Source organism: Nerophis ophidion, linkage group LG17 (genome assembly GCF_033978795.1).
Source record: "Nerophis ophidion isolate RoL-2023_Sa linkage group LG17, RoL_Noph_v1.0, whole genome shotgun sequence".
NCBI classification, from domain to species: Eukaryota; Metazoa; Chordata; class Actinopteri; order Syngnathiformes; family Syngnathidae; genus Nerophis; species Nerophis ophidion.
In genome coordinates, this window is record NC_084627.1 from 32221533 (window position 1) to 32365711 (window position 144179).

At 41.6% G+C, this 144179-nt stretch overlaps 1 long non-coding RNA gene across 3 annotated transcripts; it reads left to right on the plus strand.

Annotated features, from left to right (window-relative positions):
* The first annotated feature begins 28141 nt into the window (after nt 1-28141).
* Nucleotides 28142-107434, plus strand: LOC133536608 (uncharacterized). Of its 3 annotated transcripts, none has more exons than XR_009802506.1 (4): nt 28142-28275; nt 97723-97947; nt 106957-107192; nt 107277-107434. It is a non-coding gene; the product is annotated as an uncharacterized LOC133536608 (long non-coding RNA). The 3 variants fall into 3 exon arrangements; XR_009802504.1 differs by having other exon boundaries at nt 106970-107192; XR_009802505.1 differs by lacking the exon at nt 97723-97947 and having other exon boundaries at nt 28151-28275; nt 106970-107192.
* The last annotated feature ends 36745 nt before the right edge of the window (nt 107435-144179 follow it).

Here is a 144179-nt window from a genome sequence, read left to right on the forward strand (position 1 = left end):
TACCGTGCAATCTACTAATAATAGTTTCAATCAATCAATCAAAAAAAGTTCTCTTGCCATTCCTCTTGCACAACACACTGGTTGTCAAACATATCCCACCAGGCTGTCATTCTTCCAGGCCTTATCCTAAACCGTCGCTCAACATTGCTATGTTCCCGTCAGAGATGCGTTGTATCCGAAAATAGCTGCAAGCGCGCGTTTCCTTCTCTTAAGGTATCCATGTGTGATTTCCACAAGCGTTTATACATGTAGAAGGAGAAACACGTGCATGTCTGGATGACTCGCCTCCAGCTTTCCAGTGGTTATCTACGAGTTATGCAACCGGTTGTTATGAAGCTGGCTGTGGCGCGTTCTTTCTGACGTCACTTCTCGTGTGCGGCGCAGTCTTTCTGACTTTAGTTCCTCTCCGAACTCAGTTTGTAAACGATCAACGAGTCTATACAAAGCTAAGAGCCGGAGATTCAAGAAATACAAGGCACACTTACCCGTGGAAAAAATTATCCAAGGTGGGGAACCTTAAACGATGGGTTAGTGTGGCTGACACGATGCTTTGGCTAAATTATTATATTATATTATTAGGAGTTACCCGGCTTAATGTAGACAGGGCCTAAAGCTATTTTGGTGGGACTGCATGATGTTCTTAAAAACTAATAGGATACCAGATACTTAGTTTTATTGATTGATTAAATTATATTTGTCTTTATATTAAAAACCCTACTGCCCTGCTGAAATTAGTGTTCAGCTCAAGCTTTTGCTGCCAGTGTGTTCTATATTTGATAAATTCTTTATTTGCCAGAATATCAATGATAAATCTCAGGGTTTTCCCCTCAACTGCCAAGATATCTGTGGCAGTGGGGGATGGTTAATACATCATTGAGTAATTCGCAAACTTGCTATGATATGATTTTTTTTTAAAAGGCAAAAAAATGAATACATACTGTACATTTAAATAAAATCTGTTATTTATTAGTATTAACATCCATCCATCCATCCATTTTCTACCGCTTATTCCCTTTCGGGGTCGTGGGGGGCGCTGGCGCCTATCTCAGCTACAATCGGGCGGAAGGCAGGGTACACCCTGGACAAGTCGCCACCTCATCGCAGTATTAACATATATATTGTTTTATTGTTTTGCCATATTTTTAATTGTTGCTGAATTTTGTACAATGTACTTTTTTGATGTTTTTTCCAGTGTTACAGACTTTATAATGACTTGCCATGGCGACACACAACATTCAATTACATTAAGGAGAAACCGTGAATCTACAGTTGCTGCAAGGAAGAAAGCTGGAACAGGAATCTTCATCCGCAGCTCAAAAGATGACAAGTTTATAGAAATCATGGACTTTGATTCCGTTTTTTGTGAATGTGGATGTATATGAAATGTGTGCATATATGTTAAATGTGTTTTTTATCATGCGCTTCCTCAGGCCAAAGTCCTGCGGAACAGCTAAAAACTACCGGTACAACAAAGATGACTGGGAGAAGACGCTATCGAAGTGGAGGCACGTAAATAAGACTGCCCACAAAAGGGCACATCCTGAAGAGCCGGTCAGGAAGCGGCTTGAAGATGATCTGTAAAACATAATTTATGCAACTTTTTTACCAAAGAACCACCATTACATGTTATGTAGACCACAAGGAAGTGTTTAAAAGTACAAAAAACTCATTATATGAACCCTTTAACAGAAAAAAAAGCACTTCACGTGAAATTATTTATATTTATTGTAAATATTATATATTTTCATGTCAGATATGTCGTTTTTTTTCAGAAAAAACAGATCCATTTTTATTATTTATATTTTGTATTTCTGGGTTAACTTGTCAACTGGAGAGTCAATTCCTCACCTGATAGATGAAATCATAAACCACGGACCAGTCAAAGTTTTATTCTTGTAGTGCCATCATATTGCATTCAGTGCTCAAGTTACAACCTACCTTACAACAACTGATGGAAGGCCTGCAACTGTACAGCCTTTTTTTAATGATCAGAGATCAAGATATCTTCCAGCCCTTGTTTGTTCCAGGATAAGCTGTTAAGGTGAGCAATGTGACCATTTATTATTAGAAACAAAACATATTTACCTGCTATGAAAATCACAAAAAAGATGATGTAATTTACATCTGCATGTGACGTAGTATTTCTAATGTCATTCATTCGTCCTCAAATGAGTAAGAAAGGAATAACCAGTCATTCCTTTCTCATCATTGCACAATGCTTTCTTTATAAAGTTGAAGTTTTGACCAGTTGTAGTTTTAAAAAAAATAGCCAGCTGCCACTTGAAAAGTAAAGTTTTGGGTTTATTCACCTTGAAAGAACCCACCAACCCTTTCAATGTATTTTTGGAGCAAGCCATGATTACATTAGGCATACATACTGAATAAAAGAAAACCTGAAAAAATAATAGCGTAACACTGCCTGTATAACTATTTTGCTCGATTGAGTAAACAGAATAGTCAATCCAAAAATGAAATCATACACAATTTGTGATCAGCTGTGTTGTTGTGGCTTATAATTTGAGACTATAAAGGAAAACCAAATTTTAAACAGTCACGTAAAACCAGTTTTTTTTTTTTATCATCCACTTGCTTTATAATTTAATATAAAGATGACAACGATATCCAAACGGTTACACCTGCAAGATGTTTGCAGTGGGTCACAGGCCAAAGACATGTTCGACTTGTTTCCTCCGAATAGAAGGATTTTTCATTGACAGAAAGGTTCAACCATGACTGCGATACACATTTTGGGTGTCATCAAGTCTGTTACCCTGTTGTTTCAGTATGGGCTAAAAGTATTGAACTACCTGTACAACATATGAGGTCCTGTGACCAGTTCAAAAATGTGTTGAAAGAGGCTTTCTTCCTTGGCCAAGAATTTACCAACATTTATTCAGTATCATATTTAAGATACAAAATGAATGTTTAGGAGCCACAATTTCAAAAACATTTAATCGGTATCATGTTAGAGATACAATATAAATGATTAGGGGCCAATAATTTAGAAACATCTAATCAGTATCACGTTAAAGATACAATATAAATGTTGAGCGACCAATAATTTTGGAACATTTATCAGTATCATGTTTCAGATACAATATAAATGTTTCTCACATTATAGTTGCTACCACTTTAGTATGTGGCTGTGGAATTTTTTTCTGAAAAAACTGTAGTACCGTATTTTTCGGTCTATAAGTCGCAGTATTTTTCATAGTTTTCGGCCGGTGCGATTTACAGTATATTCCGGAGCAATTTATAATCCAAAAAATACGGTACTCTTTACGTCCTGAAGGAACCTATTCACTATACTAGCATGCTAATGTCAAATATAAATAGTATAACGTAGATATGCATATATAAATAGGAGTGCATGTGGATAAATACATATATACACACGTGTGTATATACTTATGTATTATGATGTGTATTGCGTACTATGCATGTATATTACTAGATATTGACGTTTTATGAATGATAGTCATAATATCTTACCAGTGTTTACTTTAGAGCTTTCATCAGTTCCCTTTCTTTGTGTCAGATTCATTCCATCCCATCCATCCATTTTCTACTGCTTGTCCTTTACGGGGTTGCGAGGGGTGCTGGAGCCTATCTCAGCTGCATTTGGGCGGAAGGCAGGGTACACGCTGGAGAAGTCGCCACCTCATCAAAAGGCTAACACAGAAAGACAACATTCACACTCACAGTTGATTGCCAATTTAGTGTTGCCAATCAACCTATCCCCAGGTGCATGTCTTTGGAGGTGGAAGGAAGCCGGAGTACCCGGAGGGAACCCACGCAGCCACGGGGAGAACAGGCAAACTTTACACAGAAAGATCCCGAGCCCACGACCTTCATATTGTGAGGCACATGTATTAACCCCTGTTCCACTGTGCTGCCCCGGATTCACTCCTTTGAATTGTAATTAGCGTCACGGTAACCTTTGGGTCACAGTCATAAACTCACAGCTCTCAGGAACTTTTAGCATACGCAATCAGTGGATCAGAAGATCAACAGATAGTGGAATTAACAAGATTCAAGCCACTTACATCACCCCCACAAGACAGGACCAGATGACCAGAAGCAATCAGAGGTGGGGAGATGCCAGAGGACCCCTGTGGATCAAAGCTTGCTCTGGACTACATGTGCTGGACAGAGAAGGAGCGACGGACAGACTATCTTCAGCACAGGCTCTGAGAGAGGCCCTCTTGGAAAGACCCTCTGAAGCAGACCAAATTGCTAAGCTTGGTGGCTGAAATGGTCTCTGTTCCGTGGATTTTTCAGTCAATCTAAGAGGGTGAACCTGAATATCGCCAACGACTTGGAGAGATTTACTAGAGATTGAACACTCTTAGGAGAAAAAGTTCTCCTCCCTTTTTATTTGGGAAAATAAGTGCAGTATACACAGATTTGTATTGTTGTTTTCCAAAAATAAGCTATGAATAAGAGTTATTTGTTGGTGTTTGCACAATGCACACATTTGCATTTAGGGTACATGATGTAAAACATAGTCGAGTGTCATCAAATAAATGTCTACGCCGTGGGACTCAGATGGCATTCAATCCTCTGAACAATCACTCCACAACTGTCTGCATCAGGCTCACTGGCAGTACTGGAGTCAAGATCCTCAAAATCCTAAGATTAGTTTAAAAAAAAGAACACACACCGATTTTACAAATAAGTTATGAAATTAGAGAACGAAATACGATTATAAAGGTATCCAAACAGTTCAATTATAGAAATGTTTAATTTACCATTTGTCATAAAAAATAAAAAAAGTTTAAATCAATCAATCAATCAACACTATCCACTGAATGAGTTACTCATTCATTTGTCAAATTATCTGGCCACAAGTGAAACCTGCACTTGCTGTTCAGGCACGCAAAGCCACCTGTCCAATTCATAATCCTATATTCTTGAATGGACAATGCAGATGTGTGTAACATGGATGTGAGCTTCAGGATCAACCAAAGAAGTTGCTTTTGCTCCAATCCTAAAGTTTGCTTCACAAAACAAGAAACATGAGTTATGCAGACAAAGAAGCAGAGTCTGTTAGTGACGATATGTCGCATACTACATCAAATGAGTCTGTTGTTTCATTGTCAGATGTACTCACTTGTGTTGCCAGATACTGTATTTATACAACATTAGATGTGTTCAATACTTTCAGTGGATACTACTATACTGCTATCCAAGCTGTACAGTAACTATACTGTAAATTATATCCAAGTTTATAATTTCTATAGTATTCTATAACTTTGAAAAGCTACAATGCAGTGCTAAAATGTAATGACTGAACTCCTTATGTTTATATAACAGTATTAGGCTGACCATATTGTGAAATCCCAAAAAGAGGACACATATATGCGTGCCAAGGCAGGCAGCACGCCAAGGCCGGGACTAGGTGAAAATTCGGCAATGATACTTGAACTTGCTTTATAAATAATATATTTATTTAGATAAAGCATTGTTCCTCCTCTATTGACAGCAGTGTTGGCGCTAGGAAATGGGGTCCCAGGGACCCCAACAAGTCATAAAAATGTGGTCCCACAATAAATTTTTGGGGTCCCACTTTTTTGTAAGCGTTTTGAAAAAAAGTTACAAACTTATGCATTGTCCTGTTATATCTCACATTCTATATTGTGTTTTGAAAAAAAGGTTGTCATAAACGTTACTTAATTAATTAAAATAAATAAAAAATATGTATATGTATTCAGTTATAAACATTCATTCACTTTCTTCTTTCCTTCATGGATTTAAACTTTACGGCTGCTGGTAGTTTTTTCTATGTTTTTATTTAATAAGTTGTAGGTGTATTAATTTCAGTATAAAAGTGTAAAAAGTGATGATAATGGTGTGCCAGGGCATACCATTACCGTTATATGTAACGCTTAAAGCTCTGGAGTCTACATCAACTTCCGATCCATACCTCATTTCAAAATGTTTCAGTTTTTTTTATGTTGGTTTTTGGTTTGTTTTTCTTCCTTTTTGTCAAACAAAACTATGTTTTTAATGGCAAAAACACAAAATATGCAAAATCTTCCACCAAAAATATTTTTCGAAGTGGAATATTTGATGTGAAGTAATCGAAACCTTGGATAGGTCAATAATCCATAATAACATTGATTTTGAATCAATATTATGTTTTAAGCAATGGCAGTTTGAAAGAAAAAAAACTGCTTTGTTTTATTAGTCAACATTACATTTCACCTTTAAGCTTTTTTATTTCACTTTGTTAATATTTTTGTTTATTTTAATAATATTTTTAGAATGTGCCGTGGGCCTTTAAAACATTAGCAGTGGGCCGCAAGTGGCCTCCGGGGCACACTTTTGACAGCTATGCTATAGATAATGAAAAATTAAATTTAATAAGTCTATCGACAAAAAGCAGAGCCTGGCAACGCATGCGCGTTTATCATACCGCACAGTCACTGTCTCTGCTTCAGTAAACAATGACGTGATGACGTCACTGTCAGTAACTTCTTCAAAAGACTCCTTTTGAACACTCCTCGCAATTTAACACTTCAAAAATCAAACAATTGCCCCGTTTGTTGAGCTGCAAAGTATATTTTTGGGGTGGAGGAGTCTGCTCGGGTGCTGGTTAGCTTGAAGCTAACAGCTAGCCTGCCTCCATCCTCGAACGATGTGGATCCAGCGGGAGATAAAAATGAAGTTTCCATGGACTCACAAAGACTAAAATAACTCATTTACTGGAGTTAAAAATGTTGACTTTACACTCACTTTAGTGTTTACCATGAAGTCTTTATTTTGACACCCCCTCGCGGTAAACTTGTCCGAGTGCAAATTGAGGCAGTCGTTGTCGTTGATAAAACTTTTGGCGAATCAAAATAAAAACACAATTAATGAGGACCGAAATTTGACCCAGCAAATATAAACTAAACTAAACACTGGGGGAAAGCGATAAACAATACAATAAAAAAACAAACAAGCAAACTGGGTGTCTTGTGTGTCTCTCCACTCCCTTTACCATGAATTGATTAACATGGACCCCAGAATATGTACTGTACTGTGCTATCTACTAATAAAAGTTTCAATCAATCCCTCACTCTCTCCTCTCTCTGCCCCTCACTCACAAATTCTGCTGCGTGCGCACATCTTTACAATTTGTTTTGTTTTCAACCCCTTTTTAGGCCTGAAAGTACATTGAAAATACACGCAACCCAGACATTTGAGGCAATTAAGAAACTCCGCCCGGACAGCCCCGCAAAAGAGAACATGTCGGGGGAAATGCAGACATATAGTCAGTCTAATTAGTATAATATTTTTTAAAGTTTTAAGAATCACCTTCCTTGACATTGTGCAAATCTAAAACCTTTTGAATTACACAACCAATCATTGTATGATATAGGAACACTGGCTAAAACTCAGAGTTAACATTCAGGTAGTTGAAAAGCAAACTATTTTAATTGGTCCTGCTGCCAGGATTGGAGCAGCAGCTACAGGATTCTGAAGAATCCCATTGTTCACAGTTGTTGGGGGGACATATTTTGTTTTGTTCTGAGAAGGTGATTATTCCAACCAACTCTGAAGACATCAAGATCCCTCTGCAAATGTGGAAGAAAAACTTGCTGTGCACAGAACATGTAGCGGCTGTCAGAAGTATCAAGTAGACCTTCACCTTCAAAGCTATGAAAAACCTCTTGGTACACATATTGGAAACTGACATCCAAACACTTTGCCACAAACACTCTATTCTGTCTAAAGAGAGCAACACAATACAGAAATGTTTATATTTTTCATTTATTTTTTATTTCTATTTTTACAAAGGATGACTGTGGAAAGCAATCAGAATCACAAATACTTTAATAATCCCCGAGGGGAAATTAAGATTTTCAGCACAATCCTTTTGAAGAACAGAAACATTACATGGCGACAGAACAGGATCGCTGACGGGTCTGCAAACTTCCGACACCCCTTATAAACAAGATGAGAAACATATGGGGTAAATGCTGGGGTTGGGGGAGAAAAAAAAATCAGTCTAAACCTGGGCCACCTGGAAAGGGGGTCCAGACTGAGGCCAAGGAAAAATAAAACCTCATAACCATCCATCCATCCATCCATTTTCTACCGCTTATTCCCTTTTGGGAATAGACTCCCTTTTTAGACCAGTTGATCTGCCGTTTCTTTTCTTTTTCTCCTATGTCCCACTCTCCCTTGTGGAGGGGGTCTGGTCCGATCCGGTGGCCATGTACTGCTCGCCTGTGTATCGGCTGGGGACATCTCTGCGCTGCTGATCCGGATCCGCTTTGGACTGGACTCTTGCGACTGTGTTGGATCCATTATGGATTGAACTTTCACAGTATCATGTTAGACCCGCTCAACATCCATTGCTTTCCTCCTCTCCAAGGTTCTCATAGTCATCATTGTCACCGACGTCCCACTGGGTGTGAGTTTTCCTTGCCCTTATGTGGGCCTACCGTGGATGTCGTAGTGGTTTGTGCAGCCCTTTGAGACACTAGTGATTTAGGGCTATATAAGTAAACATTGACTGATAAACCTGTTTTCGCGCCAATTCTGAAATCAGTTGACGTTTTTGTCTTTAAAACAACACGAGAGCAAAGGCTTCCAATGAAAAGAGTCACTCGCTTGCTAGTAGCTATGGTGTGTACATAACTGAAGACGAGAACAGACGTAGCCCGCGAAAAGATTAATGCACTTGCTATGTTGATAAGATAACTGAAGATGAGAATAGACGTAGATACGTTGTACCCCGCCTTCCGCCCGATTGTAGCTGAGATAGACGCCAGCGCCCGCCGCGACCCCAAAAGGGAATAAGCGGTAGGAAATGGATGGATGGATGGACGTTACTCGGATGTTTCGCGAGACGAACAATCACTTTACACCTAATCTTTTTTTTTTTTTTTTTTTTTGTCCTGTCCAACTTCTCAGGCAAATCATATAGTTGATGTAGATGCCCATATCGGCTGTTCGGATTTACTTTACAAAAGAGAAGTCTAGGATACTTCTCTTGTTGTCTTATTTGAATGTGACTTTATTAAATGTATTTACATTATCATTTGGTGCAGCCGGGCCGGAGCAGGAGGGGATAGAAAGACAAAAAAAGGAAGACAGAGGGGGAAATTGTGGCGCCAGGGAACCAGGGACCACCCGCCCTACGCAGCCAGGCCGCCCGGCGGCGGGAACCCCAGAGCCCGGCCCATCGCGCCGCCCGGAAGAGCCGGCAGCAGGCCGCAGACAGACGCGCCCGGCAGAGGACAGGGCACGAGAGAAGCAGCGGACGGCCAGACCCCAAGTCAGCGAGAGAGAACCCCCCCACACGGGCAGAAAGACGGGACGCCCCGCCCGGGGGAACCCAGAGACTCCCGGCAGCCGGACGGGAAGACCGCCCCCGTCCCACCAGCACCCGGGCCCCCCCGACCAAACCCCCACCCCCGGGGAGCACGGCGCGGCCCACACCAGGCCACCCCACCCGAGCCAGCCGCAACAGGACCACCCAGCGCAGGGCCGCGGGGACCCCAACGATGGAGATGGAACAACCAGCAACCGCCCTGTCGAAGTCCCCCCCTGAGAGAGGGGAGAAAAGGAATTTTTTTTTTAAATAAAACAAAACAAAACAAAACAAAAAATTTTTTAATTATATATATATATATATAAATATATATATATAGACATACACACACACATATACATACATATACACACATACATACACATACATACATACACATCCATACACATATACACACATAAATACACGCACATACACACATACATGTATATATACACACATACATACACACATAGACATACATACACACACACACATACATATATATACACACACACATACATACATATGCATACATACACATACATACACACATATACACATATATATACATACATGCACACATACACATATATACATACACATACATACATATATATCCACATACATACACACATATACACACATATATATACAGACATGCACACATACACATATATACATACATACATACATATATATACATACATGCACACATACACATATATACATACACATACATACATTAATATACCCACATACATACACACATATACACACATATATATACAGACATGCACACATACACATATATACATACATACATACATACATATACACACATACCTCCGCATACATATATACACAAAAAAAAAATAAAAAATAAAAAAAATTATTTAAATAAGATCACAGACAGGCTGACACACAACATCACTTCCCCAGCAGCTGGCCAACTCGCAGCAACTCGGAATACCTTGCAGCACCAAGCTACCACAATGATGAGGGGACTAGACCCAGCCGGCCCCAACCAAGAAGGACACCTGGAAGGGATGGACGGCGGGACCCAGGGGCCCCAGACATGCAGCCCGGATGCAGTAGCCTGAGGCGCCGACCCCGATTGACCAGCATGCCCAGAGCATATCCCCAGAAATATACATACACATATATACATATACATACATACACATATACACTTGATCATTACACTTGATCTTTAAAACAATGCGAGAGCTATTGCTGCCCGCCAAATGATACGCGCGCATGCTCTGTTTTATTGTGAAGGGTTTATACCCTTACAATATAGTGGAGGGGGAAGGATTTCAGGACTTGATTCATACATTGGCGCCCAGGCCTAAGATACCGTCGAGGGAGCATATCACAAACACATGGATGCCAGCTTTATATGCCCAAGTGAAGAGCCAAGTTGAAAAAAAATTGGCACATGCAGAGCGAGTTGCAATAACAACCGATGCCTAGATGTCATGTTCCACTGACTCTTACGTGATGATCACAGTCCACTACATCTTTCCAGATTGGAAGTTAAATTTGCATGTCTTACAAACCAGGGTGTTCAAAGACTCCCACCCTGGGCAAAATATTGGCACTCTGAAACCAACATGTGTTGACTGGAACTTTCTTGATAAAGACCCCTGGTAACTGACAATGCCCCAAATATAGTGTTAGCTGGAGTGGAAGCAGATATGATCCCTCACATCATGTGCTTTGCACACACTGTATACCTTTCCACACAGAAACACTTTAAATCGGACACCGTAGCAAGGTTGTTTGGAAGACCGAGGAAAGCGGTTTCTTTTTTATAATCGAGCCTTGCCTTTCCATGAGCTTATTCAAGACGTGTCCACCTGGTGGAATAGCACATATGACATGCTTGAGTGCTTTCGGGAGCAACACCCAGCGATTTCTGCTGCACTCATGTCCAGAGATCTCAGAAAAGGTGAACACTCTGAAGGACAAAGACTCATGTGATGTTAAAGACCTTGTCGAGCTGATGGCGCAGGTCGAACTTGTGAACATCATCAGTACGTTTGAAGACAAGCAGCCCACACTCTCAATGATTGAACCTGTAAAAGTTAATCAGAGGGATGAAGCAGTCATTTAACAAGCACTTTGAGAAACGCTAGACATGCCTTGCTGATTTCTTCCATGCTGCATCAGCTCTGGATCCCTATTTCAAGTCCCTATTTCCTCAGTGACTATGATCTTGAGAGGACTTTCACAAACGAATCAGCAGAAGCGTTTTTCCTGCTTAACGATGTAAATCCCCAAATACATCTGTCATAATAAATATTACCATATTACAATTATCAGTTACATCCTGCAGTGTTTTGTTATCACAAGTTTAAATCTACTACTGTTATCATGTTGTATACTGAATTTAGCCATACTGTACACTAACTGTAATTTTATTTCTAGGCAAAAGTGTTTTCAGTTCAGAGAAGGCGTGTGCAAAGTGACCCATGTCGGATGGAAACTGCAAAGAAAGCTCAAGCTCCAGACATCCACATTGATGCACCCCAGAGGGGGCCTACAAGTTTGTGGGTTTTGCAACTTGTAATCAAGAATATCTCTGTCTTAAACTGCAGTCATAAAATATTAGCATGAAACACTTCAGTATAATGACATAATATGCATCCAAACAAAGAGTTTAAAAAATTATGATAATCTCATTTTACATAGGTTCACAAGAGTGCCTTCATAAATTTTTTGTTAATGTGCCGTGTCCTAATGTTTATTTCATAAAGTGAGTAAAATTAATTGAAAAAACAATACACTGGCATGTCTAACATAGCCAGTATAATATGGTGAATGTTTTTTTTTATTTCAAATGATAAACCTTTGCCTAAAATGAAGAACATGTCAGAGCTAGACCAGCTGTTGGGAGAAGACTTGAGAGACAATAGCAGATGGATCTGGAAGGGACAAGACTAGTGAGAAAGTCACAAGGTGATCCTTTTCCCCTGAAACATAACTTCTCACTAAAAACATATCCTTGTAAGGGACCCTTAGGAGCAATAAATAAGCCAAAAAGAGACAAGACATCACTGAGACAAAGAAGGTTGAGTTGAGACAACCATTTGAGAAGTGGGATACACTGAGGAGAGCACATATATATATGCCACTGATCTCAATTATGTCTAATTTATTTTGAAGGAGAATTAAAGAGAAATAAATGAGATGTATGAGCAATAAATTAGATCTTATGTATGTCTCTTTATTATTTCTCTTAAATGTCTTAACAAAGCAATCATATCTCAAATTTGAGAATAATGAGAACAAATTGAGAGTGCAATTTAAATATTCATTATCTGACTTAATTGAAGATAACAAAAAAAAAACCCACAAATATTGAAAGGTGTATCATTTTATTTCGCTATACAAAAATATTAAATATAAGATATAAAAACAAATTAGATACAACAATTTAAATGTAGTTAATTAGTACATATGTCATTCACAATACTTAAAATACAAAAAACAATATACAAAAAATGAAAAAAATACAAAAATAAATTAGTTTAACCCTAAGTACTCACTTTGTTTTTGTGAAAAAGTCAGGTTTAGTTCTTTAACTCCTTGTTGAGCAAACTAAGTACCGTAGTTAAAAAAAAAAACACCTAACTTCATCTCAGTAAGAGGGTGAGTAAATGACTAAATTTCCATTTTTGAAATATTCCAAGCAAAAACTGAAATATATTTATAAAAATGTAACCGTGCTGTTTCCAACTGGTTTACATACAAAAAATAATCACACATTGAAAACCAGGGATACTTAACATTTTCAGGCTGAAATGTTTCACGGTTACTATAGTTGCCTTGTTCTTCTAAAGTTAAAAAAGACCAATATACAAGGAAAACCGTAACCTTACCCCTATCCTAAGTAATAAATATAAATCATTTGAGGTGCTTACTATGAGGTCTGTTGCACCGCTGACACTCTACCTGGCTGTTATCTACTGACCCACAGGGCCCTATACGGACTTTATCAGTGAATTTTTTGAGTTTGTTGCTGATCTATTGATGCATGCTGACAATATAATTATAATGGGGACTTTAACATCCATATGAATACCACATCAGACCCTCCGTGCATGGCGCTCCAGACTGTAATTGATAGCTGTGGTCTTACACAAATAATAAATGAACCCACGCATCCCAACGGTAATAAGATAGATCTAGTGCTTGTCAGGGGTGTCACCACCTCCAAAAGTAATTATACTACGGTATAATAAAGTATTGTCCGATCATTACCTTAGAAAATTCAAAGTTCTGACTCATTGTCAACAAGTTAATAATAATAACTGCTCTAGCAGCCGCAACATTGATGCTGCCACAATGATGACTCTTGCTGACCTACTGCCTTCAGGAGGGGCACCATTCCCAAATTATGTGGGCTCTATTGATAACCTCACTAACAATTTTAACGACGGCCTAAAGCTAAAAATGGCCCCTAAAAGACGTACCCAATGGTTTACAGAAGAAACTAGAGCTCTTAAATAATCATGTAGAAAGCTGGAACACAAATGGTGCGCGACTCAACTTGATGTTTTCCATCAAACATGGAGTGATAGTTTAATCATTTATAAAACGCATGCTTACCTTGGCTAAAGCTAAATACTATTCAAATCTTATTCGCTTCAACAAAAACGATCTTAATTATTTGTTCAGTACAGTAGCATTGCTAACCCAACAAGGGACCTCCCACTCAGCAGATGACTTTCTGAATTTCTTTAATAAGAAAATCCATCCATCCATCCATTTTCTACCGCTTATTCCCTTTCGGGGTCGCGGGGGGCGCTGGCGCCTATCTCAGCTACAATCGGGCGGAAGGCGGGGTACACCCTGGACAAGTCGCCACCTCATCACAGGGCCAACACAGATAGACAGACAACATTCACACTCACATCCACACACTAGGGCCAATTTAGTGTTGCCAATCAACCTATCCCCAGGTGCATGTCTTTGGAAGTGGGAGGAAGCCGGAGTACCCGGAGGGAACCCACGCATTCACGGGGAGAACATGCAAACTCCACACAGAAAGATTCCGAGCCCGGATTTGAACCCAGGACTGCAGGACCTTCGTATTGTGAGGCAGACGCACTAACCCCTCTGCCACCGTGAAGAAAATATAACATTAAAAAGGAGATTAAAGACAATGCGTCCCAGCTACAACTGGGTTTTATTAACACAGATACAAATGTATATACGACGGATACTGCCCTCCAAAATAGTATCTCTCTTTTTGATGAAATAACAGAAACTCTTACGGTGTGTAAATGGGATAAAACAAACATGTTTACTTGACCCACTTTCTGGGAAACTGACATCATACGCAAATACGGTGTTAGCTTTCACTGTTATGCTGATGACACCCAACTCTACATGCCCCTAAAGCTGACCAGCGTGCCGCAATGTAGTCAGCTGCAGGCGTGTCTTAATGAAATTAAACAATGGATGTGTGACGAGTTCGGGTCATCGTGATGCGGGTGCGTCCTCTCAGAATGCAGTTTGGGCTCGAACACAGCGTGAAGGTAAGAAATACTGATTTATTAAAACTTAAAACAGACTAAGAAACAGAAAAAGTTGCACTAGGCACAAAAGGCAAAACAAAAACTACTAGCATGGGAGCTAGAGGAAAACAAAGGCATAGCGCGAAAGCTAGCAAGTACAGAATACAGAAACCGAGTCGTCACTTGTCACGTTTAACACAAACTGAATGTAACACAAACTAGGAGGAGAGAACGAGAGAACAAAGAAGGCAGGCTTAAATACAGGCAGTGATTAATAAACACAGGTGCGCGTCAGGAGCAAGTGACAGGTGAAAACAACAAGCAACCATGGAAACAAATTGAGAAGTGCACAAACAAACTCAAAATTCTGAACAAAATTTCATCCGGGCAGCGGATCATGACATGCACCCTCCCTCCCCCCCTTAAGGGACGGATTCCAGATGTCCCACAAAATAACTTGAACCCCCCTCCCCCCACAATAAGAAAGTTCAAGAGTGAAGGGAGGGTGGAGGGAGGACATGGCGGAGGGTAGCCAGGTCGTGTGTCCCCGAATCCACCATGGACAAGTCAGGTGGCGGCGGCGAATGGAACGCCGCTGCCGCATGCAAATCAGTCTGACTTCTGCTGTTGCTGTATCCATAAAGCCGATAGGGAGACGTTTTTATTCACCCCTGAGTCGGGTGTGTCTTGACCTTCGCAGCAGAGGCTCCGTCGAACCCCTGAGGCTGACTCACCGAAATTCTAGGGTTCGATCGAACCCAGGTTAAGAACCACTGGTATAATGGTTAAGGTAAAATCAATCAATCAAAGTTTATCAATATAGCCATAAATCACAAGTGTCTCAAAGGGCTACTCAAGCCACAACGATATTCTCGACTCAAATCCCACATCAGGGCAAGGAAAAACTCTGAATCAGAATCAGACATACTTTATTAATGCCCGAGGGGAAATTATAATTTTGAGCACAATCTCATTGAAGGTCAGACAAACATTACAAGGAGACAGAACAGGATCGCTGACGGGTCTGCCAACTTGCGGCGCCCCTTACAAAAAAGGTGAGTGTGGGTTCCATGGTTCTTGGAGAAATTACATCTTCATAAGGTTTGACTCTTATTTATTTTTACCATCAACAGTCCTGTGTGCTTTTCAGCAAGTGTCTTTTGCGTTTTCTTTCGCGTATGCTCCAGCTTCAACTGCCGCCGCCTCCCGACTGCGGCCTTTTAACAGAACGACAGGTGATTAGATGACCACTTTCAGCTGTTTCATCCACTCACCTGTCGCCAACCTCGAAGGCGGCTCTGCCACACCCCGCTTCCCTGCAGGTGCGCGGGCCACGCCCACCACATACCTCCCCGCCACCCTCCTGGAAGAGAGCGGGACAGGTAGTCGTCCACGGCCATCTGTGCACCCGGTCTGTGGATCACTCTGAAGTTGTAGGGTTGCAAAGCCAGATACCAACGGGTGATCCGCGCGTTGGCATCCTTCATGCGGTGGAGCCACTGGAGGGGTTTGTGGTCCGAGCAGAGGCTGAATGAGTGCCCCAGAAGGTAGTATCAGAGGGCCCCAAACACTGTGCTATACCTTGCCTCCCTTTCAGACAGCTTGCGGCTGATGTACAGCATGGGCCGGTCGACGCCCTCCACCTGCTGAGACACAACCGCTCCCAGTCCTCTGCCCGACGCGTCAGCCTAGAGACAAAACGGGAGGGAAAAATCAGGCATGTGTAAAACCGGCTCCACACAGAGGGCCTTCTTAACCTTCTCAAACGCCTGCTGGCACCGCTCCGTCCACTGGATCAGATCTGGGGCACCCTTTCGGGTGAGGTCGGTTATTGGGCTGGTCAGGTCTGCAAACCGGGGGGTATAACCTCCGGTAGTACCTAGCCAGACCCAAAAACTGCCTCACCTCTTTTTTTGTCTTGGGGGTTGGGCAGGCCGCAATTGTCGCTGTTTTATCTACCTGCGGCCGCACCTGCCCTCCTCCCAAGTGGTACCCCAGATACTGTACTTCCCTCCGGCCAACTGCACACGTCGCCGGGTTGGCGGTGAGCCCTGCCTGCCTCAGGGACTCGAGCACTGCCCCCACCCGCCGCATGTGTTGTTCCCAGCCGCTACTCTGGATGATGACATCATCCATGTAGGCGGCTGCGTATGCAGAGTGGGGTCGCAGCACCCGGTCCATGAGGCGCTGGAACGTGGCAGGCGCACCTAACAAGCCAAACTGGAGTGTGACAAATTGGTAAAAACCTTCCAGTGTGGAAAAGGACGTTTTTTCCTTGGACTCTGGTGACAAACGAATCTGCCAGTAGCCCTTGGTCAAATCCAGTGTCGTGAAAAAACGAGCAGTGCCCAGCCGATCCAGGAGCTTGTCGACCCGGTGTCACGTGCGGGTCGCATTTTACTGCGGGATCGTTCCTCCAGTGCAAACATGGACACTCCGGACAACAAGGTAAAGGTAAGATGATTTAATAACAAAAACACTGGTACAAAAACAGACAAAATACACAAAAGAAACGCGTGCCGAACGCACGGAAGCTAAAGCTGACACTAGCACAGGTTCAGGAAACAAGAATAGCGTACGTGATTATTGCTTACCGCAAACAAGGGACCAAGACCGACTGATGGGACAAGGCAGGCTTAAATAAGGAAGTAATTAACAAAAACAGGTGTGCGTCTGGAACACGCAGCAGGTGAAATTAATATGTTACCATGGTGACCAAACTGACTCACAAAAGGTACACAAACAACAAAGGGAGTCCAGATACCAGATGTCCATAAACAAAAACAAGCAGGGTCAAGAGTCACGGGAGGGCGGGGGGAGGAATTGGTGGTGGGTCGCCAGGCCAAGTGTCCCCGAATCCACCGAGGCAAAGTCAAGTGGCGGCGGCGAGTGGACCGCCGCTGCAGCAGGCGAGGCGGGCGACCAGGGAGCGGCCACATCTGTGGCCCACAGGGAGGCGGGCGACCAGGGAGCGGCCACATCCGTGGCCGACAGGGAGGTGGACGCACTTGGCGTGGCGGATGACCAGGGGGCGGCCACATCCATGGTCGACGTGGAAGTTGGCACGTCGGCGCCGTCGTAACAGGCGTGGACGCAGCAGAAGACGAGGAGTCAGGCGTGGACGCAGCAGAAGACGAGGAGTCAGGCGTGGACGCAGCAGAAGACGAGGAGTCAGGCGTGGACGCAGCAGAAGACGAGGAGTCAGGCGTGGACGCAGCAGAAGACTTGTCAGGTGTGGACGCAGGAGAAAACTTGTCAGGCGTGGACGCAGCAGAAGACGTGTCTGGCGTGGACGCAGCAGAAGACGTGTCTGGCGTGGACGCAGCAGAAGACGTGTCAGGCGTGGACGCAGCAGAAGACGTGTCAGGCGTGGAGGCAACAGAAGACGTGTCAGGCGTGGACGCAGCAGAAGACGTGTCAGGCGTGGACGCAGCAGGAGACGTGTCAGGCGTGGACGCAGCAGGAGACGTGTCAGGCGTGGACGCAGCAGGAGACGAGGAGTCAGGCGTGGACGCAGCAGAAGACTTGTCAGGTGTGGACGCAGGAGAAAACTTGTCAGGCGTGGACGCAGCAGAAGACGTGTCTGGCGTGGACGCAGCAGAAGACGTGTCTGGCGTGGACGCAGCAGAAGACGTGTCAGGCGTGGACGCAGCAGAAGACGTGTCAGGCGTGGAGGCAACAGAAGACGTGTCAGGCGTGGACGCAGCAGAAGACGTGTCAGGCGTGGACGCAGCAGGAGACGTGTCAGGCGTGGACGCAGCAGGAGACGTGTCAGGCGTGGACGCAGCAGGAGACGTGTCAGGCGTGGACGCAGCAGAAGACGTGTCAAGCGTGGACACAGCAGGAGACGTGTCAGGCGTGGACGCAGCAGAAGACTTGTCAGGCTTGGACGCAGCAGAAGACGTGTCAGGTGTGGACGCAGCAGAAGACGTGTCAGGCGTGGACGCAGCAGAAGACGTGTCAGGCGTGGACGCAGCAGAAGACGTGTCTTGGCTTGGTTCTTGGCATGGCGGTGCTTGGCGGCCTGGAGCTGGTACTGGTATTTTTATTTGTCGTGGAGCTGGTGCTGGTATTTTTATTCGTCGTGGAGCTGGTGCTGGTACTTGTATTTGTCACGGAGCTGGTACTTGGCGTGGTGCTGGTGCTGGTACTTTGCGTGGTGCTGGTACTGGACTTGCAGCTGGAGCTGGAACTTGTCGTGGAGCTGGTGGAGGCGGCCTGGGAGGAGGTTGCGGCTTGGCTGGGCGCAGTTGTGCCACCCCACCAGCACCGCCCCCTGCACAGCCCCCCCCCCAAGGGGCGGACACCAGACGCACTTCTTGCGGTCTGGAACCATCTTTCGGGGTGGGTGGAGGGAGGTTAGGAGGTGGGTAGAATCCTCCCCTAAAAAATGTTCAGCCAGTTCATTTTCCTCCCCTAAAAAATGTTCAGCAAGTTCATTTCCCTCTTTCCACCTGAGATTGTGTGGGAGGACAGGAAGAAAACGTCCGTGTCGTGGGCGGGACTAGAGCCATGGGGGGCGGAGGTTGGCAATCAAAAGAAGACTGAGGAAATCTAGATTTCAAAAGAATGTCCTGGTAGTGTTTTATCTTTGAATTATAGTCTTTTGTAGGTGACTGACACCTGGAGACAGAAGACACAACAAGAACATTATGGTCTGTGACTTCCTTAGATGACGCCGGTGGAATGATGTCATCGCCGCGCGCCGATTCAGTGACGTCATCAGAAGGGGGCGGAGTGACGTCATGAAGAGTGTATGGAGTGAAGTTGTAGTCGGAGTGCATTTTGTTAGCAGCCCAATCGGAAAAATGTTTGGCAAAATGAGTGACTGGATTACCAAACATCGGCGGCGAGGAAAACTTAGCTGCTTGTGGTGTCTTGTTGTCTGGAGGAGTCTGAGGGAGCGGCGAGTCCCGGTAGTGAAGTGGATCCCTTTTGGACGGCTTCCGTCTTCGCTGACGCGTCCGGTACTGTTGTGGGTCGATGTCCTCGGGCCATACGGAGGTGATCGGGATCAACTTGCCGTTAGGACCCCACATCAGGTCCTGGCGCTCCAAGGAAGAGTGGCGTAAAGTTTCCGCCTCCATTGCCCTTAATGCCATCCTCGTACCTTTCTCCACCTCTTCGAAGCCTATGGCAAAGGAACTGTGTGCTTGGTCCCTTCTGTCACATGCGGGTCGCATTTTACTGCGGGATCGTTCCTCCAGTGCAAACATGGACACTCCGGACAACAACGTAAAGGTAAGATGATTTAATAACAAAAACACTGGTACAAAAACAGACAAAATACACAAAAGAAACGCGTGCCGAACGCACGGAAGCTAAAGCTAACACTAGCACAGGTTCAGGAAACAAGAATAGCGTACGTGATTATTGCTTACCGCAAACAAGGGACCAAGACCGACTGACGGGACAAGGCAGGCTTAAATAAGGAAGTAATTAACAAAAACAGGTGTGCGTCAGGAACACGCAGCAGGTGAAATTAATATGTTACCATGGTGACCAAACTGACTCACAAATGGTACACAAACAACAAAGGGAGTCCAAACTAACAGAAAATAACTAAACTAAACATGATCCAGACTACGGATCATGACACCCGGGGCATTGGGTACGCGTCAAATCGTGATACTTCATTCACCGTGCGGTAATCCACACAGAACCGTACGGACCCATCTTTCTTCCCTACAAGAACTATGCGGCTACACCACGCACAGTGGGATTCTTCTATTACACCCAATTCCAGCATGGATTTTATTCCTCCCAAACTATTTTGTGTTTGTGTTCGGGGAGCCTGTATGGCCGAGAGCGCACCGTAACCCCCGTTGGTCTCAATATGATGCTGGATGAGATCCATGCGGCCGGGCCTAGGGGAGAACACGTCAGAGAAGCGCTGCTGCAGCTTAGCAACATCCGCCTTCTGCGCTAACTTGAGCTGGTTATCCCAGGGGAGAGGAGAGGGAGGGACAGAGCGCGGGATCTCTGGTCCCAACTCCTCCTTCTCTCTCATTACCGTTACCATGGAGACAGGCTCGGCCTCCCTCCATGCCTTCAACAGGTTAACATGGTAGATTTGCATGTCTCCACCCAGGTCCGAGCGTCGAACCTCGTAATCCACATCACCCACTTGCCGTGTGACCTCAAAGGGTCCTTGCCACTTTGCAAGTAATTTTGAGCTGAATGTTGGGAGTAATTCAAGGACTTTTTCTCCCGGTGAAAATCTTCTCAGCTTGGTTCCCTTGTTGTACGTGCGTTGTTGTCGTTCCTGTGCACGGAGCAAATTCTCACGTGATAAGTGCGCCACCGAGTAAAGTTTTGCTCGCATATCCAGAACGTACTGCACTTCATTTTTGCTGGAGTTTGGACCTTCTCCCCAACTTTTTTTAATTACGTCCAACATTCCGCGTGGTTTTCTGCCGTATAAGAGCTCAAAAGGCGTAAAGCCAGTGGAGGATTGGGGTACCTACCGCATCGCAAACATGAGGGGATCCAGCCATTTATCCCAATTTGGTTTGTCCTTGTGCATAAACTTATGGATCATGGTTTTTAGCGTTTTGTTTAGTCGCTCCACCAGTGTGGATGATACACACTGGTGCGGATCGCTTTAATTCCCAATAATCCGTACAGTTGCTTCATCGTGCGTGACATAAAGGACGTGCCCTGGTCAGTCAAAATCTCTTTCGGGATTCCAACTCGGGAGAAGACTTGAAACAGTGCTTGCGCCACACTCTTTGCAGAGATGGAGCGCAGCGGCACTGCTTAGGGGTAGCGCGTTGCGTAATCCACTAGGACTAAAACAAAGCGATACCCCCGTGAGCTCGGGTGAAATGGTCCGATGAGGTCCAATTCTCTGGAATGGGACCTCCATGAGCGGCAATGGCCGCAAAGGGGCCTTCGGGGTGGCCGCTGGGTTCCCCAGCTGGCATTCCGGACAGGCAGCGCACCAGCGGCGCACGTTTGGCCGGATGCCCGGCCAATAGAACCGGACCATGACCCGATTGAGTGTTTTATCATACTCCAAATGTCCAGCCATAAGATTAATATGCGCTGCCTGGAAAACCATTTCCCGGCGGCGTTTCGGCACCAACAACTGGGTGATTTCCTTTGCTGTTTGAGTGTCACAACTCACTTGGTACAATCTATCTCTCATCATGGAGACGTAGCGGAATACCCGCGCTGTTCCCGGGCGCATCGGCTGACCGTCTATGTAATCTACTTGGTCCCAGGCCGCGCGCAAAGTTTCGTCTCGAGACAGCTTGAGGGGAAAATCCTCCGTAGGATGCCAATAGGGGGCTGGGGAGGCTTCCTGCGAAGCCTCTGCCGGTTCCCGCTCGGCAGTGTCGGATGGCCCCGCCTCGCCACTGAGAATTGCGCGGATACTCCCTTTTCCTACGGCCCGTGAACGCACCTGTACGCATTGTGTCAGTAAACCCCAGCCAATTTATGCCCAAAACTACGGGGTGCGAGAGGTGCGTACTTACAGCTACCTCTACCCTATGCTTTTGGCCCTCGTACCAAATTTCTACTGGCACAATCGGGTACTCGTGCACATCCCCATGAACACACCTGATTTTTAGCCGTGTTGTATTCCTCAGAGCCCCGGGTCGAACCAGGTCTGTCCGCAACCGGAATCCACCATCGCCTAGTATGTACTCCCTTGTATCATTACCTTGATACCATACGTCTCACCCGGGTCGGGGGAGGGCACTGAAGGGCCGTACGCCAAGGCCACGCGCCCCACCTCCACCTGCTGAGGTCTCTGACGCGCGCGACCGGACCGCCCACGCCTTCAGCACGCCTGCCCAAGCGTTTGAGGGGCCGTCTGCGCGGGAGATGTTCTGGGGGAAGCAGTCCGGACCTGTGGGAAAAGAACACACGGGGAGTCATGCGGGTTAAAGCAGAGAATGTATCCTGCTCTCTCCTTTTTTTTTTTGTGCGCTCCGTCCATGCTCCCTCGGTGCTGGATGTGCCTCGCGGTGGATGACCCCGTGGTCTTCAGTGATGGTCACTGCTGCTGCCCGATCCAGTGGCCGGCGTTACCGGCCCGAGTTGGCCGTCTTTCGGGGATCGCTTCCCGGAGCTGCTCCCGGATGATCTGGTCCAGCAGCCGGCCATCTCCCTCTCCTGGCTGCAACCAGCGCGTCGCTGCCTCTTGGAGCCACTGGCAAAAGGCGAATGGCCGGTCCTCCTTCCACGGATGCCAGGACCGGAACCGGCGTCTGTGTTTCTCGGCGGTGCCTCCCGCCAGGTCCAGCACCGCCCTGCTCGTCATCATCTTCCTGACCGGGGGATTCGGTCCGGAAGATGATGACGAGCAGGGCGAGACGAGGGCAGGGCGTCGTTTGACCAGCCCCCCCTTCACGGCATGACGTTTGGCCCAAGACTTCATCTTTGTGGGGGCGCTCGCCGTCTTCCCCCATCTTGTCCGCCAGCGCCCGCATGAGGTGACAACTCCTTTGGCTGGTTTCCACCCATTCTTTGCATGCACCGACCAATGCCCAGAGGACATCGTCCTCCGATGATCGCCCTACGTCGGGTGCCACTGTGGAAAGCTTCCTGCCCTCCTCGTGCGGGTTCCATGGTTCTTGGAGAAATGACATCTTCATCAGGTTTGACTCTTATTTATTTTTACCATCAACAGTCCTGTCTGCTTTTCAGCAAGTGTCTTTAGCGTTTTCTTTCGCGTATGCTCCAGCTTCAACTGCGGCCTGCGGCCTTTTAACAGAACAACAGGTGATTAGATGACCACTTTCAGCTGTGTCATCCATTCACCCGTTGCCAACCTCGAAGCCACACTCCGCTTCCCTATAGGTGCACAGGCCACGCCCACCACTGTGAGATACATACAGGTAAACAAGTGGGGGGAATGGGAAAAAAAAATTCTAATAAATTAAAAAAATCGGTCTAAGCCTGGGCCCCTGGAGAGGGGGTCCAGACTGAGGCCAAGGGAAAAAAACAACTCATAGCCATAGCACACATCCCTCTTACTTGTGTGTAAGAGGGAAACATCAAAGAAAACAAAGGACATTAAAGACATTAAATGAGCAGAGCTGATGCAACCGCCTATTCTACATACAGCTAGGAATAAAAAGTAAAAGAAACATAGTGGTTTGTGCAGCCCTTTGAGACACTAGTGAATTAGGGCCATATAAGTAAACATTGATTGATGATTGATACACTGTGGTGGCCTCTGCACTGTTCCAGCCATCGTCTGCTGGGGTGGAGGGAGCATGGCCAGAGACAGGAGCAGACCCAACAAAGCAACCAAGAGAGCCGACTCCACTCTCGGCCGCTCACCAACTCTGGGCCAGTGTCCAGTCCGCATGCATGAGCGAGTATACGTCCAAGGAGACTAGGGTGTCCGATACCTGCTCATTCAGCCAAGACACTGTGAAGTTTGTCTGTCCCGGCGCTCAGTGCTAGCTCCGCAGCCCTCTCTCTTCATCCGCATCTCCTCCAGTCTCTCCAAATGGACACTGGTGTGGCAGAGACCCAGCAGCTGGTCTCCATGGCCAAAAGGCTCTCCAGGAGGCAGATCCAGAAGTCCACAAGTGCCACCCCTTGTCACACAGTCCCAAAGGGTCTCGGACCAAAAGGCAAAAAAAATATGTATATATAAAAACACATGAATAGAAGATGGAAACACAAAAGGATGACACGAGAGCACAGATCTCCTGCCAACAGCAGCCACTACAGCGGCGCCATCTTCGAAAAAAAAGAATAAATTCCATCAACCCAATGGGCTACAATGAGAAACCTTGGGGGGACGGGTGCAATGGACTTCGAGTGGATTTAGTTAATAGTGTTAGAGTCCAGCCCGTAGTGGGGCCAGCAGTATATCATATTGAGTGGAGACAGGTCAGCAGCGCAGAGACACCCCCAACTGATGCACAGTTGAGTGGTCCACCCCGGGTCCCGACTTTAAACAGCGAGCGCCGCATCTGTGGTCACCTAATTATCCACCCCCCTCACCCCAATCCATGAAGGAGAGGTGTACAGTCAACTAAACGGTAAAAGAGCTTGTACGGTCAATATAAATTGCATGATTAATTTAAGTGCGTTCATGATTAACGCAATATTTTTCGTGATAAACCACATTAGGTAACTCATCAATTATGACAACCCTGCAAATAATATATTGTGATATCATTTCGTTACCGAAACATAGATTTAATACCATATCGCCCATCCTATTAAGAACAGATTTTTATATTTATGAATGTTATTTCTCAGGGATTTTCTTTTACATTATATGTAATAAACAAATAATAATAAACCTACAAAAACTGAAATATGTAATGAGAAACAAAAAAGGATCGAATATTATCGAATATTATGTCCGCCACTGAATATCCTCTTTCAATACATCCCGTCTACTACAGATCGACTCGTGTCTGGATTAATCCCCCTAAATCTTCTTTAATCCTGGTAAAATCTCTCTTTTATTGATCTTTAAACACACTTTGATTGAAGCACACAATGAACTCAAACAGTCTCTCTTGGCTTTTTCATGTGGCATATCCATTTGAGTCTATTTTAGTCGCAACGGGAAAAGCCATTCCTCCTCCAGCAGCATCCATCATGTTAATGCTGCACTCCTCAATTTGTGTGTAACCACTCTTGACTGCTGCTTCTGTGGTAATTTTACCACCAAAAATGTCATCTAAAGAACAATGAAACTGCTTTGAGTTACAGAAACTTTTAAAGATTATTTTTTGTTTTTGCAATTGAATAATCTGTGACTAAATAGAGAAATGTTTTTTTTTCCACAGGTAACAGTCTAAATGTGATGGACTCAGTTGGAATTAACCCTGGGTACCTTTCACATTTGAACCGATGCGGTGCCAATTCCAGTACCTGGGAATCTGTACCAATAATCCACCAATATTTGTGCGTGTGGTCAAATGTGTTAATCCATCCATTTTCTACCGCTTATTCCCTTTGGGGTCGCGGGGTTCGCTGGTGCCTATCTCAGCTACAATCGGGCGAAAGGCGGGGTACACCCTGGACAACCGCCACCTCATTGCAGGGCCACAAATGTGTTAATAAATGTAGTAATTGATTCATCTCACTATTTAAAAAAACAAAACACCTTTTTATTGAATTTTTTACATTCAGTTGAAAAAAATACATCCATCCATCCATCCATCCATTTTCTGCCGCTTATTCCCGTTCGGGGTGGCGGGGGGCGCTGGCGCCTATCTCAGCTACAATCGGGCGGAAGGCGGGGTACACCCTGGACAAGTCGCCACCTCATCGCAGGGCCAACACAGATAGACAGACAACATTCACACTCACATTCACACACTAGGGCCAATTTAGTGTTGCCAATCAACCTATCTACAATATATATCAAATTTTCTTTTATCCTCATGTACTCAGATAGAACCACTCCTAAATACCTCTCCTAAAATAACTTAATCAAATTCAGAGATTCAGGACGTAAAAGAAAAAAAATTATGAACATGTGAAATTGATCCTTTTAAAATTGGCAGTGGCGCTAGAAACACGTATACAACTATGTCAGTCAGTGAATCTGGAAATCTGGGGAAAGTAAAACGAACAAAACTTTGGATCCGTTGATATCTAAAAAAGTGATGCTTAAGGAGTGAAAATGTATTTAAAAAATTGCTAAAAAGCGGCAAACGTGTATACATTTTGACCCCCAGCTTGACCACCTTAAAAAGGCATTGTTGACAAGAGTGGGGGGGGGAAAGTATGATTACCAATGATGGATGCAAGACTAGAAATAGTCTGTTAACCGCAATAATGTTCAAACTGGACCCAAATCCTGGATGAAGTCTTTCGTATAAGGGGAGGTAGATGAGTGAATTGGAGAGTCAATTAAAGTTCTAAGAGAGGTTTAGTTGAGTTAGCCTCCATAACCAGTCACAATGGAGAAAGATCAAATACTTTATACTGCAGCAAATACTTAAGAATTCTAATGCTGTAAAACCTAAGTTTTAAACCTAAGTAGTAAAACTAAAGTTTGGTAGAGCTAATCCTCCCAACAATTTGGGTATTTGCAAATATTGTTTATGCAATCTGTGAGTCTTTTCATTCCAAATGAAGTCTGAAATCTGACTAATCTAATTCACGAAAGAAGATCTGAGGGAGAAAAAGTGGTATGCACTGGAACAAAAAGGAAAATCATGGAAGTAAATTAATTTTAACAGAGTTAACACAAACTACTGTGGATAAATAGGGACCAGCAATCAAAGTCTCCCTGGATTTTGGACAACAGTGGAAAGAAGTTGGCTTTAAAAAGCTCTATAAACGAATGTTTGACCTAGACGCCCAAGTATTTTAAACTTTGCAAGGCAATTTTAAAGGTGAAATTGTGCAGAGGATATTTCTTAGTAGCATAATTTATAGAAAATATTTCAATTTGACCAAAGTTCAATATGTAACCAGACACACGTCCAAAGGCTTGGAGAGTACTTGAGGCCCCTGGGACAAAGACAGCGATGTCCGAGACATACAGTAGGAGGTCATCTGCATAGGGAGAGACTTTCACCTGCACACCGTTCCTACATATGCCGGGGCAATCTAAATAAGTTTGTCTATCAAATCAAAAAACTAGCGTAAGAAACTGTGTAGCTTGGTTCCTAACTAACTCATCAACCAGAGTAGCAGCAGCTTACATTTACCATGAATTTATTAATACGGACCCTGACTCAAACAAGTTGAAAAACTTATTCGGGTGTTACCATTTAGTGATCAATTATATAGAATATGTACTGTACTGTGCAATCTACTAATAAAACGTTTCAATCAAAATTAGAAAGTTTCAAACCTGAGGTGCTTAAGTGCCTCTTAAAAAGACAGCACATTTACCCATGCCCATAGCAATTGAACATAAAATAAAGGTTACATCTTTACATAACATTCATCCAATGTTAACAAAAACCCAAATACTTATTTTAACTTCATATGCGTCAACTGCATTGCCTTAATAATTTAAATCAAACAATTTGTCTCCCACAGTAAAACTATTTGCAGACCATTCTTCTTTCTTTTGTCCGTCTCTTCTCCCTCTCTCTTCTTTTGTAGCTTGTAGCTTTGTCGCTACGTGGATCTAATAATAGCTAAGCTACAGAAATTGCCACTCGTTCAAAAAGTAGCGAAGCTACTGCCAAGCTACTGGGAAATGTAGTTCAGTTAAGCAACTTCGCTACTTGTAGCAAGCTATTGCCCAACACTGTGTGTGACCACATGCAGCCTCTATGAAATGTAGGATGTGTCGTCACTCTTATGACTGTAGGACATTTCGCAGAATATCCTGCAATCACTTTCAAACCTCAATCTTTCTATCCTTCAGCTGCCCTTCATGAGTTCCTTGCTAGATTTACAAAAGTATCACAGCATATCTGAAGACCTGTATTGGAGAAGCAGATCTAAATTGTTAAAGGTGCCACTTTGAGAGATAATCTACCAGAGGTAAGAACCCAATCCACATTGATTTTTGGATGGAGCCAGCTCTTTTTGGGATTAGATCAGACTTGCAGACACTGCTGCTTCCTGTATAATGTTGTATTACTATTTGATGTTATTGTGCATTCAATATTGAGGAGAAATACGATTTCGAAATCTGAAAGGGATTCATTATGAGAAGCCTGTTAAAGACGTGACAATGAAACAAACAATAATGGTATCCTTTAAATTTGATAAAGTAGATAAATTGAATCCATATTCATGGGTTCATCCATCCATCTATTTTCTACCGCTTGTCCCTCTCGGAGTCTGTTACGGTCCCAGATGGCTCAGAGTCTAGGGATCATAGTGTAAAAGTGTATAAATCAAATGAGTTGTAAATTAAAGACACCAAAGCCAAGAATTGAAAACAAAAACTAGTGTTATTGATAAGTAACCATGGGGGTGTGAGGGGCCAGATTACAACAAGACACATCGCTAGCCTACCTTGGGAATACAGGTGCTGTCAAAGAAATGAACAAAACATACCAAAATACACCTCTAGAAAAGAAAGGTAAGCTGACTAACTAAAGCTATTTAATTAGCAAAGACCTACCTACCAGTGACGTGCGGTGAACTAAACACCAGGTGAGGCATACATACTTTTTTTTCTTCTTTTTTTTTATACTTAAATTCATATGTACAGCTCTAGTCATTGTTGATCTAGGTTGCACATTAGAGTTACAGGAAAGAAAAGAGAGTTATCCGCTTTCATAAAAACATTATCATAATGATATTGTGATATGATAAATGGGTCCAAAAACTATTTGATAAAGTTGTTATTAAATACTTTTCGGTCCCATTTGCTTTTAACAAAATAAATCAATTATTGTGAGTGTATATTTCCTTTCTGTATTTGTATCTGAAGAAGCAATAGCTATCCTCTGTGGAAACGTACTTTGTATGAACGCATTCATTTTGTCTTAAAGTCCAGTTTATCATCTTGGATACAGTATATAATCCTGCATATTGGCAGAAACATTCATTTAATTCAATTTCATTCCAAGAAATTGAACAAGACTTTTGCATCTGACAAAAAACACCCACAAACGCTGGCTTACTGTAATAAAAATGCCATGTTTGTTATACAGTAAATACAGTTAAAAAAAAAGGAAAGAAAAACAATGCTGGCTTGCTGGAGAGACCTGTGTCTGCTAGCTTGAGCGCCCCCACTTCTCCCAGTGTGGCGAGTCAGAGTACTGCTGAGGCATTGAACTGCAAGTTCACAATACATCACCCCCTACCTTGAGGCAGAGGGACTTGCTGACTCAAGACCTGCCTTTTCCGCAAGGCAACAAGCATGCGCGCCCTCGCACGCACATGCCCAATACGCACTGTGTGCAGCCGTGGAGGCACCGCCTGTGTCTGCCTCACTTCTCATCTGCTGCATTGTTTTGATCAGGAAACATGGAATTTCCACGATTTTGACCATGAAAATTATCAAAATATACAGGAACCACACCAAAATCACATAGAAAGCATAAACCAAAAGAGAAATATTAAAACTTATTTTATTTTATTACTTCGTTTTGGAAAAGCTCATGGTTAAGCCCACTGGTGGCAGGTGAGGCACTGCCTCACTTGCCTCCCCTGACAGCACGTCTCTGCTACCTACCTACTCTAACCAAAGAGAGGGTCCAAAACATACAAGGGTGACAGCCACCACTAAGACTGTTGTCTCTATACACAAACAAATCCTACGTGTGTAGTAGTGATGGGTCCAGCAACACTGATGCTTCGGCACGTGCGTCGAGCTCATAGAGCAAAACCCCGTGTCGGTGCGCTTACCGCTTTTAGAAAGTCACGGTCATGAACTGTTTAGGTCACGTGACCAATACGTGAGCTGTGTCGAACAGACACCTGTGCGCTAAACTGTATTTATAAGGAAGCGCATCTGTCAACGAGATGCTGCTGCCAACAGAATCGCCGCACTTCTGTCGTTGGTCATTTGTCATTTATCGTCGTCGGAGATCATGGAGCATCCTCAGGCAAAAAGAAAGATAAATAGATAGATAGATAGATAGATAGATAGATAGATAGATAGATAGATAGATAGATAGATAGATAGATAGATAGATAGATAGATAGATAGATAGATAGATAGATAGATGGATAGATAGATAGATAGTACTTTATTGATTTCTTCAGGAGAGTTCCTTCAGGAAAATTAATACTCAAAGAAAGATTTCCGCCGTGAAATAATAACTAAGAAGAGAAATCGTCTAAAATTTAATACGTTGGAAAAACTGGTGTATTTGAATAAAAATGTGTACAAAAAAATTCAAAATCCCAGTCCACAAAGATCCTCATTCACAACACATTCTCTTAGATTTCCATGTTATGATACATGTTCACATCATTTACTGACTGTAAAAAAGATAAAAATATATTTTTATTTAAATGAAGATATGAACTAATCCTAAATAAAATACAATAACTTGGTTTATGTTATTGTCTATACTAGGTCATAAAATCAGTGTTAGTTAAGTCGGTCCATAGGTTGCCTGTAGGGATTTTTAATGTCCAGCAGATGTCAGTATTTAGTGACACAGTATCAATACAGTTTTGCAATGTGTCGAAACGCTTCAGGACGCCTCATCAACCCATCACTAATGTGTAGTGTATGGAGGCCTCTGTCTACCCTTTCCCAAGACTAGGCTGCAGATACTTACAACAGTTGAAAGGTAAAACAAAAATGAAGACAAAGAAAAACAGGTGGCACAAGTTTAGCAAAGAGTTTAACAAAAATGATTACAAAGACAGTAGCGTCTACCAAAGCTCCACACAGCATGTCAGAAAAATAATCCACACCATCCAGTGGTGAGCAGGTGGTTTTAAGCAGCACAGGAGGTTGAATGGTGGACCGGGATTGGCTGGCTGATCAACAGGTGAAATGAGGAGCAGCTGGGAACAGGAACCAGTTGATTGGCAGTAGAGGTCGTGATTAAGAGTGACCTGTTCAAACAAAAGAAGAAGAAAGACAAAAACAAACCACCACTACATGGAACGTAACAGGGTCGCCAACAGGAAGAAAAGGAAAAGAAGAACAGGAGAAATCTAACTAACTGGGGAGGACTGGTTGTATGCCGGCGAGGAGGAATTTTGCAACATCTTCCCAAAGGACGCCATCAACCAGCCCAACATCAAGCCCTGGCTATGGCGAAGATGTGGAGGGAACAGACAGTCACAGTGGATCAGCTTCCACATAAAAGTCTGATGCAGATGACCCTGAAGTAATCATTGAGGCATGACGACATTGCTGGCCTCCATCCTCATTTTTTTTTGGACCCTCATTAATATGTCTGTTGTTTTCAAATCTGAGAGGAACGTTTGGATCAATTTTTGTTTTTTGGAAAAGTGACTGAGGTACTAACAGTGAGCCTCTTGGTCATCAGGCTGACCAGACAAAAATGACCTTCATGTGAACACGCGCTTGTGCAGGCAGGAAATAAGGAACAGGAAATAGGAAAGAGGGAGAAAGGAATTATATTTTTGTTGACCGCTATCGGTTATGGTTTAAAAGATGCTGTGCACAAGCCACATTATCCTTTCTCACTGTGTAACACAAAAGGAGTGTTCTAAGAAATAAAACGCAGTCCGAATCTCGGCGTCTTTGTACTACGCGTTGGAAAAAGGGGTTGGTGCATGTGCCTCACAGTACAAAGGTCAGGGGTTCAATCCTCGGGCTCAGAGTCTTTCTGTGTGGAGTTTGCATGTTACCCCGTGACTGCCTGGGTTCCATCCCATCCATCCATTTTCTACCGCTTGTCCCATTTGGGGTGGCGGGGGGCGCTGGAGCCAAACTCAGCTGCAATCGGGCGGTAGACGGACAACATTCACACTCACATTCACACACTAGGGCCAATTTAGTGTTGCCAATCAACCTATCCCCAGGTGCATGTCTTCGGAAGTGGCAGGACGCTGTCATTCCACCAAATTTTGACATTTACTCATGAAATAAACTCTAATTTCTCTCTATTTAATAAACATAAATACACATATTGACTCCTTAAAATATGTCTTGTATTTTAAGGCGAAGATGACTCTTCTGAGTAAGAGGACTGATCGTAACAGGAGTTAATTTTTAGTATAGAATTAGCACACATACTGTACTGCTGGTTGCAGGAGCTTTGTGCTCTTGTGTGTCCTTAATTTTGTGTTTTTGAGGTTTCCCTCTTGTTTTCTTGTGCTTTTACCTTTTAGCCTTTAAGGACTGCTCAACAACAGGTGGCACTTTTGTGACTTCCACTATGTTTTTTAGCGCTTCTTGTATGCACCCTGGGGTAGCCTTTTGGCAATGGCCATGTTTGCACAAGAGACGAGCTGCTGGCCCTCCGCCATACGGAGTCCGCGTAGATAGCCCAGAAGAGATGCAGAGGAAGTGATAGGGTTATGTAGCTCGCATTGAGCGTGGTAATGGACAAATTTCACAAAGCCCGAGCTGAATGAGCATGTATCTGACTCTACGGTCTCCCTGGACCAGGGTGGGTTCTAGGCAGGCATATATGGGGGGCAGTCAGAAATGTGAAGGGTGCATCATGTGTACACGCTGCTCCATCATGCTCCAGCACTTTTTTTCTGTAATACTGTAATACTGCAGTAACATTGCCATGTTCATACAATTTGGTTGTTTGCTACAGTATGTGTCATGACATCGTGGTCACTACGTGATCACATACGACCGCCAGACACTTCTGGATGTGGACATATCGGCCGTTTTGGACTGATAGACGCGTGCTTGCTAGACCGGCTAGCTAGCATGGGAATACTTCGGCGGCTACATCCAGCGGCCTGTGAAGCAGGGGAGTATAGTAGCAGCGGGGGCCGTCTACGGAGCAGACGCCAGCGGTGTGATCGGAAACGCGGATGCCGAGCGGGGCTAAAAACAAAGCAGAAGGCTAATCCCCACAGAACACCACTTCCCTCCATCCTGAAGCCGGATTTAAATGGCAGATGCGAGATTACTGGTCTGGGTAAGGAGTCAGTTAAATTAGAACAAATTTTTTCTGCTTTGAGTGTTTCAGAGTTGGACATGTGTTTTACTGAGGTGGCTAACTATGATGCGTGCAGTTTATCAAAGCAACAAACAAACAATCGGAAAATTCCCGTCGTATCAATTCCTAGATATGGTCGTAATTATACTAAATGCACTGGGCATAATAAACACAACATTATTAATATTGCTACTACGGATAATTTGATCAAAAATTCCCTAAAACAGCCCACTACCTATAATATAGGTTTTTTAAACATAAGATTATTGTCTCCCAAAACGTTGTTGGTTAATGATATCATCAGAGACAACAATCTTAACGTCATCGGTCTCAGCGAAACCTGGCTTAAACCAAACAACTTTTTTGCGCTAAACGAGGCATGTCCTCCTAACTTTACACATGCGCATACTGCCCGTCCTCTTAAAAGGGGTGGGGGGGTCGCACTAATATACAACAAAAACTCTAACCTTAGTCCTAACATAAATAATAAATATAAATCGTTTGAGGTGCTTACTATGAGGTCTGTCACACCGCTGCCTCTACACCTGGCTGTTATCTACCGCCCCCCAGGGCCCTATTCGGACTTTATCAATGAATTCTCAGAGTTTGTTGCTGATCTAGTGACACACGCCGATAATATAATCATAATGGGGGACTTTAATATCCATATGAATACCCCATCGGACCCACCGTGCGTAGCGCTCCAGACTATAATTTATAGCTGTGGCCTCACACAAATAATAAATGAACCCACGCATCGCAACGGTAATACGATAGACCTAGTGCTTGTCAGGGGTATCACCGTTTCCAAAGTTACGATACTCCCGTGTATTAAAGTATTGTCCGAACATGACCTTATAAAATTTGAGGTTCAGACGCATGTTCGGCAAACTAATAATAATAATAACTGCTATAGCAGCCGCAACATTAATACGGCCACAACGACAACTCTTGCTGACCTACTGCCCGCGGTAATTGCACCATTCCCAAAGTATGTGGGCTCTATTGATAACCTCACTAACTACTTTAACAACGCCCTGCGCGAAACCATTGACAACATTGCACCACTAAAGTTGAAAAAGGCTCCAAAAAAGCGTACCCCGTGGTTTACAGAAGAAACTAGAGCTCAGAAATTATTATGTAGATAGCTGGAACGCAAATGGCGCACGACTAAACTTGAGGTGCACCATCAAGCATGGATTGATGGTTTAATAACTTATAAACGCATGCTTACCTTAGCTAAAGCTAAATATTACTCAAATCTCATCCACCGTAATAAAAAAGATCCTACATTTTTGTTTAGTACGGTAGCATCGCTAACCCAACGAGGGACTCCTTCCAGTAGCTCCACCCACTCAGCTGATGACTTAATGCAATTATTTAGTAAGAAAATTGAAGTCATTAGAAAGGAGATTAAAGGCAATGCGTCCCAGCTACAACTGGGTTCTATTAACACTGACACGATTGTATATACGGCGGATACTGCCCTCCAAAATAGTTTCTCTTGTTTTGAGGAAATAACATTAGAGGAATTGTTACAACGTGTAAATGGAATAAAACGAATAAAACAAACAACATGTTTACTTGACCCACCTCCTGGGAAACTGATCAAGGAGCTCTTTGTATTATTAGGTCCATCAGTGCTAAATATTATAAACTTTTCACTTTCCTCGGGCACTGTTCCCCTAGCATTCAAAAAAGTGGTTATTCATCCTCTTCTTAAAAGACCTAACCTTGATCCTGACCTCATGGTAAACTACCGGTCGGTATTTAAAAAATCCTCGAAAAAATTGTTGCGGAGCAGTTAAATGAACACTTAGCGTCTGACAATCTATGTGAAACCTTTCAATCCGGTTTCAGGGCAAATCACTCCATGGAGACAGCCCTCGCAAAAATGATTAATGATCTATTGCTAACGATGGATTCTGATGCGTCATCTATGTTGCTGCTCCTCGATCTTAGCGCTGCTTTCGATACCGTCGATCATAATATTTTATTAGAACGTATCAAAACACGAATTGGTATGTCAGACTTAGCCCTGTCTTGGTTTAACTCTTATCTTACTGATAGGATGCAGTGCGTCTCCCATAACAATCTGACCTCGGACTACGTTAAGGTAACGTGTGGAGTTCCCCAGGGTTCGGTCGTTGGCCCTGCACTCTTTAGCATCTACATGCTGCCGCTAGGTGACATCATACGCAAATACGGTATTAGCTTTCACTGTTATGCTGATGACACCCAACTCTACATGCCCCTAAAGCTGACCAACACGCCGGATTGTAGTCAGCTGGAGGCGTGTCTTAATGAAATTAAACAATGGATGTCCGCTAACTTTTTGCAACTCAACGCCAAAAAAACGGAAATGCTGATTATCGGTCCTGCTAGACACCGACCTCTATTTAATGATACAACTCTAACATTTGACAACCAAACAATTAAACAAGGCGACACGGTAAAGAATCTGGGTGTTATCTTTGACCCAACTCTCTCCTTTGAGTCACACATTAAAAGCGTTACTAAAACGGCCTTCTTTCATCTCCGTAATATCGCCAAAATTCGCTCCATTTTGTCCACTAAAGACGCTGAGATCATTATTCATGCGTTTGTTACGTCTCGTCTCGATTACTGTACCGTATTATTTTCGGGTCTCCCCATGTCTAGCATTAAAAGATTACAGTTGGTACAAAATGCGGCTGCTAGACTTTTGACAAGAACAAGAAAGTTTGATCACATTACGCCTGTACTGGCTCACCTGCACTGGCTTCCTGTGCACTTAAGATGTGACTTTAAGGATTTACTACTTACGTATAAAATACTACACGGTCTATCTCCATCCTATCTTGCCGATTGTATTGTACCATATGTCCCAGCAAGAAATCTGCGTTCAAAGGACTCCGGCTTATTAGTGATTCCCAAAGCCCCAAAAAAGTCTGTGAGATGCCACCTCAGTAGAAGCATTAAAGTCTCACCTTAAAACTCATTTGTATACTCTAGCCTTTAAATAGACTCCCTTTTTCGACCAGTTGATCCGCCGTTTCTTTTCTTTTTCTTCTATGTCCCACTCTCCCTTGTGGAGGGGGTCCGGTCCGATCCGGTGGCCATGTACTGCTCGCCTGTGTATCGGCTGGGGACACATCTCTGCACTGCTGATCCGCCTCCGCTTGGGATGTTTTCCTGCTGGCTCCGCTGTGAACGGGACTCTCGCTGCTGTGTTGGATCCGCTTTGGACTGGACTCTCGCGACTGTGTTGGATCCATTAGGGATTGAACTTTCACAGTATCATGTTAGACCCGCTCGTCATCATTGTGACCGACGTCCCACTGAGTGTGAGTTTTCCTTGCCCTTATGTGGGCCTACCGAGGATGTCGTAGTGGTTTGTGCAGCCATTTGAGACACTAGTGATTTAGGGCTATATAAGTAAACATTGATTGATTGATTTATTAAGATCCAAATACCATGCACTAAATAGCATGAGCAATCTATAAAATAGCCAATACTATTAGAGGGCATGTTGTGTGTAATTTACTTAGACTGTGTGTACATTACCACCTTATTTAAATCACCACAGAGACACACTCATTTGCTGGACATTCATGTTATTATTCTCCAACCTGTGGCGTTATGCTATGTTTTCAAACATCTACCACTTTTTATGGGCATTTTAGAAGCAGTCAAGCAGTGCATCTACTGTACATTGACACCACTTTTTTTCTTCTTTCTACCTCTGGAGGTGCATGAGAGAGAGGCTGCACTTACTCCCCTCAATACACAAAAAGGCAACCTTTATTCTAGTGACATATATTCCATGAGAACAAATTATTGTGATTAAAAAATACTAAAGGACACTAAAAGTTTTGCTGTGTTGCAAATACAATGAAAACAAAGCACCAATCCTATCCTATCCAAAACGCATCAAGTTAGTTTGTTTTAATCAGCCTCTTAGGTCCTTAAGCAGCTATACAATTATGTTGCTGAATAGACCATACGTCCAAGGTTTCCTCTAAACTGCCAAGATACCTCTGGCAGTGGCGGCGGGGTCACTATGACGTCATCATAGGGGCGGCATGGCGTAGTGGGTAGAGCGGCCATGCCCGAAACCTGTGGGTTGCAGTTTCGCTCCCCGCCTATTGACATCCAAATCGCTGCCGTTGTGTCCTTGGGCAGGACACTTCACCCTTGCCCCCAGTGCCGCTCACACAGGTAAATGAATGATAAATGAATGATAGGTGGTGGTCGGAGGGGCCATATGCGCAAACTGGCAGCCACGCTTCCGTCAGTCTACCCCAGGGCAGCTGTGGCTACAGATGTAGCTTACCACCACCAGGTGTGAATGAAGTACGGGTTCCCCCTTCTCTGTGAGCGCTTTGAGTATCTAATAATAGAAAAAGCGCGATATAAATCTAATCCATTATTATTATTATTATTATCAAGTAATTTGCACAATTTGCTAGGGATTTGTTAAACAAGGCTAAAAAAAAATGTATAAATACATTCAAAACAAACCTGTTATTAATTAGTCTCCAAACATTTTTTTTTGTTTTACTATAGTTTCAATTGTTGGTGATTTTTTCAAGCGTTTACAGACTTTTAAGGACTTTTTTGAAATTAAAACAACTTGGAACACATCTAGCATCTCCTCCTGGTATTATTATAGAATGTAGTCGTGTTTAGAGGCCCTACATCTGTTTAGAGACTCTACTACTGCAACAACATATCATCAGTATGGTAAAACTAACCTGTCTCATGACGGTCTAAACCCAGCTCACGTTCCCTGTTAGCTGCATCGAGCATGTCGTCACACTTGCTTTGCGCTATTACCTGTTTTGGACTTTCTCTTCCTAAAAGCCGCCACTGTCCTCTTAATAATTGCGCATTTTGTACATGGCTGTCCACAGGTATATCTGCAATATATATATATATATATATATATATATATATATATATATATATATATAAACATTACGTCCACATCACAGACAATGTTACAGACGATTGCATGTGTTTGGTTTACATCCGCTTTGGTAAATCATACTGTAACAACCAGCTAATGTTAATGTTTTATGTCTGTGTGGTTTAGATTTGATGTCAGTTTTTCCCATGTTTAGAAACACATCGTACCTGCCTGAAACGTGATTGGCTGAGAATGAGGAAGTGTTGTGTTGTGTTTTGGCACATATAAACAACTAGGACCTGTGTGACCTGTGTGTCCACCTCCAACTTGGAGAAGAGGATTTCACTTTGTCAGGCCTCTCTACCTTCACACCCGTACAACTTGGGTGGTCCATCTCAAGACTAAGCTTTTTGCTTTTAAGACTTTAGTGCATGTACTAGTTGTTCTGGGGACCAGCCGTGGAACAGGTTATCATACAACTGCTCACTCACACGGTGGACATATAGTGAGAGACTGAATGTGATCATTAATGGTTGAGGCATTGACTAGCAATAGTGTGTTCATTTTAGAGGTTTATAATGAGTATATTCCCCATACACTCATTATTACTGTAATCTTAACTACCCCCACTGGAGGAAGCTGTGGCTCTGCCACATCGCTTGCGGTTTCGGTTTGGCTGCATGCATTGCACTGCTTAGTCTTGACCAGTGGTCCAGCGAGGCCTTCTCTGCTGGCCTAACAAACTAACATGATCATAATTAAAGATAAAAGTGTTTTTGATTGACTTTCCCTAAATATCTAAAAGTATTCATATTCTCTTCATGTCATTATGCTCCTTCCAGCGCTGTTGTTTTTAGGTCATGGAGTTTTTATCCAATCAGAATTCAGCTAGCTCATGTTGCCCTGCTATACAAAATCTGTCAGAGGCCTTCAGAATCAACAATTTGGGCGTCCGTGCACTGTAAGTGATCAGGAACACACAGTGATGGACAGTTGCGATAGCCAATCAGATCACGAGTTGTTTTCAGTAAGGGCTTCTAGCTGGCCTAAGGCAGATATACTGTATATTGTGATGTTGTGAGCTAGGTCAGGGGTCGGCAACCCAAAACGTTGAAAGAGCCATATTGGACCAAAAATACAAACAAAAAAAATCTGTCTGGAGCGGCAAAAAATTAAAACCAATAAATACAACACATGACATAAGTGTCTATATTAGCTATAGTAGCCTACTATCAAAACTACTATGTGTCGCAGGCTAAAGCAAATCTTCGTTGACAGAAATGTTGAAATGTAATATTTATTCTACACATTTTTACAGCATTAGAAACCATTAGTAAATCAGAGGCTACTTGGAAGGTGAGATAACTCCTGGAAATTACTGGCTTTTATGACCAAAGATATAGATGTGTCCAAGTTAAAGGAAACGGCAGGCTGTCTTTTTTTTAGTAGATTTATTACAATCTTTGGCAAGCTAGGTAACATTTGCTGTGGTCTGGAACAACATGGCACACAATCATATCAGGCAAAAAAAAAATCTGAAATGCAGCCAATATTACATACAGATAATGTGTCATGAGACATGCAAAACTAAATTATATACAAAGAGGATGAAAGTAAATGAAATTAAATGATCTCAAATATACCTACACATGAGGCATAATGATGCAATATGTACATACAGTTAGCCTAATTAGCATTCCAACAAGTCAATAACATCAACAAAGCTCACCTTTGTGCGTACACACACAGCATGAACGTTTGGTGGACAAAATGAGACAAAGAAGGAGTGGAAGATTTTACATATAAACAAACTGTTGTGTAACAGTCCACACTATGGTGAGTTCAAGAACCGCCGAAATTAGTAGGACAATTTAAATAAGTAAATTAAATTAAATGATCTCAAATATACCTACACATGAGGCATAATGATGCAATATGTACATACAGCTAGCCTAATTAGCACTCCAACAAGTCAATAACATCAACAAAGCTCACCTTTGGGCGTTCACGCACAGCATGAACGTTTGGTGGACAAAATGAGACAAAGAAGGAGTGGAAGATTTTACATGTAAACAAACTGTTGTGTAACAGTCCACACTATGGTGAGTTCAAGAACCGCCGAAATTAGTAGGACAAAACGATGTTCACCAAAGACTCTCAACAGTGAAGCATACACACAAACATTTTAAACAGTGTGCTTTCCAACAATTGTTACGTGTGTGTCATGTTTGTCCTCAAATAAAAAACATACTAAAACAAAAAAATATATTTTTCCAACATCTATTTCCATTTTCAATACTTTTTAAAAAAAATGCTCCAGGGAGCCACTAGGACGGTGTTAAAGAGCCGCATGTGACTCGAGAGCCGCGGGTTGCTGACACCCGAGCTAGGTAAAATAAGAACTCCATTACCCAGCATGCCACAGTAGTGAAGAGCATGTACAATAGCACTGTTTAGGTTGTTGAATGTAGACATGCCGGCAGTGGGATGTTTTTAATGAGCTTGCTGTGGCGTACATTTTTAAGAACTCTGCCAACACGCCACGTCTGCATCTTTTATGATTAGACAAGACAACACATATATTTGCAAGGCCATTTTCAAGAAGGATATTTAAAGAGAAACTACATCTTGTGAGACCATGTCGGCCAACCTTGGAAGGTCAAAATGGTTCTACAAATTGTGAGTTTAGATATTTTATTTCTTTATTTTTTCACATTTAATATGTTTTTTGCAATTTAAATGTTGACATTACCTCATAAGATCTGTTTTAATTGCTGATGCTGGTTTGTTGACTTTTAGATGCGCCAGAAAATAATCCGTTTTGTACACTGTTGGTGGTGATTCAGTGCCCAGTAAATGTGTTTCTGTATTTTGAGAGGTAGTCATTGGACACAGGGCATCACTGAAGGCCTGGGTGTTGATCGCACGGCCCGCCCCTGGTCTTGACAATAGGTAAGGAACAGCCTCAAACAGTGTGTACAAAAAAGCCACTCGGCAAGGCCCCCAAGATAGCGCGTCTCCATTTTCATGGTCCTTAACTGGCTTATTAAGCACCTTAAAGTTATACTTTGCCAGCTTCTCTAGCCACCGTGCTAACTAGCTTTTAGGCTACCACTAGGCTGACCATATTCTGAAATCCCAAAAGAGGATATATGCGTACCAAGGCGGGCAGCACGCCAAAGCCGGGACTAGGAGAAAATTTGCCAAGATACTCGAACTTGCTTTATAAATAATATATTTATTTAAATAAAGCCTTTTTTCTCCTCTGTTGACAGCAGTGTTGGCGCTAGACATTTTACCCCAACAAGTCATAAAAATGGGGTCCCACAGTACATTTTTGGGTTCCCACTTTTTTGTAAGCGTTTTGAAAACAAATGATGAACGTATACATTGTCCTGTTATATATATATTATATATCGTGTTTTGGAAAAAGGTTGTCATAAACGTTACTTAATTCATTAAAATAAATAATATAAAAAGAAGACACATTTGGATGCATATGTAAATGTATTCAGTTATAAACATTCATTCCCTTTCTTCTTTCCTTCATGGATCTAAACTTTATCACTGCTGGTACTTTTTTCTATGTTTTTATTTCTTAAGTTGGAGGTGTATTTATTTCAGTATAAAAGTTTAAAAAGTGTTTTGCTTGGGTCATAAAATGATGATAATGGTGTGCCAGGGCATATATACATTTTATATTTAATGCTTAAATCTCTGGAGTCTCCATCAACTTCAGATCTATTCCTTATATCAAAATGTTTTATGTTGTTATTTTGTTAAATTGTTTTTCTGCCCTTTTTTGTCAAACAAAACTGTTTTTTATGGCAAACACACAAAATATGTAAAATTATCCACCAAAATTATTTTTTCAAAGTGGAATATTTGATGTGACGTAATCGGGGTTGAGGTGTGTGTGTGTGTGTGTGTGTGTGTGTGTGTGTGTAGCGTCCCGGAAGAGTTAGTGGATTCTGGGTATTTGTTCTTTTGTGTTTATGTTGTGTTACGGTGCGGATGTTCTCCCGAAAGGTGTTTATCATTCTTGTTTGGTGTGGGTTCACAGTGTGGCGCGTATTTGTAACAGTGTTAAAATTGTTTATACAGCCACCCTCAGTGTGACCTGTATGGCTGTTGAGCAAATGTGCCTTGATTAACAAACAATCCACTATCTCGCTCTCTCTGCCCCTCCCTCACTAATTCTGCTGCATGCGCACAACTTCACAATTTGTTGTTTTCAACACCTTCTTAACCCTGTACTTACATTGAAAATACACGCAACCCTGACTCAAAATGCCAGACATTTGAGGCATTTAAGAAACCCCGCCCTGACAGACCCGTAAAAGAGGACATTTCCGGGGAAAAGAGGACGTATGGTCAGTCTAGCTACCACAACATAGTTAACAAACGCAGACTGCTATGGTCTGCCCGGGCTGTGAAAAATCTCCTGAGCAAATAATGAAAATGACAAGTAAACTCCACTACTGCCAAGAGCTCACATCTCATGGTACAATCATTTTGCTCTGTGGCCATCCACTCCAATAAGCCAGAACTCTCTCTTCCCCACTTTGGATTTGGCAGAGAATTGCTCCAATCCCCCAATCGCTAGCGTCGTTGTCAAGGAAACATTTCACCACTGAGGGTAGCCTAGAATCGGCGCCCAAACTTGTCACTTTTGCCTAATTGCACTGATTAGTGCAGTACAATCCTGCATACTTTTTAGTTAGCTCATCAAGCAGCCTAGCCACTGTAGAAAAATCTTCAACAAATCGTCGATGGTAATATGAAGCCACGCCGACAAAGTGGTGCACTATGGAGACGTTTAGTGGCGGGGCCCTACCTACCACTTTTTGGATTATTTGATGTCAGTAGTGACACCCTTCGCGGAAACAATGTGACCCAGATAAGCCACTGGCTCGGGAAAAAGACAGCATTGTCAAACACTTGACTTAACGCTGTCCTTCACCAAAACAATAATGTCGTCCAGACAGGTCTCCCACCGTAAGCCGGCCAGCACTCAGTCTAATAAAGCAGCGGCTTTATTAGTTTGCTCTTTCAAAGGTCCATAGTCCACGCACATTCGAGTAGCCCCATCCTTCTGCATCACCATTACCATCGAAGCAGCACAGATGCTATTACTAGGTTGAGCGACGCCGGCCGTCAGACTCTGCTCCAGCAGCATCTTTTTTTCGCTGGACATTCTGTGCGCAAGTTATTTTACTGCCGGACACTCGGCGTCGCTGTCATGTTTCACGTCTTTTCAGCCGGAAGGGCTGGTCTTTATCACAGTAGTAGGGCTCTGCACTTCTTCGTGGTGAAGCACTGTATTTTTTTGCAAATCAGGGTAAGAGTATGCTACTACAAATGATTGGGGGATGCGGGAAGAACTCTGGACATTGTGATGATTTGGATAACATCGGACTGTCTGCCCCGCAGGATGAATTTGAGGATTTACGGACAATTTGAATTGAATTGAATTGAAATATTTATTTCAAACCTGCACAGTACAACTAAACACAGTTTTTTTTTTTTTTTTACATGTTGGCAAAGATATTTATGCAAGGCTTGAAAAGGGGTTGGATGAAGCAGATGCTTATGATAGCCAAACCCCTCTCACTCATTCCACATTTAACATAAACAATATAATACAAGAGCAATACTCTATAAACAAAACAAGAAAAACTCCTGTACACTAACAATACCATGAGACAAGACAAGACGAGACAAAACACACACACACACACACACACACACACGGGCCCAAACACTCTCCGACCATACACCTCTCTCCCATCGCTCGGTGCTGAGGGCATCACTCTCTTTCCTCATCGTACTTCTTCAGTACTTCTTTTTTAAACAGTGTTTTAAATTGAATCATGCTAGAACACATTTTTAACTCGTCCCCTAAGTTGTTCCACAGACTGACTCCACGCACTGAAATGCACATTGATTTTAAAGTGGTTCTAAATTTAGGCAAATATAATTTGTTGTTTCCTCTTAAACTGTAACTATGGAGATCATCTCTATCATGGAATAGGTTCTGTATATTGGATGGTAGAGAGTTTTGGGATGCCCTAAACATAATTTGAGCAGTTTTAAAATTGATCACATCGTTCAGTTTAAGTTGCTTTAAGTTCATAAATAGTGGATTTGAATGATGTCTGTAGTGAATATTGGAAACAATCCTGTTAGCCTTTTTCTGCAGAGTGACTAAAGGTTGTAGATGTGATTTATAACAATTTCCCCAGACTTCAACACAATAGTTTAAATATGACATGATAAATTAATGATATAATAACAGCAGAGCATTGGTGTTCAATAGATGACATGATCGCCTCATCATTCCAACACATTTAGCAACTTTTTTCCTCAGGTAACTTATATGAGGTTTCCATTAGATATTTTCATCTATTACTACTCCTAAGAAAGAATTTTGATGAACATATTCTATTGGTGTATCATCAATAACAATCCTGATCGGTATATTACTTTTGCGATTGCTAAAGAGCATTATTTTGGTCTTCTTTAAATTCAGAGACAATGTGTTCGTATTAAACCAAGTTTTTAACTTTATCATCTCCTCAGTTACAGAAGTCAGAAGTTGCTTCACGTCGTCACCTGCACATGTAATGGTTGTATCATCAGCAAAGAGGATGAATTTCAGCAGCGTTGATACTTTACATATTTCATTAATATATATTATAAATAGTGTGGGTCCCAGTATCGAGCTCTGAGGAACTCCACAGGTTATGTTCATCAGTGTAGATTGACCTTGGTCCATCTGAACAATCTGCTGTCTCTCATTTAAGTAGCTCTCCAGCCATTTCCCTGCCAATCCCCTTATGCCATAGTTTTCCAGTTTATTTACCAAAATCTGGTGGTCAATGGTATCAAAAGCCTTTTGCAGGTCAATAAAAATTCCTATAACAAATGTATTCTTCTCGATACCATTAGTAATGTTCCCTAATAAATTAATTGAAGCTAATGAAGTTGACCTATTTTGTTGGAACCCATATTGACAATCAGATAATAATTTGTGCTTTTCAATGAAGCCACGAAGTCTATTGTCGAATAATTTTTCCAATATTTTTGATAACTGTGGCAGAAGGGAGATGGGCCGGTAATTAGTGAAGTGATGTTTGTCTCCAGATTTGAAGATGGGGATGACTTTTGAGAGTTTCATTTGCGAAGGAAATTGTCCAAGTCGAAAAGATAAATTGCAGATGTGTGTGGATGGTTTGATGATTTCTTCCGCTACCGTCCTCATGTCGAGGTCATAGATGTCACGTGATGTTTTGTTCTTGCTTTTCTGAATGACCTCCAAGACTTCCTTTTCGACAGTCGGAGTAAGAAACATCAAATAAGGATTTTTTTCAATAAATTCCATGGGCTGTTCATCATCAATTGGTATTTTTTTTGCCAGTTTAGGCCCAATATTAACAAAAAACATATTGAAGCCGTCAGCAATCATTTTCTTGTCAGTTATGATTAGGTCGTTCTCAACAAAAAACTCCGGATAACAAGGACTATTTGAACCATGCCCAATAATTGTATTTAATACCTTCCAAATGCCCTTTATATCATTTTTCTTTTGGATTAATAGTTTGGTGGTGTATTTTTTTCCTGCTTGCTCTTAATATGCTGCTTAATTTATTTTTATATGTTTTGTACTTTTCTTCTGTTTCTATGGTTTGTTGCCTAAAAAAAGTCCCATATAAATAATTTTTCTTTTTGCAAGCGTTCGCAAGCCCTTTGGTTATCCATGGAGGTTTTTTGGAGTTAGTTATAGTGCATTTTTTGATGGGGCAGTGTGTATCATAAAGTGAGAAAAAAATGTCATGAAATAAATCATAAGCTGCATTTATATCTGACGTTTGAAAAACAGAATCCCAGTTTTGTTTTGCTAAATCATTTTTAAGTGCTGTTAATGATAGTTCTGTTGTGGCTCTTTGATAATATTCACTATTTACAGGTTTGGAGGTTTTGCAGTTATTATTGTACACCATGAACACCGGTAAAAGATCACTGACGTCACTCACTAACAAGCCTCCAGTTACAGTCTGATTCACAATATTACAGAATATGTTGTCAATCAGTGTGGTGCTGTGTATTGTGATTCTTGTGGGTCGTGTAATCAGTGGGAAAAAGCCCATGGAGAACATGGTGTCAACAAATTCTGCTGTGCGTTTGTGTTTATTATCAATCAATCAATCAATCAATCAATGTTTACTTATATAGCCCTAAATCACTAGTGTCTCAAAGGGCTGCACAAACCACTACGACATCCTCGGTAGGCCCACATAAGGGCAAGGAAAACTCACACCCAGTGGGACGTCGGTGACAATGATGACTGAGAACCTTGGAGAGGAGGAAAGCAATGGATGTCGAGCGGGTCTAACATGATACTGGGAAAGTTCAATCCATAATGGATCCAACACAGTCGCAAGAGTCCAGTCCAAAGGATTCAAAAGGGTGATATTAAAGTCACCGCATACTATATATTTTTTGTTCCTCTTAAATAATTTTTCCATCCATTCAATAAATATTTTCAAGTCGGATCCTGGTGTTCTATAAATGCAGGTTACAATAAAGTGTTTCCTATTTGAAAATGATAATTCCACAGTGACACATTCAAAGAGTTCCTCAACAACATATCATTTACAATACTACAGTTGATATTTTTGTCCACATACAGAGCCACACCTCCTCCTCTCTTGGTTTTACGGTTGGTGCAAAACATTTCATACCCATTTAATTCAAACTCATCGCATGTATTTTCATTCATCCATGTCTCTGAAATACCTGTAATATTAAATGGAGATTTGAAATGAATCAAATAGTCCTGGATATCATCAAAATGACAGTATAGACTCCTGCTATTAAAATGTACCAGTGATATATTATCATCTTGCAATAAAAATGTTATCAAATGTAACATCAGTATAATATAAACAATCATTTTTGGTGTTTTGAGGAGCATTTCTATCTGGATCCAATCCGCTCATAAATCTTTGTGATTTGTAGTTGCTGTGATCTGAGAAATAGATTGATTCCAAATTTTGGGAGTTTATCAAATCTTCATTTTCCTCTATTTCAGAGGAGAATTCACTATCAGAACTGTGCATATTGAGTTATCTCAGGGACATGAAAAAAGGAAGTGGGTGTGTGATCATGGTCAGATAAATGATTACTTTGTTCATGAAACATGAACAAGAGAAGAGGGCATATGGTCAAGGACTGTGGGCCACAGACACACAACACAAACATGCACACAACAACTCGACCATTCAAACAAACGCATAAACAATATCTCATCCACACACACAGAAACATACACTCACAAATTGCAGACAATAAAATAAACATGGAAAAACAAAAAGCTCCCCCCAAGAGCTTCTAAATATCCGATCACAAAAGTAAAAAAACAAAGAAGTAATATTAACAAAATATATACATATATATACATATACATACACACATACACACACATACACACACACATATATACATACATACACATATATATATACACATATGTATGAGGTGTGGCAAGTATCACATATTTAATATGGAACAACTTCAAAATTCAAAAATAGTTTCCTAAATAATTCCCATTCATCACACCATTTTCTCAGTGAGGTTCGGAAAAGAAAACAGAAAAAAAGAAAAAACAGTCAGGTGGCAAAATGATGCGACACGACTCAGGAAGTAAACAGATCCATGCCTGTCTCCAGCACAGATGCACAACGACGAAAAAGTCATAGATGCACGACGAATAAGTCTCACTGAAGAAAAAAATCAAACAAAAATAGTCTTACCAAGTGTCGTATGTCCATGTCTGTGTGGGTACCCTGATGTTTAGCGGAGTTTACGAGGCTGCGGAGATAAACTTTTTAGCATCTGCTGGATTGTCAAAAAAGTGTTGTTGGGAGCCTTTGGAGAGTTTGATTGTTGCTGGATATATGCGAAAAGCTTCAAAGCCAGCTTTTCGAGCGCTGTACATCATGGAGTAGCAGGGTCGTCTCAGCTTGGCCGTCGCGTCACTGTAGTCCGAGGCAAAGCGAACGGCTGAAAAGGATGTTTCCTAGCCTCGTTCAGGATGCGATCCTTATCCGTGTACCGCAGACATCTCACTATCATCGTCCTGGGACGGGCAGATTGGCGCGGGGGGCCGATGCGGTGGGCCCGCATGAGCTCCGGAGGATTAGCAGCCAGGGCAGGGAACCACTTGGGGATGTTGGCGGACAGGTAAGACATTATTTCCTTCTTCGCCTTCCTTGATGTTAATGATTCTAATATCCAGTACTCTGGAATGCCCTCCCGGTAACAGTTCGAGATGCCACCTTAGTAGAAGCATTTAAGTCTCACCTTAAAACTCATTTGTATACTGTAGCCTTTAAATATACTCCCTTTTTAGACCAGTTGATCTGCCGTTTCTTTTCTTTTTTCTCCTATGTCCCACTCTCCCTTGTGGAGGGGGTCCGGTCCGATCCGGTGGCCATGTACTGCTTGCCTGTGTATCGGCTGGGGACATCTCTGCGCTGCTGATCTGCCTCCGCTTGGGATGTTTTCCTGCTGGCTCCGCTGTGAACGGGAATCTCGCTGCTGTGTCGGATCCGCTTTGGACTGGACTCTCGCGACTGTGTGGATCCATTGTGGATTGAACTTTCACAGTATCATGTTAGACCCGCTCGACATCCATTGCTTTCCTCCTCTCCAAGGTTCTCATAGTCATCATTATCACCGACGTCCCACTGGGTCATCATTGTCACCAACGTCCCACTGGGTGTGAGTTTTCCTTGCCCTTATGTGGGCCTACCGAGGATGTCGTAGTGGTTTGTGTTGTGGTTTGTGCAGCCCTTTGAGACACTAGTGATTTAGGGCTATATAAGTAAACATTGATTGATTGATTGATTGATATTCTCCCTCCTGCTTCTGTCCTCGAGATCTGTAATTTTTTTCTCGATCTGCGTGAGCGTTTTGGAGATATTGAGCATAGCGTCCTCATTGCTATGGACTCGTGATTTAATTGAAGACACCTCATTGCGGACAGTTTCAATGTCGGCAGCCTGCATGGCTAAAGTGTCATGAATTGAGCCAAGTTGTTCCTCCAATCGCCCCAATCGCTTTTGGGAGCTATCCTTAGCCGCATTAAAAAAATTCCTGAGCAAAGTCTCAAGATAGGCCTCAGTGACGACAAGTGTTTGAGACGAGGACGATCCCGATTCCATTGTTGCCTTTTTCATTGAACTTGAACTTTTGTAGCGGGTGTGCGACAAATGACAAAGCGTTGTTAATTTAAGACAAAACGTTATGGCAGAAATCAAAGTAGCATAGAGATTCTTTTAGTTTTTTTAGAGCATGCAGGCGAGCTTCAGTTTTTCGACATGCTCTACTCCGCCATCTTGAAAGGAGCAATGTGAAAAGAAAATTTAATTTTCACTCGTATACAAACCCTGTTTCCATATGAGTTGGGAAATTGTGTTAGATGTAAATATAAACGGAATACAATGATTTGCAAATCATTTTCAATTGAATGCACTACAATGCACTACGCCGTGGCGCAGTGGGAGTGGCCGTGCGCAACCCCAGGGTTCCTGGTTCAGTCCCCACCTAGTACCAACCTCGTCATGTCCGTTGTGTCCTGAGCGAGACACTTCACCCTTGCTCCTGATGGGTGCTGGTTAGCGCCTTGCATGGCAGCTCCCTCCATCAGTTTGTGAATGTGTGTGTGAATGGGTAAATGTGGAAGTAGTGTCAAAGCGCTTTGAGTACCTTGAAGGTAGAAAAGCGCTATACAAGTACAACCCATTTATCATTTATTTATTTGTCAACTCTTCAACTGGTTTGTGCTGAAAACAAAGTTTTGTTGTAGTTGTGCAAGGACAATAAAGACATATCTACCTATTTCTCTGACATCTGAGTGGGTAACAAACTAAACGTGTTCAAAACTTTGTTTTGTGGATATGATGATGCCGCTTTGCCTTGCAGCATGTAGACTATATTTTTTGTGTCAAACATGGCAGTTTTCAAGCAAAGACAACTTAAACAGCAACTATTAGTCTCCTCACCTGCTACAAACACACACACACACACACACACACCTTTATATTGTCACCTATTTCCTCTCTCCTTTTCGCCCACTTCTGTGTCAGGTCAGAGCTCAAACAAGACCCAAACATAACTTGTCATTAAAACGTAGAAAGTCGCAACTTTTAAGGAAATTTTCAAAAATAAAATATTAAACACTTTACCATTTTACAAACCCCATTTTCATATGAGTTGGGAAATTGTGTTAGATGTAAATATAAACGCAATACAATGATTTGCAAATCATTTTCAACAAACTGATTAACATTTTTTTTTGCAAATAATCATCAACTTTAGAATTTGATGCCAGCAACAAGTGACAAAGAAGTTGGGAAAGGTGGCAATAAATACTGATAAAGTTGAGGAATGCTCATCAAACACTTATATGGAACATCCCACAGGTGTGCAAGCTAATTGGAAACAGTTGGGTGCCATGATTGGGTATAAAAGCAGCTTCGATGAAATGCTAAGTAATTCACAAACAAGGATGGGGTGAGGGTCACCAATTTGTAAGCAAATTGTCGAACAGTTTTAGAACAATATTTCTCAACATGCTATTGCAAGGAATTTACGGATTTTACCAGCTACGGTTTTAGAGAATCTGGAGAAATCACTGCACGCAAGCGATAATATTACAGACTTTTGATCCCTCAGGTGGTACTGCACCAAAAACCGACATCAGTATGTAAAGGATATCACCACATGCGCACAGGAACACCTTATAAAACCACTGTCAGTAATTAAAGTTGGTCGCTACATCTGTAAGTGCAAGTTAAAGCTCTACTATGCAAAGCCAAACCCATTTATTAACAATATGTTGAAACGCTGCTGTCTTGGCTGGGCCCGAGCTCACCTAAGATGGACTGATGCAAAGTGGAAAGGTGTTCTGCGGTCTAACGAGTCCACATTTCAAATTATATTTGGAAACAGAGGACATGGTGTCCTCCAAAACAAAAAGGAAAATAACCATTTGGATTGTTATAGGCACAAAGTTCAAAAGCAAGCATCTGTGATGGTATGGGGGTGTATTAGTGCCCAAGCCATGAGTAACTTACACATTTGTGAAGGCACCATTAATGCTGAAAGATACATACAGGTTTTGGAGCAACATATATTGTCATCCAAGCAACGTTATAATGGACGCCCCTGCTTATTTCAGGAAGGCAAGTGTTACAACGGCGTGGTTTTGTAAAAAAAAGAGTGTGGGTACTTTCCTGGCCCGCCTGCAGTCCAGACCTGTCTCCCATCGAAAATGTGTGGCGCATTATGAAGCGTAAAATACGACAGCGAAGACCCCGGACTGTTGAACGACTGAAGCTCTACATAAATCAAGAATGGGAAATAATTCCACTTTCAAAGCTTCAACAATTAGTTTCCTCAGTTCCCAAATGTTTATTGAGTGTTGTTAAAATAAAAGGTGATGTAACACAGTGGTGAACATGCCCTTTCCCAACTACTTTGGCCCGTTTTGCAGCCATGAAATTATAAATTAATTATTATTTGCAAAAAAAAATAAAGTTTATGAGTCTGAACATCAAATATGTTGTCTTTGTAGTGCATTCAATTGAATATTGGTTGAAAAGGATTTGCAAATCATTGTATTCTGTTTATATTTACATCTAACAGAATTTCCCAACTCATATGGAAACGGGGTTTGTACATAGATTATTTCGACTGATAAAAAGTTTTTCTGGATATCTAGATACCCAGGTAGTTAATTAAACGGACCTTCTTTATATGATATAAGGTAGGTAATTTATCAATGCTCTGATGTCATAGTGCTACAGTTGCAGATGTGATACCTTCACGTGATCAATGTGTGCCTAACAAGGTTTGTTGAGTGATGCATAAACAATCACTTTGAAAGATGAAACAATAATTACAGAGCCACATAAGTGCATTAGTGGCAGAGCACATTTCATGAAAAGAAAGCCAACTGTAACTAGATCCAATTTTACCTGAGTGGTCACAATACACAATATTGTGTAGATTTATGGACAACCTCACTTGTCAGATATCATATTTTAAGGTCTCAGGAAGATGATAAATTCAGGTGTCGTGAAAAAGTTTGTTTTGTTTATTGGAATTGGACCAGGCTTCACTATGGCAGAGGGGTTAGTGCATCTGCCTCATAATACAAAGGTCCTGAGTAGTCCTGGGTTCAATCCCGGGCTTGGGATTTTTCTGTGTGGAGTTTGCATGTTCTCCCGTAAATCCGTGGGTTCTCTCCGGGTACTCCAGCTTCCTCCCACTTCCAAAGACATGCACCTGGGGATAGGTTGATTGGCAACACTAAATGGTCCCTAGTGTGTGAATGTGAGTGTGAATGTTGTCTGTCTATTTGTGTTGGCCCTGTGATGAGGTGGCGACTTGTCCAGGGTGTAAACCGCCTTCCGCCCAATTGTAGCTGAGATAGGCACCAGTGCCCGCGCAACCCCAAAGGAAATAAGCGGTAGAAAATGGATGGGATGGATGGATGGAATTGGACCATCGTACTTCAGTTAAAATGGCAAAAAAGCATCCGTCCAATCTATGGATTCAATACACTATATTATTATATGACTGACCGTCAGACTAAAAACTTGAAAAATAGCAATTAAGAAACTTATATGATCAGAGAGATAAACATCTGATGTGTCTCAAATGTAATACTTTTGTTAGTGCACTTCAGAGATCAGGGATTGGATCGAGATCAATATTTGCCATTTTTAGCAAAATGGCTGATGAGCTGCTGAGCCCAGTCTGTTTTTTTTGGGGCTGTGTCTTAGTGTTTTCATGCTAAAGATTGTACTCACGTCAACAATTCCTTCAGAATGGATGCATGCACAGGGAAACCCATTTACATTTCTAGATTCCTTGTTACACACATGCAGGAGTTGCTTGACAGGTCGTGCCAAAACGCAGGCTCAAGTTTGAGAGCAAGTTGCAACCAACGTGTGTCCAAGGTGGAAAGTCGCTTTTAAGATACAAATACTCACCATGGCAGAAAATAAACTACTGTTCTTACAAGTTTCATTATCAGTGGAGGACTAGAGGGAAAATAATGGCTAAGCATGATACACACATACACCAAGCAGGACAACACTAAAACTGAAATGTAAAGTAGAAGATAATCGATCCAGATGTCGATCGGGTGGGAGATTTTCTGAGCCCTGGTCAGGCAGCGGCTTTTTGCGATCCCCTGGAAAGGAGGAAGAGGAGTCCTGATGATCTTTTCCGTCGTCCTCACCACTCTCTGCCATTCTCATCACATTCTACAGAGGCACTATAGAGAGCCTACTGACCAACTGGAGCCTGCAGTGCCTCAGACTGGAAGTCTCTGAACTGCAGGCTCGAGTCCAGACAGAGATGCAGTTGGTCATTAGGCTCTCTATAGTGCCTCTGTAGAATGTGGTGAGAATGGGGGGAGGGAGCTGTACTCTTTTCATCCGACGCAAAAAGTGCATGCGCTGCTGAGCTCTTTTTACAAGAGCTCCGGTGTGTAGGGACCAGGTCATATCGTCAGTTATCTGCACCCTCAGGAACTTGGTGCTGCTTCCCATCTCTACCGCTGTGCCATTGATTAAGAGTGGAGCATGGCTGGACTGCTGCCTCCTGAAGGTTTGCAATAAAACCAATGCTTATTATCATTACCATTTCTCTTGTGTTTGAATAGCTCCTTGTAGTGGTGCATTGCAGGTATACATGCATGAATGTAGGCACCAGGTAGAAGACATGAAATCTGGTAGAGGATCTGCAAAGTAAAAAGTGATCCTATCAGTAGTAAAAGCGCTTCATAGTGACCAATATTTCATTTCAGTGCATGTTGCACCAACAATTCTTTTGAGAACGATAACGACACATGACATACTCTATGATTTCCCAATGTACTATCATTTAGCACATTTTCAGTTTAGTTTATTTCGAACATTCATACCATACAATGTAATGCATTACATTATTCCAGTTGTTTCATTACAGCACGTTCGAAAAGGAGTAGGAAGAAGCTGAGCTTGTTTAACCTCACCCCCTTTTCATACCATTGCAGTTGTATCCCATTCCCTTGTTCTCTGTTTGTAACAATGAATAAATCAATAAATATTTATGACAAAAAGTGTATCTATGTATGGTTTATATGATGATTTCATTTGACATTTTAAGTACCGTATTTCCTTGGATTACCGCCGGGGAGCTAATTAATTTAAAACCACTTTTCACTCCTGCGCTTACCAAAGGCATGCGGTAAAAGTAAGCATGGGCTAATTATTTTAAAACATCTTCTCACTCCGGCACTTACCAAAGGTATGCAGTAAACATTTGCGTGTGATGTAAGCTTGGACCTTAAATCCTACTGAATAGCTCTTAATCTTCTTCCCTTTATGCCATTTCAAATAACCGGTATTGAAATCAGCCTCCTCCATTTTGACAGGGGAAGTGTCACTCGTGACGTCACGAGTTTGACCAAACGGTAATACTAAGCATGCACTAATTATTTTGGGAAGCGAGTTTGACCCAGCAGTAATTCAAGTCAGGCGCATACTATATGCCCTGCGCCAATTCAAGGAAATACGGTAAATATAATTAATGTGTTCTACACATTCAAAAATATGAACACATTTTAGAGAGAATACTGACGGTTTTACATGCAGAAAACAATGTGAAATTTGGAATGGGCATGAGGCTTAAAATCTATATTGTAATATGTATATTTTGCCTCCTGCAATAAGGACATACACTGAATCACAATACATAATTTGGCATGATAATAGAACCATTGCAAAATGGGTTATAAAGGCTCCTAAATCACAAACATCTGCAGTAACATATTGTGTCATTTCCAGTTATTTTATTTTGTCAACACAGTCTACTTGCTCGTTTACTGTTAATAACCTGGTGCTTTCTGTTATACCCAGTTCCTATCTAAATTTATTTTAAAATATGATAAGCACTCATTCTTCTGTTGTTTGCATAAAACATTAGTTTTTGGAGATGTAACACATTTGGGCATTGATCCAATACCAAGTAGTTACAGGGGCAGTAGCGGTCATACCAATGTTCATACTTCACTATAGTGAAATAATTACATTTTGATCCCCAATTAATAACTAATTCAAATATTTAAATTAGTTCCCCTTTCTTGTTTATTATTTACAATATGTATAATATCAATCAATCAATTAAAAAGTTTACTCATACAGTCCTTAACCAGAAATGTCTCAAATCCACACACAATCCACAACGACATCCATTGGCTCAGATCCCACATCAGCGCCAAAATAAAACTCACCCTGTCCCTCGAGAAGTTCTGTGGGGAGTCCTCAGAGAGTAAGGGGTAACGGACTGTCCGATTGTGGCGATCTGTTCCCTGTATGATCAGTGTCAGAGCTTGTTCCGCATTGCCGGCAGTAAGTCGGACACGTTTCTGGTGAGGGTTAGACACTGCCAAGGCTGCCCTTTGTCACCGACTCTGTTCATAACTTTTATGGACAGAGTTTCTAAGTGCAGTCAGGGCGTTGAGGGTATCTGGTTTGGTGGCACCAGGATTAGGTCTCTGCTTTTTGCAGATGATGTGGTCCTAATGGCTTCATCTGGCCAGGATCTCCAGCTCTCACTGGATCGGTTCGCAGCCGAGTGTGAAGCGACCGGGATGAGAATCAGCACCTCCAAGTGTGAGTCTATGGTTCTCGCCCGGAAAAGGGTGGAGTGCCATCTCCGGGTTGGGGAGAAGACCCTGCCCCAAGTGGAGGAATTCAAGTACCAAGGAGTCTTGTTCACGAGTGAGGGAAGAGTGGATTGTGAGATCGACAGGCGGATCGGTGCGGTGTCTTCAGTAATGCGGACGCTGTATTGATCCGTTGTGGTGAAGAAGGAGCTGAGCCAAAAGGCAAAGCTCTCAATTTACCGGTCGATCTACATTCCCATCCTCACCTATGGTCATGAGCTTTGGGTTATGACCGAAAGGACCAGATCACGGGTACAAGCAGCCGAAATGAGTTTCCTTCGCTGGGTAGAAATCGGATGGAAGCTCTACCATCCGGGAGGAGCTCAAACTAAAGCCGCTGCTCCTCCACATCGAGAGTAGCCAGATGAGGTTGTTCAGGATTCCAGGTCAGGATGCCACCCGAACGCCTTCCTAGGGAGGTGTTTAGGGCCACGGGGAAGACCCATGACACGTTGGGAAGACTATGTCTCCCGGCTGGCCTGGGAACGCCTCGGGATCCGAAGTGGCTGTGGAGAGGAAGGTCTGGGCTTCCCTGCTTAGGCTGCTGCCCCCGCGACCCGACCTCGGATAAGCGGAAGAAGATGGATGGATGCAAACAATAACAAAACGGACAAAAAACTATTTTGTAGCAATGTAATATTTTCATCCGAATCATTGTAGTGTCTTTATATACGGATTCTCAGAGGTGGGTAGTAACGTGCTACATTTACTCCGTTACAAGTTACTTAAGTAACTTTTTGAAAAAATTTACTTGTCAGAGTAGTTTTAATGTAACATACATTTTTTACTTATACCAGAGTATATTTGTGTGGAAAAAATACTACTTTTACTCCGTTACATTGGGTTTCATTCCGATCTTTACATTTATGTATATAATAATCATTCATAATCCATTAATTAAAACTTGCAAAGACAAACTAATTTCTTCAGCGAGCCTTCTTCCAGCAGCCTCTGTCACATAACTGTTTTACCAAACCAAGGTAAACTTTACTGACGTTTGACTCCATTTCACCAATCAAACGGAGCTTCAGGGTGGGGGATCCAATCAGTGCTACAACTACTAAAACACACAATGTTTGGATTCTCCACCAAGAAACCATATTGTAGGGATGTAACAATAAATGGTAATAATCTCCCGAGTGTTAGTATTACCCTTTTTAATTAAAATGACCTAAGAATCTGAGACTGCAGTGCACTTTGGTAAAGTCATGGCGGACTGACTGGTGCCAGCTTGCTAGCTTGAATGCTGACACGAAAACCGGAGACATTAGTCTTTCCCTGTTAAAAACAACATAACTCAATGTAAACTTATCAAAACACATTACTGTCTGAGCAACTACGCTATTCAGTTGTGCACATTGAACATACAAGCTGTTCTCTTTTAGAACGGAATCATGATGATCGATCTGTCCTTAGAGGAAAAGAGACAGGTGTTCTAATGGTGCGTTCAGTACCACTGAACAGAGTAGGACAGACCAGCGTTGCCAACTCCTCAGCAAGCAAAGTAGCTATTGGCTTTCCTAAAAGTTGAGAGTTGACATCATTGCCTCATTAGCATATTTGGCAACACTAAATTGGCCATAGTGTGTGAATTTGAGTGTGAATGTTGTCTGTCTATCTGTGTTGGCCCTGCGATGAGGTGGCAACTTGTCCAGGGTGTACCCCGCCTTCCGCCCGATTGTAGCTGAGATAGGCGCCAGCGCCCCCCGCGACCCCGAAAGGGAATAAGCGGTAGAAAATGGATGGATGGATGGATTGCCATGGTCGTTGTAGGAGAGATACAAAAGTGAGTTAAACAAATTAAACTGCAAATTAAATTTTCTTCCTTTGATTCTTGATTGTTTTTGAAATTCAATGTTAGTGTGTGAATGTGAGTGTGAATGTTGTCTGTTTATCTGTGTTGGCCCTGCAATGAGGTGGTGACTTGTCCAGGGTGTACCTTGCCTTCCGCCCGATTGTAGCTGAGATAGGCGCCAGCACCCCCCACGGCCCCAAAAGGGAATAAGCTGTAGAAAATGGATGGATGGATGTTGTTCTGCCTTGTAAATGTTACGAGTATCTAATTTGGTAAAAATAATGAATTGTTGTGATCGTCACTAACAAACCAACCCTGAAGGATGAAATTGGTACAATGCAGTGATTTATATTAGCTTGACATGACAGTGAAGCTCTTCAAACCAGCGTATTCAATTTGCAGATTGGAGGAGTGTTGGTCTTCTCTCTGCACTGACATGATTAGCTAGCTCACTTGATACTCAACTTTTGTCACAGAGTGACACAAACACAAAGGGTGAATAAGTGAGTGAGCTTGTGCAAATTCAGTGATTTATTTAGGTCCGACTACATCCATCCCACACATTTTCTACTCCTTGTCCCTAAATTCCTGTTGCAACCTCCAGCTAGGATCTCGGAAATTCAGACTTATACGACAAATGGAACGCACTATAAAAGTCCAGATTGCAAATGATTTGCGCATGCGCAAATTGCTGCAATTCCCGCCCTGTGAAGGTTTCCGCTCTGCTCGCGTAGCAGCATCGGCATCATCATCATCATCATCAGCAGCAGCATCATCAGCAGCTTTCACTGCAGAGTCTCCAAGACACAAAAAAGTCTCCAAACACACTGGGAAAAACACTAGATTTGTCGCTAGTAGCTGGTCACAATTTTTTATTTTTTTTGCCAATTTGGCATCACTGGGACAGACACAATACAATGCACGACAGAAGTAATACATAATTAGGATAGATTTTATTTTTTTACACACTTTTCATTTATGTTCCTTCTTGACTGCACTTAAATGTAGAATATATGTATAATATATTTATATTATTCATATATATATTATATATATTATTCATTATTATTATTGTCTATTGTGAGCGAACAGTGGTGCTGACTTTCCCCCTGGGTTGAATAAAGTACTTTCTATTCTATTCTATTCTATTCTGTTTTATTCTATTTAAATAAATCTTAAAGCGCTACAGTGCAAACCAATTAGTACAGTCCAACAATAAAGGTTTAGCTATTAAAACGGATACAACACTAAGACTAAAACACGTCAGCGAGCATAAGAAACACAAGACATGCACAAGAGCGGCTTTTTTAAAAGTGTGTCAATTTATTTTAGTTATGTTTAAAAAGCTTTCTGAGCACATTTCACAATACTGTGATAACAATGATAACCGTGGTAATTTTGATCACATTAACCATGATATGAAATTCTGATATCTTAATGTCCTTATTAGGGTTGTACGATATACCGGTATTGGTATACTACCACGATACCAATGAATCATATTTGGTAGTATACCACCTCTTAAAAAGTACCAGTCAACCTGCCGTCGTCACCTCGTGTCATTGTTGGTTTACGAGCAGAGGAGCATGTTCGGCAGAGCACCATCACAGAGTACTTACAAGCAGACACGGTGTGTAGACAGAAAAGGTAGAATGGATGCATTTTGGTTCATAAACTAATGAAACACCCTCAGGAAGAGGTGCTTTAAAGGGGAACATTATCACCAGACCTATGCAAGCGTCAATATATACCTTGATGTTGCAGAAAAAAGACCATGTATTTTTTTAACCGATTTTCGAACTCTAAATGGGTGAATTTTGGTGAATTAAACGACTTTCTGTTTATCGGTCTTGTAGCGATGACGTCAGAACGTGACGTCACCGAGGTAATACACCCCCCATTTTCATTTTCACATTACAAACACCGGGTCTCAGCTCTGTTATTTTCCGTTTTTTTGACTATTTTTTGGAACCTTGGAGACATCATGCCTCGTCGGTGTGTTGTCGGAGGGTGTAACAACACTAAGAGGGAGGGATTCAAGTTGCACCACTGGCAAAAAATCTGCCGCCAGACACCCATTGAAGGTGCTGGAGTGTCTGCACATTTTACCGGCGGTGCTACGACAGACACGGCACAGAGATGTATGGATAACCTGCAGATGCATTTTCAACGATAAAGTCAACGAAATCACAAATGTGAGTTTTGTTGATGTTGTTGACTTATGTGCTAATCAGACATATTTGGTCGCAGCATGACTGCCAGCTAATCAATGCTAGCATGCTACGCTAATCGATGCTAGTATGCTATTTATGCTAGCTGTATGTACATTTGAAACTAGATAACCACATTTAATGCGAAACAAACACTTACCAATCGACGGATTTAAGTTGCTCCAGTGTCACAAGATGCGAAAGTCCTGATCGTTTGGTCCGCACATTTTGCCGGCGATGCTAATAAGGCAGCCATGCTATGGGCCACTTTATTAGGTACACCCATGCTATGGCCGAAGAGCGTCAATAGCTATTTGCTCAATGGCTTCAGTTTCCTCTTCAATTTTGTTTTCGCTATCTGCCTCCATACTCCAACCATCTGTTTAAATACATGGGTTATCTGTTGAATCGCTTAAGCCGCTGAAATCCGACTCTGAATCTGAGCTGATGTCGCTATATCTTGCTGTGCTATTCACCGTTGTTTGTTTGTATTGGCAGCACTATATGACGTCACAGAGAAATGGACAGTCGCATCGCAAATAGGGAAAATCAAGCACTTTAAAACTTTTTTTAGGGATATTCTGGGAGATGTAAAATTTTGAAAAAAACTTCTAAAAATAAAAAAAGTCACTGGGAACTGATTTTTATTGTGTTTAACCCTTTTGAAATTGTGGTAATGTTCCCCTTTAAAACATGGCTAGCTAGCTAGCGGCTAAAGTCTAGCGGCAGACTTTAAATCAGTTATCCTCGCCGCCATGGCGACAAATAAAGTACGTTTCTTACAAGCATCATCCCTGCAGGACAAGGAATAGCTAAACATGCTTCATTACACACCATAGCTCACCGGCATCACAATGAAAACAAACACCATTGGTGGATCTACACCTAACATCCACTGTAATGATACCAAGTACAGGAGCGTATATAGTTGACTACGATGACATCAATATTTTTCCGCATCAAAAAATCTTTTTTCATTTTTTTAAAATTCATATTATGTTTATAAACTCAGGCAATATGTCACTGGACACCTGATGACTTTGAATATGACCAATGTATGATCCTGTCACGACTTGGTATCGGATTGATACCCAAATTTGTGATATCATCCAAAACTAGTGTAAAGTATCCAAACAACAGAAGAATAAGTGATTATTAAAATTTTAACAGAAGTGCAGATAGAACATGTTAAAAGAGAAAGTAAGCAGATATTAACAGAAAATGAACAAGTAGATTAATAATTCATTTTCTACCACTTGTCCTTTTTAGTTTTGACTAAATAATAGAATGGAAAATGACACAATATCAATCAATCAATCAATCAATGTTTACTTATATAGCCCTAAATCACTAGTGTCTCAAAGGGCTGCACAAACCACTACGACATCCTCGGTAGGCCCACATAAGGGCAAGGAAAACTCACACCCAGTGGGACATCGGTGACAATAATGACCCAGTGGGACGTCGGTGACAATGATGACTATGAGAACCTTGGAGAGGAGGAAAGCAATGGATGTCGAGTGGGTCTAACATGATACTGTGAAAGTTCGATCCATAATGGATCCAACACAGTCGCGAGAGTCCAGTCCAAAGCGGATCCAACACAGCAGCAAGAGTCCCGTTCACAGCGGAGCCAGCAGGAAACCATCCCAAGCGGAGGCGGATCAGCAGCGCAGAGATGTCCCCAGCCGATACACAGGCAAGCAGTACATGGCCACCGGATCGGACCGGACCCCCTCCACAAAGGAGAGTGGGACATAGAAGAAAAAGAAAAGAAACGGCAGATCAACTGGTCTAAAAAGGGAGTCTATTTAAAGGCTAGAGTATACAAATGAGTTTTAAGGTGAGACTTAAATGCTTCTACTGAGGTGGCATCTCGAACTGTTACCGGGAGGGCATTCCAGAGTACTGGAGCCCGAAATGAAAAAGTTCTATAGCCCGCAGACTTTTTCTGGGCTTTGGGAATCACTAATAAGCCGGAGTCCTTTGAACGCAGATTTCTTGCCGGGACATATGGTACAATACAATCGGCAAGATAGGATGGAGCTAGACCGTGTAGTATTTTATACGTAAGTAGTAAAACCTTAAAGTCACATCTTAAGTGCACAGGAAGCCAGTGCAGGTGAGCCAGTACAGGCGTAATGTGATCAAACTTTCTTGTTCTTGTCAAAAGTCTAGCAGCCGCATTTTGTACCAACTGTAATCTTTTAATGCTAGACATGGGGAGACGCGAAAATAATACATTACAGTAATCGAGGCGAGACGTAACAAACGCATGGATAATGATCTCAGCGTCTTTAGTGGACAGAATGGAGCGAATTTTAGCGATATTAGGGAGATGAAAGAAGGCCGTTTTAGTAACGCTTTTAATGTGTGCCTCAAAGGAGAGAGTTGGGTCGAAGATAATACCCAGATTCTTTACCGTGTCGCCTTGTTTAATTGTTTGGTTGTCAAATGTTAGAGTTGTATTATTAAATAGAGGTCGGTGTCTAGCAGGACCGATAATCAGCATTTCCGTTTTTTTGGCGTTGAGTTGCAAAAGGTTAGTGGACATCCATTGTTTAATTTCATTAAGACACGCCTCCAGCTGACTACAATCCGGCGTGTTGGTCAGCTTTAGGGGCATGTAGAGTTGGGTGTCATCAGCATAACAGTGAAAGCTAACACCGTATTTGCCTATGATGTCACCTAGCGGCAGCATGTAGATGCTGAAGAGTGCAGGGCCAAGGACCGAACCCTGGGGAACTCCACACGTTACCTTAACGTAGTCCGAGGTCACATTGTTATGGGACACACACTGCATCCTATCAGTAAGATAAGAGTTAAACCAAGACAGGGCTAAGTCTGACATACCAATTCGTGTTTTGATACGTTCTAATAAAATATTATGATCGACGGTATCGAAAGCAGCGCTAAGATCGAGGAGCAGCAACATAGATGACGCATCAGAATCCATCGTTAGCAATAGATCATTAGTCATGTTCAATATGTTACTGCATACGTCAGCAGACTAATCAGGAGCCTTTGTTTACTTACTTATTACTAAAAGACAAGTTGTCTTGTATGTTCACTATTTTATTTAAGGACCAACTTGCAATAAGAAAAATATGTTTAATGTACAGGAAGATTTTTTGTTAAAATCAAGCCAATAATGCATTTTTTGTAGTCTCTGTTATATAGAAAAGTATCGAAAAGTACCGAAAAGTAGCAAAATACATTTTTGTCCCGTTACCAGGACCAAAATATTGGTATCAGGACAATACTAGTCCTTACTGTATTGTTACACACATCATTTAAATATGTTTTCTACACTAGGAAGAAAGAAAATACATTTGCAACGGTAAACAACCTGATAAGTTGATTTGTCCAGTAAAAATACAACCAACTCGAAAACACATGTGCAGACTAATCATTAGCAAATCCAAGCAACAGTAAGTGGGCCTAAACTAATATTTCAAGATGACTCATACTGTACTGAATTAATATTACGAGAAAAACAGTAGAGAAAAAGCAAGACTGCTTACTCAACTACTACTTTTGTGGTACCCATAGGTGAGCTTACCCGTCAATGTAGAACAAAACTAGTTTGTTTCTATATGAGACCATTTTAGTCAAATATTAATCAACTAACGTTAGTGTGAAATGTACTTTTTTTTATTATTCATGGAGTGCAGGTCTTGTTGTTGAATTTAGTTTTTGAGATGCTCTGCAATAATAAATAATTAGTAAAAGTGCTTTTAAGACAACTTCAAAGATGTGTTTCCTGATATACTTTATGTATATGTTTTTATATTATTGTAATGTTAGTCGACTAAAATGTGGCCAAATTTAGTCGACTAAAACTAAACTACGACCAAATTAATTTTAGATGACTCAAATATTACTAAAACAAAAGTACATTTTCATAAAAAGACTATGACTAAAATTAAATACAAAAAACTGCTGTCAAAATTACCCCTGGGCAGTGGTATGATGAGACAGAATGTGTCACAACAGGGGGGGTCGCAGCTTACTGTGGGGTCGTTCTCCCAGGAATGCAGAACGGACAACTTCGGACGACAGCATGAGGTAGGGGATATTTTATTCATCAAAAATAATCTAACTACAAAATAACAAGCAAACAACAAAAGGAAAGCGTGCCGTTCGCACGAGAAGCTAAAAAACAAAAACTAAGCGCAGGAAACGTAGAAGCTAACAATGAGCATGGACTACGGACATGGAACACTCAGGAGCTGTGGCATGAACAAACAAAACTTACTTGGACATGGCATGAAGCAAACACTTGGCATAAACTTGAAATCAGACATGAACCGAACAATGACGCCAGCCGACTGACTTGCAAAGACAAGCTTAAATAATGTCTCTGATTAGTGCTCGGGAAGCAGGTGAGCGGGCGAGCACTAATCAGAGACCGGTGTACACAATGAGTAACCATGGCAACCAAAACAAACAAGGTTGCTCAAAAAACAGGAACTAATGGAGTCCAAAACTAACAGAACATAACAAAACATGATCCGGGCCACGAATCATGAAAGAATGTTCCTGAAATGTGTAGTTATCGGGAGATTGAAAAGTTATAGCACTAGCTTATACGCATGTATCATTCTCTTCTTCTACTCTATCTACATTTCCACATAGCTAAAAAGCTGAAATGACCACAATCGCCCCGTAGTTTACGAGAGGCACACTGCTTAAGCCCATCAGTCACATTAGATCAGAGCATGGAAACATTGTTTCCCTGGCTTCCAGACTCTCCTGAAGAACAGTGCGGCGAAGACAAAACAAACTCCCTTCTTGTCTCTCATGGACACAATACTGTTGTTGTTGACTTTGGACTGACCGGCGACTGCAAAAACACCAAGGTCGCGACACGCTGCAGGCTTACACACACATGCATCCACCAAAAATAAACACAACACATATACCCCACATCCCATCCCACACCTTCGACGTTTGAATCTCTTAGGGTTGATGGACGTCTAGGCAGTGCTTCAATAGCAGCAGCCTACCTCTGTAGCCCCCACTCCCTCCCCTCTGTTGCAAGTCTTGAGTTGTATGTTGTATGTGCTTTGCTATGGAGTTTTTTTCCCCCACTCCAGACTCGGCCCCCTTAGGAGCCCAGACTGAGATTAAATCTTTTTTACTCATCCTCCCTTCCTTCATCCCATTTTTTACGGTGCGCCTTGTGGCGACCCATCAGCGTTCTTGTTCTGTAACCCTGTACACTGTTTGTTTGTCTAATACTGAACGGGTTTGTGCTCAAAACCCTTTGTTGTACTTGCGCAATGACAGTAAAGATCTATCAATCTAGTAATTTGTCTGAATAAACACTGGGGAAACATTGAGAAAATGTTTGTCTAAAACCAAATCGTACAAAAAAGTGGGGTGTACCAAAACCATGGTACTACTGTGCATGTGTTGATAAAATGATCATAATGTCATGATAAAATAATTACACATTTGATTCAGGAACAGACAATAAAATACCTTTTAGAACAGACCCAGGCATTCTGCGGCCCACGGGCCACATCCGGCCCTTTGTGCGTCCCTGTCCGGCCCGCGTGATACTAATCATAAATTACAAAATAAATTTAAAAAACATCTATGTCGTGCATGCAATACAGCTGTGCTGCTTTTGTTTTGAAAAGTTTTATTTATGGGCTTATGTCCATGTGTAACCTGTGAGTTAAGGTGCACAGCGACAAGTGATGCCCGGTTACCACCGAGATGTCAGCTCACGCTAAAAAAAGAAAAATTGACAACGAATGTCGTATTTTCAACGAGATGTGGACTGCCAAGTATTTCCTTACAGAGATGAAAGGTAAAGCCGTGTGCTTAATTTGTGGAACACAGGTTGCTGTGTTTAAAGAATATAATTTGAATCAGCACTACACGGCGAAGCATTAGGAAAAATACCGGAAACTCTCTGATGAAGCGCGCGCAAGGGAGTCTGTTGTGTTGATGGTAAAACTGTAAGACTTTCTGCCAAATTTCACACCCCCAGATATGCGGCCGTCAGGACAAGTTTCGTTATTTGTCACAAAATCGCCAGAAAAAGTAAGGCGTTTTCTGACGGAGAGTTAATTAAGGAGTGCTTATTGGACTCTGTTGCGCTGATATGCCCGGAGAAGAGGGGCGCATTTGAGAACGTGTCACTCTCCCTACGCACTCTAACGAGGCGGGTTGAGACCATCGCTGGAAACTTGGAGCTTCAGCTGAGGAGAGCTGCGATGTACGTGACACCGCCCATCTGCTCATCTTCTTACGTGGGATAACTGCAGACTTTCAAATCACGGAGATGCTGGCACCCATGCAGTCAATTAAAGAGACAACTACAGGTTATGACTGGTTCACAGAGGTAAAGGCGTGTTTGGACATGTTAGGACTAAAATGGGACAAGCTGGCAGGTGTGACAACAGATGGTTTTCCAAATCTAACGGGGAAAAATGTTGGACTTTTAAAGAGGATGCAGGATAAAGTGACAGAAATTGACATTTTTGCATCAGGAAGTGTTGTGTAAGACATTGTTAAAAATAAAACCATCAAAAGCAATATGCTTTTGAATAAAGTTAGGTTAGGTTACATAAAATTATTATTATTATTATTTATCTGACGGTATATCAAAAATAATTTGAGCAAAAGTTAATTGAAATATTGTCGGTGTGGCCCTCCAGCAGTGCTCGGGTTGCTCATGCGGCCCCCGGTAAAAATGAGTTGCCCACCTCTGATCAAAAGCATTGAACTGTATACGTGTGTTTGCGTGTGTGCATTTGTGTTGTTTTGTTTGCTTGTTTTTGCCTCCTGCTCTCCATCTTGATGTGTGATGTGCACAAATGAAGGGTGTGTGTGTGCATCAGTAGCAGAGCAAAGGTCAAAACAGTGAGATGGAGGAGAGGATCTTCCATTATAGATCCGACCTTAGGGTCACACATACACGCACAAAACTGAGGGGAAGTTGACTATTAGGTTGTCTACATCCTCCTTCCAGCTGGGGTACAACTGCCTGCCGCTGATGAATATGCTTTTACGACGCGGCATGAGGAGGAGATTTCTAAAGAAATCCTGATAAAACCAAGGGAGATTGGTGGACTTGTCTTTTTTATTCAAGCACACTTTAAGCGGCACACTCATCTCCAGATGCAGTAAGATTAATAGTACAACACCTTTCTTTTACTTGATTGGCATTTGATTGACATGGACACTCAAAGGAATTCAGTAGCCGTTGGAAATGAGAATGATTTTCAAAATGTTTCACATTATTGAACACTATAGTCAACAAACCACGGTATTGCTGCTATAAATGACGATGCACATCATATTAAATGCGTGAAGCAGGACCAGGATCGCACACTACAAACTGGTTCTTCTTCATCAGAGTCCAACTTTCATCACTGTGTTTAAATCCAAGCAAAATCAGCTTCCACTACTATCACTCAATTAATTATGGAAGCCGGGGGGTGATGGAAAAAGTACTTAGGATATGCTGGCTTGTTACTTTGAGCAACAAAAGGCTTACTTAATTGTAGTTAAGTTCAATTTGAGAAAATGAGTTCAACCGTCAAAATCGTATTTAGATCCAGGGCCGGGGGCTTTTTGTGACACAACATAGTTGTGGCCCAGTTTGGTCTTTATTACTACTTATTTATTATTATCATCAGTGTGTGAATGTGAGTGTGAATGTTGTCTATCTATCTGTGTTGGCCCTGTGATGAGGTGACGACTTGTCCAGGGTGTACTCCGCCTTCCGCCAGAATGCAGTTGAGATAGGCCTTAGTATCCTCGCGAACCCGAATGGGACAAGTGGTAGAAAATGGATGGACAACATCAAAAGGGCCCCCACCCCAATCTAGACCTAACGTCACTGCCCCTCATACTAACCTCAATATCTTTACATGTACTAAAAAAACAGATGACTTTGTTTGGTTGAAACTTGGTTGTTAAAACATCTAAAAACCTTATTCACTTTTTTTAACTTTTTAAAATGGGATTAACATATTCATCCATCCATTTTATACCGCTTGCATTCAGGCAGAAGGCGTGGTACACCCTGGACAAGTCTCTACCTCATCGCAGGGCAGACACAGATAGACAGACAACATTCACACTCACATTCACACACTAGGGACCATTTAGTGTTGCCAATCAACCTATCCCCAGGTGCATGTCTTTGGAAGTGGGAGGAAGCCGGAGTACCCGGAGGGAACCCACGCAGTCACAGGGAGAACATGCAAACTCTACACAGAAAGACCCCGAGCCCGGAAATAGGACCCAGGACCTTCTTATTGTGAGGCACGAGCACTAGCCACTATATCACTGTGCTGCCTGGATCAATATACCAGATCAATCAATTACTGTGTCCAGTGATCTACATTTTCCCATAAGTTATAACATGGATGCACAGTAGACGACTCACTCCATGATCAGAAAGCCCACAATATTTACAGCTTTATGTCTTTGTCCCATCATTGTATGAAGTGTTAAAACGTCATTAGTGTTGCAATCCGTTACTCGGAAATGTTATTGTTTAATTTTCCATCCGTGTTTTCATTCTCCGTCCGACCCGTTTATTTCCTGTTTAGTCCATCACCATGGTTGCCTATTAGTTTCAGCTGCCATTCCCGGTCCCTGCACACCTGTCTCTGTTAATCACCTTCCCTTTATAAGCCAGCCTCTTCTGTTTATTCTTTCTGGGACTCTAGCTTGCTTTCACGCAACGTAACGTCAGGTATGTTTTTCTCGCTAGCTCATTAGCTAAGCCTCCTTGTCATCTTTAGCTCACATGCTAATCATCTTTGTTTTTACTTTTGTGCCTTCGTGCCAAGTCTTAGTTCTTTATATTTCCTAGCTCCCACGCTAGCGTCTTTTGTTTCCCTTTTTATTAGCTCCAGTGTTTCTGTTCAGAGCTCCCCTTTTGTTAATAAATTTGTTAGATCCTACCTTTGTTGTGTTCTTCGCTTTGACGGATCCACGAGGGAATCGAACCCGGTACCACGATGCCGAACCAGCGTTACAGTAGAGTCCCAGCAAGAAAGAGTAATTCCTTCGCGTCGAACCAAGGAAAGGAACCCTTCGACTTAGGTCTGTGGTTGGAGCTAATGGCTTGGGAGCAGGAGAGACTCGGCTGTGGGCCTGAGTTTTCCTCCGAAGCCGTTCGCGCTGCCCCAAAGAGGCGGGGGGTCCAGTCGAGATGTTCCCCGCATGGCAGTAATGCTCCAGCATCACTTCATCCTTCCTACGAACACAACAAACTTCACCCCGACCAGGATTCACCTTCCACTTCTGATAATCCTGCTTGTTTTTTTTGTAACCATTCTTCCGGTCACCATGACACCCTCACAGACTGCTAGAGTAACGACATTTGGGGAACGCCCCCCAGTGACGCAACACCGCCCCGTGTCGTCGATATTTTTGATGACGATTTTTATATTGTTAACGCTCATTCTCAACAACTTTCTAGCAATAACATTGAGAATAAAATACAGACTTATCAGAAAATTTTTTGCTTTTTAGTCAAGCCTGCCTCGTTCATCTGGTTTTTCTACCCCACCTTATAAGCCTCATTCCCCGCCCAAGCCTAGTGTTTTTTCGCCTCCTCCTATTGATAATTTTGTACAATTTAAAGGGGAGGAGTCTGCCCGCCTCCAGACCTCCCACTACCCTCCCTTAAGGTCAGTCCCTGACCACAGGGAACGGGTCTGGGATCCCCGCCTGGAGGGGGGGGGGGGGGGGGGGCATTTGCCTATAGTTGTGCTGCGGAGGTAGCACAAACTCTACCTGTTAAACAAAAAGCTCCATGTGAGCCACCATTACCTGCATGTCTGCCCAGTAAACGGTTAGCTCCTTGTAGACCTCCTCCACCTGTGTTTCCCCCGGTCAAGTCTCAATGACATTGTAGACCTCCTCCACCTATGTTTCCCCCGGCCAAGTCTCAACGGCCTTGTAGACCTCCTCCACCTGTGTTTTCCCCGGCCAAGTCTCAACGGCCAAGTAGACCTCCACCACCGGTGTTTAGACTTGCGGAGTCCTTACCTCCAGTACGTCCTCCACCACCGGTGTTTGGCACTAGCGCTAGTCTGGTTCTCGCACCAGAAATAGACTCTCGCCTGGTTTTCACACCAGAAGATGTTCCTAGCCTGGTTCTCACGCCAACTTCAGACTCTAGCTTGGTTCTCACACCAGCCTCTGACCCGGAACTGGTTCTCACACCAGCACAGGACCCTAACCTGGTTTTCACGCCAGAAGTCGACTCTCGCCTGGTTCACACACCAACAAATTTTTCATGTCTGGTTCTCAAGCCAGCACCAAGTCCTTGGCTGGTTCTCGCACCCGCACTTGCACCAACTCAAGAGCTGGAGCCCACTCCAGCACCAACTCCAAAACTGGAGTCCACTCCAGCACCAGCGCCGACGACGGGGCTGGAGCCTACAGCAGCACCGCCGACTGGGCTGGAGCCTACACCAGCGCTGAAAACGGGGCTGGAGCCTTACATCAGCGCCGACGACGGGGCTGGAGCCCACGCCAGCACCGCCGACGACGACTATGCCTGCTTCCACGGCCATGACAACTTTTCCGCCTCCTGCTTCCTCGTCAACGACGACGTCGCCTTCTGCTTCCACGGCCATGATGTTTGCGGCTTCCACGCCGCCAAGGACAACTGCGGCTTTCACGCCGCCCACGACGACTGTGGCTTTCACGCTGCCCATGATGACGGCGGCTACCACGCCATCCTTGACAGCTGCGGCTTCCACGCCGCCGACGACTACTGCGGCTTCCACGCCACTGACGACTACTGCGGCTTCCACGCCGCCGACGACTACTGCGGCTTCCACGTCGCCGACGATTACTGCGGCTTCCACGCCGCTGACGACTACTGCAGCTTCCACGCCGCCGCCGACTCCTGCGGCTTCCACGCCGCCGATGACTCCTGCGGCTTCCATGCCGCCTATGACTACCGCGACTTCCACGCCGCCGAAGACCCCTGCGGCTTCCACGCCGCCAATGACGCCTTCTTCGGCTGCAGCACCTGCACCTGTTTCCACAGTGACGAGGATGCCGTCTGCTGCGGCTGCAGCAACCGCATCATCCTCGCCTGCTGTACTCGGGCCTGCTTTGGCTGCAGTCCCCGCACCCTCATCTGCTGCTTCCAAGCCTGCCATGACTTCGGTGCTGAGGCGTCATTCACCACGTCGGCGACGGGTGTGGCCTCTGCGAAGTTGTCTTCCTCGCAGGACAATGCTTCCTCCATGTCGGCAGCGTATGTGGCCATGCCCGGGTCGCCCGCCTCGCCGGGCTCCTCATCCTGTTAGGCGACCACTAATGTGGCCTTTTCGAGGTCGTCTGCCTAAACTCTTTCGGCAGCGGCATTCCATCCGCCGCCACCACATTGCTTGTCTTCGGTGCATTGGTGGACACGCTACCTGGCGACCCTCCACCATGGCCTCCCTCCACCCTCCCTTCATCTGTGGACTTTTTTTTTTGTGGGGAGGGGCTTCAAGTTTTTCTCTGTCATGTTGGTTTGTTGGCCATCTAGTATCTGTCTTTTGTAGGGGGGGGGAAACTGTTGTGATCCGTTACTCTGCTCTTCACATGTTATTGTTTAATTTTCCATCTGTGTTTTCATTCTCCGTCTGACCCGTTTATTTCCCGTTTAGTCCAACACCATAGTTACCTATTAGTTTCAGCTGCCACTCCCGGTCCCTGCACACCTGTCTCTGTTAATCACCTTCTCTTTATAAGCCAGCCTCTTCTGTTTATTCTTTCTGGGACTCTAGCTTGCTTTCACGCAACGTAACGTCAGGTATGTTTTTCTCGCTAGCTCATTAGCTAAGCCTCCTTGTCATCTTTAGCTCACATGCTAATCATCTTTGTTTTTACTTTCGTGCCTTCGTGCCAAGTCTTAGTTCTTTATATTTCTTAGCTCCCATGCCAGCGTCTTTTCTTTCCCTTTTTATTAGCTCCAGTGTTTCTGTTCAGAGCTCCCCTTTTGTTAATAAATTTGTTAGATCCTACCTTTGTTGTGTTCTTCGTTTTGACGCATCCACGAGGGAATCGAACCCGGTACCACGATGCCGAACTGGCGTTACAATTAGGCCTTTTTAGGAAGCATTAAGGCTCACTAAAATATTGCAAAGCCCCTAAATCTTTTTAAATAAATAAATGTTTGCTCTTACAATAACAATGTCGCTACAATTAGTTTTTTTATACAGGTTACACTGCAAAAACTGAAATCTAAGTAAGATTAAATATCTCACATAATGGAGATATTTGCTTATTTTATGTCTGATAAGATTCTTCTCACTAAACGGATTTTATGTTAGAGTGTTTTACTTGTTTTAAGGGTTTTGGTCCAAAATGATCTCAGTAAGATATTACAGCTTGTTGCTGAGATTTTATGACCAACAGTATATTGAGTAAAACATGCTTGAAACTAAAATATCAACTGATGCATAGCTGTGTCATGAACATTCACAAGAATAAAACTACTTTTTTAAAGTAATCATTTCTTATTTCAAGCATGAAAAAAAAATCATGATGCCGAGCGCATATCATTATGTAAAGATAATCGCACGAGCATTTACTTCAAAATCATTATTATTATTATTATTATTATTGTTATCATTATTTATTACTATTAATAGTTATTTACTAGCATTTACAGCGTGGCGGGGTTGGGAGAGTAGCTGTGCCAGCAACCTGAGGGTTCCTGGTTCAATCCCCACCTTCCACCATCCTAGTCACGTCCGTTGTGTCCTTGAGCAAAACACTTCACCCTTGCTCCTGATGGGTCCTTGCATGGCAGCTCCCGCTATCAGTGTGTGAATGTGAGTGTGAATGGGTGAATGTGGAAATAGTGTCAAAGCGCTTTGCGTTTCTTAAAAAAAAGGTAGGAAAGCGCTATACAAGTATAACCCATTTACCATTTCATTTAAAAATATTTTTCAACATATAAAGTACCAATGATTGTCACACACACAGTAGGTGTGGTGAAATGTATCCTCTGCATTTGACCCCCTGGGAGGTGAGGGGAGCAGTGGGCAGCAGCTGTGCCGCGCCCAGGAATAATTTTTTCTGATTTAACCCCCAATTCCAACCCTTGATGCTCAGTGCCAAGCAGGGAGGTAATGGGTCCCATTTTTATAGTCTTTGGTATGACTCTGCCGGGGTTTGAACTCACAACCTACCGATCTCAGGGCGGACACTCTAACCACTAGGCCACTGAGTATTGAGCAAAAAGGTCTCGGTTTTTTTTCTCCTAAGAAAAGGGCACTTGGTATTAGTGAGAATATACTTATTTAAAGGTATTTTGGGGTTCATTGAGGTTAGATAATTTTACTTGTTTTGGAAAGTCTTGAGAGGCCGAACATTCTTGTTCAATTGGCATATAATTTTGCTTAGTTCAAATAACATACCCCTAATTTTTGTAAAAAAAAAAAATGTTTTTAAACACTGCCTTTTTACAGTGTACGGAACGTTTATTTAAGGCCTACTGAAATGAGATTTTCTTATTTAAACGGGGATAGCAGGTCCATTCTATGTGTCATACTTGATCATTTCGCGATATTGCCATATTTTTGCTGAAAGGATTTAGTAGAGAACATACACGATAAAGTTTGCAACTGGAGAAAAGCCCTGCCTCTACCGGAAGTCGCAGACGATGATGTCACATGTTGATTGCTCCTTATATATTCACATTGATTTTAATGGGAGCCTCCAACAAAAACAGCTATTCCGACCGAGAAAACGACAATTTCCCCATTAATTTGAGCGAGGATGAAAGATTCGTGTTTGAGGATATTGATAGCGATGGACTAGAAAAAAAAAAAGAAAAAAGCGATTGCATTGAGACGGATTAATATGTTTTTAGAGACATTTACTAGGATAATTCTGGGAAATCCCTTATCTTTCTATTGTGTTGGTAGTGTTTTAGTGAGTTTAACAGTACCTGATAGTCGGAAGTGTACGTCCACGGCCGGGTGTTGACGCGCAGTGTCTCAGGGAAGTCGACGGCAGCTGTATGGACGGCACAAGCTCAGCTGATATCTGGTAAGAGGCGACTTTTAACTACAATTTTCTCACCGAAACCTGCTGGTTGACATTTAGTCGGGATCTATGTCCGCTCTAAAGTTTCACCTCCATGAATTTCAAACAAGGAATCACCGTGTGTCTGTGTGGCTAAAGGCTAAAGCTTCCCAACTCCGTCTTTCTACTTTCACTTCTCCAATATTAATTGAACAAATTGCAAAAGATTCAGCAACACAGATGTCCAAAATACTGTGTAATTATGCCGTTAAAGCAGACGACTTTTAGCTGTGTGTGTGCGCAGCGCTCATATTCATAACAGCCCGTGATGTCTCGCGTACACGTCATCATTACGCGACGTTTTCAAGAAAAAAGTCCCAGGAAATTTAAAATTGCAATTTAGTAAACTAAAAAGGCCGTATTGGCGTGTGTTGCAATGTTTATTTCATCATTGATATATAAACTATCAGACTGCGTGGTGGGCAATGGTGGGTTTCAGTAGGCGTTTAAGTATTGTGACAGTTTTTGAATGGATTTTTAAAGTGAATTAGACATAGATTTGATTGCTCCCATTAGCTGCATTGCTAGTGACGGAGATAGATATCGACATATAGCCATATTCAAGAGTTATTTCTTTTTAAATCCTAGTCATATTTGAAAACAGCCAAGTGGTGTCCATGCATAGACCTTGAAGCTTGGAATGTCACCAGTAATCATAACATCCTTTTTATCTCAAATGTCCCAGGCTAAGAAGAACAAACAAGGGCATTCGTTCCCGTAGGTGGGGGCGGGGGAGATATTGAAGAAGACAGCGCTTCTGTAATGTTTTCAGATCAACTTGGGCGATGCGATTTGAATGTGTTGTTCATAGAGTGGTCTCTCCAAAGCTTTGGAATAAAATGTCAACATAGATACTCTGTCTGGGATTCTCTGTCAGTTTATGTGTCATTGAAAGAACTTGGGGGTGACCAGTAGCTTAACTTCCCAAAAAGAGGAAGATCTGGTCGAAACGCAACAATAGCCACTAAGGAAAGGATGATATTTACAAGTTAGAATGCAAAAAAACCCAAAACTGTTGCTATAATAGTAGTAAAAATGATTGTAAATAATGGAAAAAAATTCCCCAAAAAGTGATTTTTTTTTTCTTTCAGAATCACTGGTTTAGATGACTTTCTTTGACATTTAAAAAGTGCTTTTTTCTTAAAAGTTGGACATGCCATAATGAAGCCACCCAACTCCCTGCTGGAGAAACATCTTCAGTTTCACTTTCACTGATGGGTCACAGCTAATGGTGAGAGTACAAACACCTTAAAAATACTTTTGTAGTACTTTAACCTGCGCAGTAAAGGAGACTGGGAGCAAACACTCTCCAGATATATTCACTCAGTTTGTCACAGAGATGTTCTTTCACCCCAAATTTTATTACATTAAAGGGGAACATTATCAGCAGACCTATATAAGCATCAATATATACCTTAATGTTGCAGAAAAAAAGACCATATGTTTTTTTAACCGATTTCTGAACTCTAAAAGGGTGAATTTGGCGATTTAAACGCCTTTTATTTGTTCGCTGTCGGAGCGATGACCTTTCACCCGTGACGTCACAATGGGAAGCAATCCGCCATTTTCTCAAACACATTACACACACCAAGTCAAATCAGCTCTATTATTTTCCGTTTTTTCGACTGTTTTCCGTACCTTGGAGACATCATGCCTCGTCGGTGTGTTGTCGGAGGGTGTAACAACACGATCAGGGACGGATTCAAGTTGACTTACGTGGAGTGTGCATCGATTAGCACGGCATGCTAATCGATGCTAACATGCTATTTAGGCTAGCTGTATGTACATATTGCATCATTATACCTCATTTGTATTGATATTTGAATCCAGCCTTTCCCTCCACCCACATTTAATGCCAAACAAACACATACCAATCAACAGATTCAAGTTGCACCAGTGTCAAAAGATGCGAAAGTCCCTTGTTTGTTCTGCACATTTTACCGTTCATAGCGATGCTACGACAGAGATGTGTGGATATCCTGCAACACTCAAAGCAGATGCATTTCCAACGATTAAGTCAACGAAATCACAAAGGTGAGTTTTTTTGATGTTATTGACTTATGTGCTAATAGGACATATTTGGTCACGGCTTGACTGCCAGCTAATCGATGCTAACATGCTATTTAGGCTAGCTGTATGTACATTTGTAGCTATATTTGTATCCAGCCTTTCCCTCCACCCACATTCAATGCCAAACAAACACTTACCAATCGACGGATTTAAATTGCTCCAGTGGTCAAAAGATGCAATCGTTGGTCAGAAGGCAATCGCCGAATAGCTTCAATAGCTATTCGCTCAATAGCTTCAGTTTCTTCTTCAATTTCGTTTTCGCTATCTACCTCCACACTCCAACCATTTGTTTCAATACATGCTTAATCTGTTGAATCGCTTAAACCGATGTAATCCGAGGCTGAATCCAAGCTAAAGTCGCTATATCTTGCTGTTCTATCCGCCATGTTTGTATTGGCATCACTATGTGACGTCACAGGAAAGTGGACGGGTGGATTTACAGATAGCGAAAATCAGGCACTTTAAGGCCTTTTTCCGGATATTCCTTGATGGGTAAAATTTTGAGAAAAACTTCGAAAAATAAAATAAGCCACTGGGAATTGATTTTTATTGGTTTTAATCCTTCTGAAATTGTGATAATGTTCCCCTTTAAAGAGACATAAAAAAAGACTATTTCAGGAACTTCGGAAGCCTTGCAAATGGCTTCCGAAGTGCACGGTTACAGCTTGTAACAGAACTGTTGTACGTACCGTACCTCGGTTTTAAAGTCACAACTCAGTTTATTTTAGGTACAGTGAAGGATTTTTCAAACATGAAATATCAAAACTGCTTGCAGGAAATTCAAAAATAAATTAAGTCTCAATTAAAAAACTAAATTCATACAAAATTGATAAAAAGAGTCCATTCCACCAATTATGTGCCATATATGTCGTCAGGTGAAAAAATGTACATGTGCATACAAGTGCATGGTACAATTCAGTGTAAAATAAAGTTTGACCTATTCCTATGTTTACCGTATTTTTCGGAGTATAAGTCGCACATGGCGAAAATGCATAACAAAGAAGGAAAAAAACATATATAAGTCGAACTACAGTATAAGTCGCATTTTTGGGGGAAATTGATTTGATAACACCCAACACCAAGAATAGACATTTGAAAGGCAATTTAAAATAAATAAAGAATAGTGAACAACAGGCTGAATAAGTGCACGTTATATGACGCATAAATAATCAACTGAGAAGGTGCCTGCATATTATGGTAAGAGTCATTCAAATAACTATAACATATAGAACATGCTATATGTTTACCAAACAATCTGTCACTCCTAATTGCTAAATCCCATGAAATCTTATACGTCTAGTCTCTTACGTGACTGACTTTAATAATATTATTTGATATTTTAGGGTATTGTGTTAATAATTTCACACAAACGTCGCTCCTGAGTATAAGTCGCACCCCCGGCCAAACTATGAAAAAAACTGCAAGAAACATTAAATAATTTATTAACGGCTGCAAACGACTTAACTTTCTGTCCCACTAGACAAAGCAATAAGATTGTTTATAGATGTACAATAAAACTCCTCATAGGAAGTTGCCATTCGTTATATTTGTTATAACTTTCTTACATGATACAATGCACATTATTGAACATATACAATGTAAATGTGACAGATTGTAGCCAAAGGCTGATTTCCATCAGTAGGTTGATAATAACCTGCTGGGGATCTATCTTGTTGCAATGAAACAAGCGCTGGGCTCCCAGTAATTCAGCGTTATGGAGAGTTGTATTTTTCATGCACTTATTTTTGCTGTATTTATCTGGCACAAGTGATTATAATGCCTACATTAAAACGGTCCGTGGTGCAAAAAAGGTTGGGGACCCCTGATGTAAAAGTCTGTACTATCCTATTTAAATTAATTAAATAACTAAATCACTACACTACAATCTGAAGAAACAACCATAGATCTCAATGATTTAAGACTAGATAATCATTTTATATAAAATTTAGGAGAAAACTTTGGCAAATATGTAAAAAAACAGTACAACTTGAATAAGGCCCAAAATCGGTGATACACTTTCATACGGTTTCGCACACACACACACACACAAACACACACACACACACACAAACACACACACACACACACACACACACACACACACACACACATTTTCATGGTAAGCAGCATAGTTAGCGAGGATCGTAATTAAACTAGGATCATTTGTACATATAAATACAGTAAAAGATGTAGCATTGAATGTTGTCCATCTGTATTGGCCCTGCGATGAGGTGGCGACTTGTCCGGGGTGTACCCTGCCTTCCACCCGATTGCACCTGGGATAGGCTCCAGCCACACCTGAGAGGGATAAGCAGTTGAAAATGGATGGATTTACAACATTATCAGGATATGATCAAAGACACTTCACTTGGCCAAAACATCAAAGCTATCTACAATTAACAGACTGAACGACACACATAACTTTTAACTGTTAACAACCCCACTGAAGTGAATTAATTGACTGATATTATGTTTAACATATGATGAATGTATATATTCAACTTGGAGAAAGCGAACCACCAGGTTTAGGTAAATAATGGTTGAGTACATAAAAAATAAGGAGCCTTAGTTGGACTGGGGTAACTCTCACAAGAAGAGGCAATAAATTCAGACGTCGGAATGCAAAAGTGATAGCTCTATTTTTCCATCGATAACATGACATTATCGCGCCAAATGCGTGCTCTTTCGGTCAATTAGTGCGCATATATACAGCCCGGCCCCCGGCCAAAATGTTTATAGTTGTAATTTTGAAGAATTCATCTGAATGTGCATGAACTATTTCTGTTCAAAATTGCTAGAAATGTCACATGTTAAATGTTTAAATATTAACTGTCAGTTTGCTGTACTGTGCCAACTGTACTACTATACGAATACCTATTTTCTATTGTTTCATTGAAAAAAAACCAGCAAAGTCCATTTGGCTGTCATCTGTCTTAATTTGACAAAATTGTGTCAAAGTCATGATTTTTTTTTATGCTTGAAATATGAATGAATGGGTTGTATTTGTATAGCGCTTTTCTACCTTCAAGGTACTCAAAGCGCTTTGACACTACTTCCACATTTACCCATTCACACACACATTCACACAATGATGGAGGGAGCTGCTATGCAAGGCGCTAACCAGCACCCATCAGGAGCAAGGGTGAAGTTTCTTGCTCAGGACACAACGGACGTGACGAGGTTGGTACTAGGTGGAGATTGAACCAGGGACCCTCGGGTTGCGCACGGCCACTCTTCCACTGCGACACGCCGTCCTTTATTTCTGCTGCGAGGATAAAACCTTTTTGGGTCTTCACGTAACTCTTCAGCTTATCCAGGCAGCTGGCACCAGAATTGGACGCAGAAGTATCCGCCATTCTGCTTCTGTAGGGTTTGGACCGCCGCGTTCAAGTCCGAGACACACCGACAAGTGTTTGTTGTGTTGACTGGAGGCAGAAGTTTGACCGTCCCAGCGTGCAACACTACTGTCGCTCAAAAGCTACTAGCTCGTCTTGCTAGCAGGCAGACTAAGGTCCTCGCCACACACAAACACACTGAGAGAAAACACAGACTCGTTTTGGAGAAGTCAGTCACGACCACAGTACGATTACTTAAAAAAATTAGTTTATACTTGTGTTGATGACACAGCTTTACAACATTTCATATTCTAGTTTCAAGCCTGTTTTACTCAATATAGGTAATCAAATCTCAGCAACAAGCTGTAATATTTTACTGAGATCATTTAGGACCAAAACACTTAAAACAAGTAAAAGACTCTAACATAAAATAATCTTAGTGAGAGAAATTATTTTATCAGACAGAAAATAACAAAAATATCACCGTTATTTAAGATATTTAATCTTACTTAGATTTCACTTTTTGCAGTGTGGGGAGCGTGCAGATGAAGTATTTTATATATTACCAATCGTGTTTGTAATGGATTTAGATGGCTGTAATTTTGAATTGGGTATGGTGCATTTACTTTTTTTTATGGCTATAGTCCACATAGTTCAGTGGACAGGGGAGATCGTGTGGCACATGTATGTAAACTTGATGTGTTGGTGTTTATTTGTTTGCACCATTGGAGGGAAAGGTTGTTTGAATAGCTACATGTAAAATAGATGCCATGCTTCATCAGCAAGATAATACACAGTCGTAGGCCGATATTAGTCAGGTGGGTTGGAAGAAAACTGTGACTTTGTTCAATTATAATATTTTAAAAAAAAATTGTATCAGGATGTACCGGGGGCCAGATTTAGAATGCTTGCGGGCTCGGGCTGTAGTTTGGACACCCACGGTATAAATCCTTCAGCAATCTATAAGTTTTGTACATATTTGTGTTCCATATTATTGTAATCACACCTTAAAGGGGAACATTATCACAATTTCTGAAGGGTTAAAACCAATAAAAATCAAGTTTTTCTCAAAATTTTACACATCACGCAATATCCCGAAAAACGGCTTCAAAGTGCCTGATTTTAACCGTCGTTATATCCACCCGTCTATTGTCCTGTGACGTCACTGCGTGAAGCCATCAGAAACAAACATGGCGGATAGCACAGAAAGGTATAGCATAGTAGCTCGGATTCAGACTCGGATTTCAGCGGCGCAAGCGATTCAACAGATTATGCATGTATTGATAAGGATGGTTGGAGTGTGGAGGCAGATAGCGAAAACGAAATTGAAGAAGAAACTGAAGCTATTGAGCCATATCACGACAGACACCAGCACATTGGTCTGGTGATAATGTTCCCCTTTAAATTTATCCATCCATCCATCCATTTCTACTGCTTGTCGGGGGTGGGGGGAGCCTATGTCAGCTGAATTCAGGCGGAAGGCGGTGTACACCCTGGACAAGTCGCCATCTCATCGCAGGGCCAACACAGATAGACAGACAACATTCACACTCACATTCACACAGTAGGGACCATTTAGTGTTGCCAATCAACCTATCCCCAGGTGCATGTCTTTGGAGGTGGGAGGAAGCCGGAGAAATTGGAGGGAACCCACGCAGTCACGGGGAGAACATGCAAAAAAAAAAAAAGAACATGCAAAGTCCACACAGAACCTTCGTATTGTGAGGCACATGGACTACCCCCTGTTCCACAGTGCTGCTCACCTTAAATTTATTTTCAATGTTATAGAATTGAATTAAAAATATACACTTAAGTGGTTCCTGCAAGTTACAGGGCTCGGTTGGCTCGGTTGGTAGAGTGGCCGTGCCAGCAACTTGAGGGTTACAGGTTCGATCCCCACTTCCGCCGTCCTAGTGACTGACGTTGCGTCCTTGGGCAAGACACTTTACCCACCTGCTCCCAGTGCCACCCACACTGGTTTAAATGTAACTTAGATGATGGATTTCACTATATAAAGCCCTTTGAGAAAAGCGCTTTATAAAAAAAATTCACTACACTGCTATAGAGTTTCATTTGTGTCTTTAAAACAAAAGCTTTTTTGACACTACATTTATGTAACTGAATTTGTTTGAATTGTATGAACTGATTTTTTTTTTTTTTACATCAAATTATGCTGACTTTTTCATTGACTTAAAATGTGTGAGCTAAATTTGTTGTTCTATAATTCAGTTTGTTAAAATATATTGAAAAAAAAAAATCAGAGCAGAAATATTCTTGGCTTCAAAACTCAAGAACAATTCCTGGTCAATTAGGACTGAAGCAGTCCGTCAGAACCAGCCAATGAGGTGACAGGTTTGCAATCACGTGACACCAATGTTGTAAAGGCAGGTTATGCAGCACTAGATGCTACAGGCCATGTAATCTGCTGTAAGTGCCGGGATCATTTTTATGACCACTTTCTACATGTGGAGGTTGTTTTATATTAATGAAAAAATCCCAAGATGCCACCGCTTGCGGACACTTTTTTATTTGTACTTTTAGTTCCCCTTTTTATTGTAGACTGTCTTTATCTTGTTTTGTGTTATTTACTTTTATCCCCTTCTGCCTAGAGTTTCAGTTTTCCCTATGGTGGGCGGAGTTGTGAGACGTGCACAGCTGCTTCTAATTTGCCTTGGCCCTACTTAACTGCATCCTGACAGCTGGATGGCATTCGGTGATTTCAACTCCCTGGCCCTTCATGCCTGGTGGCTTTTCTGCAGCGCAAAGTTCTTGTTTTTATGCTAATCTGGGCTATTCCCAGTCACACGGATGGATTTAGACTATTTGGAGGTGGGGGCACAGGTGGGTGTTACCAACAAATTAAGGGAGCCACCTAAAAACGACAAAAACGAAGGCAAGTGCCTTCTTGTAAAAGTAGACCAACAGGTATTATTATTTACTGCTCATGAATCATACAGAAGACAAATGTGTCTGTATCAATGACGTATTTATCTTAAAAAAAAAATGCCGTGTTTGTGTTTGTAGTCATATGAAAAAGTAAAAATAATTCAAAATGCATAGAAATGTCTTGCACAGTTCCGTTATAAATAATAAACCAAATTGAGGAAACTGCTTCTATTGTTGGATAAATGTCTATAAAGTGAAATAGTTTTATAATTAGTCGGTGAATATGTATTCCCCTGAGTCAGTATTTGAGCTTTACAGTGCAGAATGTCAACAATATAAAATATACATAATTTTCTTCAGAATATATGTATATATATATATATATATATATATATATATATATATATATATATATGTATATATATATATATGTATATATATATATATATATATATATATATATATATGTATATGTATACATATATATATGTATATATATATATATATATATATATATATATAAATTGCCACTTAATTTGTTCAATAGTCTATTATGTTACTTTGTGACCTTTGGGAGACGTAAAAAAAAAAGAAAAAAAAGGAAAAGGGAGGCTACCCTGATAAAAGGACAGTCAAGGCTTAAAATTGGGCCGGCTTTTACTCACTGGCATGAGCTCCAAGATGAGGAGGGATTCTCAACCGATGTTGAATAATCAGGCTCTGTTCCTGCTGGATGAGTAAGTACCTTTTGACACTCAAATAAAAATAATAATGCTAATGTTGGCTCTCAGAAATTTGCGTGGAAGCAATAAATAGCCAACAGCTTGATACGTCGCAGTTTACCACAAACATGACCAGCCACGCAACAAACTCAAAAGTACTGTATAAGGAAAAAAAAATGCAATGACTGCAAAAAACAATGCAATGACTGCAAACCTTAAATATAGCGTTTGAGTAAAATGTGTTGGTTCCTACTGTGGAAAAATCATTTATACTGAATCAGTATGGGAATATTGGTTAGAGTGTCCGCCCTGAGATCGGTAGGTTGTGAGTTCAAACCCCGGCCAAGTCATACCAAAGACTATAAAAATGGGACCCATCACCTCCCTGCTTGGCACTCAGCATCAAGGGTTGGAATTGGGGGTTAAATCACCAAAAATGATTCCCGGGCGCGGCCACCGCTGCTGCCCACTGCTCCCCTCTCCTCCCAGGGAGTGATCAAGAGTGATGGGTCAAATACAGACAATAATTTCGCCACACTTAGTGTGTGTGTGACAATCATTGGTACTTTGAAACTTTATGTTGTGTCAGTTTGTATGTAAGTGACAGTAGTTCTTGACGTTTTACGACGCTATGCACTTGTCCTTATGGGAAATGTGATCTTCCTTCAGACGAAACACTACCACTTTGATCCACTAGTTCTGCTAAAATCAACCAAAACTGAAAGTTCTTAAGTGGGGCTTTAAAGAGCTTCTCAGTGGCATGTTCCCAGGGGTTGAATAATTCAGCCCAGAGTTCTCTAAGGCAGTGTTTTTCAACCTTTTTTGAGCCGAGGCACATTTTTATCATTGAAAAAATCCAGGGGGACACTATCCCATCCTCGTTGCCATTGTTGTGTGCCAAACTTGTCACTTATCAGTTCACTTATTAGAAATCTAAGCTTAATAATACACCAAAAGAAACCTAATTGGCTTTTTCAGCCAATTATTCCCGCTCTTATTTTTTGCACTTCCAGGTGTTCAACACACAACACATGTCATCAAATCATGTGTCCCCGACCCTTAAGTTTCCCTTACAACGGTTCCCGTATTGTCCTGTGATTCAAGTAACCAAATACATCAGTGGTTCTCAACCTTTTTTCAGTGATGTACCCCCTGTGAATTTTTTTTTTAATCCATGTACCCCCTAATCAGAGCAAATTATTTTTGGTTGAAAAATAGAGATAAAGAAGTAAAATACAGCACTAAGTCATCAGTTTCTGATTTATTAAATTGTATAACAGTGCAAAATATTGCTTGTTTGTAGTGGTCTTTCTTGAACTATTTGGAAAAAAAAGATATAAAAATAACTAAAAACTTTAGAACAATAAACAACCTATTCAATTATAAATAAAGATGTCTACACATAGAAGTAATCATCAACTTAAAGTGCCCTCTTTGGGGATTGTAATAGACATCAATCTGGATTCATGAACTTAATTCTAAACATTTCTTCACAAAAAAAGACATCTTTAACATCAATATTTATGGAACATGTCCACAAAAAATGTAGCTGTCAACACTGAATATTGCATTGTTGCATTTCTTTTCACAGTTTATGAACTTACATTCATATTTTGTTGAAGTATTATTTAATATATATTTATAAAGGATTTTTGAATTGTTGCCACAAAACAGCTTCATTACTGCAGGAGATCAATCTTTAATAGATGACTATAAACAGTTTAATACACAAACATTTGTATTCAAATTTACAAACAATTTATAAATTTACACACACATTGTATGGACGTACGACTGAATAAAGTGTCTTTTATCTTATACAGTTCGCACCGAAAATGTATGTGTTCTCATACATTGGAATGCTGTGCAGGTATGTTTCCACACTAATCTAAGTGTCACTAGTGTGTGCCATACTTTAGGACTTTTGCATATAATAGATTATTGATTGGCAACATTAAATGGTCCCTAGTGTGTGAATGTGAGTGTGAATGTTGTCTGTCTATCTGTGTTGGCCCTGCGATGAGGTGGTGACTTGTCCAAGGTGTACCAAGCCTTTCACCCGAATGCAGCTGAGATAGGCACCCGGGCCCCCATGACCCCAAAGGGAATAAGCGGTAGAAAATGGGTGGGCGGATGGATGGATATATGACATCATTAAAGGCCTACTGAAACCCACTACTACCGACCACGCAGTCTGATAGTTTATATATCAATGATGAAATATTAACATTGCAACACATGCCAATACGGCCCGTTTAGTTTACTAAATTACAATTTTAAATTTCCCGGGAGTTTCGTCTTGAAAACGTTGTGTAATGATGACGTGTACGCAAGACGTCAGAGGTTTTTAGGAAGTATGAGCGCTACGCACACACACAGGTAAATGTCGTCTGCGTTAACGGCCTAATTACACAGTATTTTGGAGAACTGTGTTGCTGAATCTTTTGCAATTTGTTCAATTAATATTGGAGAAGTCAAAGTAGCAAGATGGAGTTGGGAAGGTTGAGCCTTTAGCCACACAAACACACGGTGATTCCTTTTTTTAAATTCCTGGAGGTGAAACTTTACTATGGATCAGAGCGCGGTCAAGCGAACATGAAACACGACGGAATGTCAACCAGCAGGTTTCGGTGAGGAAATTGTGGTTAAAAAGTTGCTTCTTACTGGTGAAAAGCTGAGCTTCTGCCGTCGACTCCCCTGAGACATTGGCGTCAAGACACCCGTGGACGTACACCTCCGACTATCAGGTACTATTTAACTCACTAAAACACTAGCAACACAATAGAAAGATAAGGGATTTCCCAGAAGTATTCTGCTAAATGTGTCTAAAAACATCGGAGTCTGTCCCAATGCAATCGCGTTTTATTATTTTTTTACTTGAATTTTTTCTCTAGTCCTTCACTATCAATATCCTCAAACACGAATCTCTCATCCTCGCTCAAATAATGGGGAAATTGTCGTTTTCTCGGTCCAAATAGCTCTTTTTGTTGGAGGCTCCCATTATAAACAATGTACTCTAAGATGGCGGCGCCTGGACGGGCTGCAACATCGCGGAGCTCTTGCTAAAGATGGAACATTTGGAAAAAATACCGGACAATTCTGCAAACTTCATGGCTGGCTCACATCGGACTGATAGACGCGTGCTTGCTAGACGTGCTAACTAGCACGGGAATAATTTGACGGCTACATCCAGTGGCCTGTGAAGCTGCGGAGTATAGTAGCAGCGGGGACCGTCTACGGAGCAGACGCCAGCGGTGTGATCGGAAAGGCGGGTGTCGAGCGGGGCTAAAAACAAAGTAGAAGGCTAATCCCCACAGAACACCACTTCCCTGCATCCTGAAGCCGGATTTAAATGGAAGATGCGAGACTACTGGTCTGGGTAAGGAGTCAGTTAAATTAGGACAAGTTTTTTCTGCTTTGATTGTTTCAGAGTTGGAGATGTGTTCTACTGAGATGGCAAACTATGATGCGTGCAGTTTATCAAAGCAACAAACAAAAAATCGGAACATGCGTTCTACTGAGTTGGCCAACTATGATGCGTGCAGTTTATCAAAGCAACAATCAAACAATCGGAAAATTCCCGTCGTATCAATTCCTAGATATGGCCGTAATTATACTAAATGCACTGGGCATAATAAACACAACATTATTAATATTGCTACTACAGATAATTTGATCAAAAATTCCCTAAAACAGCCCACTACCTATAATATAGGTTTTTTAAACATAAGATCATTGTCTCCCAAAACGTTGTTAGTTAATGATATCATCAGAGACAACAATCTTAACGTCATCGGTCTCAGCGAAACCTGGCTTAAACCAAACGACTTTTTTGTGCTATATGAGGCATGTCCTCCTAACTTTACACATGCGCATATTGCCCGTCCTCTTAAAAGGGGTGTGGGGGGGGGGGGGGGGGGGTCGCACTAATACGAAAACTTTAACCTTAGTCCTAACATAAATAATAAATATAAATCGTTTGAGGTGCTTACTATGAGGTCTGTCACACCGCTGCCTCTACACCTGGCTGTTATCTACCGCCCCCCAGGGCCCTATTCGGACTTTATCAATGAATTCTCCGATAATATAATCATAATGGGGGACTTTAATATCCATATGAATACCCCATCGGACCCACCGTGCGTGGCGCTCCAGACTATAATTGATAGCTGTAGTCTCACACAAATAATAAATGAACCCACGCATCGCAACGGTAATACGATAGACCTAGTGCTTGTCAGGGGTATCACCGTTTCCAAAGTTACGATACTCCCGTATACTAAAGTATTGTCCGATCATTACCTTATAAAATTCGAGGTTCAGACGCATGTTCGTCAAACTAATAATAATAATAACTGGTATAGCAGCTGCGACATTAATACGGCCACAACGACAACTCTTGCTGACCTACTGCCCTCGGTAATGGCACCATTCCCAAAGTATGTGGGCTCTATTGATAACCTCACTAACAACTTTAACGACGCCCTGCGTGAAACCATTGATAACATAGCACCGCTAAAGTTAAAAAAGGCTCCAAAAGAGCGTACCCCGTGGTTTACTGAAGAAACTAGAGCTCAGAAATTATTATGTAGAAAGCTGGAACGCAAATGGCGCACGACTAAACTTGAGGTGCACCATCAAGCATGGAGTGATGGTTTAATAACTTATAAACGCATGCTTACCTTAGCTAAGGCTAAATATTACTCAAATCTCATCCACCGTAGTAAAAACGATCCTAAATTTTTGTTTAGTACGGTAGCATCGCTAAACCAACAAGGGACCCCTTCCATTAGCTCCACCCACTCAGCTGATTACTTTATGCAATTTTTAGTAAGAAAATTGAAGTCATTAGAAAGGAGATTAAAGACAATGCGTACCAGCTACAACTGGGTTCTATTAACACTGATACGATTGTATATACGTCGGATACCACCCTCCAAAATAGTTTCTCTCGTTTTGAGGAAATAACATTAGAGGAATTGTTACAACGTGTAAATGGAATAAAACAAACAACATGTTTACTTGACCCTCTTCCTGGGAAACTGATCAAGGAGCTCTTTGTATTATTGGGTCCATCTGTGCTAAATATTATAAACTTATCACTTTCCTCGGCACTGTTCCCCTAGCATTCAAAAAAATGGTTATTCATCCTCTTCTTAAAAGACCTAACCTCGATCCTGACCTCTTGGTAAACTACCGACCGGTGTCTCATCTTCCCTTTATTTCAAAAATCCTCGAAAAAATTATTGCGGAGCAGTTAAATGAACACTTAGCGTCTAACAATCTATGTGAAACATTTCAATCCGGTTTCAGGGCAAATCACTCCACGGAGACAGCCCTCGCAAAAATGACTATTGCTAACAATGGATTCTGATGCGTCATCTATGTTGCTGCTCCTCGATCTTAGCGATGCTTTCGATACCATCGATCATAATATTTTATTAGAACGTATCAAAACACAAATTGGTATGTCAGACTTAACCCTGTCTTGGTTTAACTCTTATCTTACTGATAGGATGCAGTGCGTCTCCCATAACAATGTGAGACGTGTGGTAACGTGTGGAGTTCCCCAGGGTTCGGTCCTTGGCCCTGCACTCTTCAGCATCTACATGCTGCCGCTAGGTGACATCATACGCAAATACGGTCTTAGCTTTCACTGTTATGCTGATGACACCCAACTCTACATGCCCCTAAAGCTGAACAACACGCCGGATTGTAGTCAGCTGGAGGCGTGTCTTAATGAAATTAAACAATGGATGTCCGTTAACTTTTTGCAACTCAATGCCAAAAAAACGGAAATGCTGATTATCGGTCCTGCTAGACACCGACCTCTATTTAATAATGCAACTCTAACATTTGACAACCAAACAATTAAACAAGGCGACACGGTAAAGAATCTGGGTATTATCTTCGACCCAACTCTCTCCTTTGAGGCACACATTAAAAGCGTTACTAAAACGGCCTTCTTTCATCTCCGTAATATCGCTAAAATTCGCTCCATTCTGTCCACTAAAGACGCTGAGATCATTATCCATGCGTTTGTTACGTCTTGCCTCGACTACTGTAACGTATTATTTTCGGGTCTCCCCATGTCTAGCATTAAAAGATTACAGTTGGTACAAAATGCGGCTGCTAGACTTTTGACAAGAACAAGAAAGTTTGATCACATTACGCCTGTACTGGCTCACCTGCACTGGCTTCCTGTGCACTTAAGATGTGACTTTAAGGTTTTACTACTTACGTATAAAATACTACACGGTCTAGCTCCATCCTATCTTGCCGATTGTATTGTACCATATGTCCCGACAAGAAATCTGCGTTCAAAGGACTCCGGCTTATTAGTGATTCCCAAAGCCCAAAAAAAGTCTGCGGGCTATAGAGCTTTTTCATTTCGGGCTCCAGTACCCTGGAATGCCCTCCCGGTAAAGGTTCGAGATGCCACCACAGTAGAAGCATTTAAGTCTCACCTTAAAACTCATTTGTAAACTCTAGCCTTTAAATAGACTCCCTTTTTAGAACAGTTGAACTGCCGTTTCTTTTCTTTTTCTCCTATATCCCACTCTCCCTTGCGGAGGGGGTCCGGTCCGATCCGGTGGCCATGTACTGCTTGCCTGTGTATGGGCTGGGGACATCTCTGCGCTGCTGATCCGCCTCCGCTCGGGATGGTTTCCTGCTGGCCACGCTGTGAACGGGACTCTCGCTGCTGTGTTGGATCCGCTTTGGACTGGACTCTCGCGACTGTGTTGGATCCATTATGGATTGAAATTTCACAGTATCATGTTAGACCCGCTCGACATCCATTGCTTTCCTCCTCTCCAAGGTTCACATAGTCATCATTGTCACCGACGTCCCACTGGGTCATTATTGTCACCGACGTCCCACTGGGTGTGAGTTTTCCTTGCCCTTATGTGGGCCTACCAAGGATGTCGTAGTGGTTTGTGCCGCCCTTTGAGACACTAGTGATTTAGGGCTATATAAGTAAACATTGATTGATTGATTGAATGTGAATATGTGAGGAGCCCCCACACATGTGACGTCATCGTCTGCGACTTCCGGTAGAGGCAGGGCTTTTGTCTTAGCACCGAAAGTAGTGAACTTTATCGCGGATGTTCTCTACTAAATCCTTTCAGCAAAAATATGGCAATATCGCGAAATGATCAAGTATGACACATAGAATGGACCTGCTATCCCTGTTTAAATACGAAAATCCCATTTCAGTAGGACTTTAAACACACACGTTCAAAATGTATCTGTTCTCCCTGCTGAGTGAAGTACACAATGTCTAATTATTACATTATTCTGTTACCACAACTAGGAACCTGCTTGCTAGGCTGCACTGGAATGAAAACTCGAGCCGCCCTACAGCCACTACAAAAGCGGGTGCTGAGCGCTATGCAGTACGCTACCCGAAGTATAAAACAGGGGGCCATGTGGTCAAGAAAATATCAAGGACCCAAAACATGTAAACACTCGACACTTTGTATCATGATAATAATACTGTCAGGTTTCACTCTCCATGAGTTTATCAGGGAGGTTGTTGCTGGCTGCAGACAGACCCCTGACGAGAGAACACCAGTCAGCTTCACCGTGGATGTGCCTCCCTTCCTCTGCGATGAACTGGAGAAGCCAGACAAAGAGGAAGCCATCGCCAAGCACAGAAGTCGCTTCGCTAAGCGTTAACTACAGTGGCCGTGTGGATTCTGTTGCAGTCACTGCACGTCTTGGAACCCCGTGTAGTCCATCAATGGAAATGTTGTTCTAATCTTGTGTACTACACAAGCTGGTAGTGCCACCCTTATCTCCTTTCCCAGATATCCCCAGCAGAAGCGGACAAACTGTCGATATGCTGGAAGTACAAAATAGTTGATATCAAATTATGGCACCTGTTATTAACCAGACATGGATACACAGTGACTCACTGTTCTCTTAGATCAGGGGTCGGGAACCTTTTTGGATGAGAGAGCCAAAAAGCCAAATATTTAAAAATGTCTTTCCGTAAGAGCCATATAATATTTGAACACAACCAAACACGTGCATTTTTAAGTAAGACCAACATTTCTAGAGTATAATAGGTCTCTTATTCTTTGTAGTAACATTGTTATTCTGAAGCTAACTGTGGAGGGGGCGTGGCCCGCGGACCTGCAGCAAAATGGGGTGTGCCAGGATCGGCCTCGAAATCAGCAAGAGATGCGTAGATGGCCCACCTGAGCCTTGTTATCTAATCACCTGTCGCTCTGTTATAAGCAGCAGGCAGGAGGAGAGACGGGGTTAGGGCTGGAGCCACAGTGTGAGCGAGAACGAAAGAGAAAAAGACAATTGCTGGAAAGCAACTGAGAGAATTATTGAAAAATAAAACAATAGTGTAACCCTAAAACGGGCTCTCATGTCGGTGCTTGGTGGTCTGAAGAACCCTCAGGAGGACAAGCCCCACACCAACCAATAATAAATAAATAACTTCTTTCACGCAACTTCTTGAACAGGTGTGGTAGTAAACGGATGGATGGACTAAAAATGCATGAGAATGTTTTATGTTTTGAACATTATTTTTAACACTTATTACACATGGAATTATCCATTACTTATCATGTTTTTTAATTATTTTTTATTTATTTATTTATTTATTTTAATTTTCCTGAAGGAACTCCCCTGAAGGAATCAATAAAGTACTATCTATCTATCTATCTATCTATCTATCTATCTATCTATCTATCTATCTATCTATCTATCTATCTATCTATCTATCTATCTATCTATCTCTCTATCCATCTATCTATCTATCTATCTATATATCTATCTATCTATCTATCTATCCATCTATGTTAAGCAATGTCAGCTCAGATTTATCCGAGAGCCAGATGCAGTCATCAAAAGAGCCACATCTGGCTCGCGAGCCGTAGGTTCCCTACCCCTGTCTTAGATGCAAAAGACATTGTCATGCATTCTATTGATTTTTCATTTACTGTTGCAGTAAATTGTAAATATTGTTGACATCTACGGTCCATGTATGTAATACTTCTATGATATTTAATGTCATGTACATTGTAGCACAGTACATTTCACAGAAAAGAGTAAGATAAGAAAGTGCTCATTCTGATGTATCTTCTAAAGGTTGATAGAATATAGAATTATTTAAACTTATTAGTGCCTCACTCATTTTGCTGTTGCTGCAGCACGCCATATAGCTGTTTGTAGGCGTAATACGCTGTCTGCAGCACCCATTCTTCCAGACACACAGATTGAAAGCCAGGGTGGTCTATGATGCACGTCTCCACCCCTTCCTGCTTCATTGTTGTGGCCACTGCCTGTATCTCATGACAGTAGGCACACTCAGCCACTGTCTCCATGTTCACACAGTTGTGACATGTACACCTGGAAATAGAAATATTCATAATATTTGTAAATCAATTCATATTATTGACACCTGCAATCTGCATACATGTGCAATAATTAATATTATCATTGTCTTGTTGTGGATCTTATGAATCCACATGCATTTTTTGATTTTTTTTTACTTGCATATTTTTAGTATTGCTGGTATATGGAGCTGTGGCCCATAGGAATAATGTCTCCGGGCTGGCCTGGGAACACTTCGGGATCCCCCGGGAAGAGCTAGACATAGTGGCTGGGGAGAGGGAAGTCTGGGCTTCCCTGCTTAGGCTGCTGCCCCCGTGATCCGACCTCGGATAAGCGGAAGAAGATGGATGGATGGATGGATAATTAGGTTTGACATTGTGTCAATAATAGATACTTAGTCTATAGATAGGCCTGTGCCTGCGGTCTAAGTTGTAACACTAACAGCAACAGTGCAAGACAAGGCCACAAGCTAGAAATAGTCTATAAATAAATAACATTTTACCATTCTGTATTCTGAAGGCGATCTATGTCATGTGCTACTCCAGCATCAATATCATCAGCGTCCTCCTGACCGTCAGCGTCGGGTTCAAAGCGATATGGCTCTATCCCTTGTCTGGAGTGGCCGAGAAATAGCTGCCACCCCCACGGCTGCCACGGCGCCTCTCACAGCATATTCCCTATGTGAATCGCTCCGACTGGCCTCTAGTCCTTCACTCTCACTTTCCTCATCCACGAATCTTTCATCCTCGCTCCAATTAATGGGGAAATTCTCGCTTTCTCGGTCCGAATCGCTCTCGCTAATGGTGCCCATGATTGTAAACAATGTGAGAATGTGAGGAGCTCTACATGTGCATCTCGCGCACATCGTATGCTACTTCCGGTTAAGGCAAGGCTTTTCTATTAGCGACCAAAAGTTGGGAACTTTATTGTCGATGTTCTCTACTAAATCCTTTCAGCAAAAATATGGCAATATCGCGAAATGATCAAATATGACACATAGAATGGACCTGCTATCCCCGTTTGAATAAGAAAATCTAATTTCAGTTGGCCTTCAACTCTGCATGCCACCGGGGACAGTGAAAACATCTGGGGAATTTTGTTTGTATCAATGACGTAGTAGGAAGGGGCAAGGAATACGTTTGTGCAAATCTTCATATGAAACACCCTGTCGTTCATCCATCAATCCATCCATTTTCTACCGCTTATTCCCTTTTGGGTCGCGGGGGGCGCTTGCGCTTATCTCAGCTTCAATCGGGCGGAAGACCTTGTACACCCTGGACAAGTCGCCACTTCATCACAGGGCCAACACAGATAGACAGACAACATTCACACTCACATTCACACACTAGGGCCAATTTAGTGTTGCCAATCAACCTATCCCAGGGGTCACCAACGCGGTGCCCGCGGGCACCAGGTAGCCCGTAAGGACCAGATGAGTCGCCCGCTGGCCCGTTCTAAAAATAGCTCAAACGGCAGCACTTACCAGTGAGCTGCTTCTACTTTTGAAATTGTATTTAATTACTGGCAAGCTGGTCTCGCTTTGCTCGACATTTTTAATTCTAGGAGAGACAAAACTCAAAATAGAATTGTAAAATCCAAGACAGTATTTTAAAGACTTGGTCTTCACTTGTTTAAATAAATTCATTTATTTTTTTACTTTGCTTCTTATAATTTTCAGAAAGACACTTTTAGAGAAAAAAATACAACCTTAAAAATAATTTTAGGATTTTTAAACACAGATACCTTTTTACCTTTTAAATTCCTTCCTCTTCTTTCCTGACAATTTAAATCAATGTTCAGGTAAATTATTTTTTTTTATTGTAAAGAATAATAAATACATTTTAATGTAATTCTTCATTTCAGCTTCTGTTTTTTCGACAAAGAATATTTGTGAAATATTCCTTCAAACGTATTATGATTAAAACTAAAAAAAAAAAAATATTCTAGCAAATCCAGAAAATCTGTAGAATCAAATTTAAATCTTATTTCAAAGTCTTTTGAATTTCTTTTTAAAATTTTGCTCTGGAAAATCTAGAAGAAATAATTATTTGTCTTTGATAGAAATATACCTTGGACCAATGTGTTATATACTCTAACAAAGTGCAGATTTGATTTTAACCTATTTAAAACATGTCATCAAAATTCTAAAATCAATCTTAATCAGGAAAAATTACCAATGATGTTTCATGAATTCTTTTTTTTTAATATTTTCAAAAAGATTTGAATTAGCTAGTTTTTCTCTTCATTTTTTTCGGTTGAATTTTGAATTTTAAAGAGTCGAAATTGAAGATAAGCTATGTTTCAAAATTTAATTTTCTTTTTTTTTTGTGTTTTCTCCTCTTTTAAACCATTCAATTAAGGGCTTTTTTAATCATTTATTCTCTACAAAAAACCTTCCGTAAAAGAAAAAAAAATGTACGACAGAATGACAGACAGAAATACCCATTTTTTATGTATATAGATTTATTTATTAAAGCTAAATAGAGCAAACCGGCTACTTCTGGCAATTTATTTAAGTGTGTATCAAACTGGTAGCCCTTCGCATTAATCAGTACCCAAGATGTAGCTCTTGGTTTCAAAAAGGTTGGTGACCCCTGACCTATCCCCAGGTGCATGTCGTTCAATGATTGGCATTTTACACGTGCTTATTCAGGTAAGATCACAGCGCATTATAGTCAGGAGCGGCCATGTTTCACATGGGAACAGAAAGAACATCGAGTGGAAGGAACCAAATACAAAGTAAAGGAGAGGAACAAGCGTGACACGTTTTGTTTGGAATGTTAAAACATTAATGGATGATTATTTACATTTTTATTTAGCAATTCAAGGTCCATGACCAAGGCTGACGCTCATTAATTTTCCTTCCTCACATCTTCCCTCCGTCGTCTGCTTGTGTGTGAGATCCAGGCTGTTTCTCAGTCTCCCCACGTGCGTCTCGTCCGCGGCAGCCGGCTGTTCGATGAGAACATTCAGCTAAATGTCTGATCGATAGAGGCTGGCAGCGCTCTCTGCTCCTGCCGCCAGAATACTGACGAGGAAAGTGGGGGAGGTGCCTGTTAACATTGTCACATTAATGGCGGCCATGCTGGAAATCAGGAAACTCATGTTTGATCCGAGTTTGCATTTGTGAGGAATCATTTTGTATCGTATCATTTTGCCCTGAGTAAAAAAACATCCAATCAATGTAGTAATTATTTACGTTTTACCATTTATATTTCTTTGATACTTGATAAATTTACATCATCAAATACCAGTGGCGGGCCGTGCGTTTCCCACCTAGGCCTTCAGTGATCTCCGACTTCAATAATTACCTTTCAAAATACCATCATTGATGTCACCATATGATCATTACTGGAGAAATACTATACAGGAACACATTTACACCCTACTGAGTAATGAATCACATCAACAGTATACACAACGGGTTATTTTCTGGCGTATTTAAAAATGAATTAAAACGCATCAGCAATTAAAACATATACCGTATATTTCTCTGCTTGGCTTATGCAACTTCCGGTCAATAAAGTTTGATTCATAGTCCGTTGAGGTGGGCGGGGTTGAGGGCGGAATCGGGGGCGGGGTTAAGGGGAAGGAGTATATTTATAACTAGAATTCACTGAAATTCAAGTATTCCATATATATATATATATATATACAGTATATATATATATATATATATATATATATATATATATATATATATATATATATATATATATATGTATACCGTATTTCCTTGAATTGCTGCGCTTACCATAGTCATGTGGTAAAAGTAAGCATGCGCTAATTATTTTAAAACCTCTTCTCACTCCGGCACTTACCAAAGGCATGCAGTAAAAATTTGATTGTGATGTAAGGATACCATCATGAAAAGCACATTTAATGAAATAAAAACGTTATTATGGTCTTACCTTTACTTATAAATGAAATCCATGCCAGATCCTTCTAATCAAAAGCATCGATAACTTGTTTATAGAAGTCATCCTTATCTTTCTTCAGTTTTAAAAATCTCTGTCTTGATGTAGATCTTCCTTTATTACCTCTTGCTTCGATTGAAAGTGCAGTTTACAAAACTGCTATCAGACCACTACTATCAGTTACCTCGGTTTCTCAAGTGCGGGGGTGACGACAGAACCTTTTTCGTACAACTCCCCCTCCCGTTCTGCTCCGTGGGTGATCGCTTTATCCCACCGCTGCCACCAGGAAGTGTTATTGTATAAATAATACACTGGGTACTTAGGACTGGAACATGCTTCATTTCAGCATGGTTCGTCTACATAGCCAGCATAGGTGTTACATCCTAATAGGTCCGTCGTGCACCCGCCGCGTCATATCCGTCCCAGCACAATTCACGTCACTCATTGTTACTTCTTCTGCAGCCGAGTAGTCGCAAGAATGACCACTAGCGCCCTCTACCACCAGGAGGCGGGAGTCATTTAATGAATCACATTTGACAGACGCAGCTACGGTATTGTGACGGTCTCAAGACGTCGTCTTGCGGGTTCCCAGGACCACCAAGGAAGGACATGGCTTGAGCTGTTTGACTTTGTTTATTTTTCAAAATAACCTCAGTCCAGGTCGCTCTTCTGCTCCTCCTCTCCGCTCGCTCGCCGTCTGTCGGACCGTCGGCTCCACAGGTATATTAATAAAACATAGCTGCTTACTGTTCTTTTTAGCATACCGGTATTTAATATCTTGGACCTTAAATCCTACTGAATAGCTCTTAATCTTCTTCCCTTTTTGCGATTTCCAATTACCGGTATTGAAATCAGCCTCCTCCATTTTAAAAATGATGACAGGGGAAGTGTCACTCGTGACGTCACGAGTTTGACCGGGCGGTAATACTAAGCATGCGCTAATTATTTTGAGAAGCGAGTTTGACCCGGCAGTAATTCAAGGAAGGCCCAAACTATTTGCCCGGCGGCAATTCAAGGAAACACTGTATATATATATTTATTTATTTTATTATTGTCCATCCTCGTTCTATTCTCTGTCACTGTCTTTCTAACCATGCACAACACCCTCCCGTCGTCGCCATGTCTCTTCTTCGTTTTTCTGCTTCATCTCTGTTGTTCGGTTGTTATGTTTTTGGACATTACTACTTGCCGCAGTTTTGAAGCAATGCATGATGGGAATCCGGATGTTACGTGTCAGTGTATTAACATGCCGGCTGGAATAAACACACGCTGAGAAATAGCTCCTCCGTGCCTGCCTACTTCATGGGTTATAGATAATAAACCTAAGGATAACGGAGACATATATAATAGTCTCTTTCTTGTCTTGTGTGCAGTTGTGCACTCTCCAAAAGCCATAGATGTTACAACGTGACTGGGCCGGCACGCTGTTTATATGGAGGAAAAGTGGACGGGACGACAGGCTGTCCTCACTCAGGTGGAAGGGGCGTGCCTCGTTGTCCGGCTGGAAATTGTGGGAAATTCGGGAGAATGGTTGCCCCGGCGGATTTTAAGGAGAAGCACTGAAATTTGGGAGTCTCCCGGAAAATTCGGGAGGGTTGGTAAGTATGCCCTGACCACATGATGGCGACAAATATACATGTAACAATGTTAATCAAATGAAAAACATGACACACTTTAACAACAAGAGTTTACAACTTTTAGTTGTAACGGAACAGCTACTGTCATAAACTTGGGTTTTGATTGGCTATCGCAACTGTCTATCAACTCTGTGTTCTCAAATTCATCCGCTAACGGTCCCGGTGAATATCCACTCCCAGGATGAGTGAATGTCACGGTCAACCTTAGGCCAGCTAGAAGGCCTTACTGACAACAACGCATGATCTGATTGGCTATCGCAACTGTCTATCACTGTTTGTGCCCGTTCACTTACAGTGCACAGACGCGTATAAAAAAAAATACAACAGCACTGGAACGAGCATATTATGACATGAAGAGAATATGAATACTTTTCGATATTTAGGGAAAGTAAACAAAAAAATGATGTTATCTTTAATTATGTCGATCATTTTTGGTTATGTTAGGCCAGCAGAGAAGGCCTTGCTGGCCCTGACATCACACCACTTTGCACATGTTGAATTGCATAACTATGATGGAATTCGATGAAACCTACTGCTTGTTAGAAAAGACACTATTACCATTATTAAATAGTTATAATTATATGATTGTTATAATCATAATTGAATAATTAAAAACTTTAAGAGTTGTATATTGCCAGTGGTCCAGAGTTTTCCTGGCAAAATGCTTTTATTGTGAAATAATGCATGATGCAGTGTCGCACTAGCAACTTATTTTCTTACCCTGAGTCGGCCATTTGCCCTAACAAATATGTGAAGACAGGACAACGAAATTGGAGCTGGATCACTTGAACCAAGAAATCAATAATGTTAAAGAGGGTGACCCATTGGCTAAATTGTGGACCCAACCAGAATTTTATTGGAAGCCAGCCCCTAACATGTTTTATTTATGTGAAACGATTTTTATAATCAAACACAAATTAAATTCGATGCATAATTTGTACTAAGATAAATTAATGAAAAATAGACTGATCAGTTTTATATTTTCTTTGTCTAAAATAAAACATTGTACCTAACTAAAACATACATTTGTCACACATGGACTTGGATTTGTTTTGCTTCTTCCACACAAAGGATGATTGACACGAGCCAGATGAGAGTGTGGGTACATTTTGATTTATTTAAACACTATAATACAAAAATAGGAAAATAAAGGGCGCACACAATGGCGGATAACAAACTAGACTATACTCAAAACAAAAACAGCCCAATGGCATGACTATATACAAACGAACAAAAAACACTAGCTGTGGCACAAAACAAACCAAAAACCTGCACTAAGGCATAAATACAAACAAGTTACGTGGCGTGGTCAAAACAACAAACAGCGTGGCAAGGTAAGGTAGGTAGCATAGTACAGTCGGTAAAGTTGCCAGGACGAAGAATAGAAACAGAATGGCTTAAATAGCAGTGACATAATCAGTGAAGGAACAGGTGCGTGACATGACAGCTGAAACTAATGAGTTGGCATGGTAAAGAAAACAAACCAGGAAGTGCAAAACAGAAAACAAGTGTCCAAAAAAAAAACCATAACATTACTAAAACAAAACATGATCCATAGGCGTGACAACATTTACATTTCTTTCTGACACATGTCGGCCGGGATTCAAGCCTTGTACTTATGTACTCATAACACTAACGTCCATCCATTTTCTACCCCTTGTCACTTTCAGGGAAGGACAAGTCACCACCTCATTTACAGGGCCAACACATATAGACAGACAACATTCACACTAATGTACACACACTTGGGCCAATTTAGTGATGCCAATCAACCTATGCCCAGGTAATGATCACATAGAGTGCCAAAATGTTCCGTTATATTCTTAGCAGGAAGGGGTTAGGATTATGTTTGCGGTAATATTTCATATAAAGCACACTGCAATTCAAAAACTTGTATTTGACATGTGATTATTCACTCAAAAACCCTACACATCGGGAATAATAGGGAAGGGAGGCCCTGATGTTGAAATATTGGAAATTTTGGAAATATTAGACTTAGACAAACTTTATTGATCCACAAGGGAAATTGTTCCACACAGTAGCTCAGTTACAAAGGATGGAAAGGGTAAGGATGGAAAGGATAATGCAGGTATTAAGTAGACTTAAAATGTACCGTAGTAGCAACACAAAATATAACATATATGTAATATTTATATATTACATATACAGTATACCGATGTATAATGTATACTGATATATTATTGTACTACATTATATTTTTATACAATATATAACAAATCCCAATTACCATGTAAAAAATTATAGGGATTTGCAAAACCAACTATTCTAAACTGGTACCTGCTTTTGTGTATTTGGGACCCACATAACTCCAAAAATTTTAATTAAAACCATCGAGGCGTGGCCGAGATATTTATAAAAACACTTTTGCCTTGTCTTCTGAATCTTCTCAAATTTCACACGAGTCATTTGGAATTTGAGACGTTTGTGATGTATTTTATAATACGGCTGCCAATAGGGAAGTTCTTTCTTTTTCGTTATCCCCTTGTTGTGGGGCAGACTGGCTCGTACATGCACTTGCGTCCTCCGCTGTTACCATTTCTAACAGAAAGTAGCATATAGTTCAAACTAGGGTTATACGGTATACCGGTATTAGTACAGTACCACGATACTAATGAATCACACTCGGTATTGTACAGCCTCTGAAAAATACCGGTCTGCCACACCCCCCACATTCACAACACAAAGTAGTTCACCGGTGTCAAAATGTAAACATTCGCCATTGGTGGATCGAGACCTAGCATCCACTGTAATGATACCAAGTACAGTAGCGTATTTAGTCATACTCTGCGATGAGGTGGCGACTTGTCCAGGGTGTACCCCGCCTTCTGCCTGATTGTAGCTGAGATAGGCGCCAGCGCCCCCCGCGACCCCAAAAGGGAATAAGCGGTAGAAAATGGATGGATGGATTTAGTCATACTACTATGATTACGTCTAATTTTTTGGCATTGCAACAAGTATATATCATGTTCATAAACTCAAGAAATATGTCCCTGGACACATGAGGACTTTGCATATGACCAATGTATGATCCTGTAACGACTTGGTATCGGATTGATACCCAAGTTTGTGGTATCATCCCAAACTAATGTAAAGTATCAAACAACAGAAGAATAAGTTATTATTACATTTTAACACGAGTGTAGATAGAACATGTTAAAAGCGAAAGGAAGCAGATATTAACAGTAAATGAAAGAGTAGATTATTAATTAATTTTCTACCACTTGTCTTTAATAATTTCGACAAAATAATCGAATGAAAAATGACACAATATGTTACTGCATGTCAGCAGACTAAATTAGGAGCCTTTGTTTGCTTCCTTACTACTAAAAGACAAGTTGTCTTGTATGTTCACTATTTTATTTAAGGACAAACTTGCAATAACAAACATCTGTTTAATGTACCATAAGATGTTACTTTAAAATAAAGCCAATAATGCAATTTTTTGTGGTCCCCTTTATTTAGAAAAGTACCGAAAAGTACTGAAAAGTTTCGAAAAGTATCGAAATAATTTTGGTACTGGTACCCGTACCAAAATATTGGTATCAAGACAACATTAGTTAAAACGTATATCTTTCAGTAGACTCCATATGAAAGCGCTAAAAACTACAACATAGATGACGGGGTGGTGATGCAATCAAAGGGGAGCTTGGCCCGCAGAAGAAATTTGGCACATAAATAAGACCGCCGACAGAACGGCGCATTCTAAAGAGACAATCAGAAAGTGGCTTGAAGATGGTCTGTACAACAATCTATGCAAAATTTTGACAAAAGTACCACCATCACGTTATGTCGAGCACAAGGCAGTGTTTTAATTGTAGAAAAAATACTAACAATATGACATTTTAATATATTTAAACTAGGGCTGGGCAATATATCGAACATACACGATATATCGTGGGTTTGTCTCTGTGCGATATAGAAAATGACTATTTCGTGAGTATTCAATTATACGTTCTCACACAGTTGCTTTTTGCTGCGGGCATTACATTATAGACTTTTCTTCACTCTTTCTTGTCCCTCCTTCTCACAGAGAGATAAAAAAAGCGCACCTAGTTACATACGTTATACGCCCTCGCCGAGCAGAGAGGTAGCGGCATGGGTAAAATTGGCTGTGGCAGGTGGTGCAAACGGAGCGGTGCGAGTGGTAATACGAGAGAGAGAAGGTGCGAATCTGGTAAAAAATGGAGGAAGTATAATTCATTCCCAAAACAGCACGCTGTCCATCGTCTGGCGGTGGTTTGGCTTCAAGCGGGAAAGTTGTTGAACAGACAACCTTAATATGAAAAGTATGCGGCAAAAGCGTTGCTACAAAAAGTAGCAGCACTACTAATTTGTAGCATCATCTGAAAAGTCACCTGCTAGAGAATAAGAAGTGCTTGAAACTCCGCATGTCATCCTCTTCGACAGGTGCCACACCCACAAAATCCCAAAACAACCAGCACTGACCCAATTTTTCCATTTCCAGATCAACACCGTATGAAAAAAATAGTCAACAACAGAAGGAGATAACGTCCACAGTAACCTACCAAATAGCGAAGGACATACACTATTACATTTCCTATTATGCAGCTCATTTTTATTTTACAGTTTTTGAAATATCTTGTGTGAAATCATGCACAAAAAGTACACTTTAACTTATTGTTGTTTTGATACGTCATCTTAGTGACATTATGCACAAAAGTGCACTAATAGCTTGTTTTAAAATGTCTCTGACAATCTCGCACTTTCTGTTTTGTTTGTGCCACGGCGTAATAACATTAATTAATACAGTTTTGGCAAATTGAATTAGTTGGGATTTCCCTCTCTGTATAAAAGTTTAAAATGAGCATATATTAATACTGTATGAACAATAATGTTTTAAAGTAGACACATATAATCATCATACTGCTGTGATTATATGCATCAAAGTGTTAACTCAAGGAATGCCATGGCAAAATATGGAGATATATATGGCGTATGGTGACATGGCCTCAAAATATTGCAACATTAATAAAAGGCCATATCGCCCAGCCCTAATTTAAACCTGCGTCTATTAAACATTTTCCTTGTCTTCTAATTTTCTTTCCTATTTCTCACATCTTCTCTCCTTGGTCTCTAAGCAACATTGATTTTAGCCGCCTCCCTCTTTCGCCATTTCTGTGCTTCGCTTTGTTTTGCAGATACAATCCAACTTCCTGTGACAGACACACACAGCAGCTTGTTCAGCCCATTTAGATGCTGCTTGGACCGCAGCAACATTCAGTCTTATCTTGGGAGTCACCGGCACACCGCCACTACTAATACACTGATAACGCCTTTCAGGATTGAGTATGGCTTACAACAGGCCAACGTAATAACTCAATTTGGCCAATCATAATTACTAGGGATGTCTTGATCAACATTTTTGCCCCCGATCTATTCCGATTATGAGTCCCAGTAAAGTTCTTTGACGATTGATTGTAAAGGTGAAACTGTTTTATTGCAAGTACCTCAAGTAAACACAATAATATATTTTTATAAAACGTATTCGATTTAGAATTTGCGTGTCAAAAATTCGCATTACTTACAAACCCAGTTTCCCTATGAGTTGGGAAATTGTGTTTGATGTAAATATAAACGGAAAACAATGATTTGCAAATAATTTTCAACCCATATTCAGTTGAATATGTGACAAAGGCAACATATTTGATGTTCAAACTGATAAAAAATGTTCGTTTGCAAATGATCATTAACTTTAGAATTTGATGCCGGCAACAAGTGACAAAGAAGTTGGGAAAGGTGGCAATAAATACTGATAAAGTTGAGAAATACTCATCAAACACTTATTTGGAACATCCCACTGGTGTGCAGGCTAATTGGGAACAGGTGGGTGCCATGATTGGGTATAAAAGCAGCTTCCATGAAATGCTAAGTCATTCACAAACAAGGAGGGGGCGAGGGTCACCAATTTGTAAGCAAATTGTCGAACAGTTTTAGAACAACATTTCTCAGTGAGCTATTGCAAGGAATATAGGGATTTTACCATTTACGGTCCGTAAAATCATCAAAAGGTTCAGAGAATATGGAGAAATCACTGCACGTAAGCGATGATATCAAGGACCTTTGATCCCTTTAGGCGGTATTGCATCAAAAACTGACATCCGTGTGTAAAGGATATCACCACATGGGCTCAGGAACACTTCATAAAACCACTGTCACTAAATACAATGTGTCGCTACATCTGTAAGTGCAAGTTAAAACTTTACTATGCAAAGCAAAACCCATTTATCAACAACACCAAGGAACGCCGCTGGCTTCGCTGGGCCTGAGCTCATCTAAGATGGTGTTCTGTGGTCTGACAAGTCCACATTTCAAATTATATTTGGAAACTGTGGACGTGGTGTCCTCCGGAACAGAGAGGAAAATAACTATCCGGATTGTTATAGGCGCATAGTTCAAAAGCCAGTATCTGTGATGGTATTGGGGTGTATTGGTGCCCAATGCATGGGTAACTTACACATCTGTGAAGGCACCATTAATGCTGAATGGTCCATACAGGTTTTGGAGCAACATATGTTGTCATCCAAGCAACATTATTATTGATGCCCCTGCTTATTTCAGCAAAACAATGCCAAGCCACATGTTATAACAGCGTGGTTTTGTGGTCAAAGAGTGCGGGTACTTTCCTGGCCCGCCTGCAGTCCAGACCTGTCTCCCATCGAAAATGTGTGGCGCATTATGAAGCGTAAAATACGACAGCGGAGACCCCGGACTGTTGAACGACTGAAGCTCTATATAAAACAAGAATGGGAAAGAATTCCACTTTCAAAGCTTGAACAATTAGTTTCCTCAGATCCCAAAACGTTTATTGAGTGTTTTGAAAAGAAAAGGTGATGTCAAACATTAGTAAACATGCCCTTTCCCAACTACTTTGGCACGTGTTGCAGCCCAAAAATTCTAAGTTGCATAATATTTGCAAAAAAAATAAATAAAGTTTATGAGTTTGAACAACAAATATCTAGTGTTTGTAGTGCATTCAATTGAATATGGGTTGAAAAGGATTTGTAAATCATTGTATTCCGTTTATATTTACATCTAACACAATTTCCCAACTCGTATGGGAACAGGGTTTGTATGACCCACGATGCAAAGGGAGGAGGCAGCGTGCAGGGAAAAGTGTTGTCCAAAAATATAATAAAGCAAGTGCAGCAGGGGAATGCACACGAGAACCACAGGGAAGCTGTTTATGTAAAACTAAACCAACAGAGAGCTTCCACCCAAAAGTAGCGGCGCAAAAAACATTCTTATTAAAAAAGGACTTGCCTGGCATATAAAGCCCTCTGATAATCATTGGCAGCAGGTGAGAACAATGATCACTAATCACCCCCAGGTGATGAGAACAGCGCTTAGAAGCAGGAGTGAAGTCACTGCAGAAACACACACAGCAAGTGAAACCAAAATAAGAACGGGAAACAAGCTTTAAAACACAGGAAATACACCCCAAAAACTCTACAAGACATGACGATTCCCAAATAACTAAACAAAATGAAAAAAACTACTCTTAGGTCCCATTTAAATAATTTAGGATTTGCACTTAAAGCCTTCCTGTATCCCGATATGTACTTCCAGATTAAGTAAACTCTAACAAAATTCATCCAAAACAATACTTTTAAAATAATACATATTAAGTATTATGGAAATATTGTTTAAAAACTGATACTTTACTCTGCTCGGTGTATGTGCGTGTATAGTATGCTGAGCCATTCCTCTAGTTCTCCAATGATGATGGAACTTGGAAGAAAGTTTATTTTCCGGCATGGTTGTGAGGATTAGTTTCTTAAAATCGTTTTGGTTCTGTGGACAGACAACTTGTGTAACAAGGAATATGGAAACTAGAGCAGGGGTGTCAAACTCATTTTAGCTCAGGGGCCACGTGAAGGAAAACCTGTGCACACCCGGGCCGGACTATTAAAATCATGGCATTAAAACTAAAAACTAAAGACAACTTCAGATTGTTTTCTTTGTCTTACTTTGGCCAAAAATAGAACAAACACATTCTGATAATATTAAAATAAAAATATAGAAAAAAATACTGGCAGCGGTAAAGTTTAGATCCATGAAAGAAAAAAGAAAGTGAACGAATGTTTATAATTAAACACATTTACATATGCATTCTTTTTTATAATTTTTGTTTTCCCACCTCCAAAGACATGCACCTGGGGATAGGTTGATTGGCATCACTAAATGGTCCCTAGTGTGTGAATGTGAGTGTGAATGTTGTCTGTCTATCTGTGTTGGCCCTGCGATGAGGTGGCGACTTGTCCAGGGTGTACACCGCCTTCCGCCCGATTGTAGCTGAGATAGACATCAGCGCCCCCCCCCCCGCGACCCCAAAAGGGAATAAGCGGTAGAAATGGATGGATGGATGGATGGAATTAAGTAATATTTATGACAACGTTTTTCCAAAACACAATATAGAATGTGGGATATAACAGGAAAATGCATACACGTATAATTTGTTTTCAAAACGGTTACAAATAAGTGGGTCCCCAAAAATATACAGTGGGACTTGATGGAGTCCCTGGGACCCCATTTTGAAAATTCCTACACTCACACAAACACCAAAATAGCGCCGACAGGCCGGTTCTAATACTAACCAAATATCATCCCTAGGGCCAGATCCAGCCCGCTGGCCGTGACTTTGACACGACTGAACTAGAGAGTTTCTGGCATTGTTGCCAACCTGGATACCGAGATGGTGGGGTGTTGAGGTGGGGTGGTATGGGTAGTATATATTTTCAAGTATATATATATATATATATATATACAGGATATATATATATATGTGTATATATATATATATATATATATTTATATATATATATATATATATATACGTATGTATGAACACGGTGGCCGAACGGATATACTCATTCATTCGTTCATGAACGGATTATTTATATATATATATATTGTGGTGTCTCACTCAAGCACCGCCTGACAGGTAAGCACCTCACAAGTGGACCAGGGAATGGAGGCAGAGTGGAACACAGAGGACAACGCCCTAGCCTTGGCCGCATCATCGAGGGGCGGTACATTCTCCTGTACCTGTTCAATCAGCATGAAGTGCTACCAGCTGTGCGGCCAGGTGGGACCCAGTAAACCTTTCTTTACTTTGCCTCATTCAGGTCTGGCTCTCCTCTGTGTCAAGGCAGGTGAATCAGGCGGTAAGTTGAGAATCCACTATTTTTACCACTATAGACATTACTTGTGAAATGTTTTACTTATGTTGTGTTTCTATTGTTTTATAGGCAATTACCTATGACATTTAAAGAAGTGTGCTGTGTGAAGGACTGAGAGCCCCGGACGGGAGATATTTATGTTTGGTGACTTTAATTGTGATTCTTCCACACCCCGCCCTTCCTAAAAAGACTTGTATAATAAATGCCCTTTTTGGCTTGCTGCAAAACCAATCCTGTGTCTTGGTGAGAATCAGGTACCACATTTGGTGGAGAATGCAGGCATTCTGACTCACGTCAACCTCTGATGATGTCACACACAGAAGCCCTAAGTGCTTTGTTAAAAAGCCAAGCTGAACTTCAAGCTGCAGTACAAGAGTTAGTAAAAAAAATTGCTAAAGATGTGGCTATTACACGGGCACCCACTGAGGCCCTAACTAAATTATCGGGAGAGGATGATGTGGAAGCCTACTTGGAGTTGTTCGAGCGCACTGCGGCCCGGGAGAAGTGGCCGGTATGAGAATGGGGATCCATACTGGCACCTTTTCTCACTGGAGAAGCCCAACGTGTGTGCAGCGACCTGGCATTGACGGATGCTCGAGACTTCAGGACACTAAAGAAAGCCATTCTCACCAGCCAAGGGTACAGTCTGCCTGCCAGGGCCCAACGATATCACAAGTGGACCTTCCAGCCCACCCAACCGCCACGTCAGCAGGTAACCGCACTGCCCCGCATAACACACAGCTGGCTAACGAGCGAAGGCAACCCCCCCTCCATAGACCGACTGGTGACATACCGCTGTATCTGAGCCTTGCCGCCTGATGCCCGAAAATATGCAGCATAGGTAAGCCTTCCAACTGTGGAGCAGTTAGTGGCCTTATTAGAGAATCACCAAGAGAGCATGGAAATGTTGAGAGCCACCCGGATGGAAACGGCCAGAGCCCCCGGGAAGAGAGGCTAGGCCGCGACTGCCGAAGAGCGCCACCGTCAGCCCCATCCTTAACCCGACCTTGGGGTACTTCCCCCGAGAGGCCCAGTCGGCCCCCACAGCAGAAATGTTATGTTTGTGGACACCCAGACCACATGTCTTGGGCGTGCCCGGAACGCAACCGTGATGTCTCCATGGCCATGGCCCCCAGCTCAGATGCAGGCAAACCATGCCTCCACACTAGGAGTGAACAACGACAACATGCCAGCCTTCCGGTAAAGATTGGGGGGACCGATGCACACGCATTGCTGTACAGTGAGGGCGCTGTGACCCTGTTACACGCTGACATGGCCGGACCCCTCAGCAAGGACACTGTCCCAGTGGCGTGTGTAAATGAAATGTCCGCCAGTATCCGGTAAGCCACATACACATTCAGACACCCCGAGGTGATGCACTGGTACCAGCTGGAGTGGTACCAAACCTACCTGTTCCACTACTCATCTGGTCCGACTGCATACTTTTTGGCCGATACTGGACTTCATCCCAGGTGCCATTCCAGTGGCCCCACGGAGTGACAGCTTGGCTGAAGAGGAGCAACGGGAGAGCACGATGCAGGAGAAGGCAGAAGAGGAAGGGGACCCCTTTGTAGAGTTCCCTGTACCAGAAGTGCGCTGTCGGACCGGGAGGAAAGGTACAGCACGGTGGTCGGGGCCCTCCGATACTACCTGTTGGGGCGTGCCTTCAGTCTCTACACGGATCACAAACCTCCCCAGTGGCTCCACCGCATGAAGGACGCCAATGGCGGATCACCCGATGGTATCTCGCATTACAACCCTACAACTTCCAGGTGATCCACAGGCCGGGCGCGCAAATGGCCGTGGCCGACTTCCTCTTTCTCCCCGCTATGGGCAGGGGTGGAGGGGAGTGGCCGCAGCCGGACGGGTGCCAGGCCTGAGTCTGGCGATGGAGGCATGTGGAGAGGGGCGTGTTCCACGCATTCCCTGCGGGCGGGGTGTGTGCAGGGGCCGGCCATGAAGCAGCCAACAGGTGAGTGGATACCTCAGCTGGAACGAGTTATCTAATCACCTGTTCCCTTTATTAGCAGCGGTGGAGGGAGACCATGAGGACAGACGGACGAGCGAGAGCGCAGACAGCTGAAAAGCTGGAGAGAGACTGAACAAGATTCATTTTGTAAAGAAAATAAAACTGTGTCAAAGCTGCATCCTGAGACCGTGTGGTACTGTTGGCTGAAGAAACCCCAGGGCAGACAAAGGAAACCTCCACATCGTGTTTGACTCCATTGCGGTGTTTGGGTTTTTCAATGGGAATCAGGACTATATTTTAGGAATTTAACGATAAATATTAAAGGTTGCAAAAATGATGACGGTTAGTATTACCCTTTTAAAACACTCTCCCCCATCCCCAGAGAAAAGTCTATATGCAGCATTACACAGTTACCAATTATTTATTTGACATTTAAAGACAAAAAAATCAATCTGCTGAAAAAAACATAAACCATTTAGATTATTTCCCTGAGAATAAAATAAGAACTTAACGCCTACAAATGTATTGCAAATGGCATGAGGGTAAAATTGGGTGTATACATGAGTCACGTTCTCTTAATTGTATCTCGGTTTACTAAATGTCTGTAGAAGTAGTGATGGAAAATTCTTCCATCATCTCTTTTCGGGAATGTGAAATCTGAGTTTACCTCATACGTGTTATGGTTGGAGGAGGGAGCTGTGACAGCACAATACCACTAAGGGGAAATATTGCTCTAGGATTTTTATTTTATAGGAATTAATTGCTGCGTGGTACTGTAATGATGAGTGAGAAAGCGGACAAATCCAAAAGGCTAGGCAGAGAAGGTCCGTGTCCAAGCGGGAGGTCGAGATCCAAGAGGCAGTCCGGGAAGCAGGGGGCGAAAGGAGGAATTTCGGGACGCACAGCTCGACACGTGGAACAAACGTGAGCCCGTACAAACACGACGGTGGAAAACACAAAGAGCGAAGCAAGGTTTGCATAGAGCAAGATGATCGCTTACGGGACATCAACAGAAGATTATATCCCCGCGAGGGATGGCAGGTGTGCAGGCTTCAGAAGGCAGCTCACTCATCACAAGCAAGTGCGCTGATTGCAGATCTCCTGCAGCTGTGTGGAGACGCGCCCGCACCGGAGAGGCAACACCTGTGGGCATGGCTCGCGGGGCTCTCACTGGAGCACACAGATGGATGAGCGGCGGTGGCAGGAGTCTGATCCGTAACAATAAGGTCCTTGTTTAAGTAATTCAGTTCTTAGTGTGTCAATTACATGATGTGGCTAGTCAGCAGGATCAACGTGGGAAGCTTTGAAATATTCTCAGGCATCTGTTGAAGCTGTGGATGTGTCTTCAGGTTGTTGGATTGTAACATTGAGTCTGCTGTTATTGCTTCAGTATCCTGTAAGAAAACTAAACAGACACACAGAACAACTTTGAAATACATGTGTATGTATTATTAATGATTTTGTCTGATTTTGATTTGGATGTATTGCCGTTGAACATAAATGTTGAATATTTTTTAGTTGAAAAAGTAGTGTTACTATAGTCTGTTACAAACAACAAAGACCTTGATCTGTTTCTCCGCAGCAATTGTGCTGCCTGCTCTGCGAATAGATGCTGTAAACACAAAATGACACAAATGTCATCTCATCATGCATTCTAGCTCATGCACTTTTTTTTTGTTACGTCAACGGATTTTTACATTTATGGGTTAGTTTATGGGCCAAAATATATTGGTATATAAATTTTGGTCTATATCGCCCAGTGTTATGAGCAGTGTTATCACAGTTTAGGAATGTTATCTGTGTTTTAATTGAGCGTTAAAGTAGGCATTATGATAGCATTGTGTTTATATATATACATTGTACATACACATTGTACAGTGGGGCAAAAAAGTATTTAGTCAGCCACCGACTGTGCAAGTTCTCCCACTTGAAATGATGACAGAGGTCTGTAATTTTCATCATAGGTACACTTTAACTGTGAGAGACGGAATGTGGAAAAAAAATCCAGTAATTCACATTGTAGGAATTTTAAAGAATGTACTTGTTAATTATGGTAGAAAATAAGTATTTGGTCAACCATGAAAAGCTCTCACTAATGGAAGGCGGTTTTGGCTCAAAAATCTAACGATACATGGCCCCGTTCATTCTTTCCTTAACACGGATCAATCGTCCTGTCCCCTTAGCAGAAAAAGAGCCCCAAAGCATGATGTTTCCACCCCCATGCTTCACAGTAGGTGTGGTGTTCTTGGGATGCAACTCAGTATTCTTCTTCCTCCAAACACGACAAGTTGAATTTATACCAAAAAGTTCTATTTAGGTTTCATCTGACCACATGACATTCTCCCAAACCTCTGCTATATCATCCATGTATCCATTTTTGTTACGATCCGTTACTCTGATCTTCACATGTTGTTGTTTATTTTTCCATCTGTGTTTTCATTCTCCGTTCTGACCCGTTTACTTCCTGTTTTGTTCGTTTCCATGGTCACTTATTATTTCCACCTGCTAGTCTCGGTTCTCGCACACCTGTTCTTGTAATCACCACCCTTTATAAACCAGCCTCATCTGTTTATTCTTTCTGGGACTCTAGTTTGCTCTCACGCAACTATATGTTTGTTTTGATCGTTTGCTTTCACGCAATTCCTACTATTTTCGCGAGCTCTCACGCTACCCACCTCGTTATTAGCTCACATGCTAAATGTTTTATTTACTCCTTTTTGTGTGCCTACGCACCAGTTTAATTTCCTATTTTGTATCTCCTAGTTCTCATAGTAGCGTCTTTGGTTTGCCTTTTGTTAGCTCCAGTGTTTTTGTTATAGCTCTCCTTCTGTTATTTATAATGAATTGGTCATATCTTACCTTTGTTGTGTTCTTCATTTTGACGCATCCACGAGGGAATTGAACCCGGCACCTCAATGCCGAACAGGCGTAACAATTTTGGTACAAACTCAACTCGTCGTATTTGGAGGAAGAAGAATACTGAGTTGCATCCCAAGAACACCACACCTACTGTGAAGCATGGGGGTGGAAACATCATGCTTTGGGGCTGTTTTTCTGCTAAGGGGACAGGACGATTGAGCCGTGTTAAGGAAAGAATGAATGGGGCCATGTATCGTGAGATTTTGAGCCAAAACCTCCTTTCATCAGTGAGAGCTTTGAATGGTTGACCAAATACTCATTTTCCACCATAATTTACAAATAAATTATTTTAAATTCCTACAATGTGAATTCCTGGATTTTTTTTTCACATTCTGTCTATCACAGTTGAAGTGTACCTATGATGAAAATTACAGACCTCTGTCATCATTTTAAGTGGGAGAACTTGCACAATCGGTGGCTGACTAAATACTTTTTTGCTCCACTGTACATATAAACCTTGTTTGAGAGTTAATAATGAAATTGTGATATTTAAAACGTTCTGTGCTACACAAAATGTTCTCTGCTGCAGAGTTTTTCATTTAGTAGCACCCGTACAGCTAAGCATACAACCCCTCAACATGAAGATCCATCTGCAGGCTAATCACTAGGACATCTACACAACATTAAGTAGGTCTAAAATAATATTTCCAAATGACTCATATTGTACTGAATTAGCGTTACCATTAACAGCTACTTTTGCAGTACACATTTAGGCAAGCTTGCCAGCCAATCTAGAACAAAACAAATGTGTTTCTTCATGAGACAATTTTGGTCAAACAATATTTTAACATTTGAAAAAAATGCTTAATTTAATCTAAAATAGAAACACACAGTAAGGTTAGTGTGAAATGTACTTATTGAAATATGAATGGAATGCAAGTCTTGTTGTGACTTTAGTTTTTGAGATGTTCTGCACTAATAAATAATGAATAAAAAAGGGTATTCAAGACAATTTAAAAAATGCGTTGCTTGTAACAATTTATATTTTAGTCGACACAATTTACTGTAATTTTAGTTGACTAAAATGTTGAGGAATTTAGTCAACTAATTTAGAAGACTAAAATATAACTAAAACTAAAACACACTTTTGTCAAATGACTGTGAATAAAATTAAATTAAAATCTGCTGTCAAAATTAATACTTGCCTACTTGTTTAACAAGAATCAGAATGTTCCCAAAATAAGACAATTTATAACATGACATAACACCGGCACATCCAGGCTATTTGAGACAACTGGTAAGCAGGAACCTCTGAAAACGGTTGACTAAAATAGCGATCTTTTTGGATGTCTCTGATGATCCAAATTATCCCTAATGTCACTTAAACACAATAGAATATAACCAACAACACTGTTAGATCTGTGGCTTGAAAGTTACAAGCAACAGCTCATTATCATGTAGCATTTTCTTCTTCTGATGTACTTACATTCCCACATTGCTAAACAAGCTGAAATGACCACAATTGCCCCCTAGTGCAGTGGTTCTCAAATGGGGGTACGCGTACCCCTGGGGGTACTTGAAGGTATGCCAAGGGGTACGTGTGATTTTTTTTAAATATTCAAAAAATAGCAACAATTTAAAAATCCTTTATAAATATATTTATTGAATAATACTTCAACAAAATATAAATGTAAGTTAATAAACTGTGAAAAGAAATGCAACAATGCAATATTCAGCATTGACAGCAAGATTTTTTTGTGGACATGTTCCATAAATATTTCTTTTTTGTAAAGACATTTTTAGAATTAAGTTGATGAATCCAGATGGATCTCTATTACCATCCCCAAAGAGGGCACTTTAAGTTGATGATTACTTCTATGTCAGTGGTTCTTAACCTTTTTGGAGGTACCGAACCCCGTTAGTTTCAAATGCACGTTCACCGAACCCCTCTTAGTGAAAAATAAAATGTTTTTTTTCCAAATTCAAGACAAAGTTATGTGTTTTTGGTAACACTTTAGTATGGAGAACATATTCTAAGTAACAAAGACTTAATTTAGAGACTACTGCAATGCACTTTTTGTCAGGATCCCCAGCAAGAACATTCAGAAGCTGCAGTACATAGTGCTGCGAGGATCCTGATGAGAGTGCGGAAACATGACCACATCCAGAGGTGGGTAGTAACGCGCTACATTTACTCCGTTACATCTACTTGAGTAACTTTTGGGATTAATTGTACTTCTAAGAGTAGTTTTTATGCAACATACTTTTACTTGAGTATATTTATAGATAAGAAACGTTACTTTTACTCAGCTCCATTTATCTACATTCAGCTCGCTACTCGCTTTTTTTTTTTATCGATCTGTTCATGCACGCTGTGTTTGTTTTGAATTTGTCAGACACACATTCAAAGTAGGATCCACACATGCCTGCGTTTCACCAATCACATGCAGTCACTGGTGACGTTGGACCAGTCAAACAGAGCCAGGCGGTCACGTGACCGTCAAACGTCGAATCCGAGTTAAAAAAGTTGAAAAACTTATCGGGGTGTTACCATTTAGTGGTCAATTGTATGGAATATGTACTGTACTGTGCAATCTACCAATAAAAGTTTCAATCAATCAAAAGTGTAAAGGAAAAAACACACTTTTTATTTCAATCGTACTTCCCGTCAAAAGCCTAAAGACTGATCGCACAGTTCCTGTCTTCACAATAAAAGTGCCGCTCCATCGTGCCTGCGTTAACAAAATAAGAGTCTCTGAAAGCCAGCGCAAACAAGCGAGCAAGCTACGGAGTTAGCCGCTAATGTATTTCTTGTAAAGTGTATAAAAACAAATATGGAAGCTGGACAAATAAGATGCCAAAAACCAACGACTTTCATGTGGTATTAGACAGAAAGGAGGAACTTTTTTCTCCTCCATTTGAAAACGTGGACGTTATCAGCAATACTGTCTGATTCCAATCAATGCAAGTCATCACAATCAGGTAATACACCAACTTATATTCTTGTCTTCATGAAAGATAGGAATCTATATGTTAAACATGCATGTATATTCATTAAAACACCTTTAACTCGTCAACAAAAACGGCAAAATAAATACATATAAATTATATACTCTATATATAAATGTATGTATGTATATATATATATTATTATGTATGTATGTGTATGTATATGTATATATGTATATGTATATATATATATATATATATATATATATATATATATATATATATATATATATATATATATATGATGTGTGTTGGTGTGTATTTATATGGATATATGAGGTAGATCACCTCGACTTGGTCATTTATTAAATAATTGATTAAAGTTGAAAAACGTATTGGGGTGTTACCATTTCGTGGTCAATTGTACGGAATATGTACTGTACTGTGCAATCTACTAATACAAGTTTCAATCAATCAATCAATCAATCAATGAATGCCTGCTGAGCCTTTGGTGCTGTTAAGTTATTGTGGCTCAATTTGCCTTTTTTTTAATGTTTTTATTTAATGTATTATTATTAAATATATATTATTGTTTTAGTTGCTTAAGAGATATTCCTGGCTCTGAATTTGCTCATTGCTATGTTTATGTTTTTGTGCATTATTTGTTGCCGTAATCATTAAACGAACAGGTTATTCATTAGTTACTCAGTACTTGAGTAGTTTTTTCACAACATACTTTTTACTTTTACTCAAGTAAATATTTAGGTGACTAGTCCTTACTTTGACTTGAGTAATAAATCTCTAAAGTAACATTACTCTTACTTGAGTACAATTTCTGGCTACTCTACCCACCTCTGACCACATCACACCAACTCTCAAATCCCTTCACTGGCTTCCTGTTCCATTCAGGATTGAATTTAAAATCTCCCTACTAACTATTCAGTGCCTCCATGGAAATGCCCCCCTCTACCTCAAGGAAATCATCATCATCATCATCATCATCATCATCATCATCTTCATCAGCCGTTGTCAGTCCACTGCTGGACAAAAGCCTCAGCATGCCATGCTGGTTATTAGCCTACACCTTCCACGCTGGCTTGGTGCGGGTTGGAAGGGGTATTTTATATCAGAGATCCTTCTCCTAGACTATTTGCCTTACTGGGCTGTTGAACTTAGTCTGTCCTGTTGGTTGTCCGCGCCCCAATTACCCAGGGACCCGCTCAGTTTTATGGCGCTGACCGCCCGTCAGTCACAAAAGAAGGTGCAAACGGTTCTTTGTGTCCATTTTATAGACGTTAGTTGGGACTCACTAACCCCACACACAACCTCCCATCCCATGCCTGGATGTAGTTTAACGTCATACCCAGGACTTGCTCACCCCCAAATCCTCCACACGACACCTCCGCTCCGGACAGGCTAACCTCCTCCAACCTCCACGGACGAAGCTTTGAACAATGGGAGACCGGGGTTTCTGCTCCGCTGCTCCCAGTCTGTGGAACCCTCTCCCTGACCACCTGAGGGCACCTCAGACTGTGGATGCTTTTAAAAAAGGCTTAAAAACCCATCTTTTTAAAAATGCATTTTTATAGACATGCTTGCTTGTTCTAGCTATTGGGCTGTTTCTAGTTTTATATTTAATTTATTTTTATGATCTTTTTTTGCTCAACGTAAAGTGCTTTTTTTTTTACAAATCTATTATTACTATTAATATTGTTATTAGAGGTTTTGGACACTAGGAGAACAACATAGACTTAATTTGGAGTTATTTGGTTAGGGTTAAGGTTAGACGGTTAGGGTTATAATGAGGCCATGCCGAATAAGGCATTAATAAGTCATTAATAATGACTAGTTGAGAGCCAATATGTTACTAATTTGAATGTTAATAACCAACTAATTGATGGTGAATATGTTCCCCATACTAAAGTGTTACCATGTTTTTTTTTTTACTGGTGCACAAAATGAACCGTGCATGAACATCACCTTCTTAAAACAACAAAATCAACACTAAACTCACACTAGACTGCATAAACTCACAACAATTTACACACCTGCAAATCAGTGTGACTTCTGCTGTTGCCGTATCCGTAATACGCCGATAGGGAGAACATTTTACTGAGACGATGAGTCGGGTGTGTTTTGACCTCTGCCGAACCCCTGGTTAAGAACCACTGTTATATGTGTAGAAATCTTTATTGATAATTGAATCAATTGTTTATTTTTCAACAAGTTTTTACTTATTTGTATATCTTTTTTTCCAAATAGTTCAAGAAAGACCTCTACAAATGAGCAATATTTTGCACTGTTATACAATTTAATAAATCAGAAACTGATGACATAGTGCTGTATTTTACTTCTTTATCTCTTTTTTTTCTACCAAAAATGCTTTGCTCTGATTAGGGGGTACCTGAATTAAAAAAATGTTCACATCACTGAAAAAAGGTTGAGAACCACTGCACTAGTGTATGAGAGGCACACTGCGTATGGCAATCAGTCACATTAGAGATAAGACCATGGAAACCTCAACTTCATAAACTGAATTATTTGACAAATCACACTAATTTAGTGCAAACAAAGTTACTGACTGTAATAAGTGACATTACGTCGGACAGGCAGCACAAATTTTTGATGATTCCTTAAAACTAGTAAAAGACAATTTTATATAATGTGTTGTCATCTGAGTCTGTAGAAATGTTCTCATTTCCATCCATCCATCCATCCATTTCCTGCCGCTTATTCCCGTGTTCTCATTTTAGCCTTCAAAAATTCCACTTAAAATAAAACCCATGTTGCAGTAAATTGTATATGATTGTTATATTTTGCACGCATGCACGCACACACGCACACCAACTACACCTGCAGTCCAAGAACCATTGAAAAATAGCTACTGAATGAATCACAAGTTACTCAAAAGTTACTCAATACTTGGGTAGAATACTTACTTAATCCATCCATCCATCCATCCATCCATCTTCTTCCAATTATCCGAGGTCGGGTCGCGGGGGCAGCGGCCTAAGCCGGGAAGCCCAGACTTCCCTCTCCCCAGCCACTTCGTCCAGCTCTTCCCGGGGGATCCTGAGGCGTTCCCAGGCCAGCCGGGAGACATAGTCTTCCCAACGTGTCCTGGGTCTTCCCCGTGGCCTCCTACCGGTTGGACGTGCCCTAAACACCTCCCTCGAGAGGCCTTCGGGTGGCATCCTGACCAGATGCCCGTACCATCTCATCTGGCTCCTCTCGATATGGAGGAGCAGCGGCTTTACTTTGAGTTCCTCCCGGTTGACAGAGCTTCTCACCCTATCTCTAAGGGAGAGCCTTGCCACCCGGCGGAGGAAACTCATTTGGGCCGCTTGTACCCGTGATCTTGTCCTTTTGGTCATAACCCAAAGCTCATGACCATAGGTGAGGATGGGAACGTAGATCGACCGGTAAATTGAGAGCTTTGCCTTCCGGTTCAGTTCCTTCTTCACCACATCGGATCGATACAGCGTCCGCATTACTGAAGACGCTGGACCGATCCGCCTGTCGATATCATGATCCACTCTCCCCTCACTTGTGAACAAGACTCCGAGGTACCTTAACTCCTCCACTTGGGGCAGGGTCTCCTCCTAAACCCGGAGATGGCTCTCCACCGTTTTCCGGGCGAGAACCATGGACTCGGACTTGGAGGTGCTGATTCTCATCCCAGTCGCTTCACACTCAGCTGCGAACCGATCCAGTGAGAGCTGAAGATCCTGGCCAGATGAAGCCATCAGGACCACATCATCTGCAAAAAGCAGAGACCTAATCCTAAGGCCACCAAATTGGAACCCCTCAACGCCTTGTCTGCGCCTAGAAATTCTGTCCATAAAAATTATGAACAGAATCGGTGACAAAGGACAGCCTTGGCGGAGTCCAACCCTCACTGGAAATGTGTCCGACTTACTGCCGGCAATGTGGACCAAGCTCTGACACTGATCATACTTACTTACGCTTACTCAAGAAATAATATAGATCAGTGGTCCCCAACCACCAAGCCGCAGAATATTTTTTTATTAGATTTTATTTATTTATTTATTTTTTATTAAATCATCATAAAAAAAAAACAAGATACACTTACAATTAGTGCACCAACCCAAAAAAACTCCCTTTTTCATGACAACAAAAAATAAATAAATAAATAAAAATAACCCCCCGCCCCCCTGCGTTGACGGGTCCGCAGCTACAAAAAGGTTGGGGACCACTGATTTAGTTGACTACTTTTTACTTTTACTTTAGTCATATTATTCCAAAGTAGCCTTATACAACTACTGTATGCTGCCACAACTGATTCTTTCAACACACAAACACACACACACACACACACACACACACACACACACACACACACGCACAATCACATGTAACATCCCCTTAGACATTAATATCCGTTCAAAGATGAAAACATGTGCAACACACATGCACAGAACCATTCTTTCATGGCTGTATTGGCACACATCTAAGACAGTTATCTTTGTAATGAAAACCCACCCACAAACACAATATGTACATTATAAGGTCTACAGAGAGCATCAAACTCAATTAAATCAAATGGACATACTGTATTGCGATTCTCAAAACACTGTACATGGTTACATACGTATTGACTCCAAGTACTGTATTTTTTGGACTACAAGTCGCAGATTTTTTCATAATTTGGCTGGGGGTGCGACTTATACTCCGTAGCGACTTATGTGTGAAATTATTAACACATTACCGTAAAATATCAAACAATATTATTTATCTCATTTGCGGAAGAGAGGAAGAAAATGTCAGCAATCGTCACACCAATAATAATTCGACGAAGGAGGGTCATGGCAGAAGTGCATTGTGGGTCATGGAATGCTAACTGCTATATGTTGTATGCTACTGCCTCAGCTAATAAAATGGATCATTTCATCGTTGGCGGTAACTTATAAAAACTGAGAAGGGCTGAACAAAAATGGCACCGAAAGGGAAATCATGTACTCCAGGGGCGGCATAGCTCGGTTGGTAGAGTGGCCGTGCCAGCAACTTGAGGGTTGCAGGTTCGATTCCCGCTTCCGCCATCCTAATCACTGCTGTTGTGTCCTTGGGCAAGACACTTTACCCACCTGCTCCCAGTGCCACCCACACTGGCTTAAATGTAACTTAGATATTGGGTTTCACTATGTAAAGCGCTTTGAGTCACTAGAGAAAAGCGCTATATAAATATAATTCACAATTCACAATTCACAGATTACAAGATGGACGTAGTGAAATATGCAGCAGAAAACGACAAAAGGAAGTGGCGCATACCTTAGGAGTTGACAGAGTTGTTTAGATGCGACATCGAGGAAGAAGATTTCATCGGATTTATCGATTAGAAGTGGCAGATTGTTTGCTAAACATATGACATGTTCTATATGTTATAGTTATTTGAATGACTCAAATCAAGGAGTTTGCGTGTCCTAATGATCCTACGAGCTTTATGCCCCCCTGGTAGGGTCTCCCAAGGCAAACAGGTCCTGGGTGAGGGATCAGACAAAGAGCAGATCGAAGACCTTTATGAAGAAGAGAAATCATGGACCCAGATTTCCCTCACCCGGACATGGGTCACCGGGGCCCCCCTCTGAAACCAGGCCCGGAGGTGAAGCCACAATGGCGAGCGCCTGGTGGCCGGGCCTGTTCCCATGGGGCACACCCCAAAGAGGCAACGTGGGTCACTCCTCCAATGGGCTCACCACCCATAGCAGGGGCCATAGAGGTCGGGTGCAATGTAAGCTGGGTGGCAGCCGACGGCAGGGCACTTGGTGGTCCGATCCTTGGCTACAGAAGCTTGCTCTTGGGACGTGGAACGTCACCTCAGTAGGGGGGGGGAGGAGCTTGAGCTAGTGTGCAAAGTGGAGAAGATCCGGCTGGATATAGTCGGACTCACTTCGACGCACAGCAAGGGCTCTGGAACCACTTCTCTCGAGAGGGGCTGGACTCTCTTCCACTCTGGCGTTGCCGGCAGTGAGAGGCGACGGGCTGGGGTGGAAATTCTTGTTGCCCCCGGCTCAAAGCCTGCACGTTGGAGTTCAACCCAGTGGATGAAAGGGTAGCCTCCTTCCGCCTTCGGGTGGGGGGACAGGTCCTGACTGTTGTTTGTGCTTACGCACAAAACAGCAGTTCAGATTACCCACCCTTTTTGGGTACATTTGAGGGAGTACTGGAAAGTGCTCCCCCTGGTAATTCACTTGTCCTACTGGGGGACTTCAACGTTCAGGTTGGCAACGACAGTGAAACCTGGAGAGGCGTGATTAGGAAGAATGGTCGCCCGGATCTGAACCCAAATGGTGTTTTGTTATTGGACTTCTGTGCTCGTCACAGTTTGTCCATAACAAACACCATGTTCAAACATAAGGGTGTCCATATGTGGACTTGGCACCAGGAAACCCTAGGCCGCAGTTTCATGATCGACTTTGTAGTTGTGTCATCGGATTTGCGGCCTCATGTTTTGGACACTTGGGTGAAGAGAGGGGCGGAGCATTATACCGATCACCACCTGGTGGTGAGTTGGCTGCGATGGTGGGGGAGGATGCGGGACAGACCTGGCAGGCCCAAACGCATTGTGAGGGTCTGCTGGGAACGTCTGGCAGAGTCTCCTGTCAGACAAAGTTTCAATTCCCACCTCCCGAAGAACTTTGAACATGTCACGAGGGAGGTGCTGGACATTGAGTCCGAGTGGACCATGTTCCGTACCTCTATTGTCGAGGCGGCTGATTGGAGCTGTGGCCGCAAGGTTGTTGGTGCCTGTCGTGGCGGTAATCCTAAAACCCGTTGGTGGACACCAGCGGTGAGGGATGCCGTCAAGCTGTAGAAGGAGTCCTATCGGGTTTTATTGGCTCATAGGACTCCAGAGGCAGCAGACAGGTACCGACGGGCCAAGCGGTGTGCAGCTTCAGCGGTCGCGGAGGCAAAAACTCGGACATGGGAGGAGTTCGGGGAGGCCATGGAAAACGACTTCCGGATGGCTTCGAAGCGATTCTGGACCACCATCCGCCGCCTCGACCGGAATGAGAATCACCACATCCAAATTCAAGTCTATGGTTCTCGCCCGGAAAAGGGTGGAATGCCATCTCCGGGTTGGGGAGAAGACCCTGCCCCAAGTGGAGGAGTTAGAGTACCTAGGAGTCTTGTTCACGGGTGAGGGAAGAATGGATCGTGAGATCGACAGGCGGATTGGTGCGGCGTCTTCAGTAATGCGGACGTTGTATCGATCAGTTGTGGTGAAGAAGGCAAAGCTCTCAATTTACCGGTCGATCTAGGTTCCCATCCTCACCTATGGTCATGAGCTTTGGGTTATGACCGAAAGGATAAGATAACGGGTACAAGTGGCCGAAATGAGTTTCCTCCGCCGTGTGGCGGGGCTCTCCCTTAGAGATAGGGTGAGAAGCTCTGTCATCCGGGAGAAACTCAAAGTAAAGCCGCTGCTCCTCCACATCGAGAGGAGCCAGATGAGGTGGTTCGGGCATATGGTCAGGATGCCACCCAAACGCCTCCCAAGGGAGGTGTTTTGGACACATCCAACCGGTAGGAGGCCACAGGGAAGACCCAGGACACGTTAGGAAGACTATGTCTCCCGGCTGGCCAGGGAACGCCCTGGGATTCCCCAGGAAGAGCTAGACGAAGTGGCTGGGGTGAGGGAAGTCTGGGCTTCCCTGCTTAGGCTGCTGCCCCCGTGACCTGACCTCGGATAAGCGGAAGAAGATGGATGGGATGGATGGATGGAGAAATGACTCCTTCCATAATATGTTACGTTAACATACCGGCACCTTCTCAGTTAGTTATTTATGCGTCATATAAGGTGTACTTTTACAGCCTGTTGTTCATTTTTTAATTTTTATTTTAAATTGCCTTTCAAATGTCTATTCTTGGTGTTGGATTTTATCAAATACATTTCCCCCAAAAATGAGACTTATACTCCACTGTGACGTATATATGTTTTTTTCCTTTTTTATTATGCATTTTCGGCCGGTGTGACGTATACTCCGCAGCGACTTATAATCCGAAAAAAATCGGTAGTCATCGTAGAATGAATGGCATTTTGGTATGTGAACCCCACAAGAATGTGTAGTTCAAGTGCAGGCAAACATGAATTCTAAAATGTATCTGTGGAAGGTCTCCAACCCGGATCCCTTTCTGCTTCACTGACGACACACTCTCGCTCAATGGGTACACTTTTGATTTAATGTTTTTCCACAGTGTATACAGCTTGATCCACTCACTCATACAATCGCTGGCTTTTCAGCTCAGTCAATAGTGTCCACAATGTCTTTGGCTCTTTCCTCCTCCGTCCGTCCGTCTCTCCCTCCTGCCGCCAACCACGTCATGACCTCCAGCGCTGCTGATAAAGGAACAGGTGATTAGATAACTCGCTCCAGCTGAGATATCTGCTCACCTGTTTGCTGCTTCGTGACCAGCTCCTGCACATGCCCCGCACGCAGGGGATGTGTAGGACACGCCCCTCCTCACAGTATCTATGACAGGGGAAATCATGTTTGTTGAACTCTTCTTATGACGGTCGTTTTGCATTACTGCATGCCGGAGATGAAAAATTGAATAAAAGTCAGGCACTGAAATTAAAATGTACCCCAGGCTTGACAACTTCATTTCATTTTTGTGAAACGTTGCAAGAAAAAGATGTATAATTTGTAGGGATGTAACGGTATTGTAAATATTGCTGTTTTTAGGATACAAAATGCTGGTATAATGCCGTAGTATGTGACGGTATCGAACGAGAACTGGTAGTTCTCCCGTCAATGTAGTTTTTTTCTGGCGCTATGGAATGGGCTGGTCTGAGATGTACACTACATCTCCTGTGATCCCTTCCATGGAGCGGAAGAGAGATAAGGTTTAATATGTTTATTGGAGGCAGCATGGTGCATCTGCCTCACAATACGAAGGTCCTGGGTTCGCCCCTGCGCTCGGAATCTTTCTGTGCATGTTCTCCCCGTGACTGCGTGGGTTTCCTCCGGGTACTCCGGCTTCCTCCCACCTCCAAAGACATGCACCTGGGGATAGGTTGATTGGCAACACTAAATGGTCCCTAGTGTGTGAATGTGAGTGTGACTGTTGTCTTGTCTATCTGTGTTGGCCCTGTGATGAGGTGGCGACTTGTCCAGGCTGTACTCCGCCCTCCGCCCGATTGTAGCTGGGATAGGCTACAGTGCCCCCTGCGATCCCGAAGGGAATAAGCGGTAGGAAAAGGATGGATGGATCTTTATTGGATTCCTCTTCTTTGTACTTTGTAAACACCTGGAGTTTGAACAGTTTGTTAAACTGTATCATATTACGACATTGTTTTACTTCTTTGCTTAACCCATTCTATAATTTAATTCTACATACTTATGTATTGAAGCAAACATTTTTCACCAAGTATGACCTCAGGAAACACTTGGCTCTCCAAGTACCACCACAATGACCAACATTAAAATACAATAGCGAAGTAGGCCTATATATTCATTAAAAACAAGGCAGAGGTTTTGTTTACCAAGTATATTTAATATTTTTGGCCACTTTAACACACAATGTGTTCGAAAATGTATTTAGTGATTCTCTGGCGTACCAATAGATGAAGCCCACGTACCAAATCCCTGTACTCAGTGGCCTAGTGGTTAGAGTGTCCGCCCTGCGATCGGTAGGTTGTGAGTTCAAACCCCGGCCAAGTCATACCAAAGACTATAAAAATGGGACCCATTACCTCCCTGCTTGGCACTCAGCATTAAGGGTTGGAATTGGGGGTTAAATCACTAAAAATGATTCCCGGGCGCGGCACCGCTGCTGCCCACTGCTCCCCTCACCTCCCAGGGGGTGATCAAGGTTGATGGGTCAAATGCAGAGAATAATTTTGCCACATCTAGTGTGTGTGTGACAATCACTGGTATTTTAACTTTAACTCTCCTAAAGTCATACAAATATTTTGAAGATGGATTTTTCCCCAAATTTATATTTCTCCCTTTTTGTTGACATGAATTGTTGTACATTCTTGGGTAGCAATTTATAGTGTCAGGAACTTGCATGCTGGTGGTTGGCGTGACTTCAAGATGCAGAAATAGGATACGACGTGCAGATAAAACAGTGATTTATTTGTCAAAAGTAATCAGGCAGCAAGGGCAAAATACATGAGACACCTGCGCACAAAACAAAGCAATCCAAAACAGCATCATACAAACACTGACAGAAAAACAATGCACATAAATGCATATAAAAGACTCTGATGGTGATTGTCTATTAGAATGTGTCCTAATCACGAGACGGAGGCAGGTACGTCAATCAGCGCTTCACACTGACAATGGTGAGCAGGGGAAGCGCACAGGAAGTGGAAAGAACAAAGGAAGGAAGGAGTACTGAAACAGAAGTCAACACTAAACACAGAAAAAATAATCACAAAACCACAAAACTGTCAAAAAGACAGTAACATGATTTAAGCAGTTTGCACATAAATAAATAAATGATAAATGGGTTGTACTTGTATAGCGCTTTTCTACCTTCAAGGTACTCAAAGCGCTTTGACACTACTTCCACATTTACCCATTCACACACACATTCACACACTGATGGAGGGAGCTGCCATGCAAGGCGCCAACCAGCACCCATCAGGAGCAAGGGTGAAGTGTCTTGCTCAGGACACAACGGACGTGACAAGGTTGGTTCTAGGTGGGATTTGAACCAGTGACCCTCGGGTTGCGCACGGCCACTCTCCCACTGCGCCACGCCGTACATGGAGAAAATCATTGCATTTCAATATTTTTGATTCAATACAGCAAGGGATTAAATGTTGTACATAACTGACATTATCAAAACTTTTTATTTTGTAAAAACAGGTCTGTGAATTAGGCATACTTTTGTAATTATTGCACAATAACTCAGATATAGTAACACTAGTGAGAAGTAGAGAATATGGATTGATTTTTTTTAACTTAAAGATGTCTTGCTTTACTTATTATTTAAGTAGTTTTACTCAAAATATTGACTATTTTTATATAAGATTTCCAGTTAATTTTATCATCTATTTTTACACCTAGAAATTGTATTTATTTTACCCAGCCAATGTTTAATCTGTCTATTTGTATTTGTTTTTGACTTTCTCCTCTGCTGTTACCGAATTCTATTATTTTACTTTAACTTAGATTCAAAGATAGTGTTTTGGTCAAACCATTGCTTTAATTTATTCATTTATTCTGTAATTACTTGTATTCGATTCTGTGTTCTCTCCTGAACAAAACGTAATTGTATCTTCTGCAAATAGTATTGACTTTGAGTCCTTTATAACTTTACAAATGCCATTTCTAGAAAGATTTTAAAATGTTGGCCCCAGTATAAATTCCTGGGTTAGACTGTAAGATACATATAGAGCTTGAGTTGTGTTTTTGTAGCTTTACTTATTTTGCCTTTGTTTGTTAAGTAACTTCTTTCCCAGTTTAAGACAAGCCTTCTGACGTCATACAATTGAAATATATTCATTAAGATAATATGATTACTTGTGTATAATGCTTTTGTTAGAGCCGTAAAAACTGCAGCTGCACACTGCTTACCACCTATTTCGTTAGTAATGTCTTCCGTCATTTCGATTAGTGCCATCGATGTTGAAATGTTGGCTTTGTATTTGTATTGATTGTCCGTGAATGTTCCACTGTTATACGAAGATATTTCCAATCTGTTGTCAAATAATTTTTCAATGCTTTTAGAAAATTGTGTCAGTAAACTGGTGTTTGTCTCCATTATTATAAATCGGTACAACCTTTGCTCTTTTTAATTTTGTTTTGGAATTTACATGTTTAAATTGATTGGTTGCTAATGTACGTTAAAGGTTTTAAAATATCTTTAATAACCATTTTTATCGTTTCCATATCAATTTCTTTGAGGTCTTACTGTAGAATTACATATATTTACAATTTTGATTATTTCCTTCTCTGTCTCGTCCGTGAGGAACACCGAGTTCGGATTTTTGTCTATGGTGCTATTCAAGTCCTGTAATCCTTTCCTCCAGATTTGGTCCAATATTTACAAAGTAGTTGTCACCCCCTGCTGCCTCCTTATCGTTTGTTTTTTCGGTTTCCTTTGGTGGTTTCCTTTGTTGTCTTTCTCCTAGAGTCGCTGTGTTTCCTTGTAGGCGGAGTTGTGAGATGTGCACAGCTGTGTCCAATCTTCCCGACACTATTTAAGCAGCACTTCACAGCTGGATGGCACTTGGCAATTCCACTCCTCGACTCTCCATGTCCGTTGACTTCTATGCTTCCAGAGTTTTTGATGCTCGCATTCTTGGCTATTCCCAGTGCCATCCAGCTTGGTGCTGTCTGGTAGGTTGCACGTCTTGCAACTCCAACCCAAGTCTAGTTCTTTTTGCATATTAGCTTTTGTTCTTTTTTCCACGGTGCTCATTTTGTTTTCTCTTTTTTGCCCCATCGCTTTTTGTTAACTCCTGTTTGGATTTTTGTACTGAGTACTCTTTCCTTTAGTAAAGAACAGAGAAGAAGAGCTACAGAGCCTGATGGACCGTTTTGCAAAGGCATGCGAAGAGTTCAGCCTAACTATCAGTCCGAAGAAGACAAATGTGATGGCCTAAGATGCTGAACCACCCTGTATCACCATCAGCGACTATCAACTAGAAGTCGTCAGCCAATTCACATACCTTGGCTCCACCATCATTGACAACCTCTCACTGGAAGCAGAGATCAACAAGAGGATAGGCAAGGCATCCACAACCTTGGCCAGGTTGTCGCAAAGAGTGTGGAACAACAGCATGCTGACAATAAACACCAAGATCGCTGAGTATCATGCCTGCATGCTAAGTACTCTCTTGTAGGCCAGCAAATCCTGGACTCTGTACTCTTCGCAGGAGAAGAGGCTAAGTGCCTTTCACGTGTGCTGCCTCTGTCGCATACTTGGGATTACATGGAGTGATCATGTGACAAACAACGAGGTGCTGATGCAAGCCAAGATTCCCAGCATGGTCACTTTCCTTCGTCAGCGTCGCCTTCGATGGCTGGGCCTTCTGCGTCGAATGGAGGATGGCCGGATCCCCAAAAACATCCTCTACACAGAGCTTGCCTCTGGCCAGAGGACAACAGGATGGCCACATCTCCGCTTCAAGGATGTCTGCAAGCGTGACCTGAAAGCGCTCGACATGGACCTGAACAGCTGGGAAGAGCTTGCTCAGGACAGATCCAGCTGAGACACACCGTGAACACTGGACTGAAAGCTGGCGAGGCAAAACTCCGCCAGCTCGCAGATGAGGAGCGAGCTCAGAGAAAGAGCAAGCAACTACATTCTGACTAACTCAAGATACAAATGCACCAAGTGCAACAGAGACTGGCACTCCCACGTGGGTCTGTTCAGCCACAGCAGATGCTGCATGACCAACTAAAACATATTATAGGGGAGCCAATCCATTGTCTTCCGAGACTTACGGATGCCAACAAGTAAAGACCCGTTTTACTCACCTTCCGTCTGCATCCTTGGTTTCCTCTCTACCGCATTTAAAGTGCATTGTGACAGTAGTTATTGAAGCTTTCAACTACAGTTGTGATCAAAATTATTCAACCCCCACACAATTTTGATGTTTTAGCTAGTTGGACATTTATTCCGTATTTTGTTTATAGTCATATCAAATAAAGATGTGTCAAATAGACAAATGCAACTTAAATTGTAACACTGTATTTTACAAAATACCAAAAAAGGACATTTTTCTTAATATCTCATTGACAAAATTATTCAACCCCCTAGTTACATGCATCTTTAGTACTTAGTAGAACACCCTTTGGCAGTAATTACATCCCTCAAACGTGATACATAACCGGACACAAGCTTCTTGCAACGATCTACAGGTATTTTAGCCCATTCCTCTTGGGCAAAGGCCTCCAGTTCATTCATATTCTTGGGCTTGCGTGCTGCAACTGCCTTCTTTAAGTCCCACCACAGGTTTTCTATAGGATTTAGGTCTGGCGACTGTGAAGGCCACTCCAGAGTCTTCCAGCCCTTCTTCTTCAACTACTCTGATGTTGATTTGGAGGTATGCTTGGGATCGTTGTCCTGTTGGAAGGTCCAATGTCTCCCAAGCCTCAGCTTCGTCACTGACTTCATGACATTTGCAGCTAATATATCTTGGTAGGAAATAGAATTCATAATGCGTTGAACGCGCTGGAGATTCCCGGTACCTGAGGCAGAGAAACAGCCCCGGAGCATGATTGACCCCCCACCATGCTTAACAGTAGGCAAGGTGTTCTTCTCTTTGTAAGCTTCATTTTTTTTCTCCTCCAGACATAACGTTGATTCATAGACCCAAAGAGTTCCACTTTTGTCTCATCACTCCATAAAACAGTTTCCCAAAACCTTTGGGGTTTTTCCAGATGATTTTTGGCATACTGGAGTCTATTTTCCTTGTGCCTGGTAGTCAGAAGTGGGGTGCGCCTGGGAGTTCTGGCATGGAGGCCTTCATCTCGTAGTGCGCGCCTTATTGTCTGGGACGAAACCTGCGTTCCCCCCTCTGCAATGTCCTGTTGTAGTTCCTCAGCTGTTACCCGAGAGTTTTTTCACCACTGTACGCTTCAAATACCGGACAGCAGTTGCACACAGCATCCTCTTTCTACCACACCCAGGTAGTGTTTCCACTGTACCTTTAGCTTTAAACTTGCGAATTATGCTCCAAACTGTGTTTCTTGGAATGTGTAATGTCTTTGCTATTTTCTTATATCCATATCCTTTCTTATAAAGAGAAATGACCTCCTCTCTTGACTTCTTTGACCACTCCCTGGACTTCACCATGTTGCAAATACACCATTGACCATCTACAAGAAGCTGAGCGTCACAGTCTTTTTCAATCAGTTTAATTGTCGCTCGTTATGGTTGTAATCACATATACAGGTGTTTTCAACACCTGATTGAAAATACCTTATTCAAATTCTGTTCTTAAGAGTTATGATCTTCAAGGGGTTGAATCATTTTCTCAATGAGATATTAAGAGAAATGACACTGTTTGGTACGTTACAAAATATAATGTTGTAATTCAAGTTGCATTTGTCTATTTAATGCATCTTTATTTGATATGACTATAAACAAAATATGGAATAAATGTCCCACTTGCTAAAACACCAAAATTATGTGGGGGTTGAATAATTTTGACCACAACTGTAATTCATTCAGATTTGGTCCAATATTTACAAAGTACGTCTTAAACCTTTTAAGTACCTCAGTCATTGTATTTTTTTACGTTTCTGTCAGAGAAGTTTTAAGAGTAATACTTCTCATTTAGTTGTTTTCCTTTTCAAGTAATTCATTGTAACATTCTTATATATTATTTTGTAATGTGCGAGGTTGTTTTTGTACGTTACGTACGTATTTTCTGCCTCTATAGATCTTTGTTTATAATTGTTCCATAAAATGTATATTTATTGTTACAATCATTTTTCAATTGTTTGTCATCTATAGCAAACAATTACATTAGCTACATTGTCGTCATTTTCCCTGTACAGATTGTTCTAACTTTGTTCTCTTTGAAAATTCTTCAAATCATACATAATTTTCTCTGTCCATAGTCTTTGTGATGTCTTTTGTCAACCATGTTTCTATTCCTATAGTCATAGATGGTTGATTATTATCAGACCCCGTGCAGTATTTTTTTTATCAAAATCATTAGTACATATTGTCAATCAGCGTGGCACAATGGCCTGGAATTTTACTTGGTCTTGTCATTTTTGGATAAAAACTCATGCTTTACATTGTATCTATGAAGTCATCAAAGGGCTTTTGTGTATTAGGGTTCAGAATGTGAATGGTAAAGTTTCACATGAAAAAATTACTTTTTCCACTGTTTACAGCTAACATTTCCTTGATTTTGGTGTTCTATACACAGTATATACAGCTGAGCAATACATTTTTGCTCTTTATATGACATATTTTAATGGGTAATCATTTGAAAATATTTTAAATTGTAAATAACATGTTTTTACCACTTTGTCGCTTAAGATCTTAATCTCACTCACCGCTACTTCACCACTCTTGTTGTTTTTGTTGATTTGAAATGAAAATCTATTACTATTTTTTGTTTGTTTTAGCTTCAATCCATATTTCTGAGAAAACAGTCACTTTGAAGGGATGGTTGTATTATTTCAAAAATGTTTCATGTTGTTGTAGATTGCATTCAAGCGTCTAATGCGGTGGTCAGCAACCTGCGGATCGATAGTGCCGCCATAGTGGCTCTCTGGAACATTTTTTTTTTTTTTTTAATAATTGAAAATGGAAAAAGATGGGGGAAAACATTTTTTTGTTGTTTTACTATGTTTTTTGTTTGAGGACAAACATGACACAAACCTCCCCAATGTTTAATATGTTTGTGTGTATGCTTCATTGATGAGAGTATTTGGTGAACATTGTATTGTCCTACTAATTTCGGCGTACTTGAACTCACCATAGTGTGGACTGTGATGCAACAGTTTGTTTGCATGTAAAATTTTCCACTCCTTCTTTGTCTCATTTTGTCCACCAAAAGTTTCATGCTGTGCGTGAATGTACAAAAGAGCACTTTGTTGATGTTATTGACTTGTTGGAGTGCTAATCAGGCATATTTGGTCACTGCATGACTGCAAGATAATCAATCCTAACATGCTATTTAGGCTAGATTTATGTACATAGTGCATCATTATGCCTCATTTGTAGGTATATTTGATCTCATTTAATATCCTTTACTTTTATCCTCTTTTGTACATAATTTAGTTGTGAATGTCTCATGACACATTATATGTATATAATAGGCTGCATTTCATATAGTTTTTTGTGTGCCATGTTGTTCCAGACCACAGCAAACATTACCTAGCTTGCCAAAGAATGTAATGAATATATTAAAAGAAGACAGCGTGCCGTTTCCTTTAACTTGGACACACACATCTATACCTTTGGCCAGTAATTTCCAGGAGTTATCTCACCTTCTGAGTAGCCTCTGATTTAGTAATGGTTTCTAATGTTGTAAAAATGTGTGGAATAAATATTGAATTTCAACATTTCTGTCAATGAAGATTTGCTTCAGCCTGTTACACATAGTTATTTTGATAGTAGGCTATGATAGACACTCACGTCATTTGTTGCCTTCATTTTAAGACTTATATATGGCTTTTATTTTTTTGCGACTCCACACAGATTTGTTTTATGTATTTTTGGTCCAGTATGGCTCTTTCAATGTTTTGGCTGAAAGAGCCTAATGTATTGATTAAATGACTTTTTTTTTTAATATTTAAAGGGGTCATATTATGATTTTTTTTTTTCTTCATTTAAAACACTTCCTGGTGGTCGACATACAATGTAATGGTGGGTCTTTTGTCAAATTTTTGCAATGACTATGTTTTACAAACAGCTTCCTGACTGTCTTTACAGAATGTGTCCATTGTGGGCGGGCTTATTTGCGAGGGTCTCCTTTAACAATATCTTGTCCAAACCTACTTTGTTGTGGTGTTTAGCACTACCATATCAAGTCTAACGGTAAAAAATAAGTGAGAACTACACGCTCTTTTGAATTAAAAATGGCAACAGCAAAGGTTGGCTGTCCATGTACGACGCAATCTGTCCCAAAACAAAGGATCGCGAAAAGGAAGGAGTTTATTGACTGTAGCGTGGAGTACAATGGCGAACGCGCGCAAGGCACTCTGTGTACATTTATAATTTTTATGGATCATACGGTGACGTTTTTCCCAACCTGTGACTTTACAGGTTGTTTATATTCCAAACGCACCATTTGAAGGAAGTATGAAAGAAGGCAAGATTGTTTTATCTATATCCCTGCAATGCCTCCATAGTTGGATTTCAAATTTTCGGGACTTATCTATCTGTTCATTTTCAACCATGTGTCCCATTTGGGGTTGCTGGGCACACCCTGGACAAGTCACCACCTCATCACAGGGCCAACACAGATAGACTGACAACATTCACACTCACATTCACACACTAGGGACCATTTAATGTTGCCAATCAACCTATCCCCAGGTGCATGTTTTTGGAGGTGGGAGGAAGCCGGAATACACGGGGGGAACACGCAAATTCCACACAGAAAGATTATGAGCCCAGGATCGAAACAAGGTCCTTTGCATGGTAAGGCACATGCACTAACCCCTGTGATACCGTGCTGGATAATCCAGTAACGTTTTCTCCAACCTGGGACTTTACAGGTTGTACATATTCCAAACGAACTGTTTAAAGACCTACTGAAACCCACTACTACCCACCACGCAGTCCGATAGTTTATATATCAATGATGAAATATTAAAATTGCAACACATGCCAATACAGCCTTTTTAGTTTATTAAATTGCAATTTTAAATTTCCAGAGATTTTTTACTTGAAAACGTTGCTTAATGATGACGTGTACGCTTGACGTCACGGGTTGTTCGGAAATATGAGCGCTGCGCACACACACAGCTAAAAGTCGTCTGCTTTAACCGCATAATTACACAGTATTTTGGAGATCTGTGTTGCTGAATATTTTGCAATTTGTTCAATTAATATTGGAGAAGTCAAAGTAGAAATATGTAGTCGGGAAGCTTTAGCCTTTAGCCACACAAACACACGGTGATTCCTTGTTTAAAATTCACGAAGGTGAAACTTTACTATGGATCACAGCGAACATGGATCCCGACCGAATGTCAACTAGCAGGTTTCGGTGAGAAAATTGTGGTAAAAAGTCGCTTCTTACCGGAGATCAACTGAGCTTGTGCCGCCCATAAAGCTGCCGTCAACTTCCCTGAGACACTGCCCGTCAACACACCCGTGGACACAAACCTCCGACTATCAGGTACTGTTAAACTCACTAAAACACTAGCAACACAATAGAAAGATAAGGGATTTCCCAGAATTATCCTAGTAAATGTGTTTAAAAAAATCAGAATCCGTCCCAATGCAATCGCGTTTTTTATTTTTTTAACTTTTAAAAAATTTTTTTCTAGTCCGTCGCTATCAATATCCTCAAACACAAATCTTTCATCCTCGCTCAAATTAATGGGGAAATTGTCGTTTTCTCGGTCCGAATAGCTGTTTTTGTTGGAGGCTCCCATTAAAAACAATGTGAAGATGTGAGGAGCCATCAATATGTGACATCATCGTCTGCGACTTCCGGTAGAGGCAGGGCTTTTCTGTTAGCATGCAAAAGTTGCGAACTTTATCGTGGATGTTCTTTACTAAATCTGTTCAGCAAAAATATGGCAATATCCTGAAATGATCAAGTATGACACATAGAATGGACCTGCTTTCCCCTTTTAAATAAGAAAATCTCATTTCAGTAGGCCTTTAATGGAAGTATAAAAGAATGCTTTCTTTCATATTTCCTTTAAAAAGATTGTTTTATCAATATATCCGCAATCCCTTCATGGTTGGATTTCAGATTTTCGGGATTTATGCAGATTCCAAATACACAACAGCAGGTTTCAATAGGTGAGAAATGTTGGTTCTGCATAATTAGGCCACCGGTGACGAGGACATCCCACTATGACATATGTGGATGTACTCAAGAATGATGCGGGAGCACAAAGCACCAATGAGCTGGCTAGATGTGTGGAGAACCAGGAGGACTGGAGACAACAATGGAAGGTCTCAAGATTGCGGCGCCCGGACAGGCTGCAGCTTGCAGAAGCTCTTGGTAGAAATGGAACATTTGGCAAAAAATACCGGACAATTCTGCAAATTTCATGGCTGGCTTACAGTGTGGACACTTTGTGATCACTTACGACCGCCAGACAATTCTGGATGTGGATAGATCGGGCCATTTTGGACTAAAAGATGTGTGTATGTTGGACCTCGCTAGCATGGGAACACTTCGCTGGATACATTTAGCGGCCTGTGAAGCAGCGGAGTATAGAACCAGCGGGGGCCGTCTACGGAAGACATGCAAGCGGTGTGATCGAAAGCAGAAACGCGAATGCCAAGCGGGGCTAACAACAAAGCAAAATGCTAATCCCAACAGAACTCCGATTCCCTCCATCCTGTAGCTGGATTTAAATGGAAGACACGAGCCTACTGGTCTGGGTAAGTTAGAACAAGTTTTTCCTGTTATGACTGTGTCAAAGTTGGACATGCGTTCTACTGAGGTGGCAAATTATGATGCGTTCAGTTTATCACAGCACCAAGCAAACAATCGGAAAATTCCCGTTATATCAATTCCTAGATACGGTCGTAATTATTTTAGGTGCACTACGCATAATAAACGCAACATTATTAATATTGCCACTACGGATGATTTGATTAAAAACTCCTTAAAACAGCCCACTACCAATAATATAGGCTTTTTAAACATAAGATCATTGTCTCCCAAAACGTTATTAGTTAATGAGGTCATTAGAGACAACAATCTTAAAGGCCTACTGAAACCCACTACTACCTACCACGCAGTCTGATAGTTTATATATCGATGATGAAATATTAACATTGCAACACATGCCAATACGGCCGGTTTAGTTTACTAGATTACAATTTTACATTTCCAGCGGAGTTTCCTGTTGAAAACGTCGCGGAATGATGACGCGATGGTGACGCGTGTTTGTGACGTAATTGGTTGGAGGGGAATTATTAGCCCAGCACCACTTACGGCTTAAAGTCGTCTCTTTTCATCGCGCAATTACACAGTATTTTGGACATCTGTGTTGCTGAATCTTTTGCAATTTGTTCAATTGATAATGGAGAAGTCAAAGTAAAAAGATGGAGGTGGGAAGCTTTTAGCCTTTAGCCAGACAAACACACGGTGTTTCCTTGTTAAAATTCCCGGAGGAGAAGCTTTACTATGGATCAGAGCGGTCAAGCGAACATGGATCCCGACTACATGTCAACCGGCAGTTTTCGGTGAGAAAATTGTGGAAATAAGTCGCCTCTTACCGGAGATCAGAGGAGCCAGCGTCCTCCTGCAGCTGCCGTGACTTCTCTCAGAGACTCTGGCGTCAAAACACCCATGGCCACACCCCTCTGACTTTAAGGTACTATTTAACTCACTAAAACACTAGCAACACAATAGGCAGATAAGGGATTTCCCAGAATTATAGAATAGAAAAGAATAGAATACACTGGACTTTATTGTCATTATATCTGCATATAACGGGATTAAAGACTCCAACTTAAGGTGCAGTAGTGGGAACAAATATGGGGTGAAATAAATGACACAAGAGGTATTAAAGGAAAAAACGAACAATTGAAATAAACAGACTACTATCCAATAAAAATAATAAGCAATCATGTACAATATACAAAACACTATAGAAATACAAAATACTGTACAATATACAGAACAAGACAAGAGTACGGAAGTTATAAATAACAATCAGTGTCGGACGTATTGCACTCGAAGGGTAGTATTGCACAGTAGGGTATTAGGGCATGATATTGAACAGGGGTGAATTATTATTATTATAAGTTAGAGTTCAACATGGTGACAGCTTTTGTAAAGAAGCTGTCTCTGAGTCTGTTTGATCTGGCTCTGATGCACCTGTAGCGCCTGCCTGATGGAAGCAAGTCGAACAGGTGGAAGCCAGGGTGTGTGCTGTCCTTGGTCATGTTTTTTGCTCTGTTGAGGCAACGGGAGTTGTGTAAATCCTTCAGGGAGGGCAGGGGACAGCCGATGATTTTTTGTGAAGACTTTATGACCCTCTGAATTGCCTGTGTGTCTGCTTTAGTGCAGCTGGCGTACCACACTGTTATGCAGTACGTCAGCAGGCTCTCGACACCCGAGCGGTAGAAGGTCACCATCAGCTGTCTCTCCAGTCTGCTCTTCCTCAGCACCCTCAGGAAGTGGAGTCTCCGCTGGGCCTTCCGGATGACCGCAGTTGTATTTTGGGTCCAGGACAGGTCAGCAGATATGAGGGTGCCGAGGAACTTGAAGGAGCTGACTCTCTCCACCTCCTCGCCATTGATGTAGAAGGGGGCGGGGTCTGCAGTGTTTTTCCTGAAGTCAAAGATGAGTTCCTTGGTTTTTATGGTGTTCAGTGCCAAATTATTCACTGAACACCAGGCTGATAGTTTTAGGACCTCATCTCGGTATGCAGACTCATTTCCTCCCTGTAATGGGGCCCACCACCATTGTGTCGTCAATTATCCTAGTAAATGTGTCTAAAAACATCTGAATCGCTGTCACTGCCCTCGCCTTTTATTTATTTATTTATTTTTAAACGTTTTTTTTCTTTTTTTTCTTCTAGGCCTTCTCTCTAAATTTCCTCATCCACAAATCTTTCATCCTCGCTCAAATTAATGGGGAAATTGGCGCTTTCTCGGTCCAAATAGCTCCAGGTGCTGCTGGCTATGATTGTAAACAATGTGAGAAGCCCTACAACCCGTGACGTCACGCGCACATTGTCTGCTACTTCCGGTAAAGGCAAGGCTTTTTTATTAGCCACCAAAATTGCGAACTTTATCGTCGATGATCTCTACTAAATCCTTTCAGCAAAAATATGGCAATATCGCAAAATAATCAAGTATGACACATAGAATGGACCTGCTATCCCCGTTTAAATAAAAAAATCTAATTTCAGTAGGCCTTTAACGTCATCGGTCTGAGCGAAACCTGGCTTAAACCAGACGACTTGTTTGCGCTAAATGAGGCATCTCCTCCTAACTATACGACTGTGCATATTACCCGTCCCCTTAAAATGGGTGAGGAGGTCGCACTAATATACAACGAAAACTTTAACCTTATTCCTAACATGAATAATAAATATAAATCGTTTGAGGTGCTTACTATGATGTCTGTCACACCGCTGCCTCTATATCTGGCTATTATCAACCGCCCCCAAGGGCCCTATTCCGACTTTATCAATGAATTCTCAGAGTTCGTTGCTGATCTAGTGACGCACGCCGATAATATAACTATAATGGGGGACTTTGATATCCATATAAATACCCTATCAGACTCACCGTCCGTGGCGCTCCAGACTATAATTGATAGCTGTGGTCTTACACAAATAATAAATTAACCCACGCATCGCAACGGTAATACGATAGACCTAGTGCTTGTCAGGGGTATCACCGTTTCCAAAGTTATCATACCCCCGTATACTAAAGTAATTACCTTATAAAATTACCATTCTAAAATTTGAGGTTCAAACTCATTTTCGGCAAGCTAATAATGATAATAATAACTGCAATAGCAGCCGCAACATTAATGATGCCACAATGACAACCCCTCCGTAATGGCACCATTTCCAAATTATGTGGGCTCTATTGATGAATTCACTAACAACTTTAACGACGCCCTGTGCAAAACCATTGACAGTATAGCACCGCTGAAGTTAAAAAAAATTATCCAAAAAGGCGTACCCCAGGGTTTACAGAGCTCAGAAATGATCATGTAGAAAGCTGGAACGCAAATGGCGCACGACTAAACTTGAGGTGCACCCTCAAGCATGGAGTGATAGTTTTTAACTTACAAACGCATGCTTACCTTAGCTAAAGCTAAATATTACTCATCCACCTTAATAAAAACGATCCTAAATGTTGTTTAGTACAGTAGCATCGCAAACCCAACAAGGGACTCCTTCCAGGAGCTTCTCCCACTCAGCAGATGACTTTATGAAATACTTTAATAAGAAAATTGAAGCCATTAGAAAGGAGATTAAAGACAATGCGTCCCAGCTACAACTGAGTTATAGTAACACAGATACGACTGTATATACGGCGGACACTGCCCTCCAAAATAGTTTCTCTCCTTTTGATGAAATAACATTAGAAGAATTGTTACAACGTGTAAATGGAATAAAACAAATGACATGTTTACTTGACCCACTTCCTGGGAAAATCAAGGAGCTCTTTGTATTATTAGGTCCATCAGTGCTAAACATTATAAACGTATCACTTTCCTCGGGCACTGTTCCCCTAGCATTCAAAAAAGCGGTTATTCATCCTCTCTTTAAAAGACCTAACCTCGATCCTGACCTCTTGGTAAACTACCGACTGGTGTCTCACCTTCCCTTTATTTCAAAAATCCTCGAAAAAAATTGTTGCAGAGCAGCTAAATGGACACTTAGCGTCTAACAATCTATGTGAAACCTTTCAATCCGGTTTCAGGGCAAATCACTCTACTTAGAAAGCCCTCGCAAAAATGACTAATGATCTATTGTTAACGATGGATTCTGATGCGTCATCTATATTGCTGCTCCTCGATCTTAGCGCTGCTTTCGATACCGTCGATCATAATATTTTATTAGAGCGTATCAGAACACGAATTGGTATGTCAGACTTAGCCCTGTCTTGATTTAACTCTTATCTTACTGACAGGATGCAGTGCGTCTCCCATAACAATATGACATCGGACTATGTTAAGGTAACGTGTGGAGTTCCCCAGGGTTCGGGCCTTGGCCCTGCACTCTTCAGCATCTACATGCTGCCACTGGGTGACGTCATACGCAAATACGGTGTTAGCTTTCACTGTTATGCTGATGACACCCAATTCTACACGCCCCTAAAGCTGACCAACACGCCGGATTGTAGTCAGCTGGAGGCGTGTCTTAATGAAATCAAACAATGGATGTCCGCTAACTTTTTGCAACTCAATGCCAAAAAACCGGAAATGCTGATTATCAGTCCTGCTAGACACCGACCTCTATTTAACAATACAACTTTAACATTTGACAACCAATAAATTAAACAAGGCGATTCGGTAAAGAATCTGGGTATTATCTTCGACCCAACTCTCTCCTTTGAGGCACACATTAAAAGCGTTACTAAAACGGCCTTCTTTCATCTTCATATTATCGCAAAAATTCGCTCAATTTTGTCCACTAACGAGGCTGAGATTATTATCCATGCGTTTGTTACGTCTCGCCTCGATTACTGTAACATATTATTTTCGGGTCTCCCCATGTCTAGCATTAAAAGAATACAGTTGGTACAAAATGCGGCTGCTAGACTTTTGACAAGAACAAGAAAGTTTGATCATATTACGCCTGTACTGGCTCACCTGCACTGGCTTCCTGTGCACTTAAGATGTGACTTTAAGGTTTTACTCCTTACATAGAAAATACTACACGGTCTAGCTCCAGCCTATCTTGCCGATTGTATTGTACCATATGTCGCGGCAAGAAATCTGCGTTCAAAGGACTTCGGCTTATTAGTGATTCTCAGAGCCCAAAAAAAGTCTGCGGGCTATAGAGCGCTTTCCGTTCGGGCTCCAGTACTCTGGAATTCCCTCCCGGGAACAGTTCGGGATGCTACCTCAGTAGAAGCATTTAAGTCTCACCTTAAAACTCATTTGTATACTCTTGCCTTTAAATAGACCCCTTTTTTAGACCAGTTGATCTGCCGTTTCTTTTCTTTTTCTCCTCTGTCCCACTCTCCCTTGTGAAGGGGGGCCGGTCCGGTGGCCATGGATGAAGTACTGGCTGTCCAGAGTCCGGACCCAGGATGGACCGCTCGCCTGTGTATCGGCTGGGGACATCTCTGCGCTGCTGATCCGCCTCCGCTTGGGATGGTTTCCTGTTGGTTCCACTATGGACAGGACTCTCGCTACTGTGTTGGATCCACTTTGGACTGGACTCTCACAGTTGTGTTGGATCCATTATGGATTGAACTTTCACAGTATCACGTTAGACCCGCTTGACATTCATTGCTTTCGGTCCCCTGGAGGGGGGGGGTTGCCCACATATGCGGTCCTCTCCAAGGTTTCTCATAGTCATCATTGTCACCGACGTCCCACTGGGTGTGAGTTTTCCTTGCCCTTATGTGGGCCTACCAAGGATGTCGTTGTGGTTTGTGTTGTGGTTTGTGCAGCCCTTTGAGGCACTAGTTATTTAGGGCTATATAAATAATCTTTGATTGATTGATTGATTGATATTGTATTTTTGCTCTCTACAATAAAAAAATAATAATTCCTAAAATGGGAGCCTTTTTTTTTTATGTGTTCTCCAAATCCAAACTTTTATGGCGTTTGTGTCAAAATGAATTCATCAACGAGTGTTGATGAATGTGCTCCTAAATCCAGGTGTTAATGTGAAGTCATCCCTTTGAACTTAATATTACTGATGTTTTCCATCAAACGCCATTATCGTTGTTGTTGAAGCGTTGTGGATTTTTAATACTTGTCCGGATCCTTGATGTTTTGACAACAAATGCTCTTGCTTCTGCTCCTCCATTCAGTTTGATGTAGATTTTGCATTTGGCACTTCAAGTGGCCTAAATTTTCCCTTGCGTTCTTGAGACAGTTTCAGCAATGCGTTTTGTGAGGAGCTCATTCATGTTTTTGTACCATTTAGCTACAATTTATTCATTTATTCTGTTATTATTTGTATTTGATTCTCTGTGTTCTCTCCTGAACAAAATGTGATCGAATCTTCTGCAAATAGTATTGACTTTGAGTCCTTTATAACTTTACAAATGTCATTTCTATAGAGATTGAACAATGTTGATCCCAGTATTAATTCCTGGGGTGGACTGCAAGATACATTTAGAGCTGTAGACGAGTTTGTGTAGCTTTATTTATTACTCTCTGTTCGTTAAGTAGCTTCTTTCCCAGTTTAAGACAACCCCTTGGATGCAATACCATTCAAATATATTCATTAAGATGATATGATTAATTGTGTCAAATGCTTTTGTTAGAGCCGTAAAAACTGCAGCTGCACACTGCTTACCACTTCGTTAGTCATTTCCTGCATCATTTTGATTAATGCCATCAATGTTGAAATGTTGGCTTTGCATCCGTATTGATTGTCCGTGAATTTTCCACTGTTATACGAGGATATTTCCAATCTGTTGTTAAATCATTTATCAATGCTTTTAGAAAATTGTGAAAGTAAACTGGTGTTTGTCTCCATTATTATAAATCGGTACAACCATTGCTATTTTTAATTTTGTTTTGGAATTTACATGTTTAAAATGATTGGTTGGTAATGTACGTTAAAATTTCTAAAATATCTTGAATAACCTTTTTTATCGTTTCCATATCAATTTTATTACATGTCGTTCAGGTCTTAGATTTACATTTATTTTACAATTTTGATTATTTCCTTCTCCGTCTCGACCGTGAGGAACACCGAGTTCAGATTTCTGTCTATGGTGCTATTCAAGTGCTGTAGTCCAATGGTTCTCAAATGGGGGTACGTGTACACCTGGGGGTACTTGAAGGTATGCCAAGAGGTACGTGAGATTTTTTTTTTAAATATTCTAAAAATAGCAACCATTCAAAAATCCTTTATAAATATATTTATTGAATAGTACTTCAACAAAATATAAATGTAAGTTCATAAACTGTGAACAGAAATGCAACAATGCAATATTCAGTGTTGACAGCTTGATTTTTTGAGGACATGTTCCATAACTATTGATGTTAACGATTTCTTTTTTTTCTTCAAAGGGGTCTAAACAAAACCATTTCACCTTTCACATCACAGTCTAATAATCATGACCACAAACACAGTCATGATCATGGGCACAGCCATTCTCACAAAGCTAAAAGAGAACCACTGTCCTAGATGATTGTAGGTTGTCCACTTTTCATTGTAGCTTGTCTATTTTTTGCATTACAATTTTTTTGTTTTCCATAAACCCCTTTTCAATCAATATTCAGTTGTTTTAACTGTAACAGCCAGCGGCACTTACATCTTTTTTTTTTTTCAAAATAGGTTGTACTTTACACCAGTTAGAGCTCAGGTGGAGGTGTCAGCCTTTCAGCTGAAATCACTGTGTGATCAGAAACTATTTAAATATGTCCCAACCTCCCGCTGCTTGATCTTTGTATAGCTTCAGGTTGCCACTTCCAATTTGCTTGTTCCAGTGATTCTGTGCCTTGTGCCGAACACAGTTCTGATTGGAGCTGTCAGCAAGCTCTCCTGTAGCTGTGATCACATTAAATCAGGGGTTTCAACACTTTTTCAGAAAGGGTTGTATACAGAGAAGTTGAAAGGTGCATGAAGCTACTTTGATAAATGTTCTACATTAAAGATACTCAAACCAAAGTGTTTTGCACGAAACAATGCTAGTAGGGGTGTGGGAAAAAATCGATTCGAATACGAATCGAATCGTTTACGTTGTGCGATTCAGAATCGATTCTCATTTTTTTAAAAATCGATTTTTTTTTTTATTGAAAAAAAAAAAAGTTTTTTTTTTTTTTTTAATCAATCCATCAAACCACTACACAGCAATACCATAACAATTCAATCCAATTCCAAAACCAAACCTGACCCAGCAACACTCAGAACTGCAATAAACAGAGCAATTGAGAGGAGACACAAACACGACACAGAACAAACCAAAAATAATGAAACAAAAATGAATATTATCAACAACAGTATCAATATTAATTAGAATTTCAGTATATCAGTGATTAAAAATCCCTAACTGATTTTATCATTAGACATTTATAAAAATAATAAAAAAGAACAATAGTGTCACAGTGGCTTACATTTGCATCGCATCTCATAAGCTTGACAAAACACTGTGTCCAATGTTTTCACAAAGATAAAATAAGTCATATTTTTGGTTCGTTTAATAGTTAAAACAAATTTACATTATTGCAATCAGTTGATAAAACATTGTCCTTTACAATTATAAAAAGCTTTTTAAAAAAAAATAAAATCTACTACTCTGCTAGCATTTCAGCAGACTGGGGTGGATCTTGCTGAAATCCTATGTATTGAATGAATACAGAATCGTTTTGAACCGGAAAAATATCGTTTTTGAATCGAGAATCGAATCGAATCGAAAAAATCGATATATTATCGAATCGTGACCCCAAGAATCGATATTGAATCGAATCGTGGGACACCCAAAGATTCACAGCCCTACTAATTAGTGCAATGTCTAATCCAACCCTTCCATCCATCCATTTTCTACCGCTTATTCCCTTTCGGGGTCGCGGGGGGCGCTGGCGCCTATCTCAGCTACAATCGGGCGGAAGGCGGGGTACACCCTGGACAAGTCGCCACCTCATCGCAGGGCCAACACAGATAGACAGACAACATTCACACTCACATTCACACACTAGGGCCAATTTAGTGTTGCCAATCAACCTATCCCCAGGTGCATGTCTTTGGAGGTGGGAGGAAGCCGGAGTACCCGGAGGGAACCCACGCATTCACGGGGAGAACATGCAAACTCCACACAGAAAGATCCCGAGCCTGGATTTGAACCCAGGACTGCAGGACCTTCGTATTGTGAGGCAGACGCACTAACCCCTCTGCCACCCCTCTGCTAATCCAACCCCCTTCAGGTATTTAATTTATTCTTCTTATTGACGA